Source organism: Gambusia affinis, linkage group LG04 (genome assembly GCF_019740435.1).
Source record: "Gambusia affinis linkage group LG04, SWU_Gaff_1.0, whole genome shotgun sequence".
NCBI classification, from domain to species: domain Eukaryota; kingdom Metazoa; phylum Chordata; class Actinopteri; order Cyprinodontiformes; family Poeciliidae; genus Gambusia; species Gambusia affinis.
In genome coordinates, this window is record NC_057871.1 from 22,681,420 (window position 1) to 22,796,933 (window position 115,514).

General features: G+C 41.8%; 5 protein-coding genes across 10 annotated transcripts; 1 reads left to right on the plus strand and 4 right to left on the minus strand.

Annotated features, from left to right (window-relative positions):
• Positions 1–1,982: 1,982 nt before the first annotated feature.
• LOC122829715 (phospholipid phosphatase 3-like) lies at positions 1,983–11,067 on the plus strand. Its single transcript, XM_044114480.1, has 6 exons — positions 1,983–2,335; positions 6,282–6,439; positions 6,583–6,869; positions 7,752–7,809; positions 9,389–9,565; positions 9,691–11,067. The coding sequence occupies exons 1-6, from the start codon at positions 2,134–2,136 to the stop codon at positions 9,787–9,789; spliced, it is 981 nt and encodes a 326-aa protein (XP_043970415.1). The 5' UTR covers positions 1,983–2,133; the 3' UTR covers positions 9,790–11,067.
• Positions 11,068–12,037: 970 nt separating this feature from the next.
• On the minus strand, positions 12,038–70,669 carry LOC122829716 (adhesion G protein-coupled receptor L1-like). Of its 4 annotated transcripts, XM_044114481.1 has the most exons (27): positions 70,510–70,669; positions 69,675–69,819; positions 43,156–43,275; positions 38,091–38,304; positions 36,424–36,533; positions 35,448–35,462; positions 33,922–34,129; positions 32,569–32,833; positions 32,149–32,488; positions 30,822–31,100; positions 28,857–28,960; positions 28,483–28,668; positions 28,347–28,385; positions 26,910–27,090; positions 26,663–26,785; positions 25,602–25,819; positions 25,299–25,472; positions 23,035–23,247; positions 22,692–22,912; positions 22,038–22,104; positions 21,127–21,215; positions 19,584–19,752; positions 19,350–19,499; positions 19,170–19,266; positions 18,962–19,072; positions 18,434–18,457; positions 12,038–17,560 (listed from the first exon to the last, which is right to left on the minus strand). In XM_044114481.1, the coding sequence occupies exons 3-27, from the start codon at positions 43,223–43,225 to the stop codon at positions 15,573–15,575; spliced, it is 5,655 nt and encodes a 1,884-aa protein (XP_043970416.1). In that variant the 5' UTR covers positions 43,226–43,275; positions 69,675–69,819; positions 70,510–70,669; the 3' UTR covers positions 12,038–15,572. The 4 variants fall into 4 exon arrangements, with proteins under 4 accessions (XP_043970416.1, XP_043970417.1, XP_043970418.1 ...); XM_044114482.1 differs by having other exon boundaries at positions 18,434–18,454; positions 69,675–70,669; XM_044114483.1 differs by lacking the exon at positions 35,448–35,462 and having other exon boundaries at positions 69,675–70,669.
• A 3,370-nt stretch (positions 70,670–74,039) lies between these two features.
• Positions 74,040–78,912, minus strand: LOC122829718 (nucleoredoxin-like protein 1). Its single transcript, XM_044114485.1, has 4 exons — positions 77,679–78,912; positions 76,399–76,646; positions 74,649–74,738; positions 74,040–74,576 (listed from the first exon to the last, which is right to left on the minus strand). Exons 2-4 carry the CDS (start codon positions 76,632–76,634, stop codon positions 74,201–74,203), a joined length of 702 nt encoding a protein of 233 aa, XP_043970420.1. The 5' UTR covers positions 76,635–76,646; positions 77,679–78,912; the 3' UTR covers positions 74,040–74,200.
• Positions 78,913–79,893: 981 nt separating this feature from the next.
• Positions 79,894–83,519, minus strand: LOC122829720 (nucleoredoxin-like protein 1). Of its 3 annotated transcripts, none has more exons than XM_044114488.1 (4): positions 83,362–83,519; positions 80,837–81,101; positions 80,651–80,740; positions 79,894–80,434 (listed from the first exon to the last, which is right to left on the minus strand). In XM_044114488.1, the coding sequence occupies exons 2-4, from the start codon at positions 81,070–81,072 to the stop codon at positions 80,071–80,073; spliced, it is 690 nt and encodes a 229-aa protein (XP_043970423.1). In that variant the 5' UTR covers positions 81,073–81,101; positions 83,362–83,519; the 3' UTR covers positions 79,894–80,070. The 3 variants fall into 3 exon arrangements, with proteins under 3 accessions (XP_043970423.1, XP_043970424.1, XP_043970422.1); XM_044114489.1 differs by lacking the exon at positions 83,362–83,519 and adding an exon at positions 82,309–82,994 and having other exon boundaries at positions 80,927–81,101; XM_044114487.1 differs by lacking the exon at positions 83,362–83,519 and adding an exon at positions 82,309–82,994.
• A 1,866-nt stretch (positions 83,520–85,385) lies between these two features.
• Positions 85,386–111,421, minus strand: LOC122829719 (procollagen galactosyltransferase 1-like). Its single transcript, XM_044114486.1, has 12 exons — positions 111,061–111,421; positions 106,505–106,615; positions 106,302–106,419; positions 105,322–105,456; positions 101,602–101,806; positions 101,390–101,509; positions 92,888–92,964; positions 92,672–92,778; positions 90,677–90,809; positions 89,426–89,553; positions 87,268–87,474; positions 85,386–87,181 (listed from the first exon to the last, which is right to left on the minus strand). The coding sequence occupies exons 1-12, from the start codon at positions 111,276–111,278 to the stop codon at positions 86,911–86,913; spliced, it is 1,830 nt and encodes a 609-aa protein (XP_043970421.1). The 5' UTR covers positions 111,279–111,421; the 3' UTR covers positions 85,386–86,910.
• Between the last annotated feature and the right edge of the window lie 4,093 nt (positions 111,422–115,514).

The window sequence follows — 115,514 nt, forward strand, 5'->3', positions numbered from 1 at the left end:
CCAGAACCAGAAGACCTGAGAGTTCTGGAAGGTTGATACAACAGCAGCAGATCTTTAATGTATTGTGATGCTGAGCCGTTCAGTGATTTATAAACTAACAACAGTATTTTAAAGTCTATTCTTTGAGCTACAGGGAGCCAGTGGAGAGACTTTAAAACTGGAGTAATGTGCTCTATCTTCTTAGTTTTAGTGAGAACACGAGCAGCAGTTCTCACTGATTCTCCAATCAATCAGCTGCAGCCGTTTGACTGATTTGTTGGACAAACCTGTGAAGACGCTGTTGCAGTAATCATTGCAACTAAAGATAAATCTAAACTTATTACAGTAATAATAATGATAAAAAAACTTATATATAGTTAAAAGTGTATTTACAAGTGAAGCTCCCAGGTCTTTATTTAAAGAAAATTTTAAAAAATTAAACTGTAGAAAGTCACTTTTAGTTGTATTCTCCCATAATAATAAAAATAGTAAACACAAAATCATTCAGAAAGAGAAATGAAAAGTATTCACATTTGAAGACAAGGACACAAGTCTGAAGACTGAAGACTTTAATTTTAGCTCTAGGTGGCGCTGTTTCTCCTAAGTTAAGAAACATATACATATAAAAATACTTCAGAAGAAGCCCTTGAAACTATCAGGTTAGTGAGGATCCTAGTGGTGTAGCGACTGCCTGCGTTGCTCCATGGCAGGGGTGGGCACTCCTGGTCCTCGAGGGCTGATGTCCTGCAACTTTTAGATGTATCTCTACTTCAACACACCTGAGTGAAATAATGATGTCATTAGCAGGACTCTGGAGAACCTGACTGCACTTGGGAGGAGATTCAGCTGTTGAATTCAGGTGTGTTGGACCAGGGAGACTCTAAGAGTTGCAGGATCAGGAGTGCCCACCCCTGGCTTAAACAAACCCAATATGATTTTCTAAAAGCCCCAACAAGGGGTAAACCAGAATTGGTTAGTTTTGATGAGCCATCCATGACTTGCACTTGGCCACACCTTTAAGAACCTGCGGGCCACATGAATTAACTCGGGACTGGCTCATTTGTGATTCAGTATGTCTTTTATCATTTACTGAAATTCATTTTTTTTTTATCTTAATTTGTTATAAAGATAACAAATTAAGATAAATAAATAAATAAATACCTGATAAAATGCAGATATGTGATAGGACACAGCTTCATTTCTATTTCAAGAATTAAATAAATCTTGTGGTTAATTAAAAGCAAACTCTGAAATTTTCCAGAAATGACAATTTTAGCCTTTTTACAGTTTAGTGAAAATGTGATCCTTACAGGTTTCTTTCTTTCTATTGCTTGTTTGTGACGACCAGAGTTGGTGCCTGTGTCCTGTAGCCACTGGGTGACATTCACAAACGTTTTACATTCAGATCACTCAGACAAGCTACATAAACACAAAACAACTGTTTTCCAATGACGATTTTGTTTATTCAAGTGAACATGTTGAGCTTTTATGCTTCCTTTTCACCGATCAATACTTTTCACTTAATAAACGAAATTTTAGAAAACTGCCTTTAAATTTACTGGATTTTATTTTGTCTATAATTGCTTGGTGATTGGACAAAGAACCAAACAGATTCTTTAAGGTTGCAAGCTATGCTGTTTCACGACACTGTTTATATTAAACAATCTACTGCATTTTGATGTAAGTTTACATGCTGACGTATAAAAACGAACAGTGATTAGTGATGAAGAAAGCCATCATTCCTCCAGACACTGTGACAAATCTCTGATGCATTTGTCTCCGAGCCTTCCGAGGAAGGTGAGGTGAAATTTCTCCGAATCTCGTAGCTTTCCATCTTTGCGGAAAGAAAGGGAAAAAGATCTTATCCCGGCTTGTTTCGCAAACAACTCCATATCTTCCAGATGAATCAGCAGCAACAGGTCGGGGCAGGCCTGGCCAGACAGTGATGAATGAAAGTAAAAAAAAAAAAAAAAACATAAAACGGAAACACTGTAACGTGTGAGCACGTGAATCTCCTGGGAGCGTTTAAATAACACGCAGCCACTGTCCGGGTTACGCACTCAAGCAGCTCCTGCCTTCAAGTTTGTTGTTAGTTGGGATTTTTTTTCTTTTTTTTTCCTCCGCTGAGCTTCAACCCGCAGCCAGGCAGACGTGATGTTGGATACGTTTGGGACGCACACCACCACGGTGGCCGTGCCCAGTGCGGAGCTCCAGCTCAAGGTGCCGGACAAGAAGGTCAGCCTAAAGCCGGCAGTGATGGGGATGGACAGCGGGAAGAAACTCCTGGAGATAACGGGACCTGCTCTGTCAAAAAGGAGATTCCTGGTGGGATTAGACCTGCTCTGCCTCTTTGTCGGTAAATAAACGATCACTCTGAACATGCATTCAGAAAGGCTTATACAGCTGAGCACATTTTTAAGCAGTAGCAGCACTTAAAAAAAACATGTTTGAGAAAGTTTTCGGTGCCTTTCTTTAAAGTATCGTGTTTTTTATGTAAATATAGCGACATAATTTGAATCTCTCATAAGTTATTTGGTTGTGTGGGCGGATTGATTATTGGACGCAATCATAATCAAATGTTTGTGTCGCTGTTTGTGAAAAAACAAACAAAAAAGACAAGTTTAGGGAAAAAAAATGTTTCAATTTGTTGAAACATTTTAAAATGACTGAATTTCCTGTGACCTTGTGGTTTCTCGTTTCCAATTTTAACAGTTGTAATATTCATTTACTATATTGGTTATTCCATTTTTTTTTACATCATTTGGGAAAGAAAAAAATACTCATGCTGCTTGCCTTTACCTTTTTCTGTTAATGTTGAAACGATCCTTTCATGTGTTTATAGGCCTACTTTCCTCTTTTTTGTAACTTCACTAATGTTATCTTCTGTTCTGCTTAGTTGCTAAATCCTTCCTGTTCTCTTAGATAAGAGAAGACACCCAGCAGCTGAAACTGGGACAATCAGGATATTAGAACTAAAATGACCTCTGGTTCGGTTTGCAAGTTACTTTAAAATATGTCCAAGTTTTAAAAAGTTACGGTTTCAGAAACACAATAAATATATTCCATCACACATCATTCCTTTGCCCTCGTAATGAGAGGACCAGAGTGTTTTGTTCGGCTGTGTGACGCACAGAGCATCTCTTGTTGCTGAAAACCGCTAACTAAAGGGAGGCTAAGCAACACTTTTAGCTGATTGGAAATATTTCCAGCACTAAAAAACCTGGACAGAGCTGACATGGAAACTCTTAGGGCTACAGAGATGATATAATATTCAATATTGATTTTAGCTATATTTTGTCTAAACCACAAATTTCAAATTGAAACCCCCTTTGGTTTGTTTTCTAAGAGTTGCCATAAATGAGTAAATCGGTATCAGATTATATCGGCCTGCCTTTCCATTCAGCCGCTCTTTTATCCCTCACCCAGACCTTTGTGAGTCAGTGGGTCACATACCAGTTATTATTGACTACTTTTCTCTGTTTGAGTAATATAACTTGATCAATAATGTTCCACGCTACAAAATAAGTAAGAAAATTTTGCATGATTTGTGCTGATATTGTATCGGATCAATATCAGTATCAGCCAACGCTCAAAGCCGCAATATCGGTATCGTATCGGAAGTGAAAAAGTTGTATCGGGACACCCACAATGCGTATTATTATGGCCAAAAGCATACATAAAAACAAAAGCAGTCACGTCTTAAGTGAAAATTGTGATTCTTTGATAACGTTATTCCAGCTGGGGTCTAATTAAAGGGCATTTAGTTTAAATTGATTGCGAGAAGGGCCTCCCTTCATCTACATGTGAACCCTTCCCTCTTCCTGTGGCGTATTGAGCGCGCTGTACCAGCTGGTCTGTGCATTGCCTGGGGATTTCTGCTCTTTCCATGACAACATCCCAGATCTCAGGGCTCGGGGAAAGTCTGGGGAGGATTCGGTTTAAAGAAATATGCTTACCATTCATGGGTGCTGCATGTTTGTGTGCATCGCCTATTGCTGACCAACCCTCTAGCAATAATCAAGGGTTAAATGGAAAGGCTGTATGGAGAAGTGGTTCATTTTAACAACAGCTTGGGTAAGTTGAGAAGAGAGGGAGCACCGTGAGAAGTCCCTGTATCTCTTTTATCTCTCCACTCCCTGCTTTGTTCGGTGTGCGCAAGCATGCAAAACAGACAACGGAGGAAGAGGCAGAGAGGGGTCGGACGACCAGAGACAAGCAGAGACAGTGTGAACTGGCTCTGGCTCTGGCTCTGCTCTGCTGCTCCATTTACTCTTTGTTTTGCTGGGCAGAGTTGAACTGGAGTCATAAACACCCCCGGCCCCCCTCACCCTCCTCAACAACAGAAACCGTCTCACACACATGCGCAGTGCAGTGGGAGCTGGGTCTTTGTTGGGGCTCTGCCTTACTGCGCTGCTTTCTTCCCAGTCTCAGTGGATTCAGCTGTTATTCATTCGGGGAACAGAAGATCTCTGCTGCTCCTCCTTGGAGTCTTTTGCATCCCAGTGGAGCAGTTTGGTGACCTCCACATTCTTGATTGTCGTCTTCCTGTAAAAAATAATCCACTTTTGACCTTTTCTTCTCTCCCAAATCCCCTTTACTACAGAGCATTTGCCATTGGCTTGGACCATATGTGTCAAACTCAAGACCCTTGGGCCAAATCCAGCCCGCCATAGCTCTTTATGTGACCCTGAACACTAGGTGTGCTTAAATATTATGTTATCAATCAAATTAATGCAGTTTTTATCTGTTTACTGCCAAATTATATCAATCAGTCACCACATTTTCTTGAGAATTATTATGAAAATTTATGGAAAATTAAAAAAAAAACGCACTTTTTTGCGCTAATAATTCCAAGTTTATTGCAGATTTTTCTTAAAAATGTCCAAAACTTTCTTACTTGTACAAAACATCTACCTCTGTTTTACTTGATGTCAGATTATGGTTAGTGAAGTCACATTTGCCGTCATAAATAAGCGCAAATATCGCAAATATTTCAAAATTAGAATCACAAAATGCTGAAAAGATGTTGAAAAATATTATTAAATTTTAAGAATTCATTGATATTTTAACAGTTTGTGAACGGGTTTTATCAATACATTCTGCCACAACCGGCCCTTTAAGAGCATTCATGATTTTGATTTGGCCCAAAAGAAACCTCTGGCTTAAACTTTTAACATGCTTAGCGTTATTTTGTGTTAGGGCTACTCTGATGTATCGGCCAGCCATCGTATCACTCCACCAATGCTGACTCGGTGACTTTCTTACTATATCTAGTGACATTTCAGACAAAGAAAATTGTTATGGCCAAAATCAGAATTGGCAGGTCAGGCTTTTTAAAGATCGGTAATTGGCGATGGGCCAGAAAACTGCATTTGCTGCCTGCAATCCTACTCTGCATTAAAACATAATGAGAAATATCTATCAACAGATCAGTATATATTTTTAAAATGGACATTTTTAGCATAACTTAGCCCAGTATACTGAACACTGAATCAGTTAAGCTAACATCGCAAGCTAACCACTGCAAGCAACCAAGAGCCTTAAATAACTGTTGCATGTAATCGTGAAAGTAGTTTCAAGGTTAATCAAAACACTTGCATCAAACACTTTGGATTTTTGAATCTGAAGTGGTTTAAAGACACAAAGAAATGTGATTTAAAAATAAGAGTGGCTGTCCAGTGGTTTACTGCAGGTGAGTCTGACGGTCACAAACAAAGCAGTTCCTCTAAGACCTTTAAACCGCACCAGGAAAAAGCAATTGCAGAAGCTTGTCAAAGAGATTCAAAACCTTCGCAGTGTTTTATTTATGAATTTGCGATTGAATTAGCGGGTACTTCAGAGCTACATTCAAGGACGCACTCGGCATTAGCATTCCAACATAATTATTGCGAGGTTTTGCACAAATTACCGTTGTGGTGAGTTTTTATTAAAAATGCCAGGTGTGGAAATTTGACTGAGAATCAACGAGTGTTTCTTTTTGAGCGAGAACTAGAAAAAATAAAAAATGCAATTCAATTAAAACAGCAATAATGACTAAATATTTGAGAGCTAGGAATGTTTTAATTGGACGGAGAGTAAAGCTGAAGGTGCGTTCTTGCCTGAGGGTCAATTAAAATTCATGTCCGGTCGTAACACTTGCAGCTGTTCAGCATATCAGAGATGTTCGTCGCCCGTCCGCTTTTCTGTGACATATGTACTTTGACATTTGTGGGTGGTGGGGTTGTTAATCTCTACTGATCAGCAGAGTCTTTACGGTTACCTGTTGGGTTAACCCAGCGTCCGCCTCTTCTCTGTCCACGCAGCATCGATTCCTTTCTTCGCATGCGAGCTGAAGGTTGTGAAACCCTTCAAGAGGGGCTTCACCTGTGGAGACCCCAGCATCACCTACCCTTATCTGTCCAACGAAGCCATTTCAGATAAGCTTCTAATCGCAGGTGGAATCATCATCACAGGCCTTGCAGTGAGTTTTCAAGATTCCTTCCCCACACGCACACACACCTCCTCCCATCACAGCAGCTCATTTTTTATTTTTAAAAACAAAAAAACAACAACAACAAAAAAAAACGTTTCTCGCTTCCTTTTTGAACTTTCTCCAACCTTCAGATTGCGCTCGGGGAGTGCTACCGGGCGCGCTTCCACGGCGTCAGCTCCAAATCATTCGTGAGGAACCTGTACGTCTCCTGCCTGTACAAGGAGCTGGGCTCCTTCCTGTTCGGCTGCTGCGTCGGCCAGTCGCTCACCAACATGGCCAAGCTCAGCGTCGGGCGGCTGCGGCCTCACTTCCTGCACGTGTGCGGCCTCACATACGCGTCGCTCAACTGCACGCCGGGAACGTACGTGCCAAAAGTGAACTGTGCCAACCCGGACCACCGATTAGTGGAAGAGGCCAGGTGAGGATCTGGTTGATGGTGTGTGGGTGCGTGTGTGTGTGTGTGTGTGTGTGTGTGTGTGTGCGTGTGCGTGTGTGTGTGTGTGCGTGTGTGTGTGTGTGTGTGTGTGTGTGTGGCAGAAACTATACAAATAGACAAATAAACTGTCAATAAAAAAGTTATTTTATTTAATTAATTCATTAAAAACAGTCATAGTGTGTAAATTTTAATTCTTTTCAGCAGTTCACTTCACTAAATAAAACAAATAGAGACAGACAGACAGTTTATAAGTCGATTGTTTTTATGTTGGTTATGATGATTTTCACTTACCCAAAACTGAAAATGCAACAATAAAGACAAGGATATTATACCAGACCAATAAAAAGTGAATAAAGGAATGTGGGTTTTAATGTAAAGGGTGGTTAATGCCTGCTAAGGAGCTGTTATCTTCAAAATTTACTTTTAATCTGACAGACGAGCCTCTTTGGAGCTCGTATTATAATTTATTGAATATGACTGTAGATTCATTCATCGAATGAATGAAAGGCCAACATTTTAGTTTCACAAAAATGTGAAAATCTTACATAAAGCCTTCAGCCTTCAGAGGGTGAACCACAAATCAATGGGAAGTTGAGTGGATGGCAAAACTGTGATCAAAAAAAAGGTGTGCAAGTAAAAGGATGTTTATTAATGCAGTTATTTGTGCTCATATATTTCTCTGGGCGACAGCTGATCTACATAACTGTCCTTTCTTGTATTGAAACACTGAAACAAATTCCCCTTTGGATGAAGTTCTAATTTATTGAGGTTCACCTGTAAAAGCGGACGACGTGTTTATGAATTTTCTGTGTGACGTCCGTCAGTTACCTAAAAACCTAAATGCTTTATTTTCTGTTTTTGTAGGAAGTCCTTCTTCTCTGGCCACGCTTCTTTTGCCATGTACTCCCTGCTGTACTTAGCGGTGAGTGTCTACATTTTCTATGAATATCTTCTTTTTTCTTTTCATAAAAATGGAAATACGTCAGCTAAAGAAATGATTATTTAAAGTTTGTCTATGCCTTACTGAAAGTGTAACTTTGTAAACACATACAGAAACCATTTTTCAAAATGTTCCATATTAGTTATTGTGTGTTTGATTGTTTGTAGTCGAGCACTAATGAGTTCACAGTGAACTTAAATGTTATTTTATTGTTTCACCAAACAGACATCGAGGTCTTTTTAAGACGTTTTAAATCATTTTCTTCAGAAGAGTAACTATAACCAAATGAACTGATCAGTAGAGATTTAAACATATCATAAATTCAAGTTTTATTTAATGGTTTTCACATTAAATGGAGTAGAAATACTGTTAATAAATCAATAATAAGTATTGTTGTTAAATTACTGAGCCCCTTAAGCAATTTTAGATAGACTTCTGTATTTGCTTTGCGTCAAACGTCAACTTTCACTTATATTATCAAGAATTTATTTCATCGTTTTTTTCTTTTCCTAGTCCTCCGTTCCTTCACACCGCTAAACACTCTTTCGTTGACCAGCCAGACTCATTAATATTTATCATTCTCCAGTTACAGTCGTCGTGTTCATATATTGGAGAAAATAAAATTAAAATAAAAAAATCCTGCGGCATTTATCTATCGTCAGTGCAGTTGGCGACAAAAAGTGAAAGAATGAGCGAGGACGGGGAGCGAAGGATACGAGGCGGACAAAGGCCGCTTTGTTTCGCTGTGGGAGGAGCGTCACAGCTCGGCTGCATTGTGTGTGAAATGTGTGGATGTGGACGTGGGAGCTTGTGTGTGTGAACCCCGGTGCCCTCACCACAAGTTGGTAGAGTTCAATTCGCTGATTTTAATACTCCAGATCAAGCTTACAGTTATATTAAAAAATAAATTAATTAAAAACTCAATAAGACTAAACTAAACAACTCCCTTAAAACTTTAGACCTTGAATTCAGATTAAGGTTAAAACTTGCAGTTATAATAATTAGTGAAGCAACCAGACTCAAAAACATTTGAAACATCTTTACAAACTCACATAGTGAGAGCAATTTTGTTATAATATTATAATAAAATAATAAACAGGAGGGCTTTTAGCACTGATTTAAATGAATTCAGTGTTTCAACATCTTTACGCTTTTCTGGAAGTTTGTTCCAGATTTCTAATGCATATAACAAAAAAAATAACAAAAAAAACAGCAAATTGTTCTCAAGCGGCTGAACGTTATGGGTTTGCAAATAAGTCTTACAAAAATGAAGTGGGGGGGGGGGGTTAATTATAGGCAGACATTTATTATCAATGAAGGAGAAAGAAAGCTTACAGGAAGTCCCAAACAAAAGACTTCCTGACTTTCATCCTGGGAAAGATCTCTGTTGATCTTTGGTGCTGTCCATTTACTTCAACCAACAGATCTCTCTTTTTTAAAATTTCATTATTTTTTTATTACCGTCAGCTTTAAACCGCTTTTCATTCCTTTCCTGATTTACTCATGAACTGCTGAATGATCTCCAGTACATTAAACATGTTGTTGTTGTTGTTGCTTGTAGTTCTACCTGCAGGCGCGGCTGACGTGGCGCGGCGCTCGCCTGCTGAGGCCGCTGCTGCAGTTCTTCCTGGTCCTCCTGGCGGTCTACACGGGTCTGACCCGCATCTCGGACTACAGGCACCACCCGTCGGACGTGCTGACAGGATACGTGCAGGGGGCCCTCACTGCGTACTGGGTGGTCAGTATTCCTCACCGTCTCTGTTTGGTTCATCGGAGCGCGTCCACATGTCAGAGTCCGCTCGTGTCTCAAGTCGTGTTTGTGTTTGTCTGTTGCCCTCCCCCCGCCTCCCCCGGCACCGCCAGGCTTTCTACATCTCGCCGATGTTCAAAAGCTGCACGTCGGACCTGTCCTCAGCCGAGACGCCGGACGGCCCCTCGTCTCCTCAGCATACTGTCTGCTGAAAGCCCCACGAGCCAGAGGAGCGCCTGGCAATTTCCTCTGACATCACGAGACATACCTCGGCGTTTTGACAGGGCGAGCAGAAAAAGACTTTCGGAGACAATCTCTGCAGCTCATAAAAGAGAGAGAGAGAGAAAAGAAGTGGAAGTGATTGAGAGGAAGGAACAGAAGGAGACTGAAAACTGCGTCTGTTATGTAAACAGACTGAGCCCGCGACCTTTTGCCCTTGTGACTGGTCACGCCCGTCCGATCTGTGAGGTGAGGCTGAAAACAGGAGCCACCATAACTACGCACCACTTGTACATGTAAATATTTTTAAGGCACAAAGGATAACGTCAAGGCACATTTTATGCCAGTGTTAGTGTTATTACCACTTTGCAATGAATAGAAAGTAATATATATATGTATATATATCATATCCTTTTTTTTTTATAAACGCAGATTGTATTATTTAAGAGTTTTTACATAATTTTGTATGCTGCTGAATGTAAGCGCTCATTTTCTCTGCATGTGTTTGGCCAGATGTCGCAGGTTTTGTTGTGTCCTAAGAAAACGACTAATAGACTTCCTAACAGGATATAACATGAAATACTGAAAGTATCAGTAGAGGTCGTCTTTGATGTACACGTGTCAGTGTCGCTAGAAGTAAAATGTTTTATAAATATTTTGTGTGTTTTGATTTGTGATTATTTTCCTCTTACTGCAAAAAAAAAAAAAGAAAAGTATTTTTGATCTACGTTTTAGTGTAAATATCTAAGTAACCTTTAAGCAGGACAAAACTAATTAACAAGTAATTTTTCTACAAGATATTGGAGCTTATTTTAAATACATAACTCCTCAATATTGATGAAAAAGTATTGTTTCCACTGGCAGAAACTGTCACTATAGTCACAGTAAAAGTATCTTGTTATAAGGGATATATTATGCCACTGGAAATAATGCTTTATTGTGTGAAATTAAACTCCATCAACGCTTCCAAATATCTGTAGCTCATTCTACTAGAAAATTCACAAAGTGTTTGCATTTTCAGTTTTATAAAACGTGATAAGCAAATGATTTTGTACAATTTTCTACAGGCTGATAAGAAACATTAATGTTTGTACTTAGGCCTGAATGTCCACAGGAAGGTCTGCTTTGCAATCTAAACCTTTAGAGTTTCTGATATGTTTTGTAAAAACATAAAGTTTATAAAGTTCTGCAGAGTGGATACATAAATCTGATGAAGTACTTTTTTTTTTTTTTAGATGTAAAGTTTTTTTGCACCTGGATTATTGTGTGTGTTTTTCTGTTGGTAATCGTTTCAGTGTTGGTTTGTTTTTTTTCTTTATTTTCATAATTTGTTTTCACAGAATTTTCATCTCCACCAGATCATCTTTCTGTTTTCTCTGCATTATTTTTTCTTTTAGTTTTACATTTGAATTTATTTAAGACAAAAATGAAAATACAACAAAACAATTTCTGTTTTTTTTTTTTAGAACACTGAAGACTTAAAAATGAAAATGGTTGGTTTAAGTTGGACATTTTACCTTCTTTATATATATATATATATATATATATATATATATATATATATATATATATATATATATATATATATATATATATATATATATATATATATATATATATATATATATATATATGTGAGAGAGATTACATTAAACTTAAAACAAGTCTATTAAACATGCCCTCCTCAATAATACAACACTTTGCAAGATATTAATGTGAAATCACACCATAGAAGTAAATTAATAGTAAAAAAAAAAAAATCTTTATTTGATCAAGAGAAGAAATACAATCTTTATTCCTGTCATCAAAATCATACACAGTCATTTTTAAATTAAGTTTTGTATTTAATCTTTCTCCTCAGCAGAACTATCCGGACTCGTCGTTTCATTGAGTTTTTCCTCTGCTGCCTAAAATGACTCTCATCAACTCCATCACTGGAGTCTCAAGAACAAGCTGTCTCTGATTTCATCTCCTCTTACTTCAAAATATGGCTACATCGTCACGTACCAGTTCATTATACTTATATTGCCTGTGAAAATGTCGTTTTTCCATATTTTCACATTTCCTCAGAAATGTAATGATCGTGAACAATGATCAAACTTGTAAAGTTATCCTTTTGATAAACGTTCCAGTTCAAGTGATTTGTCACTGAATACGTTCTGCACTGCTGCCCTCTATAATCACTTCAAATTGATAATTTCATCTTCATTAAAAAGATTCACATTAGTCATTCGTTGGATGTTTTCAGCAACAATTTTCTTTTTTTTTAATCTCTTGGTTTCTGTACAGTTTGGTGCAAAAGTCATTAAGTTATCCCTCAATTCTTCAATAAAAAGTGGCTCTAATCAATATTTCTTTCTATTTCTTCAGGTCTTTTAAATATTTTCTTTTTCACAGATTAACAGCCCTGATATCTGTCAACATTTAAAAGGATATTTGTTTGACCTCTGCACCAAAAAAGCTTTCAAACTTCAAGGGCGAAACCGGTTTTGTAGCAAAGAACAAGTGATGAAACGTTTTCACTTTGCTACTGGAGTCACAGGAACTCAGATGTTCCCATTCCTTTATTTTCTAAAAAAAATAAAAAATAAAAAATCAGGTACCAGCACTGCACAGGAAACAAGTGAACTCCAAAGAAAATTTTGAAAAGACTTGAGGAAAGCCTGAAGAAGTGACTTTTCATTAGAGTCAAAGAGTGGAAATACAGGATGACCTAAGACTTTTGCACTGTTTTGCAGCCGTTTCATCTGTTTTGTACAGAGATGTTGCAACATGTCAGAGTCCTGAATGCCACACAGCAGAGACTGTCAGCCATGAGACCCATTCACCATTTCATACTTTTCTGGTTTTATGTTTCAGTTGATCAGATATTTTGGGTCGGTAAAAGAGCAGCGTGTCATTGAACGCTTCGTACCGACCATCAGTTTGTATCTGCCTTGGTGACCTTTGCCCTCAGTTTGGTCATTAATATCTTACAGTCATAATTATTTTTGATTTGATAAGGAGTCATACTGTCATATTTCATGGGTCACTTGGTCCGAATGAGAACCAGACACACAATGAATGAAATTAGGGTATAATATAAAGAATAATATAAAATCTTTACAAAAAAAATAATGTACAATAAATTAAGTAGGTAAGATTTGTCCAATTTAATCACTATTCATCTCTCAAAAAGATGCTCTAAGGGGTTAATGTCTTACCTGTGTCAGATTACTATCATTTAGTATAAATCCAGATTATCTGATCACAAAGATTAAGCTAACAGCTGGTCAGAGAAAGGCAGAGACCAAAGACGTCTGTCGTCTCAGAACACATTAAGAACACGAGAGCGATTTATGCAAACACCACTTTAAAGATCATTTAGGCCCTTTGCATTCAGTAGATATATGCAGAGAAATGGCTGATTGTTACACAGGAAACTCTGCAGCAATCAACGTAGAAGAAGCCGTACACTAATAATGATCCGCCTGTGTGAAATATTTCTGAGTGAAATATCCTGTTTCTTGCCTGATAAAGAGGAGTGATAACCAAAAATACAGTTTATTCATCATTGCCATGTTGTTCTATCAGATAGTAACTCTGACCAGAAGTGCTTTAGCATCTGATACCCTGGTAGACTCCATCACCAGGTTATGGGCTGGACTGGGGACTAAAATGGCAACATTTGTTACATTTTCAGCTGATGCAGGCGGCTTTAACGCTACAGTGTCTCAAACAAACCAAAAACTTTTGAAAATCTTGTTCACCTCCTCACCTGTGGTGGCGCTGCGCCAAGAACTACTGAAGGAAACAAAACGAAAGTCTCTGAACAAGACGACAAGCACAACTTCCTTCTTCTCAAAATGTAAACAAAAGCGAAGTTTTAGCAGCTGCAGTATTTCTCTTTTGTCTTTGGTGGGAGACCACAAGCCTTTTCTTACGCTAGCGCTAGGCTTATGCGTTTGTTTATGCTGTGTTTACCCAGAATGCACAGTCCGCTTCCCGCCTTTGGGGCGGTCTCCAGTTTGTTTACGTCTACATGTGCATTCAAACTGCACCAGAGTTCACATTTATCAAAATGAAACCTCAGTTTGTAGGCGAACCAGAGTTCAATTGCACATTCATGCCTCTCCAAACAAACTGGGTTTTCTAGACAAACAAACTAGAGTTTAACGGACTAAAAAGGACTGGTGTGAATGCACACCTAAAATCTGTTTCACATAGAAATCCCAAATTTCCACCCCTACCTCCATTTCCCGGGTATATACTCTTTTGACTTCTTTGTAAATAAACTCTCGATGCAAACACAACTACAGTTTATACATAAACTTCTGCACCGTTTCTGAAACAGGGGCTGGAGTCCATTTTGGCCTTGGATCCTTTTGGACATGGTGTCGGCGTTAGGCCCTGGGTCCAACCGGATTTAAGCTAAATTACAGACTGCAGGTAAGATATCAGCCTCATAACAGAACCACACTCCAGTCATTATGAACTATCACTTTAACTACCAAGAGACAAAGTGATATAAAACGGGCAGACAGATGGATAATACATGTTCGCTTTACAGGTAGAAACTGGCAACATGCACAGATGAAATCAAGGCATAAATTGGCAAAGGGGCAAATCGACCCAGATTCCACAGTAGATGTATAAAGTAGCATTTATTTATCCACTCTAAAATGTACATAACTATATTTTCTAATTCGTCATGTGCTATCCAGGGTTTCTGAAAAGAACTTCGGCATCATTTTTTTAAAAATGATCCTCGATTAATTATTAACAAAAATTTCGATCGTTTCTCTGAATGCCTCCATCTCTCTTTGTGCACACAAGCAGAAAAACAGGAACATTTATTTCACATGTTTACTTGAACTTCAATAGCAATACAAGACAATCAGAACACTTGAGGTCGATATGTACAAGGATCTCAGGAGGGGATTTGCAGAAAATCTCTGAGGTTTTACACAATCTCCAGCTCTGCGGTCAGCGAGTTCCTCCCACGGGGCAGTTCGTGGCAGCTCTGGGGGGAACAAAAGTTTTTTGGTCTTGATGTGAAATGGGTCGAGTCAAAATCAGGAGGAGGAGAGAGACGGACAGCTCCTCCAGTCGGTATTGATAAAATGCTTCAATGTGATACACTAAATATACAATAATGTAATATATACACATACTTTCTCTGTCATACGCACATATACCCATCCTTACAGACACACATGCTCATCAAGCTATGCACACTCACTCGCATGTACGCGTCAGCGCATCCTCCTACAGTATGTAGCCTTGCAAAGCCACTATAAAGTCATGCACGAGTTCTTTGAAAGGATTTCTTTCTTTTTTTCTTTTTTTGTTTTGTTTTTGGCAACACACAAGTGCTTCTTTGACACACTGTTTGCTACAGGGAGGGGCAACACCCAGCCAATGAAGCAAAACCTAGGCGACGAGGACGGATTGAGGAAAGCACCGATGATATGGGAAGACACAAGGGAGTTTCGGGAAAGACGGAAGAGGGGAGCAGCAGGAGGAGAAGCAGCTATAAATGGATCACAGTCGTACAAAAGTAAGAAAACACGGGGAAATGGGGGTGGGGGGGAATCTCGTGGTGATTGGGGCGTAGAAGCAGGGAGGAGCCATCATGTAAAATGCCAGAATTGTTAAAGAAGTCCAACATTGTTATTTTTTTTAAAGCATAATCTTAGTTTCCATCTTTTTGGTCTTCACTTTGTTGAAATTGTCACCATTCTCCATTTCCTCCTTCTCCTCCCTGGTATCTATACCCCAATCACCACCGCCCTAGTCACAGGCTCGTCACCCGCTGCATCTGTCCGTCGTCTCCCTCAGAAGTGGGCTCTGCCGCGTACCCTGTCTCTCCGTTTGAAGCTAGCGGCGGGGGCTGGTAGAAGGTCTGCAAGTGATTGGGCCGTGGGCCTAACGGCGGGCGCCCCAGGCTGTAGGGCAGCTCCAGAGTGGGCCGCTGGGGCTGATGCCCACTGGTAGGGCTGACTTCTTCTGGGCCTTCGGGGCTGGTGTCTGGGTACATGTGAGTCGGCGGAGAGGTGCGGGCGTAAAAGCGGGGAGGGGAGCCGCTGCGGCTGTACACCAGCGGAGAGTGGCGGGAGTAGAGTTTACCCGGCGGCGAGTTGTCTTCTCGTGGCGCAAAGATGTTTGTCGGCGGAGAGTTTCGGGAGAAGATGTTCAGCGGCGGCGAGCGGCGGTCTCCGAGGTATAGAGGGGAAGGGTTCGAATCCCGTGTGTAGATGGGCGAGGAGTCTGGATCCAAGTCGAGATCAGGCGTTAAAGGTAGGGTGAAGCTGTCTGAATCCTGTCGCTCACCATGATACCGCAGAGACCCTCTGTCTTTCCCTCTGATCCTCCCGTCTAGGCCTCCATCTTTGTTTTCGAATGAGAAAGACTCCTCCCTGTCCAAATCTATCCCGCCTCTCCAAACATCCAGCGCTCTGTCCTTCTGTTTCTCATTCTCTCGTTCAATTCCTGCCCTCCACCCATCTCTGTCCTTCAGGAAAAATGATTCGTCTGACTCGCTTTCTACCTCACTTCTCCAACCGTCCATACCAAAGTCTTTCTTCTGAGTGATAAAAGTCTCCCCCTGCTCCGTCTCCCCTGCTCGCCACAGCTCGAGTCGTCCGTCTCGCTTCTCAAGCATTTTAGTTTCCTCCCTGCCTCTCTCGATGCCGGCCCTCCACTCATCCATCGTGCCATCTCGCTTATGAGAGGTAAAAGACTCGTCTCGTCCCCTCTCAGTTCCTCCTCTCCAGTCGTCAGACATTCCGTCTCTTTTCAGCAGAAATGTCTCCTCCTTTTCCCTGTCCTGGCCACCTCTCCACGCCTCTACAACCGCTTCTCTCTGCTTCATAAGCAGTGGCTCTTCCAGAGCCTTGTACAGTGACTCTGGCTCCTGTGGCGGTGGGGGCGGAGGTGGAGGGAGAGGTCTGTCTCGGTAGCGATCCCTGTCTCGCTCTCTGTCCCGTTCTGTCCCTCCAGTAGACTCCACCGTGCTGCGGTGGCGGGACAAGGTACCCGGGGTGCGGCTTAGGGTGGCGTAAGGCCGAGCTTGGACATCTGGTGGTCGAGCCGGCTGCCTTTCCTGGTGTCCACGCCTGCCCAGAGTACCTTGCAGCTGTGAGTGGTCTCCGTCTTTGAGTAACTCCTGGGTGTCGGAATCTCCAGAAATGCGTCCGTGCGACCAGCCGTCTTGTAAGCGAGGCGTGGTGCCATGCTCTTGACCCCGTGTGGCAGCGTTTGCCTCGGCGTCCTGTGTGGGCGGCCTTGCATGCGCCCAGCCCTCTTGCGTGTTCTGCCGGGAGCTCGGCTGCACCGTGGCAGACCAGCCCTCTTGCGAGGGCGGCGGGTGGCGGGTTAACGTAGCGGTGTGAGTAAGAGCTGGCCTCTCGTGGTGATGCGGCCTCGCCAGGCTCCCATAGCGCTCGGGCGGAACGGGCATGGGAACGGAGGGGCGCAGGTTGCTCTGCACCAGCTCCGAGATGATCATCTTCTCCAGAGCCGCCGCGTCGGACAGATTACGACGAATTCCGGCTCCGCTGTTGAGATCTGTCGAGCTGTGCGGCGTGAGGAGCCCCGGCGAGACGTCATCACCTCCAAGCCCAACACCCCCCTCCCTGAGGAGGTCAGCGCTGCCCACTACTCCCGCTCGGGACCCGGGCGTTGTACCCAGACCATGGAGGGTGAAGGTGTTGGGGGTGTAGCCTCCATTGAGACAAACACTGTCCAACGCGCAGGATTCCTGGCTCTGTGACACTCCACCCTCTGTGAGGAGAAATAAAGATACTAAAGTTAGAAAAAAAAGGCAGAAAAGACTGAAACAGACGGAAAGGCACATAATGAATGAATGAATGAATGAATGGATACAGATCGGAGTTCATATGTCGCTGAAGGTGGAGCGTTACCAGGAGGACTTAGGAGATAAACAAGCTGTTCCTTAATGAAATGTCTGCTCATGTTGCCACATGGAGAGGTGTAAGTTAAGCCTTCACAGCGCCTTGCAAAAGTATTTCCACCCCTTCAACATTTTCCCACATTGTCACATTACAACCTCCAATGGATTTTGTTGGGATTCTAAGTGAATAACCATCACAGTTTTTTGAAATGTGTTTTCATCTGTCCTGAATTAATACTTTGCGGATGACTCTACCATCTCTGCACGTGAGACTGTAATGTCTCTCCCTTTTTTCACTAAGTAGCTCAAGCTGAGTTGGACTTTTGAATCTTGTCATGGGTTTTCAGTCAGATTCAGGTCTGGACCTTGACTGGAACAATGACGCACATGAATATGTTTCGTTTTGAGCTATTCCATGTTGAGCGTCTTTTTCAGCTTCCCAAAACTTTACTTCCAGTATTACCCTGTATTTTGCTCCAACTTCCTATCAACCCTGACCAGCTCTCATTGTTTCTTTAAAGAGCAAAAAGGTCAATTTTGGACAAACTTCTTCTACACGTTTGCTGTTTGGTCAGGCGGCCATGTCGTGACAAAATGTTGAGACGAATAAGAAGCATGAATAATTTTGCAAGAAGACCACATGGTTTGTGCAAATTTACTTTCTGCAGCTGTTGTACTGAATGAGTTGAAGAAAGAAATGGTGCTCAATGACTTAAAGGAGCACAAAAGGAAAGAGGTCATACTCTGTTTGTTTCTGAAGGTTCCTACTGGTCCACGTAACGACACACAGAGACAGAGAAGGAAAGTGTGAAAAACATTTAGAAACAACAAAAAATATTCAAGGAAAAAAAACGAAATTGACAAAAAAAGTCATCTTTCTCACACTGAAATAAACTAAAAGCTTTATAATTTTCAGGGACAGAATAAGACAGTAGACATGATGAACAAAAACAAGCACACATATATTTATTGGTACGTTATTAAAAATGATGTCACAGTACATAAAATGATCTATAGCCACTCTTTCAGGCTTACTTGGAGTTTATGAGCTTTTAACCTCTAACTTTCATATTGAATATTGTTGTCTAACCTTGGTATTTGTTGAAGTAAAGTTATATTTTATATACTTTGATCGCGGCTACATTGGCTCAGCGCAGGTGATAAACAGGTTGCCTTTTTTATATATTATTTAATACACACTGAGATCCAGAGCACCCACTTGTTTTCTTAGATATACCAGTAAAAATGGGAAGATCGCATGTGATTTGTACCAGTGGCGGTGAAGGGCTGATTGTATCCCTGCGCCAGCATCGTGTCATAGGGAGAAGCTCCAGCATGAGTCTGCAGCATTTGGTTCGTCAGGAAATGGTTTCCCAAAGCAGCTGAAGGAGAGAGAGGAAAAAATTCAAAATATTTTTTTGTTTTTTTTCTTTTCTTTTCACAGCAGGCTGAAAGCAGAGCTAATTCCCCAAACCTCACCTCTGTTAAGAGTCGGAGTGTTGTTAACATCTGCGGCGATGAAGGAGGACTCGGTCTGCCTGCGAACCGTGTCGTTCCACATCCTCCTGATGCGGCTCTGGAGAGGGAAATTAGCTCGCGGTTAAACAGCGGCTGGGGGTCAAACGGAGCCGCCGGCAGGTAAAACGCATCGCCGCGCACCTGTCTGTTCGCCGTAGCTCTCCGGCTCTGGCTGCTGGTGTAGCGGCTGTTGGAGCGAAGCGCCGCGCCTTTCACCGAGTCCGGAGAGCTGGAGGAGGACGTGGCGCAGCACTGGGAGAGGCGCAGGCATCGGCCGTAATCCTTCTGACCCTAAACCGCCGTTTGCGCAAAACGGAGCGTTTATTCGCAGAGAAACGGACGTGTGTAATTGCATGGCGACTCCTGGATGCTGACCTTTCTGGCGAGCGTGCAGTGCAGGATGGTGATGAGGAGGGCCTGGGCTGTGTTGAGGGAGGTGAAGAGGTAAGCCAGCAGGAGAGACGGGCCCGACAGGAACATCAAGCCTGAGGACCAGGTGACGCTCAGCAGGAAGAGGAGAGTCAGGGAGCCCACGGCCCAGGCCCTGCAGGCCGAGCAGCAAGGTCACACAGCATACAGGGAGGTTATTTTATTTATTGTTTTAAAAAAAAATTAAAGACAGTGGTGATGGAGACAGAGAGAGCCTGCAAAAAACTTAAATGTGGAGCAGAACAACAACAGGAGTAGATTATTATTCACGTCTAAATCATAATATAATATAATATAATTGAAAATGTACACAGACCCCACCTGTCGCATGCGGCCGAGTTTGAGCCAATTTTGCAAATATGAAATAGCAAAAACATCTCAAATCTGGTAAAGGCCTTTGCTAAAAAGCCTGCAGTGGTTCTACAGAGTGTTAGTTCAGGGCAGGTGAATGCAAATATAAGACACTTTGTGTGCAAAAACAAAATGCAAAAAGCTATGTCATATTTTATCATTTACATCTGTGCACTGCTTTTGTTGGTCTGCCACACAGAGACTCCAGAGAATATGTTGTGTTTTGTGGCTGTAAGGTGATAAAACAAAGAATGGATTTTGCAACTCATAAAAAAAAAAAAGCTTCAATAAACGACAGCATGCTTTTATAAAATTATTTTTCATTTAGTCCTTTAAAGCAATCTTTTTTTTTAAGAAAACAGCACAAGAAAGTCCCTGAATTTCAGATCTGATCTGTGTTTTCAACATCATCAGTGGACGCCATCTTAGGACCCCCCACAGAAACGTTTCACCTTCCTGTTTCATGTTATGACAAAACACACTGCGGAGACGGCAACCTGAAACCGATTACCTCTGGCTTGACATTCCCCACATCCCCCGTTCCTGTCCACAATAACTGTTATTGTTTTCATTACTATTTTTATCTTGTCACAGAGACAGAGATACGTTTTGTTCGTCCATCAGCACAAGTCGACAAAAACCTCACACCGAGGTTTTGAAACTTCTTAATGTCTCTTGAATTCAGTTTTCCCACAGAACTTGAATAAATACGTTACAAAGACTGTCTTATGCAGGACTTTGGAATAAATCCACCTCTGAAATATTCACAGTAACAAGATTTCCGGTTGCTGTACCGAAAACCTTTCCACGCTTTCTTGTTTTTTTATTTTATTTCCTCTGTGGCTGTTCGGCCCTGCGTGTAATTCACAACGAATCTAAAAATGTTCCTGAGTCGTATAAGAGCAAAGCGGGAACCCCACAGTGAGACACACAGCAAACTTCAGAGAGACTTTTTGCCAATGTTAACTAGAAAACCTTGACATTTCCGACTTCACACATCCAATAAAAAAGAAAGAAAAGAAAAAATGGTGGCGCTGTAAAAGCTCGACACGCCATGAATTCTTCAAACATTGTAACGATTCAAACTCATTCAGACACCGTGACCTTCATTCAAACAGCACGAGGCAGTCTGACTGACCGGAGGTTGTCGTGGCGACTGGAGTCGGGCTTGAGTGCAGCCGTGCTGTGCATCTTGTGTAGGGTCATCACCAAGACAACCAGGTTCAACTGAGGCAAGCGAGCAAAGACAGACATGTTGTTTAATGACTGTAGTTAGAGAGACACTGAAAGAGAAGCTGAACATTTGCAAAAAAAATGTAAACTTTCTTTTATCCCTCTGCAACGGCAACATTTCATTTTAGTATTTCAAAGTGGTGTTCATCCATTTTTCAGGTTTTCTGAAGGCTTTCAAAGTTTCTGTTTGGACTCTGGCCGCTTTGTCAATCGTTGTCAGTCCAGTCGTTGTTCTTGACAGTGGCAGCATATTGCACAGAACAATCTCAAAAAAATAAATCAACTGGAGAAAAGAAGTGTCACACGGTTTTTCTTTTTTAGAAAAAAGAAAAACCTCTTCTGCTGACAGAGTGCATCCTGAGTTCCTGCTAACTGTCTGTTCTTAAACGTCCACACTTGCCCTGACTCAGACGTCAACGTTTTTGCAAAATGCATTTGACATTTGAGCAGCAAAACATTTATTATCTCATGATTTTACTTTTTGCATTTTCCACAAATTGTGAAACAATGCAACGGTCATTAGTTTCTGATTCTGAAGCCCCAATTGGCTATTTTATAACTTATTGGCATCTGGAACTGAGATCATCTGTTATCACAGCGTCTGATTTAAGGTAGCTTCACTTTAGTTATAAGCTGAAAACAATTTGAGTATGAACATTTTGCTACGTGCCACCAGTCCAGCTTAAAACAAAACCCTGATTCCAGAAATAATGTCTGACGCTTTGGAAACAAAACATAAAGAAATGAGAGACAACTGAAAAATATATTTTAAAATCGTGTAAAAATATTTACACGATACAATGCAGCGGTACCCACCGTAATGATGACAGCCACAGGTCCGAGGAAACTCCAGATGAAGTAGTTGTCAGTGCGCAGCCAGCACCTAAAACAGCACCAACAGCCAGAGAAAAAATAAAACTCCTCTTGTTGATGTTAGACAGCAGGAAAAAGATCCGTACATCAAAATGGATAGATGTTCTCACACAAACAGCAATAGATTAAAAACTAGTTCAGTAAAATATTTTTCACAATTCAGAGAGGAGAAGATGGGAATTGGGAGGAGTGTGTGTGTTTGTGTTGCTAGATTAATTAAAACAAGAAATATTAGAAAAAAGGCATATGGGCAGGAAATAATAATTGGAAAATAACTGCCAAGAAGAAAAATAAAAAAAAGCATAACCCACTTGCATTTAGTGTGGTGACACAGCTTGGTTCTGTTCTGTGTTTTGTCTTCGTCTAAAATGTGTGCATTTAAACTTGTTTGTTTTTTTCCCCTCTCACACTTTTCTTTGTTCATTCTTGTTGTTGCTTTTTCTCTCTGCTTATCTAATTGGTTATTTTGCAGATCAAAACTGCCTGTAGTGGTTGTTTTGTGTGCACTAATTGGTTTCTTTAAAAAAAAAAAAAAAAAAAAAAAAAAAGAAGAAGACAGTAGGGAAAACAGAGCAATTCCCACATTCACCAACTTACGCCGTTTTTGAGCCGTATCCTCTGAAGTCGATGGCCGCCGACACGGCCACCACCAGCCCGGGCACAGAGTACCCACAGAGGTAAAAATACTTCCTCCTGGAGTTGCGTCCCTCGAACACTTCCCTCTGCAGAAGGTACAGCTCCACTGCCTCCAGGCACAACCAGCAGAACACAGAAAGCAGCGAAAAGTGCAGCAGGCCAGCGGTGATGGAGCAGAGGACCTGAAAACGGGAGTTCAAAATGAGCAACCACAAAAATAATAATAATAATAATAATAATAATAATAATAATGATAATAATAATAACCAATTCATGCTGATTTGTCTGATATCAAAGCACTGACCGTGTACTTAGTCTTGTTGGCACCGATTAGGAAGATAAGTTCTGTGATGAGCAGGTTGGCCCACAGGTTGCAGTGAATGGTGCTGTGGTCAGTGTGCCACGGCGCCCCCTGGCAGCAGAGGGTGATAAGGCAGGTAGCCAAACACACAAGAGCAACGGCGATGCCGACCCAGGAAACCACGTAGACCAGAAGCTCCTCCACACCGGCGCCGAACTGTGAAGCAAATGTCGCAGCGGGGCGTCGATTGACGTGTGGAAAAACAACAAGAACGAACGAATGCAGAGGCAGAACGTTGGTGCAGATCCGAGAGCATATGTGGATGTATTGTATAGTGCTTTGAGCTGAGTGTGTGTGTGTGCGTGCATGGGTGTGTGTGTGTGTTTGTTACATAACATCTATTTATGTGAATAAATCACAGCTAATGAAAAGAACATCTTGCAGGGAACACTTAATTTAATTTCATGGCAGGACAAAATATCCAACGCCTGCTCTGAGTCTGATTCCCTCCTTTATTTACAGACCACAGTGTCAGTCTGAGCTCTCTGAGTAAGAGGAAGAAATAAGGCAAAATTTGGCACATGGCTATCTGACAGCAGTGACATGTCTTACAATCAACTATTGTAACACGTGTAAAAAAGAACTTGACATGCTTTATCAATATTGGAAAAAATCAAACCTAACTCAAATTTAGAGACAAAATTAACTGCCCACACTGGATTGTGTAAAATAATTTTTAAAAACCCTTTCAATCAGTTCCTCTCTTATTTCTAGAGCTGTAACGATGCCTACAACAACTCTCAGGACCAGACCAGAAACGATATCGAGTTCATGGGAACGAGATGCTGCGCTTCAGGAACGCCTTCGTTCTGCTTTTTTTTTTTAAATTGACTTTACAATAAACTCAACAAACTGATGTCTGGCGTCACTCTGCTGCCATTTATTGTTCCAGCTCGGAACCGAATGCAGTCAAATAAACGTGTTAGCTCTGTTATTACGCCGTCCTCAGGAGGAGCCAAGCTGACGCTAACAGGCCGGTGCTCATGAGGTGTCAGGCACCTCAATGAGAAACGTTGTGACGTTTTAGGTTCACACCAGGAAAGTCCAAGCAAAGTCCTCTTGGACCAAAAGCGGATTTATATTTTTCATCCGGTGCAGTTTGCATTCATTTTGGGCTTCTTTGCGGCAGAACTACACTTTGTAAACAAAACCAAGCAGGTGAAAGTCATTCCTCCTGTTGGACGGAGATGATGGAAAGGAAACAAACGTGGAAGTTTTGCTCGCTGCGTTTCTGCTGTGCACAGTTTTGCCGTCTTCAGAACTGCGACACCGTTGTAAAGAGAGCGCCTCGTGCAACGCAGGGTTTCACAATGTGGTATTTCTCATTCTGGAGCGGCGTCAGCAGATGCTGCCGCAAGCCGAATGAGACGAGAAGCTCCTGACCCACAACGTGCTGAGCAGCGAGCGGCGCATCGGGCCTCAGTTCAGTTCAGTCGGTGCGTGCAGAAGCAGCGTTCCAGAAGTGAACCACACAAGGGTTCGCTTAGAAGTGAACTAAAAACCACCAGTGGGTCTCAGGCTGGTTGATTGTCCAGGATTCGCTTCAGTGAGTGGACAAAAGGTCCAGACCAAGGTGGGGAAACGAGCTCTGGTGCGTTTAAAACGCATCAAAATGTACCAGGTGAAATCACTAGATCTCGTACAATGATGTTTATTTTGATATTTATTTCACTTGCACTCCTTAATAGTAAGAATTTTAGAATGAGCCAACCTTTAAGTACATTTAAACCCCATTTCATGAAAAGAAAAACAACAACAGGAAGTGTGTTATTGTCGCACCAACATGCCTGGTGAGGAGGATGCTGAGAGGGCCATGTTGGGGTCTCCATAGTAACCATTAGATGTTTTCTTAATGCCTAATGATCGCTTAGGGAAAATCACCTCATGTCCACTATTAAGTACATTGGACAGGTTTTGTCTGTCAAAAGCCTTGGGAAACTTCCTGCGTAGCATCATGAACTCTTTCAAACAGTCTCAAGTAAAAATCTGGCGGCTTCTGCCAGGAAACTGAAAGCAATCACTGGGTCTTTCTGCTGGATGACTTAACGCAAAAATCATTAACCAGACACTAAATTCCTTTAATGGCCGTCTCAGTTACACAACCTAAACCCTTGGCGTGCTGGTTGCTCATCTCTACCGGAGGCCCAACAAACTTGTCCGTGTCTAAAGTTGTATCCAATGCTGTCGTGTGCAGATGTGCAACTTACAACTGGTTGCTGGTAAGTCATGAGGACCGCGTAGCTGGACAGATGGTTGCACGCACAAGTCGTGTGCGTGTTGTTGGTGTGCAGCAGGCGGCAGCCCTGCGTGGACCACCTGCCGCTGCCAGAAACCCCCGAAGCGTTCCAGAAAGAACAGTTGGGACCAAAGTGATTTTCCAGCTGCGGACGAAAATAAAAACACGGCCGAATATCCCGTGAGAGGCTGTGAAGGAAACTCAGGACCCAAACAGGAGGGATTTACTCTATCTTAATGTTAATTTGGACGTAACTGGATGCAAATAAACATACCTGGAGATGTCTGAGAGTGAAGATCACCGGCGCTGTGAGGTACACCCGGTTGGTGCCTCTGTGCACAGAGGCAGAGATGACGTGGGAGTTGACCACCAGGCTCCTGCGCCGGGGCTCTTGGCCTTGGGCAAGTCCCAGTCCCAGACGCAAAGTTGAGTTCTGGGTGGTGAGGAAGGGGCCCAGGTTCTTGAAGAGGGAAAGGACCAACTTCACCTGACCTGCAAAAGCCCAGGCGGGAAATCACTTCGTGAAGCTTAAGAGAATTAGGACTGAAACAATCAATCAAATCAATCGTGGCTAATCAATTACTGGAACGATTGCCAACTAATTCGATAATCGATTAATTGTTAACTAGAGTGTCCAGACTCAAAAAGAACAACACTCAGAGCAGTAACTAAGCCAAAACTGTACAAAAAATATACACATTTTGCATTTAAGATGAAAAAAATATGTCTTTGTCTGTAAAGATGGTCTAACCAAAACTCTTACAAAGTGGCATTTCAGCTTCACCTGGTTCAAATTCTGTATCAAAAATATATATATTTTAAACACCGTTTGCTATCCTGTTATTAATCGGTTGCTTCCAGAACTAATCAACAAATCAGCCCAACGCTGTACGTCAAACAGAAAGCCTCTCGTCGTGTTGATGTTAGCAGAATCAACACTCCTAACATCATGGACATGCTGATGTTAGCAGATGTACAAATACATCTGCATTTGTAGCAGACGCTTCATTTGCTACAAATTATGAAACGTACGTTAAAAGATTGCTATTGTTATATTTTAGGCAATAAATGTTTATTTATTTGTTTGTTGTATCTTTTAACGTATTTCTAATATTACATAAAAAATCTGCAGAAAGTCCCCATTTTTTGTTCCCAATTAGTCGATTAATCATCAGAACAAGTGATAGAACAATCGATTTCTAAAATAATCATTAGTTGCAGCCCCAATGAGAATGTGTTCAGAGATTTAAAGCAAATATTGATACAGAGACAAGTAATACTTCCACTGACCACCGTGAACATTCGTTAAAACCGATTTTTCGCGGTGCCACTGACCGTTGTTGCTGTACTGCTGCAGAGCCTGCGCCGATATCTGCAGGATGCTGTCGCTGTCATACAAGTGTGGAAATGTCAAGTCCTGTATGTCAGCCTCAGTATTTAGTACATACACTTCCAGATCTGTGAATTGGAAAAAAAAAAACCACACAAAAAAAACAAGAGTAGACATATTTGTGGATGAGTACAGGATTCTTGCAGGCAGCATCGGGGGGGAAATGTGCAGGAGAGTGGAGAGTCAACGTGCCGACATTAGGCGCTCTGTCACTGAAACGGCCCTCGTAGAGATTGTTCGCCAACAGAAACGCTCCTTTCTCGACGGCGTCCAACAGCAGCGATGCAGAGCGGGACTGGTCCAGGTTGCTCATGTCTGCCCAGGACACCAGGGCTTCAGGACCCAGCAGGTTATCGGCTATCTGAACCACAGCCTGACAAAAACACATACACACACACAAAGGTACCTGTCAGTAGGTCTGTCCATCCGTCTGTGCAGAAGTAGAAGAGGTACTCACATTCTTTCTGTCAACAAACTTCAATGGATTCACACTGATGAGTCTCAAAAATCTCCATGCACTCGTAACCTGATCTGTGCGTAAATGCAGTTTTGTGTGTGTGTGTACCAGGCGACTTGTTGTGGTTAAAAAGTTTGTGTGACCACATATTTACAAGTACCTGGAGTTACGCGCAGATTTTCTTTTTACGGTTTACAAATCATGTTTCACAGACACAACTATCCAAAGTTACACACAAAGATGCTTAGACGGGTTGCAAATCCAGTGTTACACACGCAGATATGTTTCACACACGCACAGGTATTTTGAGACTATTTTCACTCCATAATAGACCAACACTAAGTACGGTGTAAATGGGAAATGGAAGAAAATTCTAAATGTAGTTGTCTTTACTTCCAATGAGACAACACTTAACAGAACCCTCTTCTTCTTTCAGGTTCTTCTTTCAGATTATGTTTTAACAAGCTTTGTGCATCAGAGAAGAACTCTTTGTCCGGTCTTGTCTCATAAACGTCTCAGCATGTTGTGACATTCTCTTCCCATTCACAGATGGATTGAACACTGGCTTCGTGCTTAAAAGATAATTTCACGTACTGCACAAGGTTTAACTTCTCCACAGTTTGATCTCGGACCCGTCTGCTGTGTTTCTTGGTCTGGCAGGATGCTGTTTGCTCCCCTAATATTATCAAATAAACCTCCACAGGACAGCTGCGTTTCAATCCCATTAAAAAAATAAAAAATACTCATGGCTGCCCGTGATTGTCGTGGTTTCATGAAGAATCTGTCATTCCACCATCATCTCCAGCGGTTCCAGCAGAACAGAACCAGCCTAATTTATCGGACTGTTGAGCCTTTGTAGGTCTCCGGTTAAGAAGCGATCCACCGGCTCGGCTTCCTGAGGTTTTATGCAGATGACAGAAGTTGCTCTTGTGCTGGAGGTCTGTGAGTCGAAAGGGAGGGTGAGAGTACAGGACCCTGTGGTTCTCCGCCTGGTGAGACACGCAGTCTAACCAGCAAAGCGATGTTCGAAGGCGTCTGACAATTTATTTTGGGGAATCGGACTAAAATCCTCAGAGAACACGTTGACGTTTGTGATAACGACCTGACAAAAAGCCATAGCAGGAAAACTATTTTCCTCACCGTCCCTCCATTCATCCGCTCATCGCTCTCACCTGAACATATGCTTTGCACGTTCGCTCTCTCTTCTGCAGCTGAAAGCAGAAAAAAATTGAAAGAACAATTCAACCCACCATCACTGACATTTCCGCATCTCATCTCCACTAAAGGTCACCCACGTTATAAATTTACCTTGTTGTAGTTGCGTGCGGCTGACTCTTTGTTGGCTGGTCTCAGGGCCTGCAGCTGAGAGTCCAGGATGTCCAAGAGCTGCTCAATCAGCCGCACCGACATGCTGATGTCACCGGCGTAGATCCGGCCCCGGGTCAGGTTGACCAGCTCCCCGGCGATGTTGGCCGCGTTTTCTCCGCTCTTGATCTGGACGGGAGTCAGGAGGTGTTTGTGATGTCAAATGTTTTGACATTTAAAAGACAGAGAGACGGATAGGGCGATAAAGAGAAAGAGAGAGAGAGAGAGAGAGAGAGAGCTGTGGGGCGTTTGCTCAGCTTGTTTGTGTTTGTGTGTCTTTGCTCGTTAGGGTGTGTGTGTTTGTGCGAGGCACCGACCTTCTGAGCGATTTGGCTGACCCAGGGAGAGGTGCAGTTGGAAAGGTCAGGCCCTTGGGAGTTCCAGCCCACCGGAGACGACATACACTGATAGGAGGCGATTCCTGCGGCGGCAGCAAGGGGGAGACAAAGTCAAAAAAAAAACAAAAAAAAAAAAACTAGAAAGCAAAAACCAGGTCTTACACACAAAACCCAAACCCACACCTTCTCCTGTTTTCAAACTGGAGCTCATTGCATGCTACTACTACTACTACTACTACTACTAATAATAATAATAATAATAATAATAATAATAATAATAATAATAATAATAATAATAATAATAATAATACACAACAAATTAAATTGTTTCTGCATTCAATTTAAGATAATATGAGCCTGAGCAATAAACAGAAACATTTTAAATGTCTCCCGATCTGAGCCCAGATTAAAAGTGTTTGATCACTTGATTACATTAGCAGAAACCAGTGAGAAGCTAAAGGAGAAGACCTGAACCAAATCCAGCTCCTGTAGCAAAGAAGCTGAACTTCCATCCTCTCTGCACTGGGATCAGACAGATTCCCAGTGATAAAAGCAGAAGTTAGCGATTTGTATTTCCATCCTGGATGCTGCAGAGTGTTTATCTTTCCAACAGTGACAATGGAAACGAGGCTCATAAACACGATTTGAAGATAAATGCAGCTTATAACTGTGATAATATAAAATACTTGGACGTGAGTAGGGCTGTAACTACCAATCATTTTAGTCATCAGTTCATTTATTGATTATTCTGACAATTAATCGAATAATATGATTCAAAAATTGTCACATTCTGCAGATTTTTCATTTAATTGTTTACATTTTATGATATTAGAAATATAAACGACTGGATTCCTGTTTTAAACAGGAAAACACAACAACTTGTCCTTCCTGTGGCGTGAACGCGATCATTCGTAAGAAATGTTGAAAAAACTTTCAAACATCAACATGTAAAACGTGGGAAGGCCAGCACTTTCTGCTCCACTTGACATCAATACATTGTAGGGCTTCATCACTTTTAGATTAAACGATTAATAACGGGCAGCAAAAGGTACTTTTTCTGATTTTTTATTTATCTTTTATCAGAATTTGAACCGGTTGAAGCTAAAATAATAAAATTTTAAGCATAACATATTTACAGACAAAGATTAAATGCAAAATGTACATATTTTTTGTACAGTTATAACTCAATTACTGCTGTGAGTGCGTTGTTCTTTCAGCATTTTGTCTATTTTGAGTCTGTATCCTCTACTTAACGGTTAATTGATCACTAAACACCCTTTGACAATTATCTCAGTAATCAATTCGTTGTGATTAATCTGAATAACGGTTTCAGTCCTAGACGTGAGTCTGAATCGTTGAGGTTTTATTTAGAGCTTGTAGCAGCTTTTCTTTTGCGTATTGAAATTGTTCTAAATAGTTTTACACGTTTAGACTTTGTTGCCTGGAGGACGCATTATTAAAAACAAAACAACAAACTTCAACAAAGTTCAGTGTAAAACTGTGAATCAAGCCAGATTTATATCACATAAACTTATTAAAACATCAGTTCATGGCCAGTCACTCACACTTCCTGCAAATTAGGTGAGACAGCATCTCCACCTGGTTCGAGTTCACAGATAAAATACGGCGATGCCGCCCCAGTGTAATCGTCAACTCTGTGCTAAATCCGTGCTGAAACGATTTGACATGATTATCGAGGCAAAATGCACCACAGGATTATCGCCATAATCTGCATCACAGCGTCTTCTCAGAGGGAGGGAGGGACGGAGAGGCAGCTGCTCAGTGAGAGGAAGAAATGCCAAATCTGGCGTCTCTGCACACTGAAACTCCTCTCTCGTTTTTTTGTTTTCCCGTCTCGTCAGGATTCAAAGAGAGGACACCTGACTGCGTTTCAAAAGGAAACGGGATGCACACACACACACTAAAACACACACACACACCTACCCAGAGACCCCTTAGGGCAGGGCCGCTCGACCGTCTCTCCCTTCAGAGTCGGAGGCCACTGAACTCCTCGCGCAACGCGGCCCTCGCATCCGCCCACCTGACCGGGCCCGCCGGGGGCCAGCGGGACCCGCAGCGGAGGCCGTGGGGTCAGCGGGACCATGGCTGTGATCGGACCCCTGTTGATGACGCCGATCGGGTGCGAGGCCGACGGGCGCACCGGGGTTAGAGCGACTGTGGCCGTGTAGGACCGCACAGTGGTCATCAGAGAGGACAGGGGACCTGCAGGGACAGAGACAACACGCCGTCCCGTCCTGACGGGTTCATACTCCGTGACAGTTCTCACATTTTGCTATGTTTCGTCCCCAAGCTTCAGTTTACATTGTTGATATTTTCTACATAGAAGATAGATGAGACAAGGGTTTTAAAAAAGGTTTTTCAGAGAAACAAAACAACTAAAAAACAAAGGCCAGCTACGCGTTTGTGTTTGCATTTATATTCAAATTTTTGCTCTGAAGAGCAACTTTTTGTTGAATTATGAGGTGGACCGTCATGATCGAAACGTTCCCAGGAATTATTGAGGTAATCGATGAAATTGTTGATGTTTGGCATTTTGATAATGCCAACATTTGCTCTCTGAAAGAACCCTTAGAGAGAGCAAACATTCAAACTGTTTAAATAAAAAATAAATAAAACAACCAAAAAAACAATAAAGATAACAGAACAAAAAAAACAACCAAACAACATACACAACTGAAACCATAAACGAACCAGAAGATGAAGTCTGTGAATAAAATTCATGTAATCATCAGAATGGAAATGATCATCTAAATTTATCTGCCAATTACTGACTTATTGCTTATTTATGGGGCCAAACGTCAAGATTTTTCTGCCCACATTTTTATGTATATAATCATTCAGCTTCAGTTGGAAACAAATGTTTGTGAAGACTAATCAGTGGAATTTAAATCTGGGCTTTGACTGAGCCACACAAATATGCTTCTTAATCTAAACCATCATCCGACCAGAGCACCTTCTCCGTGTCTGGCAAACTGCAGCTCGTCGAGCTGGATTTCATTTAGAGGCATCAGAGTAAAGGAGGATGGATATGAATGAGAAAATGAATGCTAGACTCGCCATATTTTTATTGAAGTAGAAATAAAAAAGCAATATATTCTCTACTATCCTTTTCAGAGCTGTTCACTTCCTCGTGTTGCTCAAATCCAAATAAAACGCACTGAGGTTGAAGGTGATGCCTTTGAGAATGTGAAAAGGCTTTTAATTCCCAAGTATATTTATATATGCAGTGAAACATAATTTATTTCCTCACCTTTAGTTGGTGGTGGCGGTGTGAAACTCAGAGGGTAGCGCAGCATGTAGTAGTTGTTCCACACGTACAGCTGGTTGTCTCTGGGATTGTAGTCGATGGAGGAGATGTACTGGTACGGGTTGGGGAACGGTATCTGGACGGGCAGCTCCTGACCCCGACTGGTGTCGTAGGCGTACACCACCATGTTGCTGCTGGCGCGGCCGTCCGCCTGGCCCTCGTCGTCCTGGAAAACGGAGCGCACCGCGTAGAGCACGCCGCAGGCCATGAAGGCGTTGCTGGCGCCGCGTTTGTCGAAGCCCGTCGCCCAGGTGCCCTCGAAGCGCAGCGTGTACGGGTTCACCTGGAATGAAACCCAGCGGCGCTTGAGCTGCTTTTCTTTCCGCGCCGCTCCTGCTATCGACGTGAGTTCGGTCCTCCTACCTGGCTGACCACGATGCGCCCGTTATTGGCTTCTGTGGAGTAGATGACCCACAGCCCGTTCTCGTCCACCGCCAGATCGATGTCCGACTTCCCTCCCCAGCGGTAAGGAGAGGTGTCGTGGTAATTGGCGTTGACAACCACCGCCTCGCCGCTCTTGATGCGAGTGCGCAGGTCGTATTTGACCAGATTGCGAGTTCGCTCCTTGTTGTAAAACACAGCTCCGTCGTACACCACGAAGCCCGTGCCGTCCACACGACTCGGCAACCTGGGACAGAGAAACGCATTAAAGAGGACGGATAATATCCATTTCTTTTGGTATGTGGTCAAACACTACAAGTCATCCTGTAAGTTAGGTAATATAGCTGACTTTTTGAACCTTTTCCAGGCCAAAATGATACGTCTACGACATTGATTTTTCTTTATTAACAGCTTTTTTCATACTAAGATGTTTATAACTATGTCACATAAGAGAAATTAAAAAGTTTACCAGTGGCGGTACACTTAATTTAATTTGAAAAGCATGTTATTTATACATTTTAGTTAAACTGTCTTGTTTTTATTAGAGAGTGTTTGGGCCAGGCTAAGAAAAATGGAGTAGAATATGGAGTAGTCAAAGTATTGCGAGAATAAAGTTGCACAACAGTAAGTAGAAATTACAGGGGAATATAGTAAAATAACACAAGAAAAAAGACTTAATAATGCAAAAATTAAGCCACGCTGTTACCAGGATAAAGCCACAATAATCTGAGATAAAGTTGTATGACAAAAAGCCATAATATTACAAAAATAAAATCATAACATTAATGTCATAAAATTAGTAGGGACGCAATATTACCAGAAGAAACACGTAAAATCAAGAGAAAGAAGATCTGGAGACCAGCTCGTCATGATTTTATGAGAATAAAGTCCTAATAATACAAGAAAAAAGTCACGTGACACACACCCGTGTTGTACGTTGGTGAGCCAATGACAGTTTTCCACTCTGGTGTTCAGATTCTGTTCTATTCTATTCCAGAGAGCAGAATTCACCATGTCATAAATTACAGGAATTTGTCCAGGTCCCGATGAAGCAAAGCCTCTTCACACCATAACTACCATCTTTGACTCTGTATTTAATCATTTAACATTCTGCCACTCTTCTATGCCAGATGTATCAAAGCACACAGTTTCAAAAAGTCCCACTTTTGTCTCATCCCTCCATGTAACATTTTGTCTCATGATTCTTCTTTCTCCTGGAACAATTACCCACTGCCGCATGTTCGATGCTTTCCAGGACGGGTTTCTGTACGTGAATGCTGCTGGTCCAGCAGTAACCAGAGCCGGGTCAGGGCGGCAAAACAAAAACAGACTCACTTGTAGGTGGTGGTGACTCTGTTCTGTCGGAGGTCGTCCCACGAGGCGTACTCGTACAGGACCTCCGTTCTGTACGGCGTCCACGGCATGACGTACAGCCTGTCTCCGGCCTGCAGGGGGTCTTTGCACCAGGCGCCGGACTGATGCTCCGCCTCCAGGAGCGAGGAGTCCGGCTGGATGCTGAGAAGCGAGCCGGGGCACACGAAAACTGAGAGCCGGGCGTTAGGACAGCAGGTGGAAAGCAGGATGAGAGAAACGGGGAAGAGAACGGAGGCAACGTAAGAGGAAGAGAGGAAGGAAGCAGAGGCAGGTGTGAGGAGGGGAAGAAAAAAAAAGGATGAATGAAAGCAAGAGGGCGGGAAAAAATGAGTCGAATCATAGACGATGATGCAGAGAGATTCGGAGAAAAAGAACGGGGAGAAGAAGAGAGAGATTTAAAACACCTCTGACAGAAGGTAACAGAAGAGACGAATAAGAGTTGAAAAGTCACACACTGTGTGTGTGTGTGTGTGTGTGTGCGGTGATTAATACAACAGGGACACTGCAATGAAAGTTGTATAAGCGCATTTTAGTGTTTTATGTGTGTGCGTGTGTTTGTGGGTATTCGTGTGTGTGTAGGGGAGTGAGGGGCGAGGGGGGGGGGCGCACGGAGGGGGTTAGTGCAAAAAGAGTTAAGAAGAGTGTGAGGTAGAGTCAGGGACGCAGAAGGCGGGGCTAAAGTTTGCCTTGAAGTGAATGAGAGGGCAGGTTAGTTTACGCCGGGCACAACGATTGGTCCACCCACATGTCAATAACTGCATGGACACATATGTAGACTGGACAGTCCCACACTGGCATGCAAAGAGGCATGCATGCACACACACACACACACACACGCACACACACCCAGACGCATTCTTGCATGTAAGCGGTGCTTGGTAAGCACGCACACCCAGACGAATAAACAACCACACACACGTTTCGTCTTATTTTTCCTATGAAGATAAATAAGGGGCTCTTCCTATAAGGGAAGAAAAGGGAAAATAAGCATGACGAGGATGACTGGAAAAGAAGGAAGGAGGAAAGGAAGGAAGGAAGAGTTGGTAAAGAAGGTGTTCGTGTTTGTGCGACCAGTTGTGGGGTTTTTTGTGTGTGTGCACAGAAAGACGAAGAGAAAGAGGAGAGGAGGAAGAGAGAGGAGGAGAGGTGCAGAACCTGGATAAAATTGGATCAAAAAGACGGCTTTGGATACAACAAGAGATGGATAAAAATGTGGAGAGTAAAAAAAAAAATATCAAAGAACTGCGTGAAAAATGAAAATAATTAAATAAATGAAAAAAAAGAAGAAGGGGGGAGGGCGAGGAAGAGGGGCAACATCCAGCATGATTACGAAACAACGTCCTAGGGTTGGAGGAGGAGAGAAATGACAGGATAGAGGAAGAGGAGGAGAGTAGAGAGGTAGAAGAAGAAGAACAACAAGAAGAAGAGAAAAGAGGGGGGCTTGGGGGGTAAGGAGAGATCAAGATGCTACAATGTTTTGTCTTTACCTTTTTGGTCCACTTCTACTCAAGCATAGGAAAAAAAAGAGGGAGAGAAAGAAAGAAAAGTCAGAGGGTGAAAGAAGGGGGGAGTGAGAAAGAGAGAGAAAAGGAAAGCAAGCAAGAAAGAAAGAAAGAAAGAAAGAAGCAAAGACAGGAGGAAAAAGAAAGAAAAAGTTGCACAGATAAAGATTTCGGAGCTCATTCTCACCACAAACATTATTGTTCATGTAAAAAAAAAAAAAAATAAGAGAAAATTAAAAGAAAAAAGAGAAAGATAAAGAAACTCCAACATACTCCGCTCTTCGTCTCCCTCACCCCTCACCACCTCCCTCCACCCTCCTCCCCCAATCATCCCCCCGTTTTTTCTCCCTCCCTCCTCCCCCGATCTGTTCTTCCCTCAATCAGGCTCCTGTGGAGAAAAGAGAGCAACTCCTGTGGCGTGAATCTGCAAAAGAGAAGCACACACACGCGTGCACGCTCAAGCGCATACCCCCCCTCACACACACACACACACACACACACATGCGCGCGTTTGCAGACACGCGTGACATTTTATGACAATTTGCAAATGCCCCACGGTTTGTTTTCCTCCCTTTCCCCCCTTTCTCAGCACTCCCTGTCCCTCCCTCTCTCTCCATCCTACTTTCTGTTCATGATTCACACACACCAACATGCACACACACTCTTCCTGAGAAAAAAAACATCTCATAAAACATCTCACTTTAAAAACATATATAAATATATCCAACAGTCTCTCAGGGAAATAGCTGACATCAGAAGGTGAAAGATCAAAAATCAAACCTGCATCATGACATAAGTAGGTTAAATCTGTGTTTTGTGTGTGTTACTGTTTATTTTTTTTGTTTCGTGTGTGCGCGTGTGTTTTGTGTGTGTTACTGTTTATTTTTTTAGTTTCGTGTGTGTGTGCGTGTGTGTGTGTGTGTGTGTGTATGTGTTCAATTGCATATTAACGCGTACTCACTGTAAGGGACGCACTCGTACTGGATCTCCAGGTACTTGTACGTTCCGGGGCAGGGGTCTGGGAAGACGTCGACCCCGGCGACCACCACACACTGAGTCCGGTTGTTACATCTGAGGAACAGAACGGACGGATTGGGATTGATGAATCGGTCGATGAAGCTGATCGGAGTTGGAGGGAGGGGAAGAAAAAGGAAGTCGAGGGAGTAACACAGAAAAAGAAGAGGCGAAGGATGGGCCATTTACCTTCTCTCTCTCTCTCTCTCTCTCTCTCTCTCTCTCTGAATATTGATCGGTTCTTTGAGGAAAATGCTGCTGAGTGCACAGCTAGCACACAGCTAAACATTCTGCAGTGCTTACACACACACACCTAACACACAAGGCTGAGTATTGGTTTGGTGTAGTGTTTCCAGCTAATCCACATTTATTATGTACGGCAACACACCCACCCGCTGCGCACAAACCAGTAATTGCGTTATAGAGTTGACCTGCTTCCACCCAGAACGCCCTCACATGTTTAAATAATAAGGTCATAATTTGCAGAATTTCTGGAGTTGCTTAAATGCCTCTTTGATGTTTTTTTTAAATTATTATTATTATTATTATTATTATTATTATTATTATTATTTTGTCATGAAGCGGAAACGAAACTGAGTGCTTTTTTGTCTTGACTGGTGACAGAAAGTCGCGTATAACTGTGACACGTAAAAAAAAAAGAACACAAGGTTTTTGAAGTTTTGTGTGATTTTTTAAAAAAAGTCTTAAAAGTGTGGCATGCACGTATTTGTGTAGAGCCCCTCTCAGTGAAGTGTTTGTAGATGTAAATACAGCTGGAGGATCGGATCTGAAGAGAGAAAATGTTATTACCAAAAAAACATGGGGTCAAAACTATTCCATCTGGTCTTCGGATCACTTCTGTGTACACGATTGATAAATATTTTTTTTAAAATTAGGATGTTCTCAGTACCTCAGTAAACTCCTGTGTGGGCTAGTTTGTTTTCAGTTCTTCAGTTCAGTGAAAGGAAATGTTTATTCCTCAGCACACCAATAAATTCAGGAAGAGTTCATGCACCTCACTTTGTGGGAACAGTTTGAAAATGGCTCCTTCCTGTTCAAATGTAAGCAAAGTCCATAAAGACGTGTGTGGTAGAGCTGGACTGGCCCGCTGGCAGCCTGACAGAAGACTGTAGTGACGAATTAGAACCAGCTGACAAAAGGTGCTGGAGCTCAGCTGGGGTTGCTAGGCAACGTTACAGTGCCTGTGGAATATGGCATAACAACTGGGAGATACCAAAAACTATTAATTGTTTAAGTGTGTTTTTTAGGAGCTTTGGCTGTTTTTAGACGTAGTTGAGATGCAAAAACCTGCAAAATGTACATTTTACATCACAGATCCCCTTTAAGGCACTTGCTTGCACTGGATTTCATCTGGAAGCTGGATGCGCGTGCGCCTTGCATTTCAGATGTTTCCCTACTAAGAGTAAGAACATTTGAAAACCGTATCTGATTTTTGTTTTATTTCACTTTGCAGTTTCGTGCTGTTTTCAGTTGGCCCGTCAAACAAGATCCCAACACGAAACAGGAAGTTCTTGCTCGCAACGTGACATAAGGTGAGGTGCACATTATTCCCCTCGCCGAACGAACAAATCACACAGCTCAGCGGACACAAACCTCTGGGACATGATCTTTAGGGCATCAGGAAGGTAACACTGTGTGTTCTCCATCTGGAAGGGGTCTGCGTCACAGATCTTGTCGTCGGTGCGTCCATAATTGGCTGTCTCCACCATCACAACATCACTTCCTGGGCAGCGCAGCTCTATGGGGTAGCCCTCGCACGCCAACTCCCTGCGCAGCAGCCCGAACGGCATGGCGGCCCGAGACATGGCTGCATGGGAGAGAGAGAGAGAGAGAGAGGGAGAGGGAGAGAGAGAGAGAGAGAGAAAGAGAGGGAGAGAGAGAAAGAAAGACAGAGAGAGGGAGAGAAAGAGAGGGAGGGAGAGAGAGAGAGAGGAATGGAGAGAGAGACAATAAGCAAAGAGCGCCGTGGCAAAGGAATGTATGGTGGAAAATGTAGAAAGACAAAAGGAAAAATCAAATTCATGACCAATTAGCAATTATTTGAACAATTTTAATTCTAAAAATTGTTGTCGCAAAGGTGCTAAAATAAGATGATTTTAAATACAGGCGGAAAATCATGGACGTACTGTAAATGAATAAAAGAAATTTTAAAGAAGAACATCTTCATAATGCCTTAAAAGAGGCTCATTATTCCCTCGAAACGCTTGAAGCTCACCATTTCTTTGACATTTTTTTTTTCTTCATATTTTGAGCTTAATGGAAATTGAGTCAGAAGGACAAATAAAAAACACTGAGCGTGACTCGTGAAGCCAGTGCTGCACTTTCATGATGCACAACATCTAAAGATGGCAGAGAGATGTCCAAATGTTTACAGTCATTTTGGATTTTTATTATTATTATTATTATTTTTATGCAAAGTATGATTAAAACCACAGAGCAAAGGTGACCTTTTAAACAAGATTTAAAAACAGTAAGCGATAGCTAATTTTCATAGATAGCTAATTAGACAACTTATCAGGAGCGTACACACTAACCTCAGAGTGTGTGATGACATGTAGAAGAGATTTTTAAAAATGGTGGGAATGCCTTTTAAACTTTTGAAACCAAGTAAAGTTATCACAAAAAAAAAAAAAAACACATTCTGAAGTGGACAGGAAGCCAGTGACGAGACATCAAATCTGGAGTCGTGTGTTTTCTAAAAAAAATCATTTAGAAATATCGCAGCAGCAGCATTTTGTGAACAGTCAAGACAAATTTAAAGAGAGTTACAGAAAACTAAAGGCTCTCCGTAGGTGTGGCGGTCTTGTGAAGAAGAGAATTCATTTTGGCCAGCCGCCTGGGGTGAAAAACAAAAACAGGATTTGACTCAACTTTGAGGCGGGAGTCGCTACTACTTTTAAATTTAAGCCACCAGAGTGAACCTCCATCCCCTCTCAGGTGGCCAAGGCAGTTCAGAAAAGGTTGAACAGAGGGTGCCATGTTGAGCTTGAAAGGAAAATAAACTTGGCAGTCATCAGCATAAAAAATGAAAGGTTGTGGTTTATTAAAAAAATAGCGCCAAGAGTTGATAAATTAATAACGAAAAACAAGCGGCTTGAGCACAGAGCCCTGCGGTACTCCCCAACGGAGAGAAACTGGAAGGGGGCAGAAAAGAGGTGTAAAATGAGCAAAAACTGCTGGACCAAAGCCATTTTTTTAATTTTATTTGCCAGCAGAGTTTGAGCAACAGCATGTTTAAAATCATTTGGAGTCAGACTGATGTTAATAATGGTGAAAATTATGAGGTTCAACTGGTGGAGAACCCGCCGTAAGAGTCCGGCAACCAGTTTCCGTAAACAGGGGCGGGACGCAGCAACGCTGTTTTCGTTGCAGTAAAATATTCTTTTAGTGAGAGCGGGGAGAAAAAAAAAAGTTGGTTTTAAAGATGCCACAAAGTTTTAAATACCTGTTTGTGACAAGAACGTAGAGGCCCACTCCGAAGCACAACATGAAATACTCAGCATTGCTTGCAAAGAGGAAACATTAAAACACTTTGTTGTAATAAAGACGGAGACATCTCAAAACTAAGCTTGTAGTCTGTAGTTTGCACAAATCTAAAATGCAAACAAGCTTAAGTCATAATTCCTCTGTTAGGCGGCACACAACCAGATACGTTTTAGCGCTCGATGTATTTACACTGAAGCGTCAAACTCTTTAAAATGCTTTCTTTCTTTAATCGAAGGGTCATGTTTCTTCTTGTAATTCGAGACGTTGTTTCGTAATCGCTCTTCAAATTTCAATGGTTGCCGACTCCCAAATTTAATTGCGATTCCATGCATGCAGTAGCTGTGGAGAGGATGCGTCAGAGAAAACCTGGTGGTGGCAGCATTAGGCTGCGGTGATGTTTTTCTTCAGCAGGAGAGAAGAAGCCGATCAGAGTTGATGACAGTGATGGACGCCACTAAACAAGGTTTGTTTTTTTCTCCTTTTCGCTTCATACCTAAGCACTTCTTCACGTCGGTCTATTGCGCAGAATCCCAACGAAAAACACACAGAAACTTCTTGTTGCAGTGTGAAAACTATGTAAAAGTTCAAGGGTAATGGATTCTTTTCCCAAGTCAGTATATGTGACACTTTGCTTAAAACCGACGGAGGGAAGGCTGCAACGCCCCGAGACTGCGCATCAGGCTTTAAAGATGAAATCCACATTGAAATTCCAGCTTGGCTCTCGCTGGATGAGCTGCCACTCGCCTTCCAAGCCTGATAAAATGCATCCGTCACGCCTCTTTTTAGCCACACTTTAGTGCTCCCGTCAGTTTCTGAGCCTTTAGTGTGAGATGCTCTAATAGGTGGACATGCAGCCTTTTTTTGGAATCATGTTTTTTGGGGGGAGCTGTGATTAATGTTCCTGCTCCAGGTGAAGCAAACACTTAAGCTTTTTTTTTTTTTTTTTTCTTCCATCTGAGGACACGACATGAATAAATCCTGGCAAATTTGAGCTTTTTTGGTAATGAACACCAACGACTAGTAAAGAGTGAATTTTTATTGCGTACTGGTTGTGCATTTTGTCACACTCGAATACCAATGTGCAGGATTTAAGTGAAAAACGTGTAAAGTGTGATTTAAAGAAAGCAAATGTGGCATTACAAATCAACTTTTTAAATCAATTTTACTACAGAACTTCAGGTTCACTGCAGGCGTTCTGTGTCGGGTTATTTTGGTTTCACCAGCCCTCGTCCTGCGCTTCGAAAGGAGCACCAATATTCATGCTAAAGAGACATTTGCATGAGAAATTGAGCCAGCTCCTCTTAATTACCTGTTCTGATTTCATCAGTCATTAATTACCATGCCTGGGAATATTGATACACGCTAATGATTCCCCTGTGGATGCTGTAACAATTTGCTCAGGTTGCCTAATTCAAACCCTGCAAAGATCAATGTTGGCCCCACAAATCAGTTTCTTAATGATTATAAAATATATTTTTTTTTAAAAACAAGGTGACCTGGACTGCAACTGCACTTTGGATTCTGCATGTCATCAGATGTGATGAGTTTATTAGTTTATTAGTTTTTGTTGTTGTCTTTTGACAGAATGAAGGACTTTTCTGTCAGAAGGTGCCAAGTTTCCATTCCTCCCCTTGAACGAGAGCCGTATTGTAGCACGAACTGTGCAGAGTGAATCTTTACACGTCAGGAGAAAATCCCATCATGGTTACCCTAATTCAGTTTCCCACATCGGCTCCAGCATCGTGCACGCGTGGCAGGGAGAGCGGCTCTTGAGATTCGGTCCAGGAAGGCCGTGCCAGCGTCGCGTTGCGTCGCGTCGCTGTCCACGGTGCTGAACGGCTGACCACGTTACGCTCTGAGCGTCTCCAACTTGCATACTTCAAATCTTCCTATGTGTGAGCTCGTTTTCATGCACTTCTGTCATTTTTTAATGTTATTTTTGTTTCATTTAAAAACCACATGTTTATCCCCTGGCCTTCTGGACAAAGGGGGTTATTTTGGTTTCATCTATTCTCCTTATTTAAACCTGTGTTGTTGTTTTGTGTTTAGTTTTTTTGTTTTGTTTTTTTTTTTTACTTTGTCACTCCTTTAAACAAACCCAATTGTGACGTTTTACTTTGCTTGCTGTACAGCACTTGTTGTTTTTAAGGTGCTTTATAAATGAATGTGACTGATTGACTGATCTGTGCTGAGGTCACCAGGATCCACAGATCTTACAACAGTGGAGTGGTTTGACCCTCAGACCGCTGTCAGAAAAATCACCAGTAATTACATGTGGAAAGTTTGGACTTTCAGGAGCTTCCATTCACTACAGGGTTCATTCAAATACCTTTTAAGAGCTCAAAAACCTAAAGGCATGAGAAAATAACTCTGGGCAAGACTTAGAGTTTGACAGGGGATTTCATCATAATAACATTTTGTAATCACTGTACTGATGCAACAGATTGTGTGTAGAAAACTAAGTTTGGCAGTAAACGCTGCCAATCAGAACTTAGGCAAAAATAACACAGTTTTAGTCCCGAATTACAATTTTTGTTTTTGTCACAGTTCTGATTCACTTGTGTGGTTAAAAAAAACCCAAATAAACAGAGGCTGAGCTCATCACAGACTGTCTGACTGACTGAGCGGGCCTTTACTGAAATAGTTTGCCTTTTGTAATGTCATAAAGTGGGTTCAAAGGTAATAACTGAAGCCAAACTTACAACGCACTAATCGTTGAGATGATTATTGGAATTGGCTGATTCTTAGCAAAACCAGCTTCAGTTGTAAATGGAAGTTAAAAATTGTAATTTGATCCTTTTCTACGGGCAGAAAAACACAAAGTCTTGTAAGGAAACGAACTTTACACAGATATAGAGATGTGACAGAGACTGTGTCCAAAGAATATCAGCTTGACAGCGAGAATATTGCGGTGCGTTTAAACCTTTGTGAGTGGAAATGAACTGATTGCATGAGCTTTTCAGCTGCTTCCATTCACTAGTACTCAACCTTCCCCAATCTCAGTAAAGGGACATTTTCTGGTGACAGAGCACATCAGGGTAACACACAAAATTGAAAAAGAAATGCAAAGCTCTAACTGGATATCTCTCTAATTTTAGCACTTTGAAATTCAGTTTCACCACTAAATGTTTAAGCTTTTCATTTATTTGCTTTTTCTTACGGTCAAACTTACCTTGGCCAGAGGGGGCGACTTGAGCCAGGGTGAGAACACCCACTGCCATGCACCACAGGGACACGGCCATGCTGGGCAGGAAGAGCTGGGACTTCACACCAGCAGCTGCAATTTGAGACGCTGGAGAGGGAGACAGAGAGAGCATCGGTAAAAAAATGCTCTCTCAGGCATTGTCTTCTGCACTACAGAAGACAATGCCTGTAGTGCATTGTCTTCTGTGTGTGTGGGTGTGTGCGTGTGTGTGTGGGTGCGTGTGTGTGTGTGTGCGTGTGTGCGGGTGTGTGTGTGTGTGTGTGTGTGTGTGTGTGCGAGCGCGCTCGTGCAGGATGATCGGTAACCCACACAGAAAATGAAATGGATGCACGTGAAACAACATGGCAGAGCAGGAAGGGAGACAGAATAATAGGGAGAGGCAGAGAGCAAAAAAGCAGAGATAACAATTGAACAATCTGTGCAGTGAAAAATCACTCAATCTGCTGCTGCCATGGCGACGGCGCAGGGCAGTCTCAAGGAGAAAGACGGGGGGGAAAAGGGGAGCGAGGAAGAGATACGCCGCCTTTATTTTGTCTGGGAGGGAGGGAGAGCGTTATCAGAGAGAGTTTGTGTTTTAAGTCCACAATTAGCCAGAGGCGAAACCGGCCGCTGACCCATGAAAGAGCCTTAATCTCCCACCATCACACCATGTCTCTCTCTCACACACACACACACTCGTGTGCAGAGGCAGGCGGCTACACTCAGTTTAGGCCACATTTCATTAATCCTAAATAAATGATGCTGCAGAGCCGGCCTCATCCACAGCGGGCGTAACAAGGTAAGCAGCTGACTGGAGGCCAGGGTGATCCCAGGGCAGCTTCATGAGGGGGGAACAGAAGGGATGCAGGCGAATGAGCTCCAAGAGAACAACAGTAATATGATTCCTGAATATAGGCTGAACTCTTGGCCTCAGACAGAACGGCAGACAGAGGCTAAACTACAACATGCGCCGGATTGCGTTTCTTCTTCCTGCTTGGCATGCTAATCGGCGGGCCGCCGCAGTGTGGTCGGGAGAAGAAGCGAACACGGTGGCTGGAGGAGCGGCAGCGTGTGGTCCATGCTGCTTTTTGTTGCCTAATTAGAACTTTTTACTTGTGTAATCTTTGACCTTGTCAGCAGCTGCGGTCCTCCTGGGGATCAGAGCCTGATTCTAATGAGGCGAAAACATCATTCCTGAGGTCCCGGTTGGAGCCGAGGGGTGAAGCGAACGGCTTAGGTGGAAGTTATGACACGAACAGATAATTGTAAAATAAATAATGACTAAATAAATAAACTAGGGGCAGAGCACGGTTGTGAACGATGTGAGAAAGTGTTAGTGCAATGCAAAATATCTGTCAGCAGCTTTGGGATGCTTCTTTATTTTTGGCAAATATATTTGTACCTTTAACAAAAGTATTCCTTGATATATATATATATATATATATATATATATATATATATATATATATATATATATATATATATATATATAGATATATATATATATATAACAAAAGTATATATATATTTAACAAAAGTATATATATATATTTAACAAAAGTATATATATATATTTAACAAAAGTATATATATATATATTTAATGTCACATTTTGTAACACCTTCAGAATGAAGTATTTCTCATCCTATGTAAAGTACAAAGTACGCCATATAGATAGATAGATAGATAGATAGATAGATAGATAGATAGATAGATAGATAGATAGATAGATAGATAGATAGATAGATAGATAGATAGATAGATAGATAGATAGATAGATAGATAGATAGATAGATAGATAGATAGATAGATAGATAGATAGATAGATAGATAGATAGATAGATAGATAGATAGATAGATAGATAGATAGATAGTATTTGCAGACTCACACAAATCATAATCAGAGATTGAAATGAATTTAAACATCATGAAACGTTACTTTATTTTGAAAGACCAACACTGCTGCTTCCTGCCTGTAATCCTGGCTGCTGTGCTTTGCTCTCAGGAGGGAAGTAAAACTTCAGAAAGAAAGATACCTAAGGAAGGTTAAATTGAAGGCCTATTTAGTTTAAGCCCATGAAAACACCCTTAATTTTAATGTCTGTCGCATATGAACAACAGTAATGTAGTTAATTAATGTAGGTTGGGCTCCATAATATTTCAGATACTCCTGAAGGTTTCCTGATTCGTATATTAAGTCACCTGTGTTGTGAAGATCCTAACATCCAGACCTAAATCCATTTAATAGATATTCACTGTCCAACCTGACTGAGCTCTGGATGTTTTGTGCAAAGCTGATTGAAAGACAAACCAAGAGATTCATAAATGCACCAGCAGTGAATGTTGGTTAAGAAAGCGTCGACTCGGTGAGACTGAATGCAAATTACTCGTAAAGAAATTTTGATGACATAAATTTCCAAACGACTTTACAGAAAAGTGAAGCTTTGTGTTGGTGTATTGTATAATATCTTTATAAAAATACACATTCTAGTTAATAAGGCACATGTTTTACCACGGATTATTTTATATGAATATAAAACTTTATATATATTTTTTATATATACAAGTCAAACCTGTTCTTTGTATTCTCCTGAATATTTTTCAGGTCCGTGTTTTCACTCTGAAAAATGTAACCATTTGTCTGCCTCCTGAGGAGTCCTTCATTTATTGGGATGCTGGGAAACATTTTTTACCCTTTTCCATGAAAAGAAAGCTTTGATTATTCACTGCTGCAGTCCTGAACAGACCGCTGGGCTTTTGGGTTTTTCTGACCTCAGGTTTCTCACTTTTCCTCTTGCAAACTGTCGACCAGACTTCTATGGTTCCCACTCTCTTTGTAGATGTGCCTTGTTTTATTTTGACATTATATTTTTGGAGTGAGTTTCCTGTATTGACATGGATTGCCTAGAAACCGTGTCAACGTTTGAAATGACTTCCACCTGGTTAATGAGAAAAGGATCAGCAACAATTGTCCAGCTAAGAGCTCAAGTAAAGAATTACACCTAAACGTTTCTAAGATTGTAATTTCCAAAAAATATTTCCCATTTTTAATCCCCATTAGCCCTGCGGTCATGTTACTGTGACATGAAAAGATTTAAGACACTTAAACTGGCCACTGGGCTAACTTAGATATCAGCTAGTTCACTAAAAACGAAGCTGGGAAATTTAAGCTGCTACGTTCAAAAATAACAGCATTGTGTTTAAAAAGGAGAGTAAAGCTCAAAATTCTTACATTAACTCTTATCTCTGTAAATCCAGATGCATTGGGAACACCGCCAAACCGATTTAAAGCCAAATGTGAAAAAAAAATGGATCAAAATTGTTGCCTGTTATTTAATTTATGTAAAATATGTTGACGTTGGGCTCCAAAAGCTAAAATGTTTTGGTGAATCACTGAAGTAATTATTCAGTTGTATCTGAGAAGGCAACCAACCTCCTGGATGATTGAGCAACATCCCACACTTCTTCTTCTTCTTCTCTTGTTAAATTAGGTTCCCAGGATTGAACTGAGCTCTTCACAGCATTTGTTGCTTTGGTGTAAAACCAACCAAGATGCTGGTCCGCTCACTGGTGCTTTTGTTGTTGAAATACTAATTTGAAAGAAAGACGTTTCTGCTTGTAATAAGGCAACCAACTGAACAGGCATGTTGGTGGATTTACACCATAATCATTGACATGCTAGAGGTAAATTCAGCACCACAGCATGACAAACATTCCTGAACCAAATTGCTTCACATTGCGACTTCCATTCAGTATCTGAGGGTCATCTGATAAAGGTCCTGGGTTCGATTCCTGACCCGGGGTCTTTCTCCGGCTTCCTCCCACAGTCCAAAAACATGACTGTCAGGTTAATTGGTCTCTCTAAATTCTCCCTAGGTGTGAGTGTGTGTGTGAATGGTTGTGTGTCCTGTGTGTCTCTGTGTTTCCCTGCGACAGACTGGCGACCTGTCCAGGGTGAACCTGCCTCTCGCCCGGGACGCAGCTGGAGATAGGAACCAGCAACCCTCCTGATCCCATTAGGAACAAAGGGTGAATAGAAAATGGATGGATGGATGGATGGATGGATGGATGGATGGATGGATGGATGGATGGATGGATGGATGGATGGATGGATGGATGGATGGATGGATGGATGGAGGGTCATCTGACAACCTAACTAGTTCTAAGAAGAAAAAGAAATCAAAGTTGCTCTCAGAGGTCCACAGACTCTTATCTTGTATTTTCTTTAGGCCAGTCATTGCCATCGTTGTCAAACTTTAAGCTCTTGAGCATCGTAGCCAGACGTTGCCGTCTTCTCGTTGTTGCCGCACTCACAGCAAATGACAGTTTTTCCATTTCCTTCCACATCTTTCTGGTTTTGTCCTTCATTTGAAATAATTTCAGATCATTTCAGGTGAGCAGCCTCAAAGTTCCCCGTCGTTTTATTCACACTTTTAGAGAAGAAGAAGAAAACAACTATGATCAGCCTACAGAGCATCTGTTGTCTTCGTCCTTCAATCGGAGCCACTTGTTTCACATCTGTTGTGACTGAACTCATTGACTGACCTCTACTGTTACTATTTTCAACAAACCTTTTCCATTGATAAGTGACATCCGGTCGGCTGCCGCTGCTTTGAACACACCTGTTCATCTGTACGGTACCTTACAACCGGCTTTGATGTTTTCTTACTCCGGTTTTTACGTACTGTTGAGACGCTTACTCAAGACACGCACACATGTACACACGAAGTACTGACACATGAGATTCTTCACAACAGCCTTTTGTATTAATGGAAAGTTTCTGTAAAAACGAAACTTAACTTTAGTCAAGGTAGAGCATCGGAGGACCATTGGGAGGACCCTGAGGGACGTCATACATCAGCAGGCCTGGAGGCGTGTCTCAGATATAAACAATGGATCGACCGTTTTTGATCAGATGCTGTATAGATTCGGTTTTTAACACTTCACATTCATCTAAGCCTGTGAGGGTAAGCGTCTCTTTCTTTTAGCGCTAAAAGAAATAAAATAAGTAAAGTCTGATTATTTGTGTGTGGCTGAGTCTCTGCATGTGTGATCACACGGTTCCGATTCATCGATAATATATTTGGTTCAACAACTTGGTAGCGTAGAGGATGGTTACGTGTTGACACACGTGCAGAGTTGTGCAGTTTTGGCCAGCCGTTTGGGCTGCTGCGGCCCGGCCGGACAGTGTAACAGCGTTGGGCCCAAAAAAACCGGTAAGGAAACTTTTTCCTTGAACGTATTTGCACTGTCTGTTGTGGGGCGGCCTAAATTTGAATATCAGCCGTAGTAAATTCTGTGGAGTTAACGGACTAAGCTGATTTGTCGGCGTGTGTGTGCATTCGTACTGGCGTTTGTTGTGCTTCCGTTTGTTAGTCAAAGTCTCTCAAATTCATAGGAAGTTAATTAAAAACAAAATCAAATAAAAATATAAAAATAATAAAATATAAATAAAAAAAGTTTGGCGACTGGCTGTTCGCGAGAAGTGGCGATCTCACCTTTTCGTCGGACGCGGCGGAAGGTAAACGCTGGGTTTTGTCGGTTTTAGCCCTGAGATTTAGCGAATCTCTAAAAAGAACGCGTAGCCAGTCTGTGCCCGTTAAAGAAACACAAAAAGTGGTGATAACTGGCCATCATAGGAACAGAGAAAATTAAGGTTTGAAGTGATCGCGATCTGTTCCTGGGACGAAATATAAGTGAAAAGAGAATAAGAGATTTCTTCTGTGTGGGAAGAAAAGACGTCTTCTGTGTGGGAAGACGATAAAAGAGTTCTTTTGTGTGGAAAGAACCTAGAACGTCCAGGGCTAAAATAGGAGCTGAAAAGCGGGGATCCTTTTATGTGTACTTCTCTGTTTGTTTGTTAGTTCCGCCGCCGAGCGGAGTGTGTGTGGGTCAGCTGTGTGTGTGAGAGCTGCGGACGTTTTTGCTCGCATGTGTTGCTTCCTTGCTTGTTTAATGTGTGATGTGTTTTGGTGGTTGTGAACTGCAATTTAAACACGAAACAACAGCTCGTGTTTGGGTTATCAATTGCGTGCCGTTCCGCCGCCGTGCGGACAGTAAAAGGGGTTTGAGGTTGTCTGTGGTGTTGTCTCGTCGCCGTACGAGCAGGTGCCGCCGTGCCCACTAAACAAAACATAAGGTGATTTCTGAATTTGCAAAATGGAGAGCGACTCCAGGGATGAGGGTTACGACTCAAAGTGGGGCACAGGTCCATGGGTGACTCTCGGGGAACAAATAGACGGACTAATAACTTATTTGGCGGAGCATGATGAGTTTAAAAATGAAGGGGAAGAACATCAGGTGGAAAATAGCATAAAGAGCCTGGTGGAGATGAATGGAGGCGACCTGTTAACCGGACAGCCTCTGGGAAAATATTTGCTGAAGGGACTTAATAATTCTAAAAAAGAGCTTATAGAAGCTATGCAGAAACAGGAAGAGGCCGGAGTTTTTTCTAAAAGACGAAGCAAACAAAACAGGGAGAAAGCAGAGATAAAATTAAGACAGAGTGAAAACTTACTAGTGACCTGGCAAGGGCTTTCCCATGCCTTTGAACATAAAAAACAAGAAATGGCCGCCAGCTCTGAACACACGAACACAAAAACAGACAATTCATTTTCTCCACCTTCTACTGGAGACCAAACTCGATCCTCTAAGGGGCTCTATCCTGTAATTAATATTACAGAAGGAATGTTGACAGTCAAGGAGGGTATCAATACCCCACAAAAAGGTTCTGGAGTCCACACTGGGAGTGCAACCCCGAATTGGACTGTAGTAGATCAGACCCCATCCTCACCAGAACCAACCGTTTGGTCCCAGATAAATGACACTGTTAACATGTCAGCTCAGAAGCTGCAGGATTTGTGTGACAAAGTCGAACAGATGGAAAGAGGAGAAACAAAAACTAAACCAGCCACAGCAGTTAACGTTAAACTAGACGCAAAAGGTACATGGGTGTCAGAAGACGACCTGACAGACAAAAATAATGACATGAGACAGGTGTATCATGTGGCCTGTACTCCTGGTACTGCGGGAGGTTTAGGCCTTGCAGGAGCTGAACCGCACATATGGGGAGGACACAACCAGCATGAAAACAACACAGGAATTTACCCTCTCTTAAAAAACAGCACTGGGGGTCAGAAATATGTTCCTTTTCCTTTGGGGGACAGAGATGCGATTGTAGATAAGCTTCCCAGTATCACTGCTGGAGGAAGCCTCTGGCTCCAGGAGCTGGATTTGTTAACATCAGGTATGACACTAGCTATGGGTGATTTCAGAGCAATAATGAGCAGATCAATGTCTGGCATGGTTATGAGGGAAATAGAACACGCAGCGGGGACAACAAATGTGAGCAATTCAACACCCGCACATCAGCATCTCACGCCTTTGGCCCGAGCAATAAAACAGCAGTTTCCACTGGCAACAACTGCACCCATCACAAAGTTTGACTGGGATTGTAGCATAGATCCAAAGGAATTTATAAACAAATCTGCAGAAGCCTGGCTCAAACAAACTACAATTAATCCCAAAGGGCCGCACACCAATTTAACTGAAATGTTCAGGGAAGCAATCTTACAAGGTGTTCCTGAACAGGTGACTCAGGCCATGAAAAATAATCCAGATCTGGCAGGGTGTGAACATGTGAGATGGGAGAAGCATCTGCTTCATCACTTATTGAAGGCACAGACTGTGTTAAAGAAAAAAGAACTTGACACTAAAGACTTAGAAAATCAGCTGCTTAGACTTCAATTGCAGGACGCCAAACTAAAACTAAATAAAAAGAAGGATCAAAAGGAACATGTGATGGTGGCAGGTGTGGCCGTGCCTCCACAAAATAAGTCTACACAGGATGACGCTCCAAATTACTGGCAAAACTCTGATCATGTTGGGGGAGGACTGGTTCCTCCTCCTGCTTTTCCTTTTTCATATCCCCAAAACAGGTACAGACCGTTTCCTCGTGGACGGGGGTGGCGTTTGGCTGGACGTGGACGGGGAGCCGTGGGGCAAGGTCGCGGAGCGAGAGGCCAAGGGCCAAAGGAGCGTGACATTTGTTATCAGTGCGGACAGCTTGGCCACTGGGCACAGCATTGTTACAACAGGCCACCGACTGCTCCCCCTCATGGACATCCAGGTATGCTTCCCCACAATCCCAATATGACACCTGGACAATATTTTCAGGGAGATTTCGAGCCCTCACAGAACATCTACTGACAAGCCCCTGGAGACCCACAGGTCAGCGTGGGCACCGCAGACCCCACGCTGTCTGCAACCTTGGAGGGAAGGGAGATACAATTCCTGGTGGACACAGGTGCTACACACAGCACATTGAACTCTGTATCTCCTCACTGTTTGACGTCAAAAACTGTATCTTTAACTGGGTTCTCTGGGACAGAACAAAGTCTGCCTTTCACAAAGCCACTGACCTTCACACTGGGCAATCAGCGCATGAAACATTCCTTTGTTAGCTCTCCCACAACTCCCGTCAATTTGCTGGGCAGAGACTTGCTGATAAAGATGGGAGCAACAATCATGTGCTCGGCTGATGGACTAATTGTTGCATTTCCTGATGGCACCTCCCTTCCCTGTGCAAACTTTCACACAGATGGACAATTTCTCATGAAACCGGTGGTGTCGGAATTTGCAGACATATACTGGGGCATTTTAACGAACTTAACCTCCAGCAGCCTCATGTCAGCGTTCGTGGCCTGGAAGCCCTGGCTCCTGTGTCTGCGCCCCTATGTCTTCCCTCCTGATCCGGCCCACGTGACCCTGTTCTACGACCGAGACGCTTCCGAATGGTACCAGGACGCTTTCCTTTCCACTTTGGAGGAAACAACCTGGCAGGTAACAGTCTCAGACATTTATGTAGCCCCTGTTGGTGTAGCAGCTGCTGTCTCTCTCACAGAAAAACAATCAGAGTGGTATCAAATGTCTGATGAGGCGGTGCCTCACATCTCTCTTTGTTTGCACCCTGAGCACCAAGCAAAAGAACTAGGCGCAATGATGAAGCGTTCCCTGGCAGCCACAGATTGGGTTCAGACCGCAGTTCCAGGTTTGTTTTTCTCCCCTTCTCTTGACACATATAAAATTAGCTTTTCAGGTTCTGAAACAGTAGAACTTCATCATGAACAAGTGTCCAGGCACCACGGTAGGGAAAAATCAGATCACCCTTCAGCAGAACAAATCATAACATCTATGCCTTCATCTCTTTGGGCGGAAACGCCTACAGATGTGGGACTGGTTTCCTGTGCTCCGATTTCGTTCCAGGTGGACTCTGAGAGACCTCTCTGGATTCCTCAGTATCCCCACAAACCAGCAGCAGAACAAGGCATCGCAGAAACAATCACAGGGCTTATTGATGCGGGCGTATTGGAACCCTCACGTTCTGAGTGGAACACACCCATTTTACCAGTGGAGAAAAAAGGTACTGGAAAATATAGAATGGCACATGATCTCAGAGCGATAAATGCAGTTCTCAAAACAAAAACTGTGCCAGTCCCCAATCCATACGTTTCTATTGCTGCTTTAACTCCTAGCCAGCAATGGTACAGCTGTATTGATTTGGCAAATGCATTTTTCTGTGTCCCTCTGGCAGAGGGCTGCAGAGACTACTTTTCGTTCACTCACAGGGGGCAACAATGGCGTTACACTCGGCTGCCACAAGGGTTCGCCCTGTCTCCAGGGCTGTTTAACCAAGTTCTGAAAGATGTTTTGCAGGACTGCCCCCTTCCACAGGACACGACCATGATTCAATATGTCGACGACCTTTTGCTCGCGGCATCCACAGCAGAGAACTGCCTTAAGGCCACCTCTCTGGTTTTGCAACACCTCCATCAGAAGGGTTTTAAGGTCAGTAAAAATAAATTGCAGATTGCACGAAAGCAGGTCTCATTTCTGGGCAGAATCATCTCAGCAGGAACCACGGGGATCTCCCACTCACACAAACAGTCCATTTTGGACCATCCTAAGCCCACAAGAGTTAAAGACATGCTCTCCTTCCTGGGTTTGACCGGTTACAGCAGAAGTTACATTCCGTCTTACACGGATCTGACCCAGCCCCTTCGAGCTTTGGTTAATGAACAAGGAATGAGAAATCTTAATAATCCCCTCTTTTGGACAACTGAGGCAGAAAAAGCTTTTATCGCTGTGAAACAATACATGTCATCAGCTGCTCAGCTGTCCATACCGGACTACACGTTACCTTTCTTTCTGGATATTTCTGTTACAAAATTGGCCGTAAATGGGGTTTTGTATCAGAAAAAAGGGGGTGAGAGACAAATACTGATGTACTTATCCGCAATGTTGGACAAAATCGAACAAAGACATCATCCCTGCACGCAGCATGCTGCTGGTGTAGCCAAACTAATACAAAAAACTGCACACATAGTCATGGGACACTCACTGCTGGTGTTAACTTCACACAGTGTGGTTGCATATGTGAACTCACAAAGCTTCACCATGACAGCATTACGACAACAAAGACTTTCTAAAGTCCTGGAAGCTCCTAACATTTCATTCACACATGAAGGCGTGAACATGGCAGACTGTTTTTCAGAAGGAGAACCACATGTGTGTGCAGAGCTGGTGGCAAAAGAGGAGAAGGTAAGACCAGACCTTCAAGCAACTCCTCTGATGGGACCAGAGGTGAAACAGTTTTTCACAGATGGTTGTTGTTTCAGACATGACACTCAGGGATTAACAGCTGGGTATGCAGTAGTTGAACATACTCATGTGGGATTTCTCACCAGGAAAGCAGAGAGACTACAAGGGGCAGCATCTGCGCAGAGGGCAGAATTAAAAGCAGTGATCGAGGCATTAAAACTTGCTCAAGGTTCACAGGTAAATGTGTACACAGACTCAGCTTATGTTGCAGGAACAGTGCATTTGGAACTCTGCCAATGGATGAGAGGGGGATTTCTAACTACAAGCGGCCAACCCATAAAACATGAGGCTGAGGTAAAAGAACTTGCTGAAGTACTATTATTGCCAAAAACAGTAGCAGTAATCAAATGCAAAGGTCATGACCTATCAGATACAGTGATTGCAAAAGGTAATCAAGCAGCCGACAGAGCAGCAAAGATGGCTGCAGGTTACTCAAATCTTGCCATGGTGTGTTCCTCGGAGGAGGAACTGCATGACAAACTGACACTGGAAGAAGTGGTAAGATGCCAAAAGGGGGCGCCACCTGAAGAGAAAAACATGTGGATTCTACGGGGTGCCATTGAAACAAATGGGTGCTGGAGGGGCCCAGATGGCAGGTTAATTCTGCCTCCTGGGACAATACAAGAGCTGCTCCAAGAAGCTCACGGGGTTGGACATGTTGGGACGAAGCAGATGATGCACAATCTTAAAGAGTGGTGGCACCCCCAAATGATGCACATGGTGAAGCATTTTATGAAAAATTGTTCGGTGTGTGGACAGTTTAATCAAAAGAAAACTTTGGATCCACATCAGGGACAGTTTCCTCCAGTCACATGTCCAGGGAAAGAAATTGTGTTGGATTTTACTGACATGATAAATCCAGTGCAAGGCAAAAGATATTTGCTGGTTTGTGTTGATGCTTTCACAGGATGGCCAGAAGCGTGGCCAGCAGCAAAAGAAGACAGTAAAACCGTCATAAAATGTCTAATCAATCATTACATCCCAAGGCACGGTTTTCCAGAAAAAATCAGATCAGACAATGGAACACATTTCAGGAACAAGGACCTGCAAACAGTGGAAGCTCATCTGGGTTTGAAACACAAGTTCGGTACAGTTTACCATCCAGAATCTCAAGGCAAAGCAGAACGAATGAATCAAAACTTAAAAACAAAATTGGCTAAAGTTTGTGCACAAACAAAATTAAATTGGGTTGATGCATTACCTTTGGCTTTGATGTCCATCAGGTGCTCGGTCAACACCAGGACTGGACTGACGCCCTTCGAGCTCACCACTGGACAGAGTTTTCCCGGACCGAGACCACCAGCTGGGGAATCAGGTGAACTTCAAACTCTAACAAGAAGAGACTACTTTTCTCAATTACAGACTATAAGGAAGGCATGGTGTGAGATCGAAGGACAGAAAACAGACAAAGCGACTCCAACGGAGCCCACAATTCAGTGGGTGTGGCTGAAAGTCATCAAAAGGAAGTGGACAGAACCGAGGTTCACTGGACCCTTCCATGTTGTGGAGAGAACATCTCACGCAGTGAAACTCAAAACCAAAGGCGACACTTGGTATCATTGGTCACAGTGTGCGGCTGCACCTGAACCTGAACCTGAACCTGAACCTGAACCGGAATCACCACGGGTAAAACGCACTTAACATGCCTCCACCTACTCGTATTTCTGCTCGCTGGGTGCTGCAAACACATCCGTGGCACACTGTAGCAGTGTTGGGAACAATAGGACTGTTAATAACTTGGATGATTTTTGCATTAGAGCATGTCAGAGTACACGGGATGAATAACACACAGGCAGCCTTACCAGTCCATCGTTTAGTGCGTAGGGACGTTCCTTCTGAGCATGCAACTGATGGCAGCAGACGCACTTCTGATGGTCAACGACCTGCACTCACTCTGAATTATTACAAAGGCTCAGACACCTCGTTTAGATTCGACCTGTGTGATGTCATTGATTGTGGGGGTAATCCTCGGGGATGGAAAGACTGGGAGGTGTATTTGTGTATGGATCAACAAATTAACGATTGCTTTGCAGCTTGTGTGGACGGATGGTGTCCATACTGTTACCTTTGCCCCTACTGGGACACTGTGACTCATTACACAGGACAGTGGAAACCAACTCATTCTCATTTGCCAACTAATCAGGTGCTTAAGGTGTCATTTGCCAGACTTTATTCCCCTACAGAGAATCCACTTATTCTCTCTCTGCATGATGTGCAAAAGTCTGTTTATGATGACAATGCTGACAGGATGTATATTGTGCTGGGAGTGGAAGCGAGCGGAGGTGACCCCCTCACAGTAATTCAAATTAATCTCCTCACACCATCAAAACACAATTCTGATGATGAACAAGGTAATGACAGTGGGGGATTTTTAGACAAAGAAACTGGGGGTGTGTTAACTTTTGATTACTCTAAAATGACCCCAAGCGATGTGATAATGTTAGCAACAGGTTATACAGGATCCAACTTGTGGTTAGACTGGCTAACTGCAACAACGCGACAATATCGAATGTCAAATTGTGTGGCCTGCGCAGCGGCACGTCCCAGAATGTATACTGAACCCGCACCTTTGATTCCATCTGACACTTGGGGTTTTAACTGCATGCTTAATATGACCAAATTCAAAAAACCTTCTGGATGTGAAAGCTTATCTGATTTATTTCCTGTGATCGACAGCAGACCCCGGATGGTGCCCGCTATTCCAGTTAAAGATAACTATGTCTGTTTTAATTTTACAACAGGGAACCGCAACGTGGGCAGAATCCCTCATAGCTGGTGTAAAAACACATTCCCAGGTCATTTGATAGGCACACGGGCTAGAGATGGCATATTTTATCTGTGCGGAGGGAATCGACTACTTGAGAGAATGGAGCCCGGAATGAGAGGTGTCTGTGCTATGGTGAGACTTAGAGCCCATGTCATTATGGTAGGTGAACAACAACCTCTGAATCACAGCATTTTTTTACGAGCCAAGCGCAGCGCTTTTGATTTCGACACTGACTCGCCCACTTACATTGACAGCATTGGGGTTCCACGAGGAGTTCCAGATAAATACAAACTAGTGGATCAAGTCGCAGCAGGCTTTGAAAGTATTCTTTTATGGGTAACACCTAACAAAAATGTTGACAGGATAAATTACATCCACTACAATTTCTTGAAGCTCAGTAATTACACCAGAGACGCTGTTGGGGGTTTGGCAGATCAATTAGGTCCCACTTCCATGATTGCTCTTCAGAATAGAATGGCACTGGACATGGTACTCGCAGAAAAAGGAGGTGTCTGTGCTCTCTTCCAGGAATATTGCTGTGTGTTTGTGCCCAACAACACGGCGCCTGATGGAACAGTGTCTAAGGCTTTGGCAGGACTTAGAGCTCTGAGTAAAACCGTGCATGAACAGTCTGGAGTGACTAACCCTATAGATCAATGGTTCACAAGCTTCTTTGGGAAATACAAAGACATCATCATTTCCCTGTTTGTCTCTGTGGCAACCTTTTTGGCATTTCTGATCACCTGCGGTTGCTGCTGTGTTCCGTGTATGAGATCTTTGGCTGTGCGCTGCATAACTTCGACTATTGAAAAGGGAAGCGGAAGTGATGTGCAGCCCCCTGCCTATCAGATGGCTTTACAGAAGCGTAAAACCACTGTGAAGCTGCAAATTTCCAGAGTTTAAATAAACCTCGTCCAAATCCTTTCTGTGTGTGTCTGGCTGAAATTGAGGCATCTGGACACATGTAGAAATTGAGTTGGAACTATTTTCAATTATTCCTGCAGCCCTCATTATTAGAACATAATCCTGTTAATTTTTCAGATTTGTCCAGGTTCATTGGATTGTGTTCACATTGAGTTCTATAAAAACAGTGATTGGCAGTTTTAAAATGTGCTTTCAATTTTAAACTCCACATATTTCTTTTCATTTGGTAAGTTACATTTCTTTATGACATCTCTATATTTCGGACTTCAAATTTAACCTCTTCATTATAAACAGGGATGTCATTTTCTTTGCAAGTTTTTAGTATTATCCTCATCATTTATTCACTTATCTATTTCAAGTTTATAACATTTTGCATTGATGTTTGCACTTAGCATGCTTAACTAACATTTCATTTGTATTTTGTGGACATTCATACCATTAACCTCGAAAAAAAAAAAAAAAAGGTTTTTGAGTTTAATTCCTAACATTTATCTCACATTTAATTTACTAGGTTAGTTTACTAATCTCACCTTATTTTCAAGGCACATATTACTAACATATATTAAAATTAACATTTTATTTTTCAGTATTTTATTTTACTTTATTTTTCAGTTTACATTGTATTTTGTTCTGTTTTAGCCTGTAAGAGGAACACTGTGGTTTACACCCGTCGTCTTTCGGGGCCAAGAGAGGCGCCCTGTTCGATTTTTTACCCCAAAAGAATGACATGACATGGCAACAACAAGCATCGTAATGGGCCCGGGGATTTTTTCCGAACAGTGGACAGTGTTTCCTCAGGATGGGTGATGCTCCCCAAGCTGTATGATGTTCTGTTTGTGGTCTCTTAGAGACCAAAAGGGGGAGTTGTTGAGACGCTTACTCAAGACACGCACACATGTACACACGAAGTACTGACACATGAGATTCTTCACAACAGCCTTTTGTATTAATGGAAAGTTTCTGTAAAAACGAAACTTAACTTTAGTCAAGGTAGAGCATCGGAGGACCATTGGGAGGACCCTGAGGGACGTCATACATCAGCAGGCCTGGAGGCGTGTCTCAGATATAAACAATGGATCGACCGTTTTTGATCAGATGCTGTATAGATTCGGTTTTTAACACTTCACATTCATCTAAGCCTGTGAGGGTAAGCGTCTCTTTCTTTTAGCGCTAAAAGAAATAAAATAAGTAAAGTCTGATTATTTGTGTGTGGCTGAGTCTCTGCATGTGTGATCACACGGTTCCGATTCATCGATAATATATTTGGTTCAACAGTACCTAATAGATTATGTTTATAGCAAAGATGTGTCATGGTAACTCTTGAACAAAATAAGGCTTTATTTTATTTTATTTTATTTTATTTTATTTTTTTGCCTTCCTTACATGATGTAACTCAGAGTTGAATAGTAATCACTGCTGCGACTTTCTAAATGCCACCTTTTCCTATTGTGTAAAGTTTTGTTGTTGTTTTGACAACTTTGTTGACGACGTAATTTGTTATTTCAGTGGTTTCTCGGCAACCTGTTTCCCTCTCAGCAGGGGTGGACAAAGCTTTTATCTGGCCCTGGGCCAAACTTATATTTGGGTCCCCTCTTCCTGTTAAGTACATCACCACCACTAACACCACTTCACTCCCAGTTTAATTAGCTTAATTAGCATTACGTTAATTGGGTATCATTGGCTAAGAGCTGCATGTGAACAAATCAAGATCAAAATACCAATAAAAGATGAAACTCATAGCATCAGATTGTAACTATGCGAACACAACCAACAGTGAAAATTATTCTTTGCAGTTTTACAAAGTAAATGTCCCAATTCCTTCAGATCCTAAATAAAAGTTAAAAAAGAGAAAATTATCTATGCTGAAACTGTTGAATCAAACTGAATTTTCGTTTTGTCAATAAACATCACCTGTTGTGCGCGTTTATATTCAAGGATTTTTGGGAACCCCCTCGTGGTTCGTGGGCCATAAGCAGCCGCTTGGTTCGAACATGTTTTGGGCTGGCTCTGCCTCTCGGCAACTGCTGAATATCAAGCAGCTGCTGAAGAGCGATGCAGAGTCCCAGCTCTCTAGTAAGGCCAGAAAACTAGAGCAAAAAAAACAAATCGGACGCATTGTGATAAACCAACTGTTATTTTCTGAAGCACAAATAAATTCATACGAAACACGACGGCGCTGCTTCGTTGTATTTCACTTTAACGCGCCGCCATCACCGAGGAGGTTTGACTGTGTGAGGGATCATATGCGCTTCAGTCCATTCCTTTACACAGAGCCATTTTCTCTAAAGCGCCCAAGAGATGTATGTCATGGTTTTGGTGTCAAAGAGCCCAAACGCAGACTGGAAGAAGAAGATGAAAAAATAAACGGGAAAAAAAAAATTACAAATGATAATCCAAACAGAGGGGACACAGGGAGGAAAACCAAACCGGTAAACAGCCAGGAAGAGCACAGAAGTGGCAAAATAAAGCAGAATTAGGGGATGGTTTGGGAGTTTAGCACAACAGGGGGGATGTGACAATGAATGACAAGGAAGGAATATATGGGGAAGGTGATTATTGCTACAAGGAACAGGTGAGACTGATTAACTAAATGGAAACAGTCAGTGAGCTGCCCAGCAGGGGGGCTGGCAACAGAGGGAAGGAGGCGCAAAAAAACACAGAATAAACAAGAAGGGGAAATAGACGCATGACAGGAAAACCTGTCAATAAAACCAACATAAAACTGGCTTAAACAAACAAACAACAAGGAACTCCAAACCGTAGCAGAAAATCGAGAAGAAGAAGAAGAATCCTCCATCGATTCAGGATGTTGAGCTCAAGCGAAGCCTGTTTTGAAATTCTAAAAAAAAAAAAAAAAACGTGGCCACGCCAAAGTCTGAACCGAAATACTGTGGGTTGCTGTGGGCAGTTTATGCTTATAAACGCTCCAAAGTGGCTGAACTACATCAGTTCTGCATAGAAGAATGAACCAAAATCCAATCAGAGCAACGTTAAAGTCTGACTGTCTGTCATCACCAAATGCTTGATGGGAGTTTTTTCTGCCAAGGTTTCCACAACCAGGTTTTAGTTTTAATGGGAAATTGTGTTTTCATAATGAGCTTGACTGGTTTTGATTTTTTTTTTTTTTTATTATTATTCCCCCTTTAAAATTTACATTATTATTTAAACATTGATTTTTTTTTTCTTTTTGCATTTACTCAGGTTATCTTTGTCTGGTAAGGTGGCAAATACATAAAACATTTGTATTGTTGTTTCTAAATGAACTTGTTTTCTTTGCATTATATGAGGTCTAAAAGCGATGCTTATTTATTTTTATTATTTTTTTTTTTTTTTGTTCTTTTGACCATTTCTTGTTTTCTGCAAATAAAAGCGAAAATTTTTGCTTGGAATTTCAGAGACATGTTGTTAGTAGTTCATAGAAAGAAAGAACAATGAGAGAGAAACTGATCATATTAAGTGATCGCTTAATTTTTTCCAGAGCTGGAAAAAATCATATATATATAAATCTACAAAATTTTGTCCATATATATATATATATATATAGACAAAATTCTGTAGATTTAGTGATATAAACTAATAAAATTCATTGGCTCAAAATGTTGTATTTTTGCTCCATAAAATGTGATATTAACCATGTTGGATTATTGCATGTGTGCCGTGGTTTCTCAGGCTGAGTCACAGAGCGTCCGGAAGGTTGATCTCTAATTGGACATTTGTAGTAAGACTTTCTTTCTCCTGGGCGACGTTTGAGGTTTGAGTTATTCAGTCCTGACGATGATTCGGGTTAAAGCCACTGTACTTTCTGTGTACAGAAAAGCATATGTGTGCCTGTATGTTTGTATGTGACTTACTTTCCCTCGTTTCTTCTTGTTAGGTAATGTCAGCCGACAGATTTAGGTCACTACTCAACAAATGTCCAAAATGCGTTCAGAGGCTTTGGCTTGTACACGCACACGCATAACTAAGAGGGAGGACAGAAACCTCTGCCTTTTCTGAACGCACTGAACCAACAACACTGTATTAGAAGCCGCAGGACCACCATAATACACACACACACGCACACACACACCAAAGATTACACAAAATGAAAACATTTCCATTTTGTATCCTACACACACAAAGCCCCCTCCACACACACACAGACATCAAAAACCCTGATGGCAGCATGTTTTACTTTTTTTTTCTGCTCGCTTTCCTGACTGTCTGTCTCTTCCTCTCACTCACACGGCCATAAACCCTGTAAGTGTTGATGCAGAGTAAGTAGAGCAAGGACACTGATGGCCCTTGACAAAGCCGTACACTCTGTCCCCACCGCCTGCAACCAAAATCCAGCCCGGGGCCACCAGCCGGCCTACTTGGAGTAGCAGCGGTCTCTTGGTGGGAACGTGTGTGAGTAAACGGCCCGAAGTGCAAAAACTCACGCATGCACCCGCAGTCTTGCATTAATGCACACCCCTAACAATTTCAACTGAGAGAAAACGCATCTACAGTGCGTTGCGATGATTTGCCTGGAGATAAACGAGGTAAACTGTGAGTGAAACATTTAGTAAGAATCCTAGTTCCCCTCAAAATACACAGAGAAATTAAGGCACATAAACATTTAAAATGGTACACACAGTGTTTTGACAAGCTGTAAAAAAAAATGTCCTTGAAGAAGAATAATGTGCATTTGTTTTGGCTGAATTTAGCTAGAATGTCATGCACTAGAGTCCGGTTCCTGCTTTTGAAGCGGTCTGCAGTCCGATTGGCATCCGCAAACACATTCGAACCGCGCCAGACTTCACTTCCACCTAGGTGTGTAGGCAGACCAGAGTTTGCTTTTTTTGTGCATTCACACCTCCCCAAATGAACCAAAATTTGTAGGCAAACAAACTGGAGTTCAATTAAAGCGGATTAAACAGGGCTGGTGTGAATGCGCCTATTGTAGACTTGTGAAAGAAGGTGCTCTAGTCCGTTTTTTTTTTTTTTTTTTTTGGCCTGCACATAAACAGCTTTGTTTATCAAACCACGACTCCAGACAAGCATTTTCCTTGGAAAACCGCGATTAGCATAACAGGGGATGTTCTCTTTCGGTCTACAGGATGAATGCTTGCTGCTATCAGCACATCAACTCAATTCAATCGACGGCCAAAGATTTTCCGTGCTCAAAGTAGCTGGTCGAATGTTCTGGACATGTTGTTGTAGACTTTTATCTAGTTAACATAATGGTGAAGACTGGCCTCAAAAACGATTCAAATCAAAACAAATCAGCAAATTTGGGTGATTGAAAAATTTTTAGGCAATTAATTACAGAAAGGGATTTGCTCACTACAGCCTGGGTGCTTCTGGAAAAAGACATAGAGATGTCAAAAAAAAAAAAACAACAACAACAAATATTCCAAATATTTGATGTGGAGGCAAAAAGAGTCAACAACAAGATTGGCAGCGAGTGTGTAACCCCCCACATCAACCCTTCCATCAATGCTGTCAATGCCTGAGGGGAGATGAAGCGCTAAGCGACAAAACAAGCTTGTAGTGTTGCTGTTGCTCTAATGGCTGAATGATTGTGTGTGTGTGTGTGTGTGTGTGTGTGTGAGCAAATGTGTGTTGGTGATGGAGAGAGAAGGCAATCAAGAGGTGATGGAGGGGAAGAGCGATTGACTGCACACAGAAATATAAAGCATTAGAGGCAGAATATGTTTCAACATTGACACTTGAAAGCGTAGTTTTTTTCCTCGTAAATGCTCACAGTATTTTAGAACTAAACAACACAACACATTGGCCTCCACGTCTGTGGGCCAGTTTCAAACCATCGACCTCAGCATCTCAGTGGGCAAAAGCCCGCAAGCTGCAGTCAAAGCCACTTAAGGGGTTTCACAGCCTTTATGTTTGTCTGGTCGATGCAGGACTCCAGGGAACGAAGGTGTCACCCTTTGTCAATCATTTGCTTGTTGCAAATCAGAGCCAAGTTCATAGCACTAAAGCGTTGCACGTTTGGCACTCATTGAAGCGTTAGTTTGTGCTCTGTCTGGCCCAACGTAAAGGGAAAAACAGGCACAAATTGCAGATACAGCCAGAGTATCTTCCCAAATAGGATCTCATTTCTTTCTGAAGCTTCAAATTCTTACGCTCAGTTTTTGTAATTTAACAAGTTATCACACTGTTTTATTATACCGTATTGGGCAATAAATTGTTATTTTAATTAACTTGTTCTGAGCTACTTCCACTGAGTCAGTGAGATGCTGCTCATATTTCACAATTAGGTCCCTCAACAGTACAAGACGGTTTAAACAGATCAATTTAGGATCAGATCAAATGTTTTTGATCTTCACAGAGTGTTAGCTGTGTGGGTAACGCTCATCGTTGCTACTTTAATGTATTTCCAAACATTATTTCAAGCTTGTCGGCTGGTTGGTCCATTAGAGTAATAACTAAGCTAAATTAATATGCTAACTAGCTGGACAGCTTAAAGTAATCAGTTTGTTTCTTAAGCTAATTAGCTAACAAGTTCCCTTAACAAGTTGATCTGTTCGGCTAACCAGCTTTTATTTACTTTGTTTATTTTACGTTCTGCTGCCCATAAAAGTCTCTATTTAAAGAGAGAAAGCTGAATCATTTTGGCTTTAGGGTTTAAAAATAACATGATCGTTGAGTTTTATCCAGCTGTTTGACAATGATTCCCAAAACACAGTCTGTGCTTAAACTTTAGTGTCTAAGTTGGATATTTTCTGTTTCATTGAAGCAAATGAAAACTAAAATGGTTGGCAGCGTTCTAAAACATATGCAACACATGTATTACCTTAACGACAAATAGTTTTTTCCAGTAGCTAAAAATATGAACATGCAAAGCTAGAAGCCACAAATCACACAAACAATGAAATAAAACTGTCTTCATTACAACCATGATACTTTAGTTTGGTGTAGTAAGTAAAGGCCCTGGCCTCTGTTTAATGCAATAGATCAGGGCTGCCCAAAGTGGGTCCTGAAGAGCCGGCATCCTGCACGTTTTAGTTCTCTCTCTGGTGGTACCAACAACCTTTTCAGCATGTCAGTGTTCTTCTTAGGCTTTCTAATGGACCACCATTGGATCCAGGTGCGTTAAACCAGGGAGAGCCTTAAAAAGTTTCAACCAGAAAACTCTTTCACCTTCCTGCAGACATCAATCGTACGTGTAAGACAGAAATAGTTTGTAATGGTTCTGAATGAGACCATGTTTCAAATTCCGTCACTGAAAGCCTCGAGTCTCTTAAAACTGCTCGGAGGTTTATTAAACATTGATGAGGCTTCTCACATATTTATCAAGATCCCAATCCTGCCCTCAGCACATGCTCTTCGAGTTAAAAGCACTTCCTGCCTTTTACGCCCTATAAGCACTTTCCCTGTGCCAGACAATCTGCAGGATTTTAAGTGTATTTCCTCATCTGTCATTTTGTTGCTTTTATCTGAGCATTCCAGTGTTAGACTTAATAGCTTGAATCTGTCACTGTCTCGTCTCAGATCATTATCATCGCAGATAAAAGAACACGTAGCTTTAAAGAGGAATGCTAAAAGGTTACAAGTCTGCCTTGAAACACCCACATTCATTATCTTATAGAAGTACTTATTTCTCACCCGGCCTTGCAAAGTTTGAAAGTTAAAGTGTATTTGAAGGCTCATTAAAATTGTGTTGGGCACATTTTCTTCTCTTTCCTTCGCAGGCTTGATCAGTCACAGCAACTGGGTGGTGGAAATCATCGGGGGGAAAGTGTTGCGTGGCAAGCAGGTAGAGAAGCACAGAAAACCGATGCTAATACATTGTGAGTCATCAGATGGTGGAATAATTGCGGCGCTGACTATCTGAGCAAGAAGATCCCGATCAGGAGCCTTTCTGCATGGAGTCTGCATGAATCTACCAGTTCTTTCCAGATACTCTAGTTTCCTCCCACAGCCCAACGTCATGCCTATGCAAGTTGCTGGTATGTCTGAGTGTGTGCGTGCCCGGTTGTGTGTCCATGCGTCGCCCTGTGATGGACTGTACTGCACATTTCACTGGCAAAATCCGGCTCACAGCATCGCATCGCAGTGAGAATTAATTGCTTTTACTGAGTTTCAACCTGTGTTTGATGCCAAACCCACCTTCAGTATTTGTTTATAGAAAAATGCAATTCTTGTCTAATCCAACCAAAGCACAGCTCCAGATTATAGTCCCGGTTGAGTTCCTTACATTTGTGATGGTCAGACCAATGAATAATCTTTCCTTGGTATGTTTTTGAACACTGGTCTTCTGGACTGGACAAATCATCACCAGAACCCGATCCAGACTCAGGGAGTCATGAGTTACTAATTATGGGTCCCTACACAATTACTTACAACAACCTTTAAGCGATTTATTTTTTTTATTGTGAAAGAAAGAAAATTCTAAATGTGGGATTTCAATTAATGTTGCATCTTTAGTGTTAATTTATGCTACTGGGGCGGCACCAGTAGGAGGAGCACTGTAAACCGCCTTCACACATACAGGGAAAATCATTTTCCCAACAGCAAAAATAGAAGTTTACTAAAACGAATACAATTGAAACAAACTGATTACCTTCATAGACAGCAAAGTAATTCAGTGGATTATCATGCTCTTCATTTTCCACCAACATATAATCGCCGAATTACTATAAAATCGTGTATTAAAGGAGTTCATTTCAATCCTTTTTTTTTTTTTTTTTGCGGTTAGCTTTATCAGGGAGCTTTGTTTCCTAATCCAAACACGCCGTCACACCTGCGACTAAACAAACCGATAATTAAACCGAGAGTCTTGAATTTGTGATTTATAACTCCAGAGATGCTTTGAAGTGAAAAACAGAAAGGATTTGGTTTCACATTTAAGCACTTCTCAGATGTTAGACATGCAAAATGAGGTGCTTCATGGCTATTAAATGAACACTGTTTAGTCAGCCAGATGTGCTTTTTTTTCCCCGCCCTCTTGTTTTTCTTATTTATTTTTACCTATTCCTATCAATTATTTTACTCTTCTTTCTGTGAAGCACTTGGTGCAACTGCAGTAATAAAGCAATTTCAGACAGCCCACTCTAAATGAGAGGCAGAAACAATTTGAGGTCAATCAAGAACAACCAAATTAAGTCTCAGCTCTTCATATTTTAATATAATGTAGCCATGCTCACTTTTTGGGTAACAGAAGCTCCTTTATTAAAATGTGAAACTTGCTTGTTTCCAAACAGAAGTAAAAGGTCTCCCCTTGGTCAGTCCCACCGACCGCCACAAAACAAAGGGAGGGACTAATTAAGATAAATAAGCAGCTTATATTTCTCCCTTCGAGGAGAAATGCAGCTAATAAAAACATAACTTCCCAACAAAATTGTAGTACGGCTTTACAGCGCTTTACTTAGCAGGAGACAAATTCAGATCCAAGTCAAATGTTGATATGTTTACAGAACCTCTCTACAAGCCATTTCTTTGTTTTCTCTTCTGCATAACGCCTGTGTTAAAGCACACACTGTCGTGTCTTTGTCATTTCTGTCATGCTGATGTAAGCACAAACCACACATTTAGGGCCCTGACAAGAAAAAAAATTTTTTTTAAAGTGCACAGAAAGGATTTGGTAGTTTCTGTTTTTCTGGGCTGTCTCTTTTGCGAACTGATGATCTGCTCAAGCATGTCAAAGCAGACTTCTGGACTGAAAAGTGGATTACTGCGCTGAAGTGCAACAAAATGTGACACGTGGAAACCGTCCCGGTCGCAGCCTTTTCGGCTGAGGGTCTGCAGAACGCAGCCCAGCAGTAAGACTGGGTTAAATAAAACCCGTGGCATTAAGAAAATGTAGACGTTAAGGGAGTAGTTTTCAGGAAAGTTCATTTACTTACACATTAAGCTTGTCCGTTTTAATTGGAAGAACGAAAGAATGCAGATCAAATTACATATTTTACTGTGATAGAAGATTGTGTTAGCTGGATTAAGAGTTTTAGGAGATAATCAGCTAAATAAAAGTCTTCAGAAATCACCCCATCTGTAAGTAGGGTCCAGTTAAGCGTAATATTATCTCAGTATTAATCCAGCTGCTCTGTGAAGGTTTTGGAGATTTATTCCAATAATGAACAAACAGCGTCCTGAGCACCCAGGAATAAATGAACGTGTCCGGGATGAAGCCATGGAGGAGTTCAAAGCAGGTTTAAGTCCCATTTCTGTTGCTTTCCCCCTCATTCTAAAGCAGCCCAGAGGTCCATTGTAACTCTGGAGGAGCTGCAAGGAGCCACGGCTCAGGTGGGAAAGGCAAGGTCAAAATGAAACCATGCGGCCGCTCTATGTCTGGTAGAAAACTAGCAAGCATAAGACACTCCCACACACTTGACCTCCCAGCAGATTCACCCCGAACAGGCAGCCAGAGGAACCATTCAGACCAAAGCTCAGTCACGGGTTAGCATGGCCCAGTCAAAGTCCAAACCTAAATGGCAATGCTTGACAATGGATTTATTTTTTTTTTCACACAAAATGCTCTCAGTGGATTTTCAGAGAAAAAACTGTCCACAATTTTTTAGCTTGTTGATGTGCAAAGCTGGTAGAGATAAACCCCCGAAAAGAGTCGCAGCTGCAATGTTGGCGAAAGGTGGTTCTACTTGGAAACCGTGAATACAAATGAACACCACACATTCCAGATTTTTTGGTCTGTCGCAACAATCAGACCTTCAGTCGACTCTATGCGATACCTTCAGACATCACTGGGTTAACAGCACCCAGCCTTTCTGCTGTTTTGATATACACAACATATTTTCCACCAATCCAGCATGAACTATAAAATCATCAGCTGCGTCCGTGTGTCTCTGTTCCTGCTGAAAGCCCTGCCGATGTCCAGTCTCGTACCACAAGATTGATATTGCGCTGATCCATCCGCCCACAGCTCTGCACAGCGTTCGCAGGCCTGAATGCGTAAAAAGCTCCCAGCGCAACAGGGAGACTGACTCATTGTGTCTGACCGATTCAAAGGGACGTGATGGGAACCTGTTTGAGACGGTTGAGGCAGAAAGCCACTAAATGGTACATTTCATCTTCTGTGTGTGTGTGTGTGTGTGTGTGTGTGTGTGTGTGTGTGCTTTAAGACAAATCGCTCTCTTCTCTTGTAGATGATGTAAATGTAGAAAAAAGCCTCATTATCTTTGCTTCCTCTCTCCATATGCATCCCAACGAGACAGCGTTTAAGATCCATGTTTGTGGAGAATTCGTATCAGCAGTCGTGTTCGGCAAACTCCTGGTTTTTGCCACATCATTGCAGAAACATAAAGCACCCAGAGGAAGGAATCAGTCGGGTTTTTCCCCCCCTTGGTCTCTGGGTGAAATAAAACAGAATCCAACTTTTTCCTCTCCCCCTCATTAGTCAATAAATACATCAAAACTACTAACTCCCAGTATTTTCAGGTCTACCAACAGGATTCACTTTAAGAAACCTGTTTTAAAATGCCCCCCCCCCCCCCCCCCAAAAAAAAAAAAGAAAAAATAACAACAAAACATATAAAGGTTAGAGACTAATTCTACCTCTATGAAAGAACTGGCAGCACATTTCGTGTTTATAACAGAGTAAAATGTGTCAGGAAAAGTCGAACCTCTCCTAAAATTGAAACTCTGACAGCGTGACTCTTCCTCTTTCATTCATTCATCATCTTTCTTTCTTTCTCTCTTTCTCTCTTCCTCTCCAGGTTGGTCTCCTCCTCCTCCTACTGACCCAGTCTTCTCATTCCCGCTCTGAAATATTGATACTGCCCTCCTCGCCTTGTTTTTTTTTTTTTTTTTTTTTTTTTGCTCCTCGTTCGTCATGAATTAGCATTTAAAACCCCACGCAGGACATTTTGAATCGAGGCTCGCAGCAGCCTCGCTCTCTGATGGACAGACGTTTGCCAGTTTGTCGAGCGTGTCGCCCTCTGAGGCCAATCACATGCCTATGAATATTTCACACAGCAGCTCTCCTCTACTACTGACCCAGGTTTAATGGCAGCCAGAGGTAGGAGTTTCAAGCGTCAGACGCGTGTTTGTCACTGATCAAATGGCCACAGGCTGCAGCGGCGGAAAGCAGAAAAGCAGCAGCAGCACCTCTTCTCTCCTCTTGCCTTCCGGGGCGTTCATCATCATACATGTGCATGTTGTGCATGAGGATGGATGGGGAGCTAATGTGAGGGGCGGGGTGCCAGTATTCATATCTTACCGTCAATCCTCCTGGTTCCCCTCTTCTTCTTCTTCTTCTTCTTCTGCTTCTTCTTCCTCCTCCTCCGCGCTCACTGCGTCTCCCGCATCCCGTTCCTCCGCTCCCTCACCCGCTGTACTCTCCTGCTCGCCTCCCGCTCCGCTGCCTCCAGTGCATTAAAATAATAAAAATAAAAAATAAAAAATAAAAAAATAAAAAATGTGTTGGGCCCAATCCGCTTGGCTCTAAACAACAGTCATTAGCGCGATTTGTCAAACAACAACTGGGCGTCCTCCCTTCCTGTGATCAGTGTGGACCGCACACCCTCGATGTCTTCCCCGCCGCGCTGTGGTGCGTGTGTGTGTGTGCGCGCGCGCGTGTGGGTGTGTGTGTGCGTGCGTATGTGACTGTGCGTCACGTCGGTATCATAATTCCCACGGGTTTCATGTCCAGAGATAATGCGGGGCTATGTAGGCCTTACAGCTCCGGGATGGATGGATCGATGGATGGATGGATGGATGGATGGATGGATGGATGGACGGACGGACGGACGGACGGACGTCAGAAAGAACTGGGCAAAAACAGCTCCCCGATCAGCCGCCACGAACAATAATTAGGCGCAGATTATTGCACAAACTCGTGGTTGCTTTGCGTCCATCAGTCGATGTCGAGCCCCCCCCCACCTTCCCCCTCTCGTCCTCCTCTTCCTCTTCACCGAGCCAGGCTGCTGTCGCCTGTCATGTGTCCGACGTCGTTCATCGAGTACGTCTTTGTATTTGTAATGGAAAATAGCATCGACGCGACGGGAGCCTCTTCCCGCATCTTTGACCAATCGTGATGAAACGCGGCGACACACCAGGTCGGATGTGGAGATTTGTCACGTCTGTTTTCTTGCTTTAAAAAGAAAAACAAAAATGCTTTATAAAATCATCCTGGGAGTAAAAAAAAAAGAGAGAGAGAGAGCACAAAGAGAACAGCTGGAAAAGCAGGAGAGATAAGGTTTCCTCACTCCTGGCCTCGCCTTGCATCCGTCCTCTTCTCTCTCTCTCTCTCTTTCCATCCGCTGGTCCCGCTTGTTGCGCGTTCTGCGCCCGAGAGCGCGCAACGCGTCTCTGCTTTCTATGTGTGCTCGTGCGTGTGAGCGTGAACAGAGGCAGAGAAGAGCGGGAGGGTGTGTGTGTGTGTGTGTGTGTGTGTGTGTGTGTGTGTGTGTGTGTGTGTGTGTGTGTGTGTGTGTGTTTTGATGGTGGGTGGGTGGAATTCAGATATATTGTCAAGGTTTGTCTGAGTGAGCACCAATAAGCTGCTGTGTTGGCAAAAGCAAAGGAATATGCGCGTTCGCTTCAGCATCTGTATCCTCTTGACCAGCTCTGAGTGCATGTTGCAGCTCTGCCATGGCGGAATGGGAGCTATTGTGTTTGCTGCATGAACAGCCAGCCAACCAGCACTGGGTTTTTGCAATATTTCCATGGAAATCGCAAAATGACTTTGGATCGTGCGGCTCTCCTTCGAAACAAGACACATTTGCCAATCTGTCCGTCATCATATCACACCGATCAAGATGATCAGCTGTTAACGACACCTGATGATTCTCCGCTTCCAACATCAGATGCATTTTCAGCTGTTCCAATGCTCCTCCCTGGTTCTTCCTGTCTGTGCTTTCATAGCGTTTAATTTTAGTGTTTTCCCTTACCGGCGGAAGTGGGAGAAGAGTGTAAAAACACTTACAATATCTGTAACCATAGAGGTGCTATTACCATCATGTGTTTTGAATGCAACATGCTTACCGTGTTTTATAGGCCTGTTGTAAAATAATATTTTAGTAATCGAGTACTCTATCGATTATTTTTTGCGATTAATTGAGTAATCGGAAAACACCTCTGTCTCCATAAATAAAGCCGGCAGTGCCCGTCCAGCTGTCCGCCTTCAAATGGTGACAGCGCAGTTACGAGATGATAAAAACTGTCCTAAATAACATCAGTAAGTTTAAAAATGCTTATTGGTCCCTCCCAAAAAAGACACAAACCCAGAAACTTTGCCGTCATGCTGCTAGCACATAGCAACAACTCATAGGCGGAAGTGAGCGCGCTGCCCAACACAAATAATGGTCCGGCAGGAACACGGCGCGCTAAATAATAAAGCATAATTATACAATCTTTAAGGAAGATAAATTTTCCTCGAGGAATTTCAATAATTTATTTCTCAGATCATTCTGTAGGAATCATGCAGGAATCATTATAGCCCTACAGGCAGGAAAGCACAAGTGTATTCTGTAGTATTTTTCTAACCAAACATTACTCAAATGATTGAACTAAGTAGCTAATCAACTGGTAATTGTATTTTTTAAATATACCTTTTAATACAGTGGAGTGTTCATCTTTCTTTTACGCAGTTTTGAGTCGGTGTTATGGTGCGTTCCAGTTGTAGTCGGAAGTGGGAAATTCCATCTCCGACTCCCCACTAGTTATGACTGGTAAGGCTAACTTTGCGTTTCAATATGGCCGCCCCTCACATCAACAGTAGTAATTTAACAGAACAAGGGTGAGCACTGGGATTTGTAGTCCACGACTTTTTCTTATGGCATTTGGAGTTTATAAATACAAACCCCGGTGATTGTAGAGCCTTTTTGGCTGTGGATATATGTTGAACTTTTTTCACTTATGTCTCATAAAGAGGCCTGAGTTTGAACAAGAGACCTAAACATTTGAGCATGAAAAAAATGTGGAATTTTGAAATAAAAATCTAACAAAAATTGTGCTCAGAAGCACCGACAGCGTGTGATGAAGTAATGGGATGCTAGCATAAAGGAAGAAAACCAGGTTCCTTCATTTTCCTTTGAGGAAACCGCTCCTAACGGGAATCCAAGCTGATCGCACAAAAGCATCATCAACGCAGCATACAAGTGAGGAGAAATGTGCAGGGACTAAACACAGACCTCGGCATATTGAAAGGAAATCACTGATTAGGTTGTTGAGCTAGTTTCCCCATTTTCACTTGACTCCCTTTGAATGGCTCTGATTACTGCTTCTGCAGGCTGGCTATAAAGTACAGCCAGGCTTCACCAGCACTCAAAGACAAAACAGTCTCTAGAAATTATTTTAATCCTGCTGAATTATTCATTGGTTATCAAATTGTGCAAGGCGAGCTTTGATTGGGCGGTACGCAACACGGGGGGAAAACTACATCTTCACCGAGCGTTGGTGTTGTTGCAAACGGAGGAACGGCTTTCAGTTATTCCTCCCGGGTGTGATAAAAACAAGCCGCGAGGATGAGGACTCCTCGTGGCTCACGCCAAACCTTTGCTTGACTGCAAACTTCACACGTCAGACTGAGACGATTCCAAACAAACACGGCAAAGAGAAGAGGCAGCTTTCAGCGGCCTTTCAGGAAGAAGAGCTGCATCGCTCAGAGTCTCGACACGTCGTGGAGTGCCTTCCAAAACTATTCATACACCTTGAACTCCTTCAAATTTATAGGAACCAACAATTTGTCCTCTTAACTCGGTCTGACGAAGAGCGTTTGAGGCCAGTGATCAAATCTTGCAGAGTTTTTAGCTCTGGGCTTTGTCAGAAGTTACGAAACATGTGGGCGTCAACCAACGTTTTAAGGTGAGGAAGGTGCGTTCTAGGTAATTACTCCACGCGTAACATTTTTCACGTTTTCTCGTCAGACAGAGCAGCCACTTTCACACGTTTGCTCCATCCTTTCACTTCAGACAGATGATCATGACTTGGTAAGTTTGTGTTTTTTGTGGTGGATTGAACTATATGTGAGATGTCCAAAGCCTGGAATTTCAATTCATAACCCAGCTCTGCTTTAATCCTCTCTACAACTTCATTCTTTGGTGAGTCTGCTGTGTTTCTCAATCTTTATGACGATGTTTGTCTAATGTTCACTGACAAACTTGTGAAGCTTTCTCAGGACAGCTGCCGTCTCTAAAAATTTGTCTTACAGTAAAAATTGAATCTTGCCAAATTAAATTTGTTATTTATGTATTTATTTAATTAATTTGATTAGGACAGCACACATTAATCCACATTAGCACAATTCATGGCAGTGTGTATATGAAAGAATTAGAACATTTGCTAAATTTCATTGACAGGTTGCACACAGGTTGACTAGGTGACTTGTGAAGATGTCTGGAGTTTAATTTTGGGGTGTCAGATGAAAGGGGTGTAAGTAGACATGCATTCCACAATTTTCAGATGATTTTTAGTATATTAAAAATAATAATATCATCACTTCCATTCCTGTTCACAATTACTTGTTACCTTATTTGTTGCGTAAAATCCGAATATTTCTCTTTTTGCTCTAATGTGAAAACATGTAGAGGTTTTATGTGAGGTCAATGCATTTCCAAGGCATGATTTGATATTTATTATATGTTTCCCCTCACCTAATATATAATTTAAAAAAAAAAAACACATTTAACAAAATGCCATAAACAACATATTTATTATGAAATTTGCCATACAACAAAACTCTTACAAGGGTAGACTCTAATAAAGCAGCAACTTCGGGACAAATTCACAGCATCGTTCTCTCCGTCACCACATCGACCCTCCACCGTCCCTATCGTCTGCTCCGCCCGCTCCGGCTTCCTCGCCCTTGTCGCCTCCTCCGCCCCAGCCTCGCCGCTGCTTCCTTTTCTTCTTCTCCTTCTTCTTCTTCTTCTTCTCGTCCTCCACCTTGTACTTGAGTCGTCTGACGGGGTCGCTGAAGCTGCGCATGGACTTGTCCTCGAAGTCCTCCTTGATGAGGAAGTTTCTGTCGATGAGCTCGGCCGCCTCGTGCCAGTTGCGGTAGCAGTCCGGACCCAGGCGGGTTATCTCCTCCACCGCATTGGGGATGAGGATGGAGCAGTCGGGACGCAGGACCACCACGGTGGGAACCTCTCTCACCTCGAACATGGTCTCCAGCTCCCTGCAGGCGCGCATACGTTGACGCGTGATGACTTCATGAATTCACCTCGTGAATATATCCGTCACCACACACCTTCTGTAAGGATCCTCGTAGGCAAGGAACAGGGACTTCTTTGGGAGCTCTTTCAGGAAGTCTTCTAGCTGCTCCTCTGACTGATCCAGACTGACGGGGATTAAAAGGAGGGGGGGAAAAATAGAGTGTTAGAGATTTCCCCCAAATAGCTTTCCCCATAAATTGTATTCAAATGTACAGCTGTGTTTCATTAACTTTGAAAATCGATGACAAGATAAGTAATTTGACTCTTTTAATTCAGAATTTGACACTCATATGTTATATAGATTTGTTTTTACAGTGTTCCACGTTTTTCAGGATGTTAATTTAGGTAAATGTGGCCAAAATTTAGTGTCTGGGCAAAATTGGTGTTTTATATGAAATCAACAAAACAGTGATTTTTAATAGAGAAACACCAGGTCACTGCAATGTATGGATGCACTCAATACGTAGCACAAATTGCTGCATCAACGCAAAGTGGCACACAGACGATCAACTGGTTACCTCAATAGCGACCTTTGATACAACGTCGTGTGATCAACCTAATTAAGCAACGACCTTTTACAGCCGACACTTTGGAGGGTCTTGATTTAACTTTAACAGTAAAGTTATCATTCTTCTTCTTCTTCTCTATTTGACTCAGGACTCAGGTTTTTGTGTTTTGATTAGTTTTAAGCCAGGGCCATTAAAATGAATAATAACAAGCACTTTACATGTGTCTTTCTGTTTGCAATAATGTACAACTTTGTGCAGAAATTGTTGTAAATACATGCTCAATGCTTGGCAAAACTACTGGCATTATCATTTATGACGACACCAGAAACAAATACTACCGTAGTTTGAATAATTGAATAAAATGTGCAGAAGAAATCGTGTTCACTGGCTTAATTAAAAAAAAAACAACAACAACTTTTAAAGACAACACAGCACTTAAGGTCAGTTCTTAAGTTTGCAGAAGCTGTGTATAAGGACTTGGTTTATTTGAACGACAGTGCAGACACACTGAAACAGTAAGTGTTTAAAACTGAACAATAAGGAGTCATCTTGACTTAAATTAAATATGAAGCCTGCAGAATCTACATGCAGATGCATTAAAAACGATAAAAAAGCAAAAACAAAAAGGTAACACTTTATTTGAAGAGGTGTACAGAAGACTGACATAATCCTGTCATAGACATGACATAACACCTGTTATGAACATGAAGGAGTTTTCACCAATGGTTATTACTGTTGTCATGAAGTGCTATTTGGTAAATAATGACAGTTTTAATGCAAAGTTGACTCTTTTAAGGGACTTTTAGTGCAACTTTGCATTAAGTGTCATTATTTACTAAATGACAACAGTCATAAACATCTATGAAGGCAACTTTGTGTTCATGACAGGTGTCATGTTTATGACAGTGTCACGTCAGTCTTATACACAGCCCTTCAAATAAAGTGTTACCAAAACAAAAAAAAAGAAAAATTACAAAGTTTATCTAATCATGCAAAAGGTTTGTCTGAAGAGTACAAACATTTATGTAACTTTGTGTAATTGCCAGAATGGACACTCAGAATTACCAATAAACACAATCGGAACTGTAAGCCATGGGGCTTCCGTAGGCGCACACACGACGATTTAAGAAGCGTAAGATTTTTCAGGTGCAGAAACTCTGGGAAAGCAATCTCGCATTCGCGAGAGCGAAGCTGGAGGGAGGGAGGAAGGGAGGAAGGAAGGAAGGAAAGAAGGAAGGAAGGAAAGAGCGTCCCCCTGAACGCTCGAGTGGCGCACCTGACGTAGAGCAGCACCAGCTGAGCGGAGCGCTCCACGTAGAACTCGTCGGTCAGCTGTTTGAAGAAGTCGTGAAGCGTGGGAGCGAACCGCTGGCAGGTGTCGGATTCAGCAGAGGCAAAGAAGAGCATCAGGATTCGGTTCTGCAGACGCGTGACGATCTCGCGCTCCGTGTCCAGCTCGTCCTGGTCCTTGTTGTTCTTCACAAGAACCCGGTCAACAAACAGGTCCACCATGACGAGGCGTCACTGGGCGAGGAAGAGGAGGGGGGGAGAATTATCCTGCTGTTGGGTGGTGTCGTTAGCAGTAATGTAAACAATACGCTGCAGAATGCAGTAGATATATACATTGTCCTGGTTTGCATCTTGCTCAAACTGCATCCAAACAAGCAGACGAACTGACGATAAAAAAAAAAAAATGGGTCAATAAAGTACCTACTCTATAAACAAAAACCTTACCAAGTATGTTTGGTCTAGTTTCTAGCACAAATATCTTAGTACACTTGAAATAAGACTAAGTTAATTTACAAGTAACCTTTCAGCAAAATATAAAAGCTTGTTTTACGTAAATAATTTCTTAATATTGATGAATTTCTTAATATTGAGAAAGTGGAACAAGACAAGAATACTATATTATAAGTAATAATATATTTCTTTAACATTCATGAAAAGGTATTATTCATAAATGAAGTAATCTGCTAGTGGAACAAGACATTTGTCATAAAATATGATCATTTCACTTATAACTAATACTTTTAATTAAAAGAATTAAGTAATTTTTGACTTAAAACAAGTGCCAATATCTTGCTGAAAAGTTACTTGTCAATTAGTTTTGTCTTATTTCAAGCTTACAAATAAAGATATTTGCACTAAAAACTAGACCAAAAATACATGGTATGGTTTAGTTTTGTAAATATAAATTCAACTTTAGATAAATAAATAAATAAAAACCATTACACAAGATTAAAGTAGTTTGAAGTGGTACATAGGCTTGAGATGATATGCAAAATAAAAAAAAATACCATTACTATTTTATTCACTCTTTAAATTGGAGGATAATATTTTGGCAGCAAACCAAAAAGGAATGGTGATCTATAAAAAAAATTAATAATAAATAAATTCTTGATATAAACGTAACTCAAGAAAGATTCCTCACTGGGTGAAAACCACTTTGTTTTGAATGTCAGTTTCTATTTCCAGTCAGCCCTACTTACAGACATGTATTATTCACATATGTAATCTCACTTGCTGCTAAATCAGATAATCCTCACAGTTGCTCACCTGTATTATCTCCCCTCAAGGCAGCAGATCCGACACAGAACAACGTTCACATCTGGCCTTGTTTTCCTTCCAAACCTTCTCTTTCTGGACGCCTTCAGACACAAATCCCAGCCTATTAGTCAGAGTCGCTTTCTCCCTCTGACTTCACCTTGTACTTCTCGGTGCTGGTACCAGCTGCTGGCTCCGTCTTGGCTTGGAGTCCTGGAGGCTCCGCCCCCTTCCTCTGTCTGGTTGCAGGAGGGACATAAAGACAAGGTGACCAGAGGAGCTGGGGACATGAAGTGCTCACAGTCTTTCCAGAGACTGAGCTGTCGGAACACAGAGATATGATGGAAATGTTTTCAAAATGAGACCTTAACGAAGTGAGCAACAAGATGTTTATTGTTTAGGGATTCGTACAGGAGCGTGGAAACGGACAGTTTGATTCATCCAAATGATAGCAGCTCATAATGAACATGAACTGTAGCATGAACCGTTTTGATTTAATAATTTACTCTCAAAATGTTACATGAAGGCTGTTAAGGAATGTCTACAAAGGAAAAGCTCAGTGCTTAGCAAATAGTGTGTCATATTCAATAAATTAGAATATGGGCTCCACAGAAACACCTTTATCAGCTATAATAAATGTAAAAGGACAGTTTGAAATAACAGCCTGTAAGCTGGTATCATGTGATTTTCATTAAGCCCACAGTTCTGTATTAATGATTTTATTGAGATAATATCATTTTCATAAATGTGTTTTTGTTGGATCTCAGCGGAGTATCCAGAAATAAAAGCTAATACATGAGTCTGACAGTAATTAATCTTGAAACACTGCTTCCATTTAACGAACTGAGTTTCATATATAAAATGTTCAATATTGTTCTTCTTTATTGAATCTGACAGCAAAAATGAGTCCTAAAAGCTCTAAGTGAAATGTGTGGGTTCAATCACACAGAGATAAAACAAAATTATTCAGTTTTAATTTATAAACAGCACTTTAACACATGAAATATTAATATTTACTTTACTTATATCCAAGAATTACTTTTACAGCTTTCTATATGTAAAGCAAAATTAGCAACAGCAGTCTTGAAAACCAGTGGACACACTTTCCATGGTTATCTCCATATATTAACCAAAATAAATAAATTAATATTCCCACAAATATCCTTTGAACTTAGCCGAGCCAGCTACTGCAGCTACTGCAGCCGAGCCAGCTACTGCACAGCTACTGCAGCTACTGCAGCCGAGCCAGCTACTGCAGCTACTGCAGCCGAGGCAGCTACTGCAGCCGAGCCAGCTACTGCAGCTACTGCAGCCGAGCCAGCTACTGCAGCTACTGCAGCCGAGCCAGCTACTGCAGCTACTGCAGCCGAGCCAGCTACTGCAGCTACTGCAGCCGAGCCAGCTACTGCAGCTACTGCAGCCGAGCCAGCTACTGCAGCTACTGCAGCCGAGCCAGCTACTGCAGCTACTGCAGCCGAGCCAGCTACTGCAGCTACTGCAGCCGAGCCAGCTACTGCAGCTACTGCAGCCGAGCCAGCTACTGCAGCTACTGCAGCCGAGCCAGCTACTGCAGCTACTGCAGCCGAGCCAGCTACTGCAGGTACTGCAGCCTAGCCGAGCCAGCTACTGCAGCTACTGCAGCCTAGCCGAGCCAGCTACTGCAGCTACTGCAGCCTAGCCGAGCCAGCTACTGCAGCTACTGCAGCCGAGCCAGCTACTGCAGCTACTGCAGCCGAGCTAGCTACTGTAGCTACTGCACCTACTGCAGCCGAGCCAGCTACTGCAGCCGAGCTAGCTACTGTAGCTACCGCAACCGAGCTAGCTACTGCAGCTACTGCAGCTGGCTGGCTCGGCTGCAGTAGCTGCAGTAGCTGGCTCGGCTAGGCTGCAGTAGCTGCAGTAGCTAGTTCGGCTGCAGTAGCTAGCTCGGCTGCAGTAGCTAGCTCCGGCTGCAGTAGCTGCAGTAGCTAGCAGTAGCTAGCTCCGGCTGCAGTAGCTGCAGTAGCTAGCTCCGGCTGCAGTAGCTGCAGTAGCTAGCTCCGGCTGCAGTAGCTGCAGTAGCTAGCTCCGGCTGCAGTAGCTGCAGTAGCTAGCTCCGGCTGCAGTAGCTGCAGTAGCTACAGTAGCTAGCTCGGCTGAGCTAGGTTTTATCCAGATAACCTAAAGAAAATTCGAATAATTTAAATTACTGTTTTTGTACAGTTCTGAGTGTTTTATCTATAAAAATATATATGGACCATTAATTTTTTTTCTTATAATATAAGAAATATATTTCTTATAATCTGATCTATAATCTCAGATTTCTTGACAATGTTGGGTCACAGCAGCAACAACAAGAGTGGTTTGCTTTTTACAGAATTAGATTGACGAGAAAAAAAAGTTAGCCTATATCATAAAAAAAAAACTATATCTTTCGCCAAATTCCTCCATCTCCATTCTTTCTCTTCATGTCCCACGCTTCGTCTTTTTCCTCCTCGTTTTTTCCCTTCACCCACAACTTCCACCATCTCTTGTTCCTCTTGTCGTCTTCGGTCTTGTACTTGAGCCTCCTCACCGGGTCGGTGGCGCTCCGCAGGTTGGGATCGTCGAACTCCTCGTTGAGCATGAAGGTCCTCTCCACCAGCTCCGCCGACTCCTGCCAGTTGCGGAAGCAGTCGGCGCCGAGGCGGCAGATGTCCCGCACGGCGTTCGGGGAGAGGACGGAGCCGTCGGGACGCAGGACCACCACCGCTGGGACATCCTTCACCTTAAACATGGCCTGGAGCTCCCTACGCAACATGAGAAGTTATTAAAACTAATTTATTTTATATATATATATATATATATATATATATATATATATATATATATATATATATATATATATATTTATATATACATATATATATATATATATATACATATATATAAATATACATATATATATATATATATATATATATATATATATAAAATGCAGAATATATAAAACATGAGTCACCTACTTTCTGTACGGGTCTTCAAACGGCAAAAACAAAGTCCTTTTGTGGAGCTCTTTGAGGATTTTTCTCTGCTGCTCCTCAGATTGGTCCAAGCTGAAGAAGAAAGATAGAAATCATGTCAGAGAGTCAGTAGTGGTGTTGAGAAAGGAGATAAAAAAAAAACAAAAAACATCAGGCGAAGATGTGGACCTGATGTAGACAAGAGCGAGCAGTTTGGGGTATTCGATGTACGCCGGATCTTTCAGCTTCCTGAAAAAGCTGCTGAGGACGGGCACAAACCTCTGGCACTTCTCACACTCGGCAGACGCAAAGAAGAGCAGCAGGACGCGGTTCTCCAGGATCCCGATGATCTCACGCTCCGTGTTGAGCTCGTCCTGGTCCGAGTTGTTCTCCACAAGAACTCGGTCTAGGAACAGGTCCACCATGTTGGCGGGCAGCGATGGGGATGCCCTCCCTAAAAATGTGTCAGTATACCTTTAGACGTCTCTCCATTTGGCTACATTACGACTTCACGCTTCAGCAGCTGTCATGCGGCTCTAAATGAGTTATTTGGCAGGTCAAAATGAAACATAAGTTTATGGTTATGACGTTATTAAATGAGAAAAACATTTGGAGACATTTCACTACAGCAGCTTTCATCCTGATACACCAGTTCACAAGATGAGACTTACATTTCAACTTTAACTCTGAGGGATTTGAAAACTAAGAAAACATGATGTGCAGCTTAGCTAGGGAGGAATTAAGAATAGCGTGGCAATATGAACAGATCGGGAAGATTGGGAAGTTCAATCCTTTCTGTGACTAAATTGCGCTCCTCTTTGTTCACCACCATTCAGGAGTTTTTCCTTCTTGCTTTTAGAGGTTTGATCTATTTACGTCAGAAGATTACTTTTTAGTTTGTGCTTTGTGTTCAATTTGAGATTTAGCTGTGGATTTCATTGATGGGTGTTTTGTTTTTGGGTCATATTTGAGGTCATCAGAGACCAGAAAGAGACACTTCTGCTGTCTCACTGGCTAACCGAGTTACTTACTAAAGTCAAAGCTTTATGGGGGTGTGTGTGTGTGTGGGTGTGTGTGTGTGTGGGTGTGTGTGTGTGTGTGTGCGAGGGGGGAATAAAACGTAAGGTATGATAACAACAAAACTGATAAAAGCACCTAAATTTCAGAATAATTAAAAATCAGCAACAAAAATAAAGTTCAGCTTTAACCATTGAAGAAGAAAAAAAAAAAGAGAGAGAGAAACCTGATGTGTTTGATCCAGCCTGTGTTTCTGCAGGGCGGGAATTGACAGTGATAACTGCACAAATTAGATTTGGCTCTCTGGCACTGAGCTGTGCCAAATCCGTTAGAGACTAGTGGACTGGAGCGCCCGGGACCGACGTGAATGAGGAGAGTAATATGTTGAAATTTGAGCAGCATCGCACCTCGCCTGCCGCAGAATGACAATTTGCTGTAGCCTAATTGTAAAACTGGAAGAAGGAGAAGGAAAAAAAAAAGAAGAAGAAGAAGAAAGCAATTTCCCAACTATTAGGTCCAGCTTTTTTTTTTTCTTTTCTTTTGGAAGCCGATCGATGGCGCCTGATCTACGCTGAGCTTCATTTTGTCAGCTGCTAATTTAATAACACATCAATCTGTGCGCGTGCCCCGGAAGATAAACTCACCTTTCCTCGAAACCCCTCACACTCCTACGAGAGATAAATCCGCAGCTTCCCTCCTCCTCCGTCAAACCATCCCTGTTTTTATTTGATCTGTTTTCAGTCTTCTTTCTTTCTTTGAATCCTGCGAAGTTTATTTTTAGTGACACCTTTCGCTGCCTCCTCGCCCCGCTCTGTAATTTGTTTCAGCCTGAACTCCGAGGTCCACCGAAGGAGATTAGAGATAGCTGGAGGTGTGGCAGCGCAGTAATTGAGGGGTAGAGGTTGCTTTTCAATGTGTGTGTGCGCGTGTGTGTGTTTCTAAAACTCTCCGCTGAACAGCAGAAATCTTATTACTTCAAATGAAGAAGGGAGGGGAGGAAAGGAAGGATAAAGGAGAGGAGGACAAATTGGATTGCAACGCGAGGACGGACATGCACAGTGGGGGAGAAAGAAACACTGTGGGAAAATGCAGAATGGAGTTAGATAGGTTTGGAACAAGCGTCGAGTGAGACCAATGACCCTGTTTCAACACCCCACACACACCTCCCACCTTCACAGAAGTGTCTGCGCGCTAAACCTTTAAAGCACAACACTGAATCTTGTGGGCCCGGCTATCAGGGTGATTTAAAAGCCAGCATGCGACAGAGAGGCGAGGAAATGAGCCGAGAAAGAAAGAAAGTCGCCGCGGTTTGATGCTGGTTCTAGTGAACCCCGGGTTTCAAGCTGGAAAACACGCTTACTGAGGCAGCCGAACACTGTAAACACCCAGGTTAATCTGAGAGAGAGAGAGAGAGAGAGAGAGAGAGAGAGAGAGAGGGGTAAATATAGAGGTGGGGGAGAGCTAGAGATCTAATAGGATTTTCATCTGAGTCACAAACGTCACACGCACTGACACACTCCCGTGGAGAGACGCAGACAAACAAGGCTTTTGGACATTAACATCTAAGTGCGCACAATTGCATGCCAAAGCTCGTTAGCTCCGCTTCGCGACCGGAGCCAACGCGTTTCTGCCTGTCGCTCAGCTGTAATATGACATTAAATTGTGTGTCAGGGGGAATTTTTCAGAAGCGCCGCGACCTGTTGGCTTCTCTTCAGCAGCTCATCCAGACTGCCGCCCGCACGCGAGGGGGAAACATGGGAATGAAAGGCAGCACGTCCAGCACGTGCTCGCAGTGGAGCTACTCTGTATGTACTTGTTGAGCCCTCCAGGGGATTTCTGCGTTCAGGTTTTACGTTATTGCACGAAGTGATCAACTGGATCAGAATCAAAAGAAACATTGTGTAATATATATCATATTACGCAGTCATGAATTCATTCACACATTCACAGACAGCTGTTAAATACAGAAAACGGCAATGAGAAATACATTTCCTCCATCGCTTTGGCGCCCCCTCTGCCTGGGCGCCCCTATGCAGTGGCTATAGGGTTACTCCCTGGATGTTTGGACACCTTGAGGTTGGAACCAAGCTTGAATGAGTCAAAGATTAACAGATTTTTCACAAGTAATACGGGCCAAAACATTATGACCATTGAGAAGCCAAGTTCTGACGACACTTAATAATAAGAAAAACAAATCAAACGCTCTGTTCCTGATTAACTGCAAAGGATTTGTGTCAATATTTTCCCAATATTGTTTGCAATCCTTTTCAGACAGATAGAGGTCAACATTTCTCATCTAGTCTAGATTTTCTGTAGACCTGGGCAGATTGTTTTGACTTTCTGGGGATTTTTCAGCCTACTTCATTCTGTCATAAAGGCTCTATTTCACATTATTTTGTCCACTATTAGAGACATTCTGTTGGTGTTTAGTGGGAGGGGTCCGTGACCAGGGCTGGTTCAGTTGTGGTCCTTTGTGTTTGCCTTCAGTAATCAGTGGTAGAGAGCATTTTATACATGCAAATATTCACTAGAGTCTAAACCCCCACCAAAAAAAACAAAACAAAACAAAAAAAAAAGCCTTATTTGAATTAAAAAGGAGAAAATAAAGCAACGCAGTCTTTCAGGAAAGATCTTTTAAAAAAATATATTAAAAAACGCAAATCAGCACTGGGTTAGTGATGTTTGATTTGCAACAGCGGGGGGTCTGTGTTTTTTAATACAGCAAATCAAATGCAAACTGCAAGCTTTAACGTTACACCAGAGCAAACACCCCACTGCTCAGCTGAGAAGAAATGCAATTACTGCATGAAGGGTGATAGCGACTTGAATCATTACAGAGATAATGCACAGTGGTGTACTCGTTTCTCCAACACTTAATAAAGACATTATTTCTCAGTCTAATTATATATATATATATATATATTTATTTATTTATCAGTCTTTCTTGCTCCTGAATTGAGTAGGAAACTTTTTTCTCTCTCTCTCCTTTCGAATCTGTAAAGCAGGCAAAACACAAAGAGCGAGCTCCACGAGTCAACAATGAATAACAAATGAGAACAGAAACGCACAATGAGGATAAGTAATTGTGGCCTGTTGTAATCCAAACTGACCATTATGTAATTACGCAGAGGGAAAATACCAGGAAGTGGTAATTAAAAGCAGTCTGAGCTACACCGTGGGTTGGCTTGGACTGAAATAAAAAAAACAAAAACGGCAATTGCCAAAAGATCAGACCAGATGTTTTAGTCCTGGAGCTTCAGCTGACGCTCGGACGTTTTCTTTTCCTTTCCGTTTGATTTGAAGTGTCTCGCAAAAGTATTGCCACGCTCTTGAATGCTTGTTTCTCCCACAAACTTCAATGCATCTTATTGACCTTTCCAGTCAAGCTCTGCATGTTTATGGCTTTCAGGGCTCAAGAAACAAAGAAGTCCGGTAGCTTTCTACTGAACCACTTAGGATAATTATGTCCTGGATCAATGACAGTCTCCATCAGCGTACATTTAGTTTAGTTTTTTTTTTTTTTTTTTTTTACTTTACGCTACAATCTGGAGACACATTCACTGCACTCAAGTTATCTGTATTCAACTTGTTGTGAGGCTGCAAGCAGAAGTTGACTGGACCTCTGTCGAATTAGTTCTAGGTGAATACTGACCCAGTCGCTTATTTTAAGTTACTTTTTACTTTTTTTTTTTTTGTCATTTTGTAGAAATCAGTTTTTCACTTTTTGTTAAAAAAAGAAAGGCAGATTTTATTGGTCATGTAAAAGTATGAATACTTTTTATACACACTGTACAGACAAACATTTATTTGTAAGAAAAAAAAATAGAAGAACATTTTGTAAAAAGTCTTACCTGTGCTCTGCTGTTGTGTGACTCAGTCACATTAAATCCTAATAAAATAAATTGAACTTTGTGGCTGTTGACAACGTTTTAAAGGGCTTTGAATGCTTCTGTAAAGCGGCAACATTTGGCAAGAAAGACGTGCAGAAAACAAAGCTGAGACTTTGTTAGTTTGTTTTTTTTTTATAAAATTCTATATTTGCAAATTTATACAAACACGCAACACAAGCTGCTGGTTTGCTAATAAATCTGGCAAAAGGTCAAGAGCAGAAAAGAACAAAAACAAAAAAAAAAACATAGAGACAATCAAATCTGCTGCTGTCCAAACGTGAAAATGTTTCTTTGGCAAGAAGAGACTCGGATACATTCATTGTTAAAAACAAAAGAAATGTCAGAGGTTTACCTTAAACAAGACGATGAGAGGCACTAACAGAGAAACATTGGCGTCAGAACCTCAGGCAGGCATAACAAGATACATCCAAAACAGAGAGCAGGAACAATTGAACATGTTTCTTCTACAACTGTTTTCTTTATTGCTTTCATCATCTGCATTAACCCTAAAAATAAAAAATTAAAAAACAAAGAAACAATGTTTCTTGGTTTAAATGGTCACAGGTTGTGGACATGCAGGAGCTCACAAACCTAGACACCCGAGGAGCTGCAGAGTCGGTCCATGCAAAATAAAATGTGATCTAACTATTTATTTTAGCCCAAAATATACTCCTATATTCACAATAATAAGGTAAGGTTGAACTAGAATTTGAAGCAGGTGAAGCTAAAAATGCCACTTCAGGAGTTTTGCACAGAACATATTTACTGAAAAGGTTTCATCTGAAAGGCAAAATGTATATTCTGTCTTACAGTTCATTACTGCCCTCAGCATGTTGCTCTTTCAACAAAAGGCATTTTTTTGAGTCTGTTTACTCCCTTTACCGATTAATCGATTGCTAAATTAGATGATTATCCCAACAATGAATTAATCCACTTGTTTCAACCCTACATAAACGCATTCTTGTTTTCTTCTCAGATGCACAGAAAGTCTAAGTGAACGTTTGCATTAGTTTCAGAAAAGTTTATGTAAAAAATTTTTTTTTTAAATAACTGGACCACACTTAAAGCAAGACATTTGTATCGACTGCAATAAATAAAGCAGAAGGTGTTAGCAGACTCTTCAAGAGTTAACCCGACGTCTAATCTCTCAGGAGAAAGATCCATTAGTGGAGCCAGAAATCTATAAGAAAGCTGTTTTTTTCCTGGTGAACTAAGCCTCCATTAGCTCTGCCTCTCAGTCTCTTTTTGATCATGTTCCCTCCATACTTTCCTCTGTACTCTGCATCACAGCTTTTTTCAGTCTCCCTTGTATCCGTGTGTTGGAGCTCTGCTTCTCCCTTTCCTTCTTCTTCTTCTTCACAGCTCGTCCCGTGCGCTCACGTTCTCCAGCTCGGACTGCAGCACGTCTGAGTTCTGTGCCTTGAAGCTCAGCTCGCCCTGCTCCTGCGTCTTCCTCGACTTGGCCCGGTCCCAGTCCGTCTTGACGGTCTCGTTGTCCCACACCACGGACGTCTCTGTGTCGCTGACGTAGCCCGCGTCCCCCGTGTAGTGGGTCGGGTACACCAGCAGCGGCTCGGCGGAAAACGCCCGCAGGTCCCGCCGCTCGAAGGGTTCCATGTACTCCGAACTGGTGGGGGCAGAAAACGGGGCGGTCGTATGAAAGAAGAGCGCCACACGGAGGACGGCAAAGAGAACAACACGGGCTGGACTCACATGGGGTGCTTGTCGTACATGACCGGGAGGAATTCGTCGACGGGGAGCATCTTGCTCAGAGGCTCGGCCATGAGGAGCTTCTGGGCTCCCTGCAGAGACAACATGTAGCCGAGCGTCCAGTAGGAGTAGTCGGCCTCCACCAGGTTGTGGACGTTCGGGACGGACTTCTCCGGGTGGTCCACCTGCATCCGCTTCCGTCCGATGTATCTGAGCAACCATTTGTCAGATTACCAATTAAAACGGAAAAAGAGTTTGTTTTTTTTGTTTTTTGGTTTCGCCTTGGGCAACGATAGTTCATGCAAAACTTTTAGACTTAGAAATAACCACCAAAACATAAAATACACATTTACCAACTTACAGAACCCCGGAACAAACCGATTTTTTCCCCCCTATTAATTTTTTTATTTAAAAAAAAAACTAAAACATTTTGGACAACTTTGCATTAAAGTGCCGTTATTTATCAAATATTGACGCAAATTTAGAGATTTAATAATCCATCCATCCATTTTCTAACACCTTAGTCCCTAATGGGGTCGGGAGGTGCTGGTGCTTATGTCCAGGTCACCCTGGATCGCAGGGCAACACAGAAACAGACGGGACACACAACCATTCACACACACACTCACACCTAGGGAGAATTTAGAGAGACCAATTAACCTGACAGTCATGTTTTTGGACTGTGGGAGGAAACCAGAGAACCCACCATGCACAGGGAGAACATGCAAACTCCATGCAGAAAGAATCGAACCAGGAATCGAACCCAGGACCTTCTTGCTGCAAGGCAACAGCCCTACCGACTGCGGCACTGTGCAGCTGACATTTAATAATGGCAAATTTAATTTCAGTTGGCACTTTTAATTGATTTTAATGTAAATTTTATAGCAATTTTGCATTAAAAGTGTCATTATTTACCGAATGACACTTTATGACAACAGTCATAAACATTCATAAAGACTCTGTCATGTTCATAACAGCGTCATGTCACCTCTTCAAATAATGTCTTACCAAAGGTTTTTTCTCATTTAGCATAAAGAGCAGATGTTACGGCTCAGATGGAAACATTATGATTCAACGTTGAGCTTTGGGGATTTTATTAACCTCTTTTATTATCCTGCTCAAAGGACATCCATTTTAAACTTAAAATATGCTTCAGATAAACGTATAAAAGGAATGGTGCTATTGTAAAACTTTTTTTTCCCCTAACCTGATTCGCCCCCTCCCCCAACTGAATTAACGTTCATTTTAATAGTTTTTAGTTATTTTAAAATCTTTTTACTCATCTTTTCCATGGCCACCACAGTCTTATGCGTATGTTTTAAAATATCACATCCATATCATTACAGTCTAATAAAGAATATCAAAACTGATGGCTGTTAAAATATCAGATTAAACATTGTGAATATATATAAACTCCATCAACATGGAGAAGCAGCATTTGATTTCCAAAAAAACTGCAAAACCGCAGAAAAACTGAGTTCCTGCAAATCAAGGCTAGAGCCCCCACCTGCTTCCAGCAGGCCTTGATTAATTAGAACTGGGACAGTAATCCATATATTTGAGGTACGTTTGCTTTACGGTCTTGATGATGGCATTTGGCAAACAGTAATGTTTATCGCTCGTCCCATAATTTGCCACTGGATCGCATTTTTGTGGTGTAAAGATCTGAACTGCATTTCTGCTAAAACGTGATAATCAAACAAACTCGGCAACTTCTTTTTTTTTTCTGAGAAGATGCTCAGGGTCTGTGCTCACTAGCAAAACGCTAAAACAGAACCTTCCCGAACCGTCAGAATGTGTGGTGAAGCGGCATTCAGCATCTATGCACCACAAATTTGGAACAAACGTCCAGAAAACTGTAAAACAGCTGAAACACCGACTTCCTTTAAATCTCAACTAAAAACCCACCTGTTTAGATTTGTATTTGAAACGTAATCAATTACAAATTTAATGACGGAACCTGACTTGATGTTGTGTTTTGATTGTTGATTCTATGTCGCATTGTCTTTCTGTGTTTGATATGATGTAAAGCACTTTGAAATGCCTTGCTGCTGAAACGTGCTAAACAAATAAAATTTTATTTGGTGGGCCAGCGGTAGAGATGTCATGTCTGACGGGTGGGATTATTTTGGAGCGATCTGAGTTATTTCTATTTACTCACATAAGATCCCAGTCCAGTTTGTGTGCGGTCACCTCCTGCAGCAGCGCCTGGAGCCGGCGTTTGAAGAACACCTCGAAGCGGAGGTCGTCCTCCAGCACCAGGGTCGTCTGGAGGCCGCGCTGCACGATCTGAACGGGTTCACAGGGGAATAAAGGCGTCTTTCTGAATCATAAACCGCTGCGCTCAGCTGCAGTAACAAGCCCAATATTTACTTAGTAGGGCATTTAATGAAGCAAATAACATTTTACAGTGCCTCTTTTTTTTATTTTATTTTCTAGCTGTGAAAGACGAAAGAAAACAACAAAAGCGATTCAAACTTGGCTCCTGTTGTATTTTGTTCAATTAAACCGACTGTAACTGATAAACGGGTTTTTTCCCCTCCTAGCGGAAATTTTGTTTTAAAAATATAAGATTTGTGAAACCGCTGCTTTAAAAAGGCGCGTCTCAACAAACATTACTACAGCGTTTATAGATGCATTATGTACACAGTGGTGTATTTCATGATACTGTTTTTGTAAATTTTGAAAAGCAATTTATTTCAGCAAAACAAAACAAAAATAAACTGTTTTAATTAATGCAGTTTTAGGACTTACACAAACGACCCGACAGCTGCCGGACTCTGCAGAGAGCACAAGCTACAAAATGTCACTGCCGAGTGTGTTGTATGCCAGCAAACTTATGGAAAGTTAAGTGGAAGAAAAAAATGCGGGAGAAAAATTTATCCATTGTGTTTTATCAAGTCTAAAACCAGACGCGGTCGTCTACCAGGAGCACTTTAGAGAACTTGATGCTGTATGCTAGCTTTATGGAGATGCCGCTTTCATTTTCCCAGCAGGACTTGGTGCCGTCTGGTCTATTGACCATGCAGACCATGATCTGCCTGGTTGGTCAGGAAACTCACCTGCCAAGTGGAAAATGGCGGGAAAAAAAGAAAAGAAAAAAAAGAAAAAAAACAGATCCGAATATGGAAACGAGCTGAAGGTGGCTAATAAAGCAACCTCAACATGGTTACACATACAGTCAGTATGTTTCTGTCACTACTACTCAATCATAAAGTAATATTCTTACATCTGACCCCAAGTCTTTCTCAATCGTAAACAAGTGCGTGAAAATACTAGCCTGAACTGATAAGTTAATTCGTCTGAGAAAACCAAGTTTCCAAACAACGAACCAATCTGCTGTTTAAACACAAACTGTTATCAGCCTTGTGCAGGTGGAGCCAAATGCCTCTGGCGCGTTCAAGTGTCTCACCTCCATCCAGATGTTGTAGTGAGAGAGGAAACAACCCAGCTCGCCCTTGGTGAGGGGCCGGCCGTGATAAGGGTCTTTGTATCCCGGGAGCATCTTAATCCCCATGGAATCTATGTCAGACGTATTCAGAGCTCTGGCAGAAAGAGGTGGGATTAAATATAAACAGATGAGAGATTAAATCTATAAAATACATGAATGGAAAAATAATAATAATAATAATAATTGACTTCCACAGAGTTCAAACTTTATAAAATATGCTACACTGGAGGTTTTTTTTTCCTTCTTTATATGATCGTAACGCCACTTTTGTTTATTCCCAAAACTGTGTTGCATTTGCCAGGTTTTTGTATTTTAGGGCGTCCGACGGCTGGACGGTTTCCAGGACGACTGGTGAGGTCCCACAGAGGTTAAGCTTGGACTCCGAGGACTCGCTTGGCGGACAGCTGACCCTCATTCTGGCGATATTGGACCCAATCAACTGAGTGTAAGCCAGATCATAAAGTTCACCCCACATGCTTATGGAGCAGGAAAAGGAGCGGAGCATTAACCGGCCGCTCATCAGGAAGAGCATAAAGCTGAACTAATTACACCGCACGACCTTTAGAGTTCAATCAATATGCTATCTATAGCAAAGCTTATGTTCACTTTTCTACAGACTAAAGTAGCTCTAAGGTGTTGGTGGCTGGAGATGTCTGCCGTTTTTTTGTCATTACAGTGATTATTAGGGGTGATTTTAGTTTCAAAATAAAGGTTTTCATAACAGCTTCTGTTTATTAAGTAAAAATCTCCCAATATGTGAGACTCAAGCTTTCCTAACTTTTTTCTAAAACTCCTTTAGGTGTGTTAAAAATAAAGATCCAAACGTTGAATGTATTGACGATATTTGTACACCGTGGAGAATCACCGACATCCGTTTTCTGGCTGATCTCCGATGTCTAAAAAGCCTGACTTTTCGATTCCGAGTTTTGGCCGATGTAATCCTTTTTAGTCTGGAAAGCTGCAAAATAGTTGGGTGGTTATTGGTAACCGCAAACGTGCAGATGAGACCTGGTGGACGGGTTGGTCAGCCGATCGCTGATCTCTTAAACAAAAATAAGAGCTGATTTATCGGTGCACCATAGTATGGAGGATTTAGAAGTAGACAAAGAATAAAAAATGAAAGAACACAAGAAAGAGGAAGGATAAGGAATGAAGGATTGAAAAATTGGTACACTGGTGGAAAGAAGGAAGGAGGGGACAAGAAATGAGAAACAAAAGAAAGTAAGGACAGAGGTTACAGGTCAAACGTTTACCTCCTCAGCCACCGTCAACCTTAGAAAGAAAGAAAGGAAGGAACCACAAGTAACAGGATGGAAATGAGAGAAAGGAAGGAAGTAAAAAATAAAACAACATTTAGCTGAAAGGGAATTATTACAGTTGGAGTGGAAATGCAAATATCTTCCATGTTCTTGTTTGATTTCTTTGAATTTTTCACAATGTCACACAGGGAAGCAATGTGTTGAGATGTTGCCTCAATTTACCAGAACCTATCAGAAGCTCACAAAGCCATGACATCATCCCACAGGCTTTTCCAGACTGTTTAAAGTCACAGTGATCTTCGTGTATGTAAAGTTACATAAAACAAATCTTTAATCTTTATTAAGCATTTAGCAAACAGAAATAACCGTAATCCTAACTGCTGTAAAACATTAATAGTTCAGTCTGATGAAACACCAGACACAGCCAAAAATAAAAAATAAAAAAAGAAAGATTTAGATAGCGTATATAAATATTTGAATATTAGGTTTCAGCTGTGTTTACACAGATGAAACATGTAAACCCACCTCCAGCAGAATAAACAGCGAGAACAGCAGTAAGAGCAGGCAAACAGCTACTTTTCACCTGATTGTTTGTGTCAGTTTTGGTGCTCTGCAGGAGGCGAGCACACACGTTCCAGAGGCGCCAAACAAGAAAAGACAACAGGAAGGAGGAGAGGAAGACGACGCGGAAACATACTTGCCATCCACAGCAGCAATGACCTTGCAGCTGATCTCCTGCTCGTACAAAGTTCTCAGCATTCGCTCGCGGCGGTCGGCTCGACGAACCAGATTTATCATGAAGACCTGCGTGCAAACGAATGCAGACGCTCACAAACGCACACACACATACACAGACGTGCGCGTGCTCGGCTAATGCGCATTCCTGACCGTAGGAGGTGGAGTGTGAGTATACCTCATCAAAGCCCATCTTGTTTGGATGCTTGGGAGGAAGAGACAGGAAGCCGGAGGGCTCCAATGGAGGATTATTCACTGTTGGAGAAAAAGGAGAAGAAAAAAAGGAGAGAAGTTTACAAAAATACAAAATGAAGAGCGTGAAATCATAAGTTATACAAGTAAAAATAGGAGGAAAAATAGTTAAATTAGAGCCGTAACTTTGTCAGTATAGGGAATTCAGTTGGACTCACTGAGTGAAATATTGATGATGGCATAATAACGCAAGTTTAACTAATCAGTAGAAAATATTTTTTAGGCTTTACGGCAATCAGAACATTCCTGTAGATGCTGATCAGCTTTTTGCCTCTTTCCTTTGGTATTGTGAGGACTTTAACCACACAGGGTGATTAAAGTCAGGACTCTGCCTGAGCTGCTCCAAAATGTTAATATTATCTCCAAACCAGCAAAACAAGTCAGTAAAATTAAAAGATTACCTAAATCCTCCAGGGATGTAAACAATTATGTGCCTATACGTTTCTGTATGTAAACTTCTCACCAGAACCATAAACCCTCATATTTTCTATGGTAGTAAGGGTTTGCAAACAGCGCAGTGATAAATATCAAACTGAATATAGTACATGTCATAGTATTTTTAAAAATCACTAATAAATAGGGCTGCGCAATGAATAAAGCTCGGTTTTCACACGATCAATACTGCAAAAACTGCTTGAACTGCCATAAATATTAGACAATTAAATAAGCACCACGCAGGCAAGCGCTTTATATCTGCAATTTATTTTTGCAATTTTTAAGCGCTTTCTGCGCTTTAGCAAGGCGTCAAGGTAAAGTCATTAAGAAAATACAACTACGCCATTTCTCTGAGAAAACAGCAGATGTAGCCAGAAGCAGCATGTCGAGATGGACACAATAAATCTTTTTTTTTTTTAACTCACTATCTGCGATTTGCAACGAACTCAAAGTGACGTTCACAAACATCGTCGTGTCTTACTGATATTGTGCAGCCCTCCTGATGATCCTGATCTCTATCTCTGATCGTTTGTAGCTAGAAACAGCCGACTCGAAGTGAAGCACTTTGTTGAGTGGCCCAGGTGTAACATATGTGAATAAACCATAAGGGTGAACAGCAGATTGGAGCGGTAGAGGTTCAACTACACCTGAATGTTTATAGTTCTGTGATCTGGCTTTGAACCGATTTCTCCATGTGAAAGCCTTCAGGTCACTCATTAGCTCCTTTCAGTCGGTTTGCATGTCAGCACTGAAGACAGCAGGAGCTATAAATGAATAACCTAAGAGCTTTTAAATAAACCCTCTGCATACTATATGTGCTGTGTGTTTTGTGCCAGTTTTATGTGAATACATGGTCCTGATGCCTGAAAAATGGCATAAAACACTCTTAGCACTAGCACAGACTGGTTTCAGATGAATGAAGACATTTTGTATAAAGTTTGTGGTCGCAGGAGTCCATCTGCTTTTGTCAGATACATCGTTCTTTGAGTTGTGCTTCATTCAGCAAAGAGAAGAAACATCCTCTGCTGTAATCAGGTACTAAGTAGAGAATGTATGATGGTTTTCATGGGATTTGTGATGTGCATGTCTGTGGAATTTCAAAGATACAGTAGCGAGTAAAAAGATACATATTCTTTTTTTAGCTTGGTGTTTTTATTTTCAGTTGACCATTTTCAATTTACGGGTTACAAGCCCAAACTTTTCATGGTCAAGGTCTCTGCAAGTTCCAAGCAGCTCAAGGTCATGGAAAGTATGTCTAGAGCTGAACCCTCCATCCCCACAGTGAAGCATGGTGGTGGAAGTAGCATGCTGTAGGAATCATTTTCTTCAGCATGGCTAGTTACTCTGGCCAGAGTTGATGGAGATAAGATGTGCCTCTGATGCACCACACCTGAATAGAATAATTAGTCATTAAGGTTCTGGAGAACTGATCTACACAAGGAGGAGGTGATTAAGCCTTTTCATTCCAGTGTTTTGTACCTGTAGTACATCTAAAAACTGCAGGACAGCGGCCCTTGAGGACTGGAGTTTGACATCCCTGATCTAGATCCATTCTGACTGAGCTTGAGCTACAGTATTAAGGATTATATTGTAGCATGGCAAAACATGAAAAACAATTAAGGCTGTGAAAATTTTTGCATGACACTAGTAAAATGCGAGGAGTCAGCAGATAATCGGCAATTCAGATTTGTTTTTCCGACATTATAGGATTATCAAAAAAGTTTTACATACATTTTTAAGGCCGCACTTCCTTCTTCCAATAACTTCAGCATCGTTTGCGCTCGTGGTTCTGGTGGCTTCTTGTTTGCAGATTCTGCTCTGTGTGATGCATGTAGTTTCTAAGAGGTTTTAAAGATTCCCTCTCTAAATGCAGACCTCGAGGTCTACGTTTCCTGTCTCAGCTGAAGGACTTCTTGCAGATTGATTGTTCAGATACATTCAGAGCAGACTCTGGTCAGACCTGCAGACTGATTGGCATGGCTGTGCTATGGCGACTGTTGAATCTTAATGTTCATTTCTGTGTAGGTGTTGGTCATTGTGCATCGTTTTGTCCTTTTTGTTATAATTTTTTTTCTTTACTATATTTGAGTACGTAATTGAAATGTTCTGCTTGTGTAAAACATGCCATCCTCTCTGTTTGATAGCCTGTCCTGTTGGTGTGGATTTATGTGGGAGCGTGTGGGCGGCTACACAGCCCAGTATTCAAAAAGCCCATTTCAAAATCTGCTGCGTTCCTGTTCATATGCATTTCAGAGCTGCCTCTGTGATTTACTCACTCAAACTCACCAAGGGGCTGTTTGTGCCAACTTTCAGCATTCTGCTTTAGTGTTAGTGTGCCACAGATAAAGGAGCGTAGTGGTGACCAGTTTAATTTTAAATGTGGAGTCTGGAGTTATCAGCAGTGAAATGTGTTTTTACCACTGTTTCTGAACGGTAGTCAGTGTTTTCTACACTGAAAAGACGACAAATGAAAACAGTGTATTACTATGAAATTACACCCATGGGGTAATCAGACGTAGAGCTACAACAGATATATTGTGACCTGTCATGAAATGATTAACAATAAAAATAAAAACAAAACTCCATCACCTATAATTCTTTTCATCTCACTTTTTAAAATTTATTTTTTCTGAGGAGAGACGTGGAGGAAATTAGGGGTTGAAAACTCCACACACCTGCTCTGTCCTTTTGCAATCAGTTGTCTTATAAAATTGAACTTCTACTCAATGAAGGGGAAGTCGACTCCCTTCGCAGACTTCTTCCATATATTTATCATCACTGTAGTCTGCTTTCTTCATTTAAATTTTGTGATTTTGATTTAAATTAGTATATATTTAATCATGTAGAAACCTATTTTGATATGGGCAAAAAGAAGAAATCAATTGCTCTTGTGTTCCCCCTGGTGGCTGTGGTAGGTAATGTTTCACCGGTGATTTGAGCTGCAGTTCAATGCGTATTTATAGAAAAAAAAACAAGATAAAGGTGAGTTTGCATATCTCTTGGTAGAAGAGACAAGAAAATTAGCTTGATAGCGACCTTGAACCGTCCCCTTCAACAGCCAAACATTTATGCTAGCTTCCTTGTATTTGTGTGAAACTGGGTTTGAGTTGATTCTCGAGCTTGGCCCTGTATATTTCTGAGGTTTTTTTGGCTTCATAATGTTTAAAAATTAAAACTTCTCATTGTTTGATATTGTCCAGCAAAATATTTTTTTATGTCTGGCTACAATAGAATGTTCAGTTCCAATGGTATCGATGACATCAGCAATGATGTCATCACTATGATACCACAAAGGAATCTCTCTCTTGAATGTAGCTCACAGACAGCGTTTTCTCAGACCTGTTCCACAGTTCTATTGCAACAGATCACTCATCAGAGCACGTTCGAAATTCGAACGAGATATTACAAGCCTTTCAAAGAAGCAAGTATTTACAAGAATACAGACATGAAGCAAACACAGACTACTTGTAAACATGAAGCTTTCCCAGCTGAGCTTTCATGGGTCGAAATGATGGAGCTCAACATCCAAGTTGACTACGACGAAGTCATTGTCTTTGAAGATGACAGTGAGCCGGAAGATGAATCAGCAGAGATCGAGGAGGAACCAAGTCCTTCCGGCGACTTTGAGCACCCAGGATTATTGGAAGTCGAGCAGAAAACAACTGCCTCTGCTGGCTTCGAGAGCAACCCCTTAGTAAAAGACGTGGAAGAGACTAACCAACACATTATCAAACTCACAAAGCAGGTAGATAACCTTACAAAAGAACTGCATGAGGAAAGAGACCAAAGGATGGCATGTCAGGCTGAAGTGAAATCACAGCAGGAGGAGATTAAAAAACTGGAAAAAATGTTGGAAAAAGAACGTCACCTGCGAGTTAAATGTGAAGATAGATTAAAGGTTTCTTCTTCTTCCAAAGTAACAGACGGCAAGAGTATTCTTGAACAGCTGGAATACTTCAAGATGGAGGCTGAAAAATATGCCTCCCGCCATAAAGGTCTGATAGAGGTGATGATTGAAGGATACAAAGTGCGACTTAAATATGAGGACCAGCTCAAAAGTCACGCTGAGCAAGCTGCCAAATTCAAAGATCAGGAGGAAATAGTGAAATCTTTGCAGGGTCAGGTTGCAGACCTGAAGATGAAATTGAAACTTTCTGAAGAAAACAACCATCTGAGAGTCTCAACCCAACCAGAGGTCCTCCTGCGAACAGAAGACTCCCTGCAAACACAGGAGACCAAAAAAAGACAGACCTCCAATAAACCAGGGAGGTCTGAAGAAAGACTTACCTTCAATCAACCAGTGTGGCGCGAGGAAAGGCAGACCTCAAATCAAGCAGGAAGGTCTGAAGAAAAACTTACCTTCAATCAACCAGTGTGGCGCGAGGAAAGGCAGACCTCAAATCAAGCAGGGAGGTCTGAAGAAAAACTTACCTTCAATCAACCAGTGTGGCGCGAGGAAAGGCAGACCTCAAATCAAGCAGGAAGGTCTGAAGAAAAAGTTACCTTCAATCAACCAGTGTGGCGCGAGGAAAGGCAGACCTCAAATCCACCAGGGAGGTCTGAAGAAAGACTTACCTTCAATCAACCAGTGTGGCGCGAGGAAAGGCAGACCTCAAATCCACCAGGAAGGTCTGAAGAAAGACTTACCTTCAATCAACCAGTGTGGCGCGAGGAAAGGCAGACCTCAAATCAAGCAGGGAGGTCTGAAGAAAAACTTACCTTCAATCAACCAGTGTGGCGCGAGGAAAGGCAGACCTCAAATCAAGCAGGGAGGTCCGAAGAAAGACGGACCTCCAATCCACCTGGGAGGTCCGAGAAAAGATGGACCTCCAATCCACCTGGGAGGTCCATCCGACCAACCTCTACTGGTTGCATGGAGGGCGTTCATGTTGGCCTTGGCCTGAAGGACAATCTAGGCCAGGCTCGGCCTTTACGCCAACCCACACCTAGGTGGTACTAACCTAGGTAACTATCAGGTTTTACCAACACTGGGCATTATATTATTATTATTATTATATATAATAATAATTATTATTATATATTATTATAAAAATTCTATTCAATTCAAAGCTTTACACAAATTTAGGAAATCAAAACAGATACAAATAACAAATAATATTCCTAACTCAAAACTCAATGGAAACAACACAAGATCAATTTCAGAGTTAAAAACACCAAAATAAACAATTAAAACATTCCTGTATATAAAAACTGCAGCAGGTAAAAATTCTATAAAATTAATTGATCTCTCTAAATTGCCCTAAGGTGTGAATGGGACAGAGAATCTGTGAAAATTACTCAGATTCTGCTGCTGTCCAGAGCAGCAGAATCTTTTGGTTCTGATTTAAAAACAAATCAGAACCAAAAGTTTATCTTGATGTTATCTCAGCACATTAGACTACTAGTGTACTGCAGTTATGCAATTGGCAGAAATACAACCTAACATTATATCATCATTATTTATAGAATGATTTAGAAAACAAAATGCTATACAGATTTGTATAGATTTCGATCCATATTAGAACTTTGCATTAATTTCCCTTCAATTTAGTAGCGGGGATTTTGCTTAACCCAGACATTTTCCTAACCATAATCCTATTCTAGCCTATTCCTAACCCTAATGTTAACTAAACAAATCCTACCTCTAAATGTTACCCTTGACTCAAAGCAATGAGTCCATCATATTAGGATTAGGATTTGGTCCTAATATGATGGACATAATAAAACACTGGACAAATAGTGGTGCGTTCACACCAAACACGTTTTGAGGATCAGGCGCATCTGGTTTACATTCAAAGTCGAAGGCCGATGTGGCGCGTTTGGAGCGTCTAGCGGCCGTTTGACACGTCAAGCGAGTCTATGGCGTCCAACGTTCCACATAGACTTTGAATGTAAACCAGACTTTTCTGACGCTCAAAACAAGTTTGATGTGAACGCATCATTAGAATGTTCAGTTCCATTGGTAACAATGACATCAGCAGTGATGACATCACTCTTTGATGTATCAAAGGAATCTCTCTCTTGTGTAGCACACAGACAGTTTTTTAGACTTGTTCCTGTTTCAGATTTATGAATCTTCTCCAATTATTTGAAGATACAGAATCAGCCCATTCTCAGGTGAGAGAGACTCACCTGGTATAAAGTTAAATTTTAGGTACTGGAATTACACCAAAGATAAATTAGTTTAATCAAGGCATGTCAGGAATATGTCTTTGTGTACTCTGTCTTAAGTCCAGAGCATACTTTGTTTTACTTTTACCACTAGATGACATTATATATATATATTAGGGGTTGAACCAATTAGTCGACTAGTCGACTCTAGGACGCCTCATGAAGTTTTACATTTCATGTCGACTAGTCGCAGTCATGTGATTGCCGGTGGTGACAGCCTGTGCTGATCTGACAGCACAGTATACGTCACAAGACACAAGAAAAATAAGTTAATACATTAGTTTAAATGATATGTAGATGGATGCATATTTGTGGTTTTACAGTGTTTTTAAAAGGAGATGGAGTTGCAGCTGCAGTCGACTACAAAACACGAGAGCTGCCTAAAACTCGCCCTTCCGCTAAGGATGTCACTTAGCCGCTCATGAAAGTGTCTTTGTCACGATCTAACTAATACATTATGATGTTATGTTGCTGATTAAATAAAGATCTGTGGTAATGCCATCTAAAAGATGTGCGTTTCCTTTTGAATGTTGGTTTCCCAGCAACTTATTATTTATCATAAACTATCCCGATGTTTTGTTGTTTCACTTGTTGCTGTTCTGTGTAAATGCCGTATTTTTCCGTGAAAACGGGTAATAGGCTAAAGCCTGTACGTTACTCCAAAGTTTGCGTCTTGCGTTGCTATGACGTCACAACGACTAGACAACTCGACATCGACTCGACTTTTATCATGTTGACGTTGACTAGAAAATATCTTAAATCGTTCAATCTGCTGAGTCAGCAGAGCTTCCTGCCGCGCATCGGGCGGAGGAGAAGCAGGTGGTTTCGTTGAATTCAGCTGTAACCAAACGGGATCCGTTCATAACAAGTTTGGCTTGTGATGTTCCAAAAGCACCATGTAGTCAGTGTGATAATTTGACTCCTATAGTAACTATCCAGAGATCATCAGCATCAGCCGGTGTTTAGAAAAAAAAAGTCAGACGCGACTTTGTGCAACAAACTTTTCCCCGCTGCTCACGAAGAATGATCTGTTTATTGCTCTTTTAATTCTCCATAATAGACTTAGTAAAAGCAGGAGAAGGGGATTGTGTGTGTGTGGGGGGGTGAGGGTTAATATTTGCCGTGAGAATAGCTAATAAAGCCTCCAAGTAGTTGTGAAGGGTTTTTGCGCCTACGTCACTATGACGTCACCGCGACTAGTCGACATCGACTCGACTATTATCATGATGTAGTCGACCTTAAAAAATATGTAGTCGTTCAACCCCTACTTAGCACGCCAACAGACTTTTGATCGTTCCTCTTTGCACAATCTCTTTAAATGTGAGACCTAAAGCTCAAACTGATCCACTCCAACTGAACCGAGACGTTGGTTTGTGGACGGACCAAGAGTTCACCTTTTCGGTCTGCATCAGAGTTCGATTATGCATTCACACCTCTTCAAACAAACCAGGCTTTCTGGGCAAACAAACTAGAGTTTGATTAAAGTGGACTTAACATGGCTGGTGTGAATGCACTCTTAAATGTACATCTGCTGCAAGTCGCCTGCGTCCTGTAACTGGGCCATCAGCAGGACTCTTCAGCTGCATTTAATTAAAATAGTTTGGGTCCCACCAGTTAGTGAAACTCTTTTTCTGACTGAATAAAATTAGATGTTGAGTTTCTACGTTTCTCTACTACTGCTATCCAAAAATACATTTATTTCAAGTTCTTTTATACATCTTTCCCAGTGGTGCTAATCAGTGTCAGACAGTGGACATTTACAAAAAACAACTAAACAAACAAACACAAAAATGGCCCAGTTTCACTGAACTCTTCAACTCACCCATGATCTCAAGGTGAGTGTGCAAAAAGCTTTCCATTTCATCCTGCATGGTCGCGTGGGAACGCATGGGCACCGGGAAATACCCGTAGGTGTCTCTGTTGCACACGTACATCTGCACGTCTGAGGAGGGGAGGGAACGGAAAGAAGATAAACGATGTGCAGGCGCATTAAGAATAGGACGAGGCAATGTCAGCTACATTTTTCCTCCCCACCTGCCATGCGAGCAGAGTAAGCAAAGATAATGACGTCGTCCAGCGCCCAGCTGTACTCGGGGTGCGGCGGGTAGAAAGCCAGCTGACTGGAGGCTTCTTTCCTCAGATCCACCAGGTAGGTGGAGTGGACCATCGGCACAGCGAAACAGCCCCGGCGCTCCCAGCGGCGAATGGGCATGTAGGCCGGGGTGCGCTTGTAATAACCCTGAAAAACAACATGGTTTGGATTTAATGAAAGGAATTTGCTGACAACTGAAAACATACAAGAGGGAAGTGGGCGTGACCTTAAAAGTTATGGAAAACTATGGAGAGGATGCAAAAAAAATTTGAGTTAAAAATTAAAAATAAAGACTGCAGCTTCAGCTGGGTAGGTTGTATGTAAATGTAAAGTAGGGAAAATAAGTATTTGATTTAAGTTTCCCAACTTGCACATAACAGAGAGATCTGTCATTTTCATTATAGGTACATCTGAACTATAGGAGACAATATCTGGAAATCACGTTGTATGATTTTTAATTTAATTAGTATTTTATTGAATTAAATAAGCATTTATACAACAGGGGGGGAAAAAATCCATTCAATTAAGAAATTCTTAATTTATCCCAAAGGAAAATTAAATGTTGTTGGGACTCATACAGCATCCTCAAAGAGTTGCTGGACAGAGATGCTGTGGCCAGGAGGGATCTCCAGTAGCAGTCAGTCTTGCAACGTATCTGAAAAAGCCTCTGACTGAAGACTGACTCATGCTAAATAGTCTGGCAGCAGAGATGATATTCCACAGCAACTTGTCCAGGATGACAGTGGCTGGCAAGCACTGCTAATCCGCCTCATTTGCTCTCGCCGTTCCTCTTAACGCCGTCTGATTGTGTGGTTAGAAAGTCAGGCAGATGTTAGAGTCTGGAATATGATCCTTGCTCTTTAGGATTGACGGAGGAGTCGGCTTGATTGTCCTCCTTCTCCACTCTTTGGTCTGGCTCCGCATCCACGAAGCTTCCTTTTTCAGCCTCCTTGTTGCCATGGTTACGCATAGCAAATGTCCAAAAGTCAAAAAAGTGAGAGCAGAAATCCTTGCAGCTGCACAGTTATTCGAAAACAGAGGGAATAATTGTCGAAAAAGAAAAGGCAACGCATCAACGGAAAAAATTTATTCAGATTAAAAATACTTTATTCATTCTAAAAGGAAATTAAATGTTTAAATTAAATAAACATCTAAGATAACATGCCTACTCCATCTCTAGACTTTAATATTTACAATAGAACAAAATATTCTGACACAGAAATCTTGACCAGGTTTCCATGGCAGCAGAAATTTTAGCTCTTTTCCTCCAAACAGCTCTTCATTGGGCAACATTGATTTTCAGCTCCATCCATTAATTTTCTACACGGTTCGGGTCTAGAGACTGGCTAACCCTCTCCAGAACCTTGAGATGCTTCTTCTGGAGCCACTGCTTCGGGTCACCGTCATGCTGGACGACCGAGCCACGACTCGTCTTCGATACCTTTACTGAGGGAAGGAGGCTCACATTTAATGGCCCCACAGCCAAGCTTCACGACTAGGATGATGTTCTTGCGACTGTGCTCATCCTTCGTCTTCCTCCTCCAAAAACGCCGAATGGAGTTTATATCAAAATGTTCTAATTTGGTCTCATCTGACCTCATGACCTTCCCCCATGCCTCCAATGGATCATCCAGATGGTCACTGGCAAACTTCAGATGGACCTGGCTGGACACGTGCACCCTGAAGGATTTTAATCCATGACAGCACAGTGTGTTACTATGGAAACCTTTGAGACTGTGGACCCAGCCCTCCACAGGTCATTGACCAGGTCATCCCATGCAGTTCTGGGCAGTTTTGTCCATGTTGGACATTGGGAGTCCAATTGATTGAGTGTGTGGACAGATGTGTTTAATACAGGCACCAAATGGAGGACAGGAGGGGTTTACTGCAGGTTGGTAAGTGATCAAATACTTCATTCATGCAATAAAATGCAGATTAACTATATTAAAAAATTAGGAGTCCACCGGTTGCGGTTTTCTTGCCGATCACCAATTACCGATCTTTTAAAAAGCTTAACCTGCCGATTCCGATTTTGGCCAATACTAATTTTTTTGTCTGAAATGTTGCTCAATATGGCAAGAAAGTTGTGCAGTTGGCAACAGTGGGGTGACTATTGTTAATTGTAAACGTGCAGACATAACTTGGTGGGCTGGTCGGTCAATCAAACCTTTTTCACCGGAGAGCAAAAGTGGACAGTGGTTGATTCTTAGACCTTTGCCAAGCTAGATAAGATCGGTTGATAAGATCGGCTTCATGCGTAAAAATTGGCCGATCACCGATTTCCCAAAATTAATGAAATCGGCACAGATAAATCGGTGTACTCCTAAAAAAATGTTAGCTGATTTTCTGAATATTTTTTTAGATTCTGTCTCTCACAGTTGAGGTGAACATATGACGATTACAAATCATAAGAGGAAAGCTTGAAAAATCTGCTGTGTCTCCTATACTTATTTTCCCAACTGTGTAAAAAAAAACACAAAAAAAACTTACACCTTAGGTAAAATGAGTTTGAGAAATCTAAATTATGCAAAAGTGTTTGCATATTCAAGAAAACACATGTCACAGAGTTTTCTCTTAAGTTGTTTAATTTAATGAGCAGAACCAGCTGGAGTTTTTATTAAAGCTAGCGTGGACAAACCCTGAAGATACTCCCTAATGGAACATAATGAGGATGTGGGCTATCTGAATAACTTTCTAATATTCTTAAGCTTCCTTAGAGCTGAACGGAGCAAAAATTTTAGTACACCTGAGAAATAAATCAGCTATTTAAATACAAATTAATTTAGCATGAAAGAAACATAGAACCAATCCTTAAAGAAACAGTGATTCATTTTCAGTTTTTTCTACCTCTTCCACAAAAATAACTTTCCTTATGAATGCATGTAAAAATGATCCTGGCAAAATTCCTCAATGATGTTTTGTCTTTTGCTGTCAAAATAATGAGGACTTTATTTCTCTTTCATGTGACATGCACTATAGTGTTTCCCATTATTCACTAATGCCTCAAAATAAAAGCCATACTTGATAAAAAAAAAAAAATCATCATAAATAAGTTTCTATCTGAAGAACCATTTAATTACTTTAATACTCTAGAATGGGATGACTTAAAAGGGTTTAGATTTACAATTAAAATTGCTGCTTTCTTAAAAAATTTGACTTTTCTAAAGATGATTCTGGAAACAATCTGGACAAACAAGCAGCTAAGTTTGACTCAGCAGTTTGGCCCGGGAACAATGCTCCACAAAAACCACAAATTGGAACATATGCGACGGGTTTGGTCTCCATCTCATTTGCTGCTCTGTTCTCTTTCTCCTCCTCTAAAGGCTTTCAGGCACATAAAAAAAGAAACATAAATCTGATCTGCCATCTGGGGAGTCTTTGAGGCTCTCGGATACATAATCTTTACAGTCTGTTGGTTCTCTGTGTGCAGTGGTTCAAGAACGACGGGTTAGAGTCTCACATTGCAGAGAAAAATATCTCAGTGTAACATTTGAGCAGCAGCAGAACAGGAGCGTCAAAAACAAGTCTAAGAATACTTATTCTTCAACTTCTGTTACATAAATAAAAATATTTACACCAAGGAATCTTCTTTATGCAACGAATATTTACTGAAACAGATGCACGGGATCTCGAGCGGACTAAAACTAAAACTCTCCGATTACCTGTGAAGTCATCCCGCACCAGAAGTTGGAGTAAGCGGCTCTGGACTCCAGCATGGGGGCGACGATGGTCTTGTTTTCCCTCATCAGCTTCCACAACACATCTCTGTCAGTGAGCAGGTTGTCACAGTCGGCCATCTACAGAGCGAAGAGAGCGGCTAAATATTTACATACAATTACTCATCAACGTGTGCGCGCCTGCAGAGAAAGCATCCTCCAAACCCCCCCTATTCCTCTCTCCCCGGCCGCCGGCGGGTGACTCATCAGCAACGAGGTTTGATCAGAGAGAGGGAAGCGAGCACACAGGCGCTGCGTGGATCTTCTCGTTGTAATGGGTTAAAACAGGCCTTACGGGTGTTGTTGTAGGGATATGTTATTAGTTTATGTTTTGCCATATTTTCCCTTTATCTGTCAGAGCGCATTAACAGACAGCAACTGTGGGGCAGCTGGCAGTCAAACAGCTGTTCAGGGCATTTTAGCCTCTTTTTGTTTTCAAAGAGGGAAGCACAAACATTTGCCAATTTCATCAACCACTGTGTTAGTGTTCTGAATAAGATTGGTTTGATAGGGAATACAAAAAACATTTAACTTCAAAAGAAAACCTCTGCAACGATAAATGAATGAATACTGAAAATGTTTGAAGCACTTGGGCTATTTTGTGTACTTGTACTTTTGCGATGTATCTGTACGAAAAGGAGAACTATTTCTGCTGCTAAAAGAAGAAGAACCGGGTCTAGTCAGTTCTTCTTTGCACTTTAAAAGTACATTCATACTGGATTTAGCGGCTGAGTTCACAAGTATTACACTACAAGTGGTACCCACTTAATCTAATCTAAATCTAAATACTAATGTCGAATAACTTGTCCATGAAACACAGAAAAAATCCAAACTCTCCCTTTAAATCAATACTGGTTTTCCAAAGTAACGCAGATTACTTCGATAGTTATCAGAAGTTTGAGTGCCATGCCTTGGCGCCAACATACCAGGAGATAGTCGGCCCAGATCTCGCGGGCAGTGTCCAGCGCTGCCTGCCGTAGTTTCATCACGTGTTCATATCGGAGATTATTCCAGTGTTTTGGCCCCACTTCGTCCTCAAAGGCACTGGGACATAAAAAGATGGGCCAATTTAAGGAAGAAAAATAATAATAATTTTAAAAAATAAAACACTCGATGTACGTCACATCACCTGTTTTCGTCATCAGGTCGCCACTCCACATAATGGTAGTAATTCTGCACCACGATGAGCCAGTCTCTTAGGATCGCTGTGGTGTTGTCTATGTTGTGATCTGTCGCCACCCTGTGGAGCACAACGAGAGGAACTAGAACATTTCTGAAGAGATTTCAACGGGGCCTGCCAAAGTGTGCCCGTCGGTTGGAACCCAGCGTTCTGATGCCAAACATTAGCATTAAAGCTAAGCATAGCTAAAGTAATATTAATGGCACGTGGAGAATCACAAGCACGTTGACTAGCACGGACTTACTCCATTCAGTATGTTACAACTAGTGTATAAGCTAAAATTAGCCAAAATGTTCATGTTAGCCTAAATGCTGCCAGTAGCATGTGGGAAATCACTAGAATGTTATCTTACATCGACTTCCTTCATTCAGTGTACTAAAGCTGGCTAATAAATCTATAGCTAAGAAACTCATTTTAGGGAAAAGGCTAATGCACTAGTGCAGTGCACTGCTAATGTTAATGCACAAACATTGTTTCGGGCGACAAATTGTTCTTAGAGATTAATGGCGTTTACAGTGCATAAAGTTAAAAAGGGAGAAAAATAAAATTTGAAAAAAATCATCATCAAAAAAAATTAAGACATAGTAAACAGCTTCAGGTGTAATTAGTATATTAGAAAAGTACCAATAAACTAAATTCCACTGTTACCAAAACGAGGCCAAATAACATAAAGCACTGGATTACTGTAATTTGGGAGATATAGTAGAGTTATGACCACTAGTGGGGAATCTGGAAAAGATGAAATCCGGCGTAACGGCAGCCAGATGCTGACATAAAGTTTACCGGATTCCAACCATGAACAGCTGGTGAGTCATGGTGAAAATTGTTCACATTTTCCCATCCCTCTAAATCACATTAAGTCTTCTTTAATTCAGGCACCAACACATAAAACACACACCATAAGTGACAGGATCGCTGCAGAGTAGTGAATTTTCACAGTTCTCATTCGCCCTTTGCATCTTCTGAGAGTGAAACAAAAGCAGCTATGTAAACACAGATGCTGCTCAGTTCTTCGTCCGCCTTCTTAATGCCAGTTTTTGGAAAAAAAAAAATATATATATATCCAGCCACCGACCTTTATAAAAACACTTTCACACACAATGTGTAATATTGATACTCTAAGTCTCTCCTTGTGCTTAAATCTTAAACTGAAGCCATATTATGCCAAGCTAACATATGAAGCCATTGTTTTGTAACCAGATATTTCTGGGCAACTTATTGTGCTTTCCCACGAATGAAAGCAGCTGTTTTAGGAAAAATACAGCTTATGTGTATAAATTATGACATGAACTGCATGTGTGCATTTTTAAAAACTATTTCAGGCAAAATACAAAAAAAATCAGCACAAACTAGGACTGGGCAATAAGGACTTAGAAATTTAATGTGATATTTCAAAAGCATTCACATTTGAAACAGGTTTCCTTACATTCATTTTTTACATTTTTCATCAAATTTTCAAATATAGTGACATTTATTGATCCTCTCATGGAGCCAACCATGGAGAAAATAGTAAAAGTTAACATTTCTGATAATACTGTCAGGGAGTTCATTTAACATTAATTTATAGAGAAAACGATAAATCAAAATTCTTTTAGGACATTTTTCACAATAAATGATAAGCGATACAATAAATTCCCTCCACCAGCAAAAATTATTTCACCAATGAATTACTTCATTTTAACCTGCTGAAATGAATTTAGAACTAACAACACTAGTTTATAAAAACCATGATATCTATAATAACCAATATGTATAATTACTTTACCATAGGTTTCTGTTTTCAAATAAGATAACTAGGCGTCCCGTTGTAAGTTTGGGATCTTATTCCTTATTACTTTCTTGTTATAAAAAAGCTTGTTATGACTAGTTTTGTATCTGGAGCTTAAATGCAGCTCCTTCTTTTTAAAGAGTTTTTAACACTTTAAAATTATTTATTATTTTTACCAGCTTCTTTTTGTGACTTCAAAGAAAAGGTGAAGGAAATCGTGTTCAACGTATGTGAGGGACGCATCTTGAAACTCCTTAGAAAAGCTCTCAATCAGCACGAAAGCTACCAATTTACTTCAGCTTCTTTAAAATGCAAACAAATCATTTTAATAATTACCCAGGAGAGCCGAGATAGTTGCATTCAGTCAAAGTCTTGCTTATTAGAGCGTAGCCACTCTTAAAGAAGAGGGGGAAAAAAAATTTGGACAGTGAGGCTGAAAAAGCGAGGCATTCGTCTTCTGTCTGTGTTATGATAACAAATCCCAATGTGTGTTGGAGGGACGGGCGGCGGCAGCGAGAGGCGGCGAGTGAAAGAATGTGTAAAAATGACAGAAATGGATTTCCTTCCAAGCCTGTCACATAGTGAGTGACAGTCAGCCTGCCGCCGCTGCTCGCTTCCCCATGTGTCTGTGGCAAGTTAACACAGCGGTGTCATCCCCACGCCTACGTGTGACCGACTCCGCAATCCGTCTTCTTCGCTGCATCCGTCTGGCGCTCAGCGTGCTGGCAGGAGCGTCTGACTGCTGAGAGGTTTTCAATGTCCAGAGGCAGCGATTTGAAAACAAAACACACACACACAAAGTGTTTTTTTGAAGAGTAAATATTTGTGATTGGAGAACTATGCCTAACGGATATGAGAGCTGAAACAAGAAAGAGAAAGAGAGAGAGATAGGATGGAAACTGATTTATGAATTGGCATCAGTCATTGTGCGCGTCACAGCAAAGCCCTCTGGGAGTTTGCATGCTGGTTGGACTCTACTGCCAAGCGTTCCTTCTCAACTTGTCACACTGATGTCTGCAGGTAGTTTTCTTTCTTTTTTTTCCCCTTCCTCCATCAAAAGGAAATAAAAAAAAAAAAGTTTCTTGCAGAAGTATTCACACACCTTAAACCAGTGTTTCCCAACCCTGGTCCTCCAGGCTCACTGCCCTGCAATGTTTTGGGCATTTCCTTGCTTCGGTCCAGCTGATTTCAATTGATTAACATGCGTTTGCTGAACTGCAACCGGTTGAATCAGGCATATTAAAGCAGGGAAACCTCTAAAACATGTAGGACAGTGTTGCCCTGAGGACCAGGATGGGGAAACACTGCCTTACACTGTTTAACATTCGCTGATGTCACAACCGCAAAACATCCGCATGCTTCATTAGGAGTTTGTGATCACAAAGTGGAATACATGCTACGAAAGGTAAGACCATCGCTAATTTCTTTTAAAGAACTTAAGATATTTGAAGGTTAATTTTTTTTTTAGATACATAAAATGAAACCTTTTTATGGATGCACAGACGCCCTTTTTAGGGTCGTTGTTGTTTAGTCTGACTGGGGCGCCTTCTTCCGCCCATGTAACTTTACAGAACAGCTACGTTTACATTTTGAGAAAACAATTTAACACTAAGGCCACTTCTCGAGGAAATTGATTTCTCCAGATTTTATTCAGGGGCATCAGAGTAAAGGAGGCAAAATACAAATGTCTGTCACACTCTTTGGATTTTTTTTTTTTTGTGTGTTAGAAAACAAACAAACAATTAAAGCACATATTTTTGTGCATTCTGCTTCTCTGCTGCTGTTTCTTGCTGCAGGAGCAAAACAAAATGTCTGTGGATTTCATGCAGTAAGCCACATAAAAGGTTGACGACCCGCTCAATGTAAACATTGTCGTTTGTTACAGATAACTGAAAAGCTTAACACATTTACATCAGTATTTGTGTCATTTAAACATGTTTTTAAAAAATCCTTAAAAGTAAAATTCAAAGTCAGAACACAACTTCCTCTCAGAGCTTTCATTTTATTTTATTTTTTTTGTCCAGTTGGACCATGAAATAGAAACAGATTCAACCTTTCAGGTATGAATGCTAATGAAAAGATTAAAACATTACACAGCCTTTCTTTTTTTTTTTTTCTTTTTTTTTTTGGTGGAAGATGAATAAATAAATAAATAAATAAATAAAAAAGAAAGCAAAATAAGGGAAGCGAGAGAGCTGAATCAAGAGTAATCTGTGCAGGGTGACAGAACGCCCCGGAGCGAAGCTTTTCCTTCCTGCAAATACTTGTTGGACAAGTTGCATGGTCAATTAGGCTGGAAGAGTTTGAAACTCAGGTGCTTATTTTTCTAAGTTCTGGTTCTAGTTCAGACAAGAGGATGGGGGTGTGGAGGGGGAAAGGAGGAGGACTGGGGATGAGGAGAGAAGGGGAAAAAACGAAGGGGGGGATGAGGGGCTGATCTGTGACTGAACGGAACTTTTCACGGGCACGAATCTGCAGGCCGAGGCCGCCTCATGTGTACCGTTCTCCGAGCAAACTGGTCCACGCCCAGCGGAGAGGAAAACTTCTCTGGACATATCAAATATAATCATTCATTAAATGATTTGTGCAGATAAAGTGCACGTGCTTTCTCCACAAGTAACCGACTGTCTTAACATTGACGTTGTCAGCGTTCATTGACAGCGTCTCTTAACTACTCCCCGTTACATAAATTAAACTAAAACACATATTAATGTTTAATTACGTCAGTGAAACTCACCAGAGCGCTAAGCGGTCCTTCGGGTAGTTCAGCCGCTCGACGGCTCCGAGGAACAGCGGCAGAGAGTGGGCCGAGTTGCGGCAGACCAGCGCGATGACGACCCTGGGAGCCAGCAGCGGCGACTCGGGGCTCCAGCGCTCCTCCGGGAAATAACCCCAGCCCGAGCCCGGCAACAGAACGAACAGCAGGGCGAGCAGCAGTGAGGTAACCCGGAGCATGGCAGGGAGGGGAGAGAGAGGAAAAAAGACGTAGCTGACGCGGCAGAAAGTGGTAGCCAGAGAGGGGGAGACAGGGGATGCAGAAGCAGAGGAAGCTGTTGTCTATGCCGACATGGCGGAGGGTCTGGATTTAAAGGGGAAGGACAGGGCCGCGTCAAGGAGAACTCACTGTCCCTTTAATACAATACAATCCACCGTGTGCACGGGTTATAGTGAAAAACATTAATGATAATAACAACATTCAAATTCATAAACTCTTACGACGGAATCCCCCCTACTTAAATAAATAAGAAAACATAATAATTTGTGATTTCCATCTCGAGCGCTTTAGTTCTTCTTTCCCTTTAAGAACAAACCCAACAGCAAAACTCAGGAAGCAGACGGATCTGAAAACCAGAATGTTCTGTTCAGGGGAACGCTTTATGAACCTTTTGGGGGAACGTTCTTTTTTCTCTCTCTCCCTTTTACCCAAAAGTTTAACCTATGGAGAAATAAAAAATGTTGCGAATGCCATTTCAAGCTCTAATAAGTTGCAAAAGGTTTGTTTTTAGTGGAGGGAAAAAGAGACATCCCTCAAAAAATGATAAAACAACATACTTCAAGAGAAAGTAATACTTTTTTGTCATTATTTATATTTCATTTAAAAAAGGTAATTTTACTCCTTCCAATAATCTGTTGAAAAATCTTAATATGGATTACAGCAATAAAAAGTATTTTTTTTAAATAAATAAGACATGAGTGTTTTACAGAGGCCATGATGCTTACAGCTGTGATTTGCATTGTGTTATATTTTTACTGCTTCCTGTTCTGCAGTACCTCTATGGCTCTGACCAACTCCGCTCCACGAAGCAGCACGTGTTCCCCTGAGTCGTCCAATGTGTCCTCCCTGTCAGACGGAGCGCTCGGGCAGAGCGCTGCAGAGTCTGACGAGGAACCTTCACACATGTAGCTTGGTGTGTGTTGGCAGCTCTTCATGGTACACCAGTTCAGAAATAAGATCAGAGCTGGAGCCGCTCGGCCAGTTGGCGCAGTCAGGGAGAGGGATAAACAAACCCGGATTTCAGCAGGGGCTTTACCGGGGCTGCAGCCCGGGGCCCCGGCGCTTCGGGGCCCCGAAAGATGCTTGTATTTTTGTGAATGAAAAGGTCAGAATGCCTTAATTTTATCACTGGATAAGAGGATTTTGGCGGTGATGTTGACAAAATGTCTAATTTGTTCTGGCAAACGTCCATCATGAATGCTTGATTATTATTGGTCCAAGTTGATTCTTAGGCTTTGGAGCATGAGGGAGGGATTTCTAAAGATGGCGGACAACAGAATGAATGACAGCAGGAACGAAAGAAAAAAAAGAGCGCGACTCAGAGGTGATGAAGAAAATATACAAGCTAACAGGGTTTTTTTTTTAACTCATTGGACATGGAACAGAACCATCGCTTCTCAAGACGTTAGCCTTACTAACAGCGGTTCTACGCTCCGCCAGAACCTGGATCTCTGACTGATCCGGCTCCCGCCCAGAGGAAGGACGAACTTCTTCGCCAGGTGCAGCGATGACCATCTGTAACAGTGTTTAGGTTTAGGTTGTAGAATCCCACTTGCTTTATATGTATCAGTGCAATGGGGAAACAGCGCCCCCTCTCTGTGTGGCTGGTTATGTGTTGCTGGCCCCTGTACTCAGTGGCAGTCTATGAAAGGTACAGGAGAGATGAGTTGTGTTCTTCAGCACACAGTAGAAAAGTGTTAGCAACATAATAAAACATAATTTTTACTAATAGTGTGTAATGACTATTTACTAGATGTGTGCCTGGCACCAATTTTTGTACTTTTAGTTTTGTTAATATTGTAAAACACTTTATGTTCCAAGTTAAAAACTAGCATAACGCTCTGTTGTAGTGTGCTGAGTGAAGCTGAGCCGTTGCACTGATTCGAACCCCTGATATGTTCTCATTCAGGAAATAAACTGCTGATCACCCAGAAACTCCTTGTCTTCATTTAAAAAAAGAAATCTACACAACGCAGAGTCGAGGGGTTACTTGGGCCGGTCTGGTACAGTGGAGTGAAGCAGAACCCAGTTACACATTGACAATCCATACAGTACTGGTCCTGCGCTTTGAGTAAAAACTGATGAGTTTGTGTGAGCTTACTGAGCTGAGCAAGAAGCAGGGAGCTATTAAAATATGGATGTCAATTTTAAAGCATCGGAACATCTTTACAAACATTAGAACCTATTCTTCTCCACATAACGGCATGGTGACATTTTTAACAAATATGTCAGAAATATATTTTTTTTTTAAAATAAAACTAACGTCCGTCAGGTTAAGGGTTTTAGCTGACACACAGGTAAAATCTAGTCATCACCTGTTACGCCCCCAAGGTCTAGGGGTGATAACATAAAAATGTCCAGAGAAAAAGGGATTATATATAAATGTGATTTATTACAACAGAAAAGGAGATTTCACGGAACCAGGACAATAAAATTGAACCCAAATAATACAGGAGAGAAGGAAAAAATAAAAACAAGGAGAACTAACAAATTAAAGTATATTAAGTGTTACTGAAATTACAAAGTGTCCAAACAAGTCAAGCCAAAGTAAACTCAAATAACCCGAAAGAAAAGACACAAAAGGAGCACCAAACCTCCCTAGCACAAGCTTCTAGTTTGAAAAAGCGAACAAAGTCAAACTGCTTTAGCAGACCAAACAACAAAAAGCTCCAAAATTGTCCAAAGCAGTAGCAAAATACAAACAGTGGGGAACAGCTGAACAAAATCTCTTTCTACTAGCTGCCCCCACAGGACAATGATTTCCAGGGCTTTTATAGTGAACAGGTGAGGCTCACCAACATCTGATTGGCTTGTGATCCTCTGCTGGTCCAATGAGGTGAAGCTCCGGCTGCTTCCAGGCAGCCAATCAGAAGATTAGTTTTGTCTTATGTACTAAGATATTTGCACTAGAAATGAGGCAAAAACATTTTGTAAGATTTTCTATTTTTAGAAAACAGAAATGTTTTTTAACATTTAGATTTAACAAACAATTTTCAAAAAAAAAAAAAAAGTGAGAATACTTTATTGTAAAATTGTCATTTCCTTTACACCACTCAGGTGGAAAACCATAAATACAGGCACAAATATCCTCAACATGACACCCTATAGGGAGTTGTACCTGCATCATAATATTTACAGATTATGCAATAATCTGTAAAGATTATCTATGAGCTTTTGGTATAATTGTAGATGGATACTGGATGTGTCTACACGCAGATTTGGTGAACTTGGATTTGGTGCCCTCCAAATCTTTTACACACAGTTTACAAACTTCAGGAGGTTTGATGTCGGAAGCCATTGCTGAAGATTAATGTTAGACTGATTCCAAAGTCTGTTCTTATTCATGGTTTCAGTCTTTCTCCAGCTAGAAAGCCAGACGTTTCAACTGTCTGATCTGACTCAGATAAAGTTCCTTTGGATGAAAGAAAGTTGGTTTGAAAGGTCACAATGCAGTTTTTTTTCCTGTGTTTACCCAAACCCAGGACTAGAGCCAGTTGGTAGCTGGCTCTGTCTAAAGACCAATTTGGTAGAAAGGGGGAAAAAAAATGTCTGTCCAAGCACGCCATGAACCGGAGGCAAAGAATGTTTCAGCATTCTTTGCCTCAGCATGAGTTTGAAGAAGAGACTGTCTTAAAACTCTAAACTTTCTAAACTATTTTCTTGCAACTTATTTTGTTGCATTCATGATTTCTACTAAAAGCCAGATCAGCACCAGGAAGCCAACTGGATAAACTACAACCACTCTGCCAAGAAAAGGGAGTAAACATAAAACATCTCCATTTCTGATAAGAGCTCACCTCCTCTTCACAACTAACTGGATATGCTTCAGTTTGAAATCGCCCTCAGAGCTTTTCCAGGGCAAGCACAGCATCCAAGAAAGCCTTGGACTCTGGTGAGTCTTCACACCAGAGCGCTGAACCGCACCAGGCAAAAGCAAGACCCAAGGGGGATAAATGAGATGAATATAAAATGTTTTCTGGATCAGATTTGGGGGCGGGGATGAGGTAGCCGGCCATACCGGAGCTGTGATGTCGTGTTTGCAGTATGTTTGCCCAGCAGGTCTGTTCTTCACAAGAGCTGGTAGCCAGACAGACACACTGGGTTACTGTAAGGATGCTGAAGACAGGAAACTCTGTAGTCCCAACGAGCCAGTCTGTCCTCTGACTTACCTGAAACACACACACACACACACACAC

What these genes read in the sequence shown, in the direction of transcription:
- LOC122829720 (XM_044114488.1), bottom strand. Translation starts at nt 81,072, where the DNA reads ATGGTGGACCTGTTCCTAGACCGAGTTCTTGTGGAGAACAACTCGGAC. An exon ending in CTCGCTCTTGTCTACATCAG is followed by an intron (nt 80,741 to 80,836) that starts GTCCACATCTTC and finishes TTTCTTCTTCAG; the next exon opens with CTTGGACCAATCTGAGGAGC. An exon ending in TTTGAAGACCCGTACAGAAA is followed by an intron (nt 80,435 to 80,650) that starts GTAGGTGACTCA and finishes CATGTTGCGTAG; the next exon opens with GGAGCTCCAGGCCATGTTTA.
- LOC122829715 (XM_044114480.1), top strand. Translation starts at nt 2,134, where the DNA reads ATGTTGGATACGTTTGGGACGCACACCACCACGGTGGCCGTGCCCAGT. An exon ending in CCTGCTCTGCCTCTTTGTCG is followed by an intron (nt 2,336 to 6,281) that starts GTAAATAAACGA and finishes CTGTCCACGCAG; the next exon opens with CATCGATTCCTTTCTTCGCA. An exon ending in TCATCATCACAGGCCTTGCA is followed by an intron (nt 6,440 to 6,582) that starts GTGAGTTTTCAA and finishes TCCAACCTTCAG; the next exon opens with ATTGCGCTCGGGGAGTGCTA.
- LOC122829718 (XM_044114485.1), bottom strand. Translation starts at nt 76,634, where the DNA reads ATGGTGGACCTGTTTGTTGACCGGGTTCTTGTGAAGAACAACAAGGAC. An exon ending in CTGGTGCTGCTCTACGTCAG is followed by an intron (nt 74,739 to 76,398) that starts GTGCGCCACTCG and finishes AATCCCCGTCAG; the next exon opens with TCTGGATCAGTCAGAGGAGC. An exon ending in TACGAGGATCCTTACAGAAG is followed by an intron (nt 74,577 to 74,648) that starts GTGTGTGGTGAC and finishes GCGCGCCTGCAG; the next exon opens with GGAGCTGGAGACCATGTTCG.
- LOC122829719 (XM_044114486.1), bottom strand. Translation starts at nt 111,278, where the DNA reads ATGCTCCGGGTTACCTCACTGCTGCTCGCCCTGCTGTTCGTTCTGTTG. An exon ending in AAACTGGACTGGGATCTTAT is followed by an intron (nt 87,475 to 89,425) that starts GTGAGTAAATAG and finishes ATGGTTGCTCAG; the next exon opens with ATACATCGGACGGAAGCGGA. An exon ending in ATGTACGACAAGCACCCCAT is followed by an intron (nt 87,182 to 87,267) that starts GTGAGTCCAGCC and finishes TGCCCCCACCAG; the next exon opens with TTCGGAGTACATGGAACCCT.
- LOC122829716 (XM_044114481.1), bottom strand. Translation starts at nt 43,225, where the DNA reads ATGGCCGTGTCCCTGTGGTGCATGGCAGTGGGTGTTCTCACCCTGGCT. An exon ending in TCAGCCAAATCGCTCAGAAG is followed by an intron (nt 28,669 to 28,856) that starts GTCGGTGCCTCG and finishes ACTCCCGTCCAG; the next exon opens with ATCAAGAGCGGAGAAAACGC. An exon ending in TGACAGAGCGCCTAATGTCG is followed by an intron (nt 26,786 to 26,909) that starts GCACGTTGACTC and finishes TCCAATTCACAG; the next exon opens with ATCTGGAAGTGTATGTACTA.